The 142,680-nt window shown below is 47.3% G+C and overlaps 2 protein-coding genes across 9 annotated transcripts in view; both read left to right on the plus strand.

Moving 5' to 3' along the window:
- The first annotated feature begins 54,305 nt into the window (after window positions 1-54,305).
- DDHD1 (DDHD domain containing 1) lies at window positions 54,306-118,853 on the plus strand. Of its 4 annotated transcripts, XM_035327791.1 has the most exons (14): window positions 54,306-55,166; window positions 57,917-58,027; window positions 68,880-69,053; window positions 76,000-76,101; window positions 81,106-81,234; window positions 83,080-83,227; window positions 93,581-93,687; window positions 93,829-93,935; window positions 104,662-104,924; window positions 107,114-107,189; window positions 111,755-111,904; window positions 113,177-113,429; window positions 114,732-114,914; window positions 117,542-118,853. In XM_035327791.1, the coding sequence occupies exons 1-14, from the start codon at window positions 54,344-54,346 to the stop codon at window positions 117,721-117,723; spliced, it is 2,808 nt and encodes a 935-aa protein (XP_035183682.1). In that variant the 5' UTR covers window positions 54,306-54,343; the 3' UTR covers window positions 117,724-118,853. The 4 variants fall into 4 exon arrangements, with proteins under 4 accessions (XP_035183682.1, XP_035183683.1, XP_035183684.1 ...); XM_035327792.1 differs by lacking the exon at window positions 76,000-76,101; XM_035327793.1 differs by lacking the exon at window positions 57,917-58,027.
- Window positions 118,854-134,862: 16,009 nt separating this feature from the next.
- The window catches only part of FERMT2 (fermitin family member 2), a 46,035-nt gene continuing 38,217 nt past the window's right edge, over window positions 134,863-142,680 (plus strand). For 3 of the 5 annotated variants that reach the window (XM_035327627.1, XM_035327628.1, XM_035327629.1), the window contains exons 1-2: window positions 134,863-134,944; window positions 135,669-135,837. In XM_035327627.1, the coding sequence (XP_035183518.1) occupies window positions 134,888-134,944; window positions 135,669-135,837 (226 nt within the window). In that variant the 5' untranslated portion in view covers window positions 134,863-134,887. Of the gene's footprint in view, window positions 134,945-135,517; window positions 135,838-142,680 lie in introns of those variants that run through there. The other 2 variants (XM_035327630.1, XM_035327631.1) reach the window with 2 other exon arrangements.

Genomic DNA, 142,680 nt, shown 5'->3' on the forward strand with positions numbered 1-142,680 from the left:
TTGGACAGTAATGGGGCATTCTCATCTCCCAGGAATGCAACATCCTTGTAGGAAATCCAAGATGGGAGAGCCACTGAGAACACACTACTTGGGAGAACATCGAGACCAGGGAGTTCTCAACATAGTCGGAACAGCCAGTGTTTCACAGTGAGGTTATTCTCCCCTTTGCCATGTTTTTAAGAAATCATTCTTAAAAATCTGAGTCTGTTTTTTATCCTGGTCCTCCAGCTTCTTATACAACACTGCAGTTTTTCAGCTTTGAGCTCTTTCTGATTACCCAGTCATCTCCACATGCTCCTGCAGGAAAGGCCACGTGGGACTAGCACTTGTCCTTCACATCTCTAGTCTGTGTCTCATCTCTAGTGGTGACTTGTAGTCATAGGTGCTTTCAAGGAAAACACCATAAAACACTTTGGAAATAACCAATCTTTCTAGTATCTTTGTCATTTTACTCCCATTTGTGTTGTGTTTGAATGCAATTTCATAGATGTTTCTTGCCTGCTTTTCCTCTGTGTAGTGTGCAGGATCCGCTGATGTTTGTCTTCATGAGATACATCTTTGATCCTTCTTTGAACCCAACTGAAGTGACCCTTATTATGTCCCAGGTGAGTGTGACTGTGAGTATAGGAATGTACCTTTTGAACACACAATAATAAAAAGTTGTTAACGGGCTCCTCTGACTGTCAAAGAAAATAAAAAAAAAAAAAAATTTTTAAAAAAAAGGGTCTGACTGTCATGTCTTTACATGCCTACAGCCCCTGGCTATGGTTGGTGGGACCTGGGTTCCCTCTGTGTGGGCACTAACCTGAGATCTGGAGCAATAACTGGGCTGCCTCAAGCATCTACTTTATTCAAAGAAGAGTTACTGGCACCTTGCAGAGGTGAAGATCTGAACTGTCCCTAGGGAAAACACTCCTGCTTGTATTTCATCACAGATGGAGATTAATTCAACTACTGTAGGCACCTCAGAGCAGGTGATTTCAGGAAACTTTGGGCCAACAACCCAGTCTTCCTACTTGTCTGGGAGCACAGAGGACCCTATTGGAGCTTTCACTCTCAGAGGAAAACACATGATGTTAAATTATCTCCTCTACAAGGAGACAAAGCTCAGATGCAGTTCACTTCAGAAGGGGGTGCACAAAACTCTGCTAGGTGTATCAGCAAAGCCTGAGCTCAGGTTGACCTTACCAATAAGCAAAGCCCCTTGACTTCAGACTCTGACCTCCACATCACCTTCTGCTGTGGTATTTCTCATGCAAAGCTTAGGAAAACCCAGTCCAGGAGACACAGAAGACTACTCAAACCTGCAGGAGGTGATATCAAATCACTGAAGGGTGTGCCAAAGGCTAGAGAAGTCTGAAACAAGAGCAGATACTGTGTGACTACCCAGGGACATGGAAGAAAAGACACTGCAAAAGCCTATCCTGAAGAGTGTGTACCTTTTCTCCTGACAAACAGCAAGGTTACTATGTGCTCAGATCAACCAAGAGAGAAGATGGGGAGTTTCCCACTCACAAATGGAGATACATGAATTATTTACAGGAGGTGCACCTTATATTGCAGGTTCCCTAGAAAGCAGACTCCAGTTCTACAAAAGAAAAATCTGTTTTTGTTTGAACTTCATGAGGTATCAAGTAAGGTGAAGCTCTGGGACACAAGTTTCAAACAGAGTATCTGTTGCTATTGCTTCTGTTTGCTCAGAGGTGCAATCTTACACAGCAGTGTCCAGAACAGGGTGTCTGTCAGTGAAGTCATCCTGGGAAGACCTAGAGTTTACCACTTTAACATGGGCTGAAAGGAATCTTCTTCTACCAGTGCTTCTTCTTGCAGTTCTCCTTGTTTGCTAATAACCTTTTGGATAATAATAAACTGACCTTCAGCAGTTGTCTGGAAGATTTTCCTCTATGATTTCAAGCAAGTGATTTGAATTCTTCTTTCTATTTTCTGATCTACAGAATAGGACTCCTATAATTTTATGGAGCTGTTGCAAAGATAATTAATTTGTGTGAGACAGCCATGTATCAAGCAAGTGTCCAGATAGACTCAAGGGAAGAGAAAAAACATTCTTAGATTTCTAAGAAGCATTACTGTGAATGCACACAATAAAGCAAAGAGGTCAACAATAGCCATATGAGAAACATCCTACAAATGTTAGTGAACAGCAGATACCTTTGCAGAAACAGAAAACAATTCATAGATGAATTTTTCCAGGCAGCAGACCTGAAAGTTGACCAGAGGTTTGCAGATCCCTGAAATAATCACCACTGTAACACAGAAGGGGAAGATCAGCAGCACAGCCCTGCTTAGTACGATCCCAAAGTCATGACCAAGATCACAACCATGAGTCCTGACCTCAGGTAGCCAAGGGTCACGTCCATTCCACCCTAAGGCTCCTTCCTTCATTCAGACAATGTGACCATTCACACATGCTGTACCCTTTAGGCAGGATTGAACCTTTCCAAGATTATCCCAAGATCCTGATTTCCCACCCCATGGTGCTCTTTCCCTACTAGGTGCCTTCAGGCTGCAAAATTGACTTCTGCCGAGTGTGATGTTGTAAGAGTCAGCCACTACACTTAAGCAAACTTTCATTGCCTCTAAGCTCACAGATATAAATAGGGGCTTTCATAAGGTGGTGCCCGCAGAAGAAGGTCTGGCACAAACAATTTTTAAAGTTTTGAATGAGTGGGGTTTGATGGGAAGCCTGCTGCCAGCCTGGCTTGGCGAGCTCTGCAAACCTGTTTGGGTTGAAACATACAGATATCCAGCAGGATGAACTGTTAGCCTGGCTGAGACCATTTCAGCTTATTTCATAAGTGACTTAGACAGATGTTTAACGGATTTATGTAAGGTTGGCTGAAGTCGAACACAGGTGTAAGAGATGAAAGGGGAATGGGAAAAATGCACTGTGATGATCACTTTTCCATTTCTGTATATTTTTTCCCCTGGCTGTTGATTCTAGTGCCCTTTCCACGCAATGTCTGTGCTGTGAGTCACTGAGAAAAAAAGAAACAAAAAACACTATTTTTATTTACTACCAGAAAGGAATGAAGTTTTACACAAAGCTGTGCTGTAGCTGTACTCACTCCTCCTGTTTCAGCTTTCCAGTTTATTTTTGCTCTAGCTCCGCTGCTTTTTGCTCACTAGATGTGCTGAGCAGACATTGCCACTCTGAGGAAGGGGAGAAAATGAAACGTGTAGATGCTCACTGCAGCCTGCTCATTGTTTGATTTTCCCAGTGTGCTGTACATGACATTTTCATGCCAGCCTGGATTCGGGATGTCTCCAGCAGAGAAAACATAAACTCTCACCTCCTGTAGTGCAGTTCTGGTGCTCAAAGGTGGGTCAAGGTGTGGTCCTTTAGGAGCCTTCCCCAGCTAAACTTTTGACTGTGGAAGCAGAACACAGCCTTGCACCAGGTCCTCTGCCCGCACCCTGAACACTGGGTGTCCACCGCTGGGGAGATTTGGTGGAGAGAGATAGAAAGTAAGAGTGGTGGGGTCCCTGGGGCAGGCCAGTGTGGGTGCCCAGGGGTCCCACGCTGCCAGATCCCATCCCAGCAGCAGCTGTGAGATGAACGCTGCCCAGCTCGCTGCTTTTCCAAACACTTTGTGCTGCATCCCAGCCTGCTCGTGGCCACCCCAGTCAACAGAGGGGCTTTCTGCTGACTTGATTTCCCTTGGGATTAGGCCTTAAAAAGCATGCCACGAGCACACGGTGAGCTTCTGCAAACCCATCTGAGAAATGCAGACTGTCTCCTGGCTCTTTGGGTGCACAAGGCAATGCTCCATGGTGTGCTTCAGACATGATTTAGGCACAGGTCAGGTCTGTAGCGCGGATGGATATGTCTAGGGGTGTCTCATCTGCTGAACCATACCCAGCAGGTGAAGGCAAGCCACAATGCATGATCTTCTCTGGGTGAGCCACTGAAAAGTGTTAGCTAAGGATGCTGAGAGGGTGTTCTGTAGCCCTGGATGGCCAAGGGATGGCGTTTTCCTCGTTACAACCCCAGTTCATACAGCTCCCCTTTGCCATCTGCACTTCACAGTTGATGGTGCAAAGAACAAGGAGGGAGATGGAGGGGACAACAGTCCGGGAAAGGCTTGGAGGAGAAACACAGGAATGAGGCCTGGGGACAAATCCCCAGTGGTCTTTCCCCCTCGTTAACTGTGGGGTCGTGCCCCAAACCCACAGGTTGAGGCAGAGCAGCCCCACACACAGCAGGGCCCTGCAGCGTGCCGGGGGCTGGCTGCGGAGGCGGTGGCAGAGCCAGGAGCTGAGCTCACATCTCCCGGCTCCCCAGCCAGTCCCCGACCCACGGGGCCATTTTTTCCTCTCCATTCTGCCTCATTAGCACCAGTAAGCACTTCTGTCATCGGGGACACGCACACTCTGGTGGGGAGTGTAACAGCAATGCCTATTAATAAATGATATAATACTTTCCAGTTTTCAAGGCTCTCCGCGGCATCCGCTCAGCAGCCCTGGCTGAGTCAGGCTCTTTTATTTACACCCTCAGCACTGCCAAACCTGTTGTTTGCCACAGTTAGGGCTTGCCCAGAGGCTGCCAAAGGATTGCCTCAAGCTGGCCACACAGATGGGGACCGGGGTGCCAGCGATGCTGGCGGTGGGGCTGGCATGGATGGAGCTGGAGCCCGGTGCCGGAGGGTCCCTGGGCTATGCTGCCTGGGAGGAGAGGGGCAGCTTTGGAACAAATGTTTCCTATTAGCCCCAAAAACCTCCAGCTCGGGGCTGGGGATGCATCTGCAAGCATGGAGCTGGGGCAGGCGCTCGCCCCGGCGCGTCCCAGAGTTATTGCTTCATTCTGCTCACAACAATGTCGCACGACGGGACGTGTTTTATGGGGACATTAATCCATGCAGCAATGGCCTTAATGCATCTCACCACCCGAGGTGTGTATTAGCTGCCTCTGTAACATATACCCCAGTGGATTTTATTGCTGCTGCAGCATAAATCCTGAGGTTTTGAGACTTTTAAAACTCTCCTGTTGAGCTCTGCACTTCCAGGGGCCAATCTAGAAGATGGTGGAAAAGGCCCCAAACCCTCACCCTTACCCCTTCTCCCAGCTGACACAGCAGTTGGTTGGGAAGCTGGGGACATCAGAGCTATTCTCCCGTATTTCCATAGGGAAGCAATGATAACGAGGGAGTTCAGTATGTTCTTCTTTTCTATTCATGCTACAGATACTCAGATGCTCAGTACAATGCTTTTCTGGTGTCTGCCAGGATCCCCAGTGCCATATCTAAGATCTGCCTGCCACCAACACCCCAAGTACTGTCACCCCTCTCATCCTTGAAAGCCATCTGGAAGCAGCTCCCCTCTCTTTGTCTAGTCCTTGCTGAATCTATTCCTGAGAACAGGGGCAAGTAGGAAGGAAAAGGGTGGTATTTATTCTTGCAAGCCAGAAAAAAAGGCAAAACCCCAAAGGTAATATTCTGGCTGTAGAAACAGTGATCAGAGGCTCTCCCCTAGCCCATGTGCCACCCATGCAGCATTATCATGCCCCTGTGGCACCTTGCCATAATGCAGGGCTCCAGAGCTACTGGTTTTTGGCTGTAACTGCAAAAATACCCCCCAAGGGCTGCTTTCCTCCCCTGTTTCTAATCCTTGTGCTTTGAACCACACTCCTCAGTCCCCTGTGTGAGGACCAGATAGAGCCTTGTGTTTGCCATCAGAGGGTCCCTGGGCTATTGCCCCCCATACCCGGCCATAGGAGGCTGTATTTTGGTGCCCTTGTACGCTCCCCATGCTTGCCCCACACACCTGGGTCCATCCCCCCTTGCCAAAAAAAAACAACCCAGCACATTCCTCGCACAGGAGACCTCCCGGCTGAAAAGCCATTTCCTTGCTGAGGCCCAAATTGTTTTAACTCATTAAGCCTGCACATCTTGACCCAGCTGCCACTCTTGAAAGGGCCCGCACTTAACATCGGACAGGAATGCCGGTAATTCAGACGCTTAATGAAGTTGGGGAAGGGCTTGTCACTCCAACCACACGAAGGGCTAAGGGCCCTGTCCCTCTGCATCCAGGCCAAGGCCACCACGCAGGACACTGCCCTGTCCCCACAGTGGGGAGCAATAGTGGCACCGGCCACATAGCAAGGGCAGGTTTGGAGGTAAGGATGAGGGACCTGGGGCTGGTTTTGATGGATCTGGTTGGACCCATTCTGCCCTGGACTCCCTACATGAGCAGGGAAGCCTCTTGACATCATGTTGTAATTAGATCTTCACTATTCTTTGTCACACCAAAAAAGAAGAAAAAAAAAAAAAAAAAAAAAAAAGCTTTGAGAAACAAGATTTTACCAATTAAACAAATCACCTGGCAACCCTGACAGCAGGGATTTTTGCCTAGGACAGGCATTAACTAATCTCCCCATGTTTACCTTTAGGCTGGTGGCCACTTGGCTCAGAGAGGCCAACTCAAGTTGTCAGAAAGCCATAAATTTCTGGATGATCTGTTTTTCATGTTTAAGAGAACACCATGGCCCAGGATTAATTCTCTCTTGGGCTGCATCCACAGAGGAATATGGTTTCTTTCCTAGGACTTTCCATTCAGGGAGGACAGGGACTCAGCGCCCGTACACGGGGGGCTGTGGTAGACTGGCTCACGGCCAGCAGCCCAGCTGGGGGGTTAAATTTTGTACCACCAGCCCCAGTACTGCTGGCTCTAAGGGTGCTAAAGTGGTGGGAAGAGATCCCAAAGAAGGACTTTTTGGAGCAGGAAAGAGAAACCAGACAAACTCTCCAGTTCTGGCTGGCATGGCTGGCTAAATGTAGCAGGAGAACTTCCCCTGGCATTTTACTTGAGGCATACCCTACATTAAACACCTGTACACAAACACCGGATTTCCAATAACCAGTTCACAGGGAGCCTTCCTCAATATGGAAACTGGATCCAACCAAATAACACCACTCAGCTGTCTCCATCCGTTTTAAGAGACATTGTTTGAGGACCCCATCACACAGAGAGAACCTGAAACACATTTTTCTGAAAGCTACCATCAGACTTCCCTCCAGAGGCTAGAAGGCCTGACTCAGTATTTAACTCTTATTTAAGAGTCCTCCCATGGAGTTGAGCAGCACAGAACTTTTCCCATCCATTCTTGAAGGGGTTGTAATTGCCAGCATCATGGAGAGATGTCCCACCAGCTTATGAGTACATGCTAAAGAGGGAACCCAGGACAATAGTATGTGAGGAATGAGAACATTTCTCCCACTGTTTTCCCTTGGGATACAGAGGAGCCGCCATACTAAATGCAATTCTTTTCTGGCTGGAAAAAAAATCCTGAGCAACTATAAGACAATAGACAGCCGGGCCTGGTTGTCTCTCCTTGCTTGCAGGAGACGTGCGGTAGATATGTAAGGCTATTCTTGCTGCACACTGAACTGGCAGTGTCACAGAGAGACAATTTCTCCTCTGCTTTGTGTCTGAAGATGATTTTGGAAGCTGAAATTTCAGGGTAGCCATGAATGAAAACAATTCTTGAAGGCCATTTTGCTGTATCACGGGGTTACTGGAGATATGTGTGCTTATCTGTTCTGGCTATCGGAGTGGCATAGTTTCCTTCTCCGTCATGGAAACTCCTTGACCAAGCAGGAAGGAATTGAAGCTGTAGCTGACCAATGAAGTGCTTTGCATGTCTCTGCTTCCCACTGTTTTGGACTTGGTCACTGACCTCACATGGCGACTGGGAAGATGAAACTGCCCCAGCATTCCCACGCGGGCTCACAAGAGCCATCGCAGCCGGGTGTGCCCTTGCATCCCACTCCCAAACGGCCATGCCAAGAGTGTTGCCCTCAGTATTTTGCTAGGTTTTCTAAATATGGGCCAGAAAAACTGCAGAAAAAAATAGCTCCAAAGAGCCAGATTCTACTCAGAAAATGTTGTCTCTGGTTTCTGACATCAAATATATATATATAATATTATATATATATATATATAATATATATCCAAAGTTTGGACAAAAAGAAACTTTAGTCCTTGACTTACAATAAAAGATTGTGTAGTATCTTTAAAGGGGAGCAGGTCTGTGGAAGAAGAGTACTGGAACCAGGGATGTAGGACTGAATCAGGCCTATCTTTTTTGAAATTTCTTCCACTTTGCATCGTCACTACCTACAGCTTTCAGTGGGGAGGACATCATAGCTCTTATGTTCTCAGATAAATCCTCCAAGCTTTGAACAAAAGAACCAGCACAGGGGAAAAGTGAGGATGTATCCAAATTAAGGAAATCTCTAGCTGCAAGTGGAAGGTCCCATCTCACAGCACATCTAGCATCACACCAGCAGATGCAGCTTCTCACCCAGTGGGGGAAGGAGAGTCACACGAAGGAAGTGGTACCCAGGAGCATGCTCAAGTCTGCTTGTGGTGGGGTGTAATGCACCAAACAGAAATCTTAATGAGACGGAGGAAGCAGGTGGTTAAATACAGAGACTGGATGACATGTGACATAAAGGCAGCCTTGAGGTCATGTTTGCTGGCATGAAAGGCCAACCTGTGCACAGATCCCAAGACTTTCAGGGTTTTCCAGCATGACCCAAACCCAAGGTCATCCCTTGGGTCACTAAAGACCCTTGGCTCAGAAGAAGCAAGGAGTGTGGGATCAGCCCTGCTTCTTTATCAGCAGGTTTTTAAGTCTTGCGAAAGCTTGACCAGGTAGCAGGGAGCTGAGCCAGAGGATATTTTGGTTCAGGGCTGGCTGAGACTTCAGCTTGAGCCCAAGCCATCCCAGCCAGAGTTCAGCAGCATTCAAAGCCCAGGTTTGACTTGGAAAAAAAGTCAGTGCTCCAATGGGTTGCGTTTCCTGCAGGATGTGGCTGCTCCATGCACAGTGCATGGGATTGCATGGGAAGAAGGAGAGGATTTGGGGGGCACTCGTCTGTGAAGGAAGGACTGCATAGTTTTTGTTTAGTCTAGTTATAAATGTCATACGTTATATATCCTTCACCATTTCCTCGCAAGACCACTTCGCTAATGGATATCTGCACCAGGAAACTTTTGTGGCTAGACAGCCAAAATTTTACCTTCTTCACTTTCAGCCCTTCCTTATAACTCTGTAATTCCTCAGGATTTATGTCATTCCAATATTTGCTTCATTCTCCCTCAGTTGCTGCTGGCCAAGCCAGTGATATTTCATGTATTTTAATCTTTCTTGCAGAACTTCCATTTTTCCAAGCTGAATCTTGGTGACTTTTTTTTTTTTTTTTTAACTTGATGTTCATCTCATTTGCCAAGGAAAAGCTAAGGCAATATTGTATTATATCCAAAATGAAAATTATTTTATTAGGGTAGCCAACTGGGCTAAAAGAAGAACTTGTCTTAACCAGAGCTGATCATCCTCTTTGCATTGTATCTTTGATAACAGTGACAATGACAGAGACCTAAGCTGTTAACTCACATTGCTGACAAATTTCTCTTCACATAATTCCTATAAAGAAATAAAGGCATTTGGGGTGGCTTTTTTTTGGGGGGGGGGTCGGGGGTATTGCTTAAACTACTCTTACATAAGCACCAACAGTGACACAGAGAAATAATAATGAGAAGGTATTTTTGTCAGGAACACTTAGATCAGCTACATATATTTTTCTAGTCATTACCATGTATATACCATTTTTGTGTATACAGAATTTGAACTTTGCGTTTTGTTGCCCTGTGCATAGAGGAACACATGGCTGAATAAATCCGAGAAACTGCTACATAAGTGAACAGATCCCACAAAGATCAGCAGCAGGCAATTACTAAATATTGAGGGAAATTGCTTCATATATCAGCTGCTACGTCATGTTATAATTATTTTAACATTAAAGCAGTTTGCATAAGTGTGTGGCCATATCAATAAATTATTTTTGGTTGCTTCCAAATCCACTTGTACTAGCTTTTTTTCAGAGGATAAGATTTTGCTTTGAATTTTGCTGTAGTATTAGCCAATAGTGCTATGCTTCCAAAATCTTTGAATGGCAGAAGAAAAGGCAAAAGTCAAATGATGGTTATGCTCTTTAGTTTTCTTTAAAAAATAGAAATAATTAAAAAAAAAAAAAACATATTGAGTTATTTACAATATTTGAAGGGATAAGCAGAGTTTACTAGTTCTCTATAAAATTCTCATTTTCCTTATAAGGCTGACCTTGCTCCCTGGAAGCTACAGTTTCTGCAATGCATATGTTTTCTGTAAACAAAATATTCAAATCGAATCTTGACAGTGTTGGTCAAAAAAACAGATAAATTAGCATAATGTACGTCTCTCGTAAGCCACAGAAAAAGTTTTCTGTTTTCTAAAATAAGTTTTACCTTTTTGAGCAACAATATGACAACTTTTTTGTTTTTTTTAGAAAGAGATCTGTCAAGAACATTCATGTTCCATTTTTTTAGAAATTGGCTGAGCTACTGGACAGAGACTCCTCAGAAAAGAGTAAGTATTGACTAGATAGTGCCTCAGATATCTTTACCTGTTGATGACTGTGATTAAATGTATTTATCCTTTCTTCTTTACATAATGTGTTGTGACTTTGGGGCTCATAGCGGGTGGAGTGGAGCTGCCCCAGCAGTGGTCACAGCTGTGGTAGTGGTGCTCAGAACTTCGTTTGGTGGTGGCTCAGGGTGGGAGATGTGTGCATGGTTCCTGAGCGCTGCTCTCCGTGGCTGCCCAAAGCCGTGCGTGTGATTTTCCATCTCGTTCACCCTTGGGAACAGAGCCATTTATCCTTGTGGTGCTGAAGGCTCCACAGCCCTTCCCTGCTGGTGAAGGGGCCCTATGCACACCCCCCACACAGGCCCTGCAGACTTCCCCCGTCCCCTCGCCCCTGACCACAGTTTCCCCCAACATCCTTCTCGTGAACCCTGCAGCCCCCTTCTCTCCCTACATCTCCGTCCCCTTTCATCTCCCGCTTCTCCTCCCTAATTCATGGGCTACCTTTGATTTTCAAATGCTCATATTCCAGTCCCTCCTTCTCTGGTGGAAACTTTAACAAATGCACCAACATCTGCTATAGTTAGTCATCACACTTAATGTACAGGATATTCCAGCTGGCTTCACTCTCCTTTTATTATGTATTGGAAAGAGGTTTCATCTGTGCTCCTCTGGCTTGGCCAGACACATGCCCAGACTCACCTCCACATGCTGTGGACACAGCTGGAGTGCCACGGGGTGCTGCTTGGCCGGGCGCCCGTGGCATGTCCCCACACCAGGACCCCTCTGCACCCCACCTGCCCGTACAGCCAAGGTGGGACATGCCTGGGTTGTGGTGATCCTTGAAGGCAGACGGAGTCAGAGAAGCTGGTAGATAGGTAGATACCCCCAGATCAAGCATTTTCTCAGGGCTGGAGGGATGACCCCATATCCTTGCTACCTGTGCAATCACCTGCCTGCGTTACAAGGCCACCTGGCTTGTGGTTGGGCATGCGGTATGGGACATCTGCAGGGTTTGCAGGTAAATCATTAAAAGCTCATGTTTGCCTCTCAGGCAATCAACACCTTTGCTGAAGATGAAGGCTGAGTGGTCACCTCCATCCCTGACTGCAGGGAAGGGGCTCAGCTCCTTGGCATAAGAAGGGAGCTGAAAGAGCGATGGAAACCCCAGCCCAATGCCTTCATCTCATGGAAAGCATGAGCCAGAATGACATCCCGCACCATCACATGGGCTTCCTCCATGGCAGCCTGGAAGTGTGAAGGCTGAACAGCTGCAAGGTTTGGAGGTGAAGGTATCTAGAGCAGAAAACAGTTGGGGGCAGACAAGGAGGCAAGGGCAATAAACTGGGCAAGGACCTGGGGACAGGAGAGCAAATCTGTTGAAAATAAATAAATTTTGTTTAAAAAAATATATGAAAGATTGATGTTTGGGTGCAAAATTACATGCTATTCTTTTCCTTTCTGCAAGTGTCCATCAGTTTTCTTACAGCACTGTGGTCTTCAGCCAGCAGTGTTGGTCAGGCGTTGGCAGTCACCAGCTGTTCCTGGATGGCATGGCTTTTGTTCTGAAAGATAGGCTACAAAAAGAAGTGGTCACAAAGTTATTGCACAAAGCAAAAGTAAAAACGTGAAAAGGGACTGTGGTTTTAAAGACTTCAAGGTGCACATGTTGAAGCAGTGGCCCGGCTGGAAAGCGAGCAACTGCAGAGCGTTTGAAGCATGTTAGTCACATCGAGTGTGCGGTGAAGAAAAACACAACTACAACAGAAACACATTGAGGCCACGTATATCCCAAAACAGGTCTTGTGGCTGACTTCACACATGATCTGTGTCCTCGGGAGTTTCCATTTAATTCCCTTTGCAAGACAAGTGGTTTATTTGCTTTCCTAGATAAATACAGACCCACGTCATGCACTTGTTCCCCTGACAACACTTTACAAAGGAGCATTTTTCTGAAGCGTTTGATCGTCTTCAGAAAAGAAATAGCAGATGGTTAACACAGTTGTCAGTTTTCTCTAATTGTAGGTGAAACTCCCAGGTCAGGAGGATTTCCAGCTGCTAATGTATTTTCCTCATTGTTGGTGTGAAATGAGTAAATGTAGAAACTGTGCTCCTGAACTCTGAAACTTTGATATGCCTCAGTTCTGGGGTCTTCTGGTAAATGTTATTCAGGGTGAATAAAAGCTGCCTAGGACAGCTGTGCAATTTTCAATAGATTTGATGGCAAACACATAAATTCCAAATAAAAACCTTCTTTGACTATTTTCCCCTTCACTGCAAAAGACTTTCCCATCTCTTTCAGAGACCAGCTGTTTTCACATTAAAGACCAGAGATGAAGGTGACCTGAAAGCAGTGTGGTTACTTACCAGATGCAATGACATCTGTTCCAAAACGAGCAGACAAAGATGGGCTGCGGGCAGACTGCACACAGGGGCGTGTGTCTTGGACCTGCCTTGGACTTTGGGGAGTGATGGAGAGGTACGAAGGAGGGGTCTCCTGGCTGAGCCCAAGGTGAGCCATGCAAAAAGAGCCTGGAAAAAATCTCGTTTCCTTCTTTCAGAAGACTGAGAATGTGGGATAACAAAATGGTAGACCTTATCTACGTGATCGATGATAAAGAAATCCAAGTGGAATCTATTTAAGGTTAAGTTCGGTACTTTCAATTTGAAATATTGACAATAAGTGGAGGAGTCATTCCCCGTAAAGAGAGTGACATCATCTCAAATGGAGCTATAGATGCGCTTCATAAATTTCCCTGACGTTAGTGCAGGTGACAGACAGTGTCTTCTAGGAAATGGAGAATGTTCAAGGAAGCAATAAATAACTTCTGCACTGCTATAGCCATAAAATTCGACTTGACAAAATATAAAAGAATCCCAAGAAATTCGTTGGGAAATGGCTGATTTGCCAGTGAAGAACACAAGGAGAACACATTTTCCAAAGAGTAGATCATGAAAATATTGGAAGCAGGTAGTGTTAGAGAAATAATTAAGTGAGAGAAATTTCTACATGGCTAAAAAGGTGTGGGCAAATGAAGAGAGACAACTCCACCAGAGGAAAGGTTTATCCTTTCCTGAATTCATGAACCCAGTGGCCTGCTCTTGTGAGCATCTTTTGAGACTTTAAATTTGGTAAATGCTCAACTATCATCCAATTTATTTTGGAAAATTCAGGAAATGATTAATGCAGGTGCACTAACTGTAGTGTCTCAGATGCCTGGAGGTACTTTACTTCAGGCATCTACTGTTTTATTTTAATGCTGGAATTTCCAGAAGAAAAAAAAAATGCAAAGAGAGTTTTATTTTTACTTAATTACATACTTGAAAATAGGTTGCAGCCTAAATACCAGGTAGCAAAACTGTACATATTTTTAAAGAATAATCTCAATATGTTGTAACATGAGTACTGTGTTATTGCATAAGCTCTGCCATATGGGAGAGCAAATCCCAAATATATGAATATTTTCAGTGGAGTCTTCCTTAAAAAAATAGGTAATTGGTAAAGTCATGATAACTGTTGACATGAATCTGCCAAAACATATGTTGATTTTAGCCTTGTTCCTCTCTAAAAAGAAATGTTAAATTTTACATACAAGGAAAACATGGCTATTTTTAAAAAAGGGTGCAATACTTAGCACTATACCATAAATTTCTTCTTTTAGCAAAAACAACCCAGCGAGGCCCGGAGTATTGGCAAAACCTCCCAGGTTCAGAGGGGCAGCAATGAAACGGGCAGGGCTCCGCTGATAGAAATCAGCACAGCCCCGCCGATCCCCACCAGCTTCTGCCCTTCGTCCTGCAAGGCCATTGTTTGAATGGCCAGGCTGTAATTCAAGCCAATATGTTACTGTAATTAAAAAAATACACAAATGACAGAATTTGACTCAAAACCCACCATCCTTCATGGTTTACATTTCCTACAGAGGGAGTTAGCTGGTAAGATGTACATGTTTATTGGTTTCCTTCTTTGTGCTTTTACAAGTATTTTTCTCTTTGATGATCTAAACCATATGTCGAGGTACTTTGGAGGATTATTTTATCAGTTCCTCTACAGTATGAGAGAAATACCAGGGCAGAGCCCATAGGTTTGCACACATACACGCTACTAAATCATTCCTGGTTCCTGAGCAGCCAAGCTGCCATATTGATAAATAGTCCATGTCACATTAATTTAATTCTGAATCACTCTGAGACATCGTTTGGTTACAAATATAAATTTTGTGGTGTAATGGAATGTGTTAAGCCTTTAACAAATGAACATTTAATGGCTGCTCATGAAAAAACATAAATAATCAGAAATAAAATTAGCAGGATTGGTAATGAGCATATGGAGCAGGGCAGCGCGGCCCCGCTTCCCCAGGGCAGGGGACAGGTGGGAGCAGCATCCAAGTTCTTTCCTCTCTTTGGTGGCTTCAACTGGGATATAAATATATAAACTTGACCTACAAAGAGTTAGTCCTTTTTTTTTGATAAACTAAAACTCAAAAAATAATCCTTTGGACTATTTTTTCTATTTTTTTTTGTGTGTGTGTAATAACATCAACAAGGCTGGCAACTTCACTGCACCTGTCCTTCCCTCCATTCCATTCCCTTATTCCCTTCCCTCCATTCCCTTATTTCCAGGTAGCCTTTCATTTATTCTCTCCCACTCCCAGCTGCACTCCACCGATGTCCCATGCTCAGAAAAAGAACTCATTTTCTCATCATTGCCTCTTTGTTATCTCATTTTGCGTCTCATCTTTGTGTCAACATTTGCACAATGCTGGACGTGGACAGCAGATTTTTTTATTATTTTATATATATATATATTCTTTTTTCACTGAACCCCAGCAGTCAGGGCCTGTTAGAGCAGCAGCTTGCGAGGGTGCTCTGGCCTTTCTGGGGTTGTCTGTGCACCAATTTTTGGAGAACCATGCAAGGATGGGGATCCATTCGTCCCTGGGTCAACTCCAGGGCAAGATGTTAAGCACAAAGGTGTTGCGTGATTAGTGGCAGTCACTGGAAAGAAGTTTTAGTATCTGTGACTATAGGCAGTTGGTGGACTTCAGCCAAAAGGTTCTCTTTAAATATCAAAAAGTATCCCTAAAATTGCAAGCCTTTTGAGACCACGCCACTCCGCACGCTGCCAAGAAAAACAACACGTAGCGCATAAATCTGAAACAATCACTTCTTCCAGCTATGAAGGGACCAAATGACAAAACACTTACCTAAATGCTTTTTATTTGCATTAACATTGATTCTGAAACAAGCTGAAAGCCTGGGTCGTTTTGCCTCTGCGTGTCCGTGCAGGGCTGCTGTGCGAGCATTCCCATCTCTGGGGCTGTGGGGCTGCTGGCCGAGCTCCCTCGCACCCCTTGTGCATGGCCGAGGGGGGACATAACTTCCCCCGTGCACTCCTTAATTTCTCTCTGCTGCTTCTCTTTCCTTTGGACACAGGATTGTAATTTCTGCGTGGCTAAAGTGCTTCCCCTGACCCAGCCTGAGCACCAGGGTCTTTGCTCCTCATGTCCCCATCTGTGCCACCGCACGGCGGGTCCTCGCTGTCCCTGCTGGCTGGGAACAGCCCCGGCTCCTGTTCTGTGTTTTCCTCATCCGAGGCACGGGATGGTGATATGTTCTCAAGGTCCACTGTAAATCAGCGAATCTCTCTCCCTAGGATTTGCTCACGATTTGAAAAGCTGACTTGAAACAATTGCCTTTCCCCTAGGGCACCATATGCAACTTCAATATATTAGTGGCGAAGGAAAATATGCTGTGCTTGGCATTTACAATTCCCACTCTAATTTACCAGACAGGTGTTTTTGAGGAACAGCTCATCTGGCCGGGAGAAGGAGGGTTGCTGGTTTGGGGCTTTTTTTTCCTTCCTCTTATTTTCATTAAAGGGGCAGACGTGCACACAGCTCATAGAAAGGATCACTCAGGGGAGCATTGTCCCCCCACATTGAGAGCTGTGGGGGAGCAGGTCGGGAGAAGATAGCTACAATAGCTTGGGTCCAGCCTAAAACCGTGATTTTGTATGAAATTGCTCCCTGATTATCAAAGGTGGCTGGTGAGCTAGACTGCCTCCGCTGAGACCTCAGTCCAGGAGGGCACCAGGAGGTTCCCATTTCCCTGAGAAACAGCCGTTTTCTGAGACTTTCTATGGGATGAGGACCAACTTCTTTAGTCCCGAAACTTGTGACTTGCATTCCTGCCAGCCAGCCAGCAACTTCTTCCTTAGAGAGGAAAAAAAATTAATAAAAAAAAGAGGAGAAGAAGAAACAAAATAAATTAAGCTAAACTAAATTAATCCTGTTCTGAGAGCTAAATATGGTCAGGACATCTGTGACCTCCCCCGGCTTCGCCCTGGCTGAGCGGGGACAATAGCTGCCATGTGCCACCCTTTATTGTTGAGCCTGGAAAAGATTTCTAATCCCGGAATAATGTGCGCGTGCACCCATGCACGTAGGCACACACACACACACACACACACACACACACACACACAAACTCTGTTAAACTCGCATTTTACATCCAAAAGGGAACAGTTGGCAGCAGGGCTGCCCTCGCAGTGTTGGAGGGATGAAAGAGCCCCCCTCGGCTTCATAAAATCCGTGTGTACACAAGGGTTTTTCTTTCGTCTACAGATGTCCATTTCTAGTGTTACAAGGTGCAAATTCCGAGGTTCGGCAGGCGCTGGGAGCTGTGTTCTCGTGTTGAAATGCCGGTATGTGGTCCGCGTGTCTCTGATCTCCAGAGCTTCCTAGCATGACATCTTTCATCATCATCATCAAGTCGGAGGACGTAGATACATGTGGCCACCAGATTCCCTTCCAGCGGGAAGACGGGCCGCATCCTGTAACGCGCCTCGCTCTCCTCTTACCGGCGATGCTTTAAAGTCGCTCCCGCCCGGCTCCGCGGGACGCCTGGCCTCGCAGCACCCAGCCAGGCCAAGTCCCGTGAACCAGGGCACGAGCCCAAGGAGGAGCCTGGGGCCCTCTCTGCAGCCAGCGATGCCCCAAGCTCTTCCCCCAGCTCTTTGAAGGCACCGGCGAGGGTCACCCCGCGGTCCCCCACCGCTCTGCTCCTCTCGCCCTGCACCGAGCCGGGGATGTCAGGAAGCGGTGGCCTTTTGTGTTTTTTTGGAAGGAAGTGGTTAACTCTTCCTTCACCGCCCCGCGGCGGGGCTTATTGGCAAACACGCTCTTCAATCAAGAGCGAAAGAGACCACAGAGCTGGCTTGCGTGGGAAGGGAACGGGGCTGGGTGGGAAGCCCTTGGGGACCAACCATGACTGCCCACCATGGAGGGCCCCTTTCCCTGGGCACCCCCTGTCGAAGCCATCTCAGCCACCCCACCGCACTGGTCCCACCGGCTCCCCATCGGAGATGTCTCTCCAGGTCCATCGCTCGCATTCGGTGGATGTTTCTCATTCACATCAAAGTGGAAGCTGCAGCAAGTGTGCGTCAAGCCAGCTTTGGCAAGACTTGTGGCCCTCCCTATTTTTTTTCCCTTTCTTTCCCTTCCTTTTTCTTGTTGCTGCTCAGCCCTGCAGAATGTAATTAGAAAATGAGCCATTTATAAAACAAATGTTTCCGGCAGAAACTCCCCTGAACACCCGTGTCATAAAATTATTGAACGCAACGTCTGAGAGCGTTCAGGATCCAAAACTTCCTCGGGGCTCACCCCTATCCATTATCCTGTCACTCCTTCAGCTGGGCGGTGACATTTTACTGGCGGCACCCTGTTCCCCTCCAAAAGAAGTTGGCCTCCTGGCTGTTCTGCTAATAAACCAACGTGCCGCTCCGTTGGTGTCCTCCTCCACCTATTAAAGCTGTGGTGGGGATGTAGCGAGCCCCAGCTCACCTCCTGGGGTGGGCTTTGCTCCCCTTCCCAGCATATCCCTGGGGACAAAGCGGGGTGACCTGACCCTGTGTCCTGGTGGTGTTTTAATTGCTGAGCAGAGCAGCGTGGTTTCCAGAGCTGGGATGTCCCTTCCTTCTAGAAATGTTCATAGCTTTCACTCAAGGTAAGCGCTTCGGGAGGGAACGTCCCATCTTTCACCCTCCGCTGTGACTGGCTTTGCCCAAGGACTCAGCTCCCACCGGAGCGCCGTGCAGCTCGCCAGACTTTCCAACACACTCAGAACCTACAAAGTGCTTTGAGATCCCTGCCAGCTCCCTCTCTGGTCTTCTGGCGCGGTTCGAGAGGCAGATATTAATCTTAACAGCTACATGCTGGCCGGGCCCTGGTTGCCTAAGAGATTCTCCCTGAATTTATTTATTTGGATTTATACAAAAGAGCATAAAAAGGAACACTCCTCCCAGACTCCAGGCTCACCAGCCATAAATTACAAAAACAACTACAATGAAACCACCCACGGTACCTCCCGCCTCTGACACGACTGTTTTCCTCCAACACCCGGCTCCGCAGCAGCAACGTCCAGCGTCTCTGCATGCCTTGGCATTCCTCGTGGAGCCGTCAACTGCAGCTGGCCCACGGCTCGGCGCTCTGGGAAGCCCTGTCCTCGCTCCTTCCTCGGAGCTGCTGGGGTTGGCGCTCGTGTGAGAAGCGGCCGAAGCGGTGGATGCGACTTCCAGCAGGGTGGCACTCTTCATAGTCCACGTGGACAAGGCTAAAGCGGCTCAGCTTCTGAGTTCGCCTAGGACAGATATGGCCAGAGAGACCTCAAGAGGTCTTCCAGTCCCCACGGGTCTTCTCATCCACCTAGTCCGCCCTGACACATAGCTAAGCAATTTCTTCTTGAAAACCTCCAGTGATGGAGTTTCCACCACCTCCCACACAAGGAATCCCAGTTCTCACCCTCGGAAAATGTTTCCTAAAGCCTGACCTCAGCCACCCTTGCCCTTAACCTAATCACTTTATGTGCTATCCCCAGCAGGCACCGAGGACTGCTTCCTATCTCCTATCCAGTGAGGAAAGTCAAAATACTTGAAGGCTGTTATCATGTTTTCCCTCAGTTTTTTCCTCTCTAGACTAAACAACCCCAATTTTCTCAGTGTCTCTTTGCAGGTCATGTTTTCTAGAGCTCTGTTCCTCTTTGTTCTTCTCCTCTGGACCCTCTCCAAGGAGTCCGCATCTTTTCTCAAGTGCAGTGCCAAAAGCTGGATTCAATATCCAGCCGAGGTCTTCCTGGGGCTGTGTGGAGCAGATGGATAGCTTTGCATGTCTTCCGCATAGCACTGCTGGTCTGATGTCTGTTTTGCTTGCAAAAGGCAGAGCACTGGTGACTCCTCTCCAGCCTGTGATACACTATTCCCTCCCCAAATGCACCAGAGCCCCAGACAGGGTCTCTCCTTATCAGCAAAGTCTTCTCTGATTGAAGGTTGTTTGGCTTTGCTTTCCAGCTCGTTTTGCTGCTCATGCTGAGTTTTGGCAAGTTTAGCAAAGTAGAAGCAAGCCCTTGAGCTTTGGGTGCCCCAGGGCCATGATCCTGCTGAGGGAAGGAAGACAGCCTATAACATTTCAAACACACTGCCATGAATTCACATTCTCACCCCCTCACTTCGCTGCAGAGCCCAAGGGTCTGTCCCAGGAAGGTGGGAATTCCCCCAGGGCTTGCTTCCTTCCCTGGTGCTGCTGTGTCCCAGTCCCACCAGGACAAGCTTCATGCACTCCCTGCACATCTGGGGACTGAGCTAGTGCATCAGCTGCAGGTGGCCACATCATCTAGGAAATGATCTGATAAACCCAAGCGCTGTAGAATCAGAGGTAACTTAGGCGGGAAGAAGCATCTGCGGGTCCCTAATCCAACATCTGAGCTCAGAGCAGGCTGCTCAGAGCTTTATCCAGTTCAGCTTTGAAAACCTGCTCCAATAGTTGACTTCCCTCATCGTGAAAGTTTTTCCTTACATCCAGAAGTCACACTCAGGGATCACACTTGGTAATTTCCCTCTGTACATTTGTCCCAGTCCTAAAATCTGGACGTAGTCTTAAACCAATCCTAAGACCTTAGTTATAGCTTTACTGACCCTTCTGCTGCCTCTTTTGTCCTTAGTGTAGTCACAGAGTGGAATTTAGTGGCAAATGGGGGTAAATGTGGTGCGATGGGACCCAAGGCACTGTGTTAGCAGGAGGGTGAAGCAAAAAGTGTGCACTGAGGGCAGCAGGTGAATCTCAGCTCATGCCCAGGGCCTCCCTCCAAATTGCAGCCACGTGTCTTTTGAGCTGAAACCACCTCGTGGGTAGGTGTTGGTGCAAATTCTTGCACAATGGGATCTACTCCTGGAGGGGGTCTTCAGATATTGCTCCAATTTCACAAAATACGCAGTCTCAGACAGACACGCAGGCTGGAGAGGAGGCTGCAGGTGGAGTAACACCATTACGGAGATGTTGGACGCATCCCAAGCCCCAGGAGCTAGGGTCAGAAAAATCAAAATTAAATTGAAATGGGAAAGAAATCCAAACCAGTCCAGGGTGTGTTCATTCAGGATATTCTTTCTTTCACTCTGCCCTACAGTCAAGAAATAATGACGCAGTTATAATTCAAGCATGGTTATGTTTGTAGCGCCTTGATTAGATTCAACTAATTAGATTCAGCAAAGATTTTTCTTTCTCTCTTCTGTTTTCCTTTATGCTCTTTAAAGCTGTGGTGTCATTTTGGGTGGGTGAAGGCTGCCAAACAGCTAACAAACTAACCAGCAAATTCGCAGAAAGATCAGCAAATTCTGCCCTGTGCCCCCAGCGTGCCGGGGAGGTGTACTGGGGAAAACTGGGCTTCAGCTTGCTGTCGGCATTGCCCAGTCCCTTGGGGCTGCGTTTGAGCTAGCGATGAACCTCGCAAAACTGTAACGGTGACAGTGCGGGAAGGCTGGTGGGTCATTTGTGGGTTTTCTTTTTCTTTTCACTTCTGTGCTGTGTTATGATCCTTTTTTTGTGCCCAGCCCAAAGGAGGATGGGGCTGGAAATCCCAGTCTCGCTGGATCCAAATGCAGAAATCACCTGGCCCCATCAGAGCAGGGTTTTACCCCAGTGGAAGCAAATTCTCCCTTCCAAGACATCCTTCCCTTCAGTAATCAAACTGACAAGCCATCAGCTGTCAGGTCAGAAGGAAAGTGGTGCTGTCACAAGAAAGACCCTTCAGCAAGCAGGGCTGCGCGCGGGAGGGGGGGGGGGGGGGGGGAAAGCAAACTTCAGAAGAAAATAAAAACACCTAAATGTTTTGCCTTGGCTGATCAAAGACATCTGGGAGCACCATGCATGGCTTTAGAAGAAACCCCAGCAAGTTGCTGCTGCACAAAAAAGCAACAAATGAAATAAATAAATAAATAAATAAATAAAATAAAAAAATTAATGCGGAGCAATTTTCCTGGGCTTGGAGTCAGCCAGGAAACGGCAGAAGAGCACAGAAGGGAGACATCTCGGGGCGTCCAGACCCACGATGGGCTCTGACAAAGCCACGAATCGGATTGCAAAGTGTTCTGGCAAGGAAAGGGAAGGCAAATGTTAACAAAAGTCAAGGGGCCCCATGGGAACTGGGGGGGCTGCTTTGTGCACTGAGTGCCAGCACAGGTCTGTAATCCAGCATGGACGGGGGGCACCAGCAGAAGATAAATTACAGGAGGCAGAAACAAGTTGAAACTGCATAAACTGAGCTTCTCGGTCTCACTGGAAGGTGCAACAGCCACAGGTTTCCACTTCAGGACTCACGGGAAGACTTGCTGGATCTTCTGAATGGCCAGCTGAGTTTTTGAAGGGTGAAGGCCACCAAGTCCTCCTATCGCAGAGGTATTTGGACTTGCGCCTCTTTCAGGTACCTGCATCTATGGTGGTCCTCACAGGCTTTATAACCGCTGGAAAGAAATGGGCAAACTGAGTTTTTCATCTGCTCCAAAAAAAGGTCTGGCTCCACCGTGCCCTGCGCTGCCCTCTCCCCGAAGACGTTACCTTGCTACTAAAATTACACTTTCTCAGCATAACCTGCCTCATTTAAAATCAGGGCCAGCTCCCTGAAACACTCGCTCAAAAACCAGCATACCTAAAACAAATAAATAAATAATTTTTTTTTGTTCTTTATATTTTCCTAGTCTTGGAGGTGTCTCAGGTTTCACACCTTACTTGAGAAAACTTTTTAAACAAACCCTGAAATTCTCACTTCGTCACATGACGCCAAGCACTGGGACTTAAGAAATACCGCAGAGCTGGCAATAAAATCCCACGAGTTGGCAGCTCTGCCCGTCTTTAGGCTTTGCTCAGAACAATCAAGTTCAGATCTGCAGTTCCTAAAAATACCAGAAAAATCAAAGCACTGCCCAAGTGAATGCAGGAAAACACTTCATCCCTCTGCAAAATATGGACGACGCAGCCCGTGTTTCCTCCAGCCTTCGCTTCTCTGCAGGAAAATCTCCCTCTGCCAAGGCAACAGTCAGCACATTGGCACCACCAAAACCTCCAGGAAGGACCTTTGGCCAACTTGTGCATCTGGTGCTGAGAAAAACATAGAATCACAGAACAGCTTGGGACCATAAAAGATCATCTAATTCCAGCCCCCACCATGGGCAGGGACCCAGGCTGCCCCCAGCCCCATCCAGCCTGGCCTTGGGCACCCCCAGGGATGGGGCAGCCACAGCTCCTCAGGGCAGCCTCAGGTGATTTTGGCAGAGAGGCGAGAGCACTGGCATGGGTGATGTGCGTTGAGGACAGGCTTTGGGACCTCCCCGATCCCCCTGGATCATTATCCGCATTGTGGTCAGATTGACTGTGGTGGATCCAGGCACTGGCTCAAGGCCAAAATGCATGAACATACCCACAACCAGCCTCGCTCCAAACACGGCACACTGGGACAAGGGGTCAGTCCCTAAATGGCAGGGGGCAGGAAGGGGGGAAGCTGGCACTGATTAACCCATTTTCAGAGGAAGAGCAGCAAGGGGGCTCTCTCATCCAGGACCAGCCACGAGGTGGGACCCATGGGCGCCGGCAGGACGAGCGGGTAAATGCAGGCGAGAGGCGTCACGCATTCCTCCGAGCATCTCTCACCTACAGCTGGGCTGGAGGAGGAGGTGGCCAGCTTGCCGCGGAAGGGAAGGGTGTGTTAGAGCTGCGTCCCAGCTCCACTGCGAGCCAAACTACCGTTTGATTAATCAATCGTTCGATCCAGCTCCCTGCCTCCCTCCGCGTGCAACAAGCATGAGCCGAGCAGCACGCACTTGTGGCCTTCAAGGGCTGGCTTAGGCAGCCCCTGATAGTGCTGTTTATACAGCTTCCCGATGGAAACAATGTGGATTTTATTAAACGATCCCATTAATGTTTCTCCATGTTGTCATTGCAGACTTCAAACGATGATTTATGTTGGCTCGTCGATCTTTGTCCTCGCAGCCGCACCGCGAGCAGCATCCAAGGACAAAGTGTTCCGGGACGGGACGGTGGGAGCCCTGCTGCTCCTGCTGCTCCCGCTGCTCCTGCTGCACGGCCAGGATGAGCTCTCCTCCACCAGTGCCACACGCCAGGGAACAAAGGGGACCGATGAGGACAGCCACGGGGCCACCTGGGAGCACCCTTCGTGCCGCAGGGTGCTGCTGGTCTCCAGGAGGTGAGAGCTGGGCAGAGGACCCTGCAGAGCCGCGGGTGATTTTGTTGCCCTATTTGTAGTGACACAGCTTCTTGTATCCCAGAAAAATTGTACCTGTTTGTCCCATGCTATTTCTTAGCCCTAAATACTACATTTATACTGCCAGGCCACTTTTCCACTATTTGCCTCTTTTCCTCCCCACCATGCCATGACAAACTCTAGCCCAGAAACTATTTTGCTTTGCTGCCTGTTTTGCATATACACCGTTTTGCACCTTGGGTGTGAACCAAATAAGCCACTCAGCAGCAAAAAGGCAGCTATGGAGCAGAAAACCATCCTTTGGGGGACCTACAAGCCACAGACCACCACTCAGGGCTGAGGTGGCACGCAGCAATGCCTGGTGAGAGTGAGCAGTCGGTGTGGATGGAGCCAAGAGGGACACAAACCCAGGCCAGCTCTCAATATGTGCCGTGGGAGGTGTTAAAAGCACTGCAGAGTGCACTTTCTTCAATACTCCCCTGCATCACTCTGGTCTGATCCAGGGTCAGAATTCAGGTCCTCAGGCTGCGGGACTGAAGCATCCCCAAGACACAGCTTCCTATATGAAAATAGATGGGGTTTTCACAGCGAGCACCATTTTTGTACCCATGCATGAGGGCTTTGCTCTCAAAGCTCACCCTGAACAGCCTCCAGATGATCTAGGTCACTCGGTCTTCCTGCCAGTGAGCAAAGAGCTCGCCACTCTCAGCCGAACCACCCCAAGAACATGTTTTGAGATGAGTGCTCTGGGTAGAGTTCACAAAAATGCATCCAGAAACTCTGGGACGAAAGCTCAGGCAAGGAAGCCTGCAGCTAAGCTGCCTTTCACCCACCTGGGACAGCAGCACAAGTCTGCTCCTGACCCTCCTGCTTCAGAACAGGTACTGGGAAAGGGCTCAAGCCTGCTCTATCTCATACACGTAATGTCATGTAACCATCAAAAAGCAGAGCTTTTGGGCCGCTGCAGTATAGGCTGCGACTTTGCCACTGATTTTTTTCAGCACCTGCGTGCACCAAAGGTTTTCAGCCCCGATGGTGTTACACCAGGAACTGCAGGGCAGTGTTGTAGGGAGGATATTTTGGGGAGCTATGTGCAAAATTAGCAAAGGTGCATATTTTTTTCTTTAAAAATCATTACAAGCTGAAAGAAAAAGGCAGAGCCAGACTAAAGAAAAATGCCTCTTGCCATTGTCCATGGGTGAATCTACGATCCCTGCAGCACCAACAGGCAAGGAGAAGCCTGGCTTTGGCGACCTCGTGTCTGGGACATGGTCATCACCAGGCACATGAGGTCACCTCGCAGGGGACAGCAGGGAGATCTTTCTCCTGAGCTGTCTCCATTCCTGCAGCCTAACGAAAACCCTGCAAAAGTCGAATAAAGCCGAAGGGAAGACTATATTGGGAAGGGACTCATATGGCTGGCTGGGAAACGCAGGGCTTTGAACACGGGGCTGGGGCGGGACAGGAAGAACATTCCTTTCTCACTACAAACGCCCGAGCAGCTTGGGAAACATCCGACGGGGCCGCCCGCTCGCACCCTGGGGCCGGCGGCACGGGCCCCGCTCGCCAGCAGATGCGAGCAGATCCCAGACCACCACCATAGCTGGGGGCTGAGGTGCCCGGGAGGAGGCAGGCTGAGCCCTAGATGCTCTGGGTGGAAGCCACCAGGTGTCTGCATGCACCAGGCTCTCCTCATCTCTCGTCACTGCACGTGTGGAAGAGGAGGGTGAGGGGATGTGTTTTGCAGCTCCACGAGGCCCTCGCGCCCCGATGCCTTCCCTCTTTCCTGGGAAGCAGGGGAGGGGTGCAGGTGTTCTCTGCTGTCACCCCAAATGGGGCTTTAATGGGCCCTTCCCCTCTCTTCTGAGGGACACGGAGGGTTGGGAGCGACTTCGGGGCAGATCTCCGCAACCTTGCTCCTCGTCGCTCTGCCCCTGCCTCTTCTGTGTCCTGCAGTTTAATTGGGTTGTCTGTTCTTCCCCAAATTTCTCATCTGTTGTCAACAGCAGGATCTGCAGATACATGGAAGTGAAGAAACCCCCCCTCTGCATCTCCTTGCTGACAAAGCCGTCACTTGGGACATCACGGCCATCCCAAATGACCAGATGAGAACAGGGACTGCTGAGCTAGCCTCAGGCTCCCTCCGTCCCCCCTACGTGGACCTCTCAGACACCCAGGAGAAGAGGCGAGGACAGCGGCCCCAGCACCGCTCCCCCAGTGCTGCATGAGATGCCACCAAAACTGGTGGCAGAAGATACTTGGCCCTCCAGTGGTTTTTTGTCTCTTTTTTTTTTCCTTATTTACAAAGGGCTGGCTTTTCCTTTTGATAATTATCAACCGCACTGATGCGCTTTTGTTCCCTTTGAAGTCACTTGTGTCTCAACACATGTTTGCTGCTCCGCTGAGACACGTTTTTGTCCCAGACTGCTGAGGACACCCATGAAGAGTCACGGTAGGGAAGTGGCCCCACCGCGGGGAAGCTCTCTGCTCCTTCCCAAGCAGATTCTTCTTGGCACCGAGTGCCAACAGCTCGTCTCCTGCAGGTATGTGATTGTACGAGCTATTTCTGTAGAGAAACCCCTAACATCTGTATTTCCTTCTCATCAGCTGGCTGATGGCACGGTGTTTGGCATTTTGAAATTCACCGTCCTGGGCATGTTTTGTTTCACAGTGCTGAGTCCCGGCAGTGCCTCGGTGCTCAGGCAGAGCACATCCCTCCCATGGCAGGCACAGAGCAGAATTCCCCCCTTTATTTTCTCTTCCCAAGGAGAAAGGGAGGTTTTTGGAGCTGCTGAGAGAGGCGTGATAGTTCAAATCAACAGTTTGCTGTTAGCGCTGAAGAAGCCCGCTCCGCACGTTAGCCGGTAAACAAACTGCTCCAAGAAAGAAAGGCCTGTTTATAAAAGCTCCTCTTGACATTCGCCTCCTCAAACATAGCAAAGCATGTGCTAGAAATAGATGCATGAATGATCGAGTCTGTTTTGAGTCTCCTTCTCTTCAACAACCAAGGAAATCCCTATGTACAAACATTTAAACTGTAACATCTGGAGCGCAGTAATTTTATCTTGAAGATCCACATCAAACAAACCTGCAGCTCAGCCCAAGAAGATATACAAATACTTCCCCAAGGAGAGCCCGGTCTTACAACTTGGGTACCAGGAGACGTGTGATTTAAAAGAAAGATAATTCAGCATCCCTTTATCCACACCTGACAAGTATGCCTTCAGAGGGCATTAGCATGAAATTATCGCTCTTAATCATACCCAAAGTAAAAGAGATTTGTCCCAATTATTCAGTGCAGGCCTCGAAAAACCCAGCTTAAAATTTATAACCCGAGAAACCCTATGCATCATTTGCAGCTAGAGCTTTACCCAAGAAATTTCACTTTGGTTACACTATTTTCTGTTCAGCTGAACTGCTAAAATAAGCACCCAGCCATATATAGCACAGTACGTTGGCACTCACAGCAGTGGGGAACGACTGGATTCAATTTTCCATGGAAGATGACAATTAAAATTGCTTTCTTTGGTATATCCCATCCTTTCTGTTGTTTTTCTGTGCTCTCCAAGTGCAGAGCAAATTTAGGACGCCGAGCTCCTTTTCCTTCAAAATCTCACTTCCAGTTTCCATCTTATTAAAGACATGACTTAACTTTAATGTGTGTAACATAAACGGTATCATAAAGAGGAAGAATTAAAACAGCATGGGAACATTTGCAGTTTCAAGAGGGGGAAACGGCACAGCTTATTTCCCTTTTGGTTGTTGTTGTTTATCCAGCGGATAAACCTTGGCGTTCCTCTCCTACCGAATGCTTAGCCTGTCTTGCAATAATTGGGAATTCCACGTTTTGCAAAGTTATTATATTATATCCACAAATAATCCATCTTGTCAAGTCCATCTCGTACATCGAAGATAAAGTTGGAGCTGAGTCACTGCAGACATCTGGAGAAGGTTCATTACTTGTAATTGCGAGCCCCTCTGTTAATGCACCCCATGAGAAAGGAGCTGACAGGCTGCATATTTCTGCAAACTGTTCCCAGAAAGAACCAATTTCCTGACTTCCATGTGGTGTCAATAATATAGGCATGAGATGGAGCAGTGCTTATGAAATATTAAATCTGCTTACAGGACCCAGCTATAAGCAAATGCAGACCACCTGGGAGATGGAGGCTTGCGCTGGGTAAGCAGTTTGGCACTCACCTGGTACACGAGGCCGACGGGCTCTGATCGATGCATTTTGGCTTATTTGCCCCAAAACTTCCTGACAGGAGGGGGGAGAAAGGCAGTGGATGGAAGGGGTAAAACACATTTCTTCACGTTTAGGATTCAAACCTTTCAAATCACTGACATTATTAAATTTACAATCATGAGCAGCCGGAGATCTTATTATTCATCGGTGAAAAAAAAAAAAAAAGGCTGATATTTCATGGCTTTTGAGTTAGATCATTTTGCTTCGTGCCAATGAAAACAAAGCATTAGTGTTTTGATGTTTTAATATAATGATTTAATTCTCTCATTGATATTAGAACCCAGAAACCCAACACATGCAAAGACCCCTTTAAAATGCTCGAGTCAGGGCAGAGGCTCTTAAATCACTGCGGCGCCCCGACCTCCCGTTTCACAGCGTGTATTTTATGCCAGGGGCTTTGCAACGAGGGCATCCTTGTTGTCACAAATATTCAGTTTGGTATTGCTAACCTGCATTTGGCAAGCCTGCCTGTGCAGACTGAGAAACATCTGGGCTCTTTTTGCTGGCAGTTCTTGACCTCGGAGCAGATCCGGGGACGTGAGCAGCAACGCAGCTTTTTCACTGGCTTTTCCCCAGTTTCCCATCTTTTGTGCTCTGCCCCCAAAAGAAAACCCAGCACCCAGGGCTGGGAGCACGTGGAGACGTGGGCATGGGGAGAAACCGTTTCTAACAGCATCGTGCCACCACCTACGCTGAACTGCCTGGTGTTTGGAGCTGGGGATGAGGAGTTGTCACCATTTTCCCTATCTGGAGATAAAAGACTGGAGATGAAAGAGGAGGGGAAGAAGGATGGGAGAAGTAGGCTTCTTGGAGAGCAACAGCAACATGCCAGCAGGCCTAATGAAAACTCCTCCCATTAAATTTTGCACTGTGCTGCATAGAAAACAGAGGCAAAATATTGCACGGGGCTTCTTAGCTACACCTTCCTGCAGAAGATGTCACCCAGGATGGTGGGGACAGGCACAGAGGGCGGTGGAGGATGAGAGCTGCACGTGGTCCTGCAGAGCAGCAGCTGCCCCAGCCCCAGCTGGGTGTAGGGACGGAGGCTCAGGCCAGGCTGGCACCTCTGCCCCAGCCACCCCACATCCACCCCACTGCTGGGGGGTGGCGGGGTCCCCCCCCCCAGCCCAGCCCCATGCTCTCAAACTGTGCAGCACAGCCCAGGACATGGAGATTTGGGTGCAAATCTCTCCTCCAGGCTGCATCAGGGCTGACAGCAACCAGCTGGGCTGGCTCAAGGCACGGGTGAATTGGCCCCCCCAGGCCCTGGCTGTGGCGGGGCACTGCAAGGCCTCAGGCTCCTGCTGCCCATGGAGAGATGGAGGTGTGTGAGTGGCTGCCTGCCCTGGCAGCATCCAGAGAATCACATTGAGATCCTCTCCCACTCCCCGTCCCTGTCCTGAGCCTCTCCGAGGACTGATGGGCACAGGCTGAGAAGCTCTGAACTGGCTTTAACCCCTGTTACGTGGCTTAGACCTAAAGGGTCTGATGCTGCAAAGGGCTTCCTTGTGTTTCCTGCTGTGTCCACATCCGGCATCTTCCTGCCATAAGTCACTTCTGGATGCAAAGTCTATCTGAGGATGGGCAACCCCATGGCCAACCAGCCATCGTGTGCTTGTGTTGAGGCTTAAATGTCTCCCACGCCACACAGGCAGAGTCTGGGATGTGACCACAGTGATGCCCTGGTGCTGACAGACGAGGGCTGAGCTGGTGCAGGATTTTGTCCAGCCCCTGACCATGCAGCGGGCAGGCACCAGTGGGTCAGTCTGGTCTCCTGGGCTGAAGGTGATACTGGAAAAAGCACCTGCAGCACTACAGGCATGTGGATGATCTTCCTTTTTGCTTTGTCCCTGGGTTCCCGTGGGGACAATGCTGACATATCCAGAAAGCCTGGAACGGGTGCGTCAAAATCAAAAAAAAAAAAAAAAAAAGCCTGTATCAAGCCTGTATTCCAGCCTGTATCAAGCCAAATGTGGAAAAACAAATGCAAAGTTTTGCCTCTTTTTATGTCTTTTATATACAGTCCACATATACAAGCAAAATTGCTTTTACCTGCCAGGGGAGATCAGCGGTGGCTGTGCAGAGCTGGTCTCCTGTCTGCCACTGGACATCACCGGAGGATGTGAGCCTCTGCCTGCCACATCCCTGAGCCTCCTGAAGGATATTTACCAGCACTTCCATCTAGTTACAGATGCCACACTCTGGCAATATGCAATGTTTCATGCTTCTCATGCAATGGGTGTCCTGAAACAAGACAAATTGAAAATGCGAATGAAATAAACAAGAGTGGCTCTTTGTGTTCCTCAAAAGAAGTAAAAAAAAAAAAAAAAAAAGGCTCTGGTTTAATGAGGGATGGAGTCTGTTGCTCCTGACAGCAAAGACTTGTATTTGGGGCCTGTTTTGAAGAAGGCTCAGCCCAGCTGCTGGCGGTACGAGGCAGCATTGCCCACCCACTGATGGTTTCTCACATGTCAGCATTTCCACAGACAGCTGCCCATGCGCAGCCTGATAAATGCCATGCATTGAGATGGCCAAGCAAGCACCTGTGGGGAGGGGTTATGGCCTGCCTCAGCAGTTTCCTTTTATACCTTCTCTTCTCCCAGCAAAGACCTGACACCACAACATCCATGGGATCAGGACCTCTCTTTGAACATCGCTGCCCTGAGCACCGTGGCATCCATCCATCCATCCACCCATCCATCCCAGCACGCTGTGGTGTGGCTCAGTCTCCCCTCCTGGCACTAGCAGGGCAGGGCTGTATTTTGGGCTTCTGAGGGTTTGTGACACCTCAGCTGCTCTGTCTGGCTGCCCATCCCAGCTCTCAGACCCCACGTCCCTCCACCCTGGCCCCATCCTGCCTGGTGCAGGGCGCAGAAGAGGTGCAGACAAAGACAAGGACGTGCAGCACTGAACCTCACCAGCCGCCTTTTGCCTGGGTGAGAAGAGCCTGGTAACAGGCTGTTATCTTTAGCAGAAAGCAGCAGCAGAAAGGGGACACCGGGACTCGTTCCCCAGCCCCGGGTCACCTCCCTGGCCCATGCCGTTATCAGTTATCGGTGTCTGCAGCTCTCCAGGTGCTCGGTGAGCAGAGATACTCCTCACCACCTGCAGATCACCTTACCCACCCACCGATATCCCGAATCAGATGGGTGCCCAGGACCTTCACTGCACCTCAAGGCTTCTGCAAGCAAAGGTTTGAGCTGCAATTCCCTAAACCACGCTGATTTACCCCAAAACAGGCCTGTCCCCTGTGCACTGCAGTGGGGCCCTGCGTGCCTACGTGTCACATCACCCCCAGCCTCCCCTCTGCTTGTTCCTGATGGATTGTAGGGACTTTTCCACCACGTTTCCTGGAGCATTATAAAGCGTTATCTGAACGGGCCCCTTGCAAAAAAACACCATAAACCAAAGCAATTCGGGTAACGATGGCCTTTTAGTCCAGTTTATCCCACACCAAACTCCATAAATGGCAACTTTGAAAGTTTCCCAGACCTTCACAGTAGACCTTGGAACTGTCTGCCTGATTTATCGGTCGTTTCACGACACATACATCTCCCCTATATAATCCTAGTGTTTTACTTATAAGCCGTATTATAACTGGGAATCAATCTTCTTTATTTGAACACTTAGGACAGATTCACACATCATTTCACCATTAATTAGGATAGACTCAGCCTCGCAGATCCTTGGGGTTTCAAGCCTGGCTGTGGTGTTTCACTTCTTTGCCCTGCTCACATCACGTCCGAGACTTGCGGACTGCGGGGCTTGCTGCGGCGGCTTGAAGAAGAACACAGGTTGTTTCACTGCTGGTTATGAGACGTGCTACCCGGCTCATTAATTCACAACAGCTCTTGTTTTCTCTGCCTTTTTCATGCTGATCCGATGCGTTTGTGAAGTCTGGGGTTGTACTGCAAGTGATTAATGCTGCAGTAAAGTCTAATAAACTGAGATTCCAACAAAAAGTGTGAAAAATGTAATCTCTAATGTTCTGAAAGCTTACATATGACAAAACCCATAAATCACCCTAGAAGTAGTCATTATGGTGAGTTACTAACTAGATTATACAGCTGCATTTGTCATAATTTCCCATTACGTAGAGAATAAACCTATCAGCCTGATTTATGGCAGAGGGCTTCACAATATGGGAACTGGGACCTGTGCTGTTCTGTGGCAAACGAAGAGAAATGTTGTGTCTGCTCAACGGGAGGACAGAAAAAGCAGGAGGAAAGATCTTCCCTTTAGTTCATTATCACTTGAAAGAACTGACTCGGGGTCAATGAGGCCGTGGAGTGGACTCGGGTCTGTGTCCATGGGGTGGCAAGAGAAAGAAGCCACCAGCCTGTCCCAGCACCACCAGCAGCAGGACATGTTCTCTACGTATGTGGGGAGTGCAGGAGCTAGGAAAGCTTCTGGGGCAGCCAGAGTTGGTTAGAGGGAAAGTGGGAGCCTGTCCACTGTTACGGAGCCTGTCCACAAAGAGAGTTTGGCCAATTCAAAGAAACGGGCTCGTGCCCAAGGACAGGCTGCATTTTTCCAGAGGTCCAGTACTTTTTTTCAGACCACTGCAGACCACTTATATGCTCCTCCTTGTTGCCACACCGTTCTAGATTGCATGAGAATTTCTGCAGTGATTTGAGATAACTCCCTGCCCCTCCATGGAGGCAAACATCGAGCTGAAGTGGCTGATTTACTAGCGAGCACAGCTGATGAAGGCAACATCAATAAGGACACTTGGCAAGCCCGGCTCCATGCAACCAGAGCCTGCCTGTCTGTGGTGGCACAGCCTGTAATTTGCTAACACTCATCTGCTATATGCAGCGAGGATAAATATTGACAAACTTTCCAAGGGTCTCCGCTTATTCGGCAGCTGCTGAAAGCACCAGGTGGTTCGGTAGCCGGGTGCATCTGCTTGCCACCGCAAGCTGCCACCCACCCCTGCGCCAGCTCGGAGCCGGGAGCAAGGACGAGGCTGCTCGTGTCCTCTCCTTCCATTTAAATGTCACAGGAGCCGGTAATGCTGACACAAGGCTCAGAGCAGCAGTGTGAATCCCTCCTTGAATCAGTTTGCTGCTAGGGTTTGCAGATGTGATGGAAAAATCAGTGACCACAAAGTTGCTGGGGATCCCCAAGGGGCTGCAACCCAGCAGACTCCACTGTCCCAACTTTCTCATGGGCCAGGTGGCTTGATAAAAAGCAAGACAGCGTGTTTTTTGGTTATTTATGGAGAACATCCCCCTCTGTGCCACTTTCTGAGGGAGGAAGAAGCATGAAGGTCCTTAAGAAACACCAGACAAAGGCAGGTAGAGGTGAGACCATGCTGCCACCCCTTTAGAAACAAGGTGCAGGTCTTCTGAGAGCAATCCCCGAAGCCAGCACACGGCATTTGTGCTTGCTCCAGTGTTGGCAACAGGGTAAGTGTAACCTGAGCAACGTGCCATACCTCTGTGACACCTGGAAGGCGACTTGCTGGTAGTTACTGCTGAACAATTCTTTGATCTACCAGGTGGGAGCAAAAGGAACAGATCCCACGTGCTTCTCGAGAGGCTTCGCCCCTCTGAGCTCTCCCAGCCCATCTGAGCCCATCCAGCTCTGTCTCGGATTCCCACCCTAGCGAAGCACCTGTGGAGCTGAAATCTACCTTGAAAAACAATCAAAAAAAAAAAAATCAATCAAACAGAAGAGGAAATTTTCTTTAGTGGCAGCCCGGAGAGCTGTGCTTTGGCCAGGCAGCAGAGCCCTCTTCAGTCCAGCAGCCGGTACTGAAGAGCTGCTTGAACCAAAGTGACCTTGCAGGCACTGGCAAGCTCCCAGTTCGGCCAAGCTGGGATTTAACTGGTGCTTGGGTCCAGGGGCAGGAGAAAACCAAACGCACCCAGTGCACCAAAGCTCTCACCATAGATAGAAGACAAGCATCTGCCAAAACCAGAGGGTGGGAGATGCATCGTATAATTACAGATTACAATTTGAGAAGGAAGCATTATTTCACGGAGAAATCTTGGGGCGGAGGAGGTAAAAAGGGGAGAATGGGAAGAAACCCACATTCCGAAGCTAATAAATAAAAAAAGTGATTTAACAAAACATGTCATCATGTGACAAGGTAGTTTTTCTTGCAAGCAGGTGCACCGCAGTTTTAGAAATATTAAATCTTAAGAGGTTTGCATTGCACAATAGATGGCAGCCAGAAAGCATGTTGATGTTTTTTGGCAGTGTTTCAGATGTCATGGTATTTTTTTTCTTTAAAGCTTCCATCAGCAGGAGGGAAAGCCGTGCCAAGGAAAAGGAATCAAATCTGGATGCAGCAAGACTCGCATTCAGACGGAGGCTCCCTGCCAGATGCTACAGGGCCAAATCGGAAACAACCACATTGAGTTCATTACGGCAACTGCATAATCAAAAGCCTGCATAAAGGCAAAAGAAAAAAATTAATCTATTTAATACTTAGCTAAATTCTCAACCGTTGAAATAGATTTGAAGAAAAATTCATCACGATCCCCCTCTTCCTGTGGAGAAATTCCTCTCTGTTCTCCGAGACGTCCATGAGGTGGCAGGAGCGCACTCTCCTCTGATGGCCAAAGGGACTGTGACACAGGTCCCATTTCCACACCAGGAACCTTGCTCCAGCTGCAGGCACTGCTGAGAAAGCACCACTTTATCCTCCTACTTACTCCTGCTGGAAAGAGATGGAGGAGCAGCACCGAAGGGCACATCTTCAGAAAAGGAAGCGACTGATATCTCCTTCCCAGAGAGGTGGGAATGGGTCCGTTTGCTCCTCTCCCTTTCAGCCCCTCCATGCCTCTTTGAGGAACACATCCCTGCTCACAGCAGACCCTGGCTCTGAGTGTTCATCCCATGCCATGCCTGGGAATTTGTGTATGGGCACTGAGAAACTGAGAGTGCACAACGAGAGAAGGACCCGGACACCCACCAGGAAGAAACCTGGAGGCTGCGATTTAGAAATCACAGCCCCGGCATGCACAGCTGGGGATCACTGTGGAAACAAACCCTCAGGGATGTCCCAGTTTTCAGCCCTGTTTATGATCCTGAAGCCTCCGCCCAACAGGGCACAGCTGTTCTGGTTGGGCATGGCCCAGAGCAGCCCAGCATCTGTGCCCCGGGACAAAGGATGGGCTGGTAGTTCTGCAAGCCTCTGGCCAGCTGCAGAAGCAACATCCCAACCCAAGGCTGCCACTAGTGCCCGCAAACAGCTGTACTGCAGGGCGATACTGCCCTCTGCAATGACCAAGGATTATGTTGGTTAACTTTTCTTAACGTCTCCTTTAATCCTCAGATGATGCAAACCTCTGTTATCTCCTGTCCATTGAATTCTTTACTTCTGTACCTTCTTTAACCACCTCCTGGCTTACGATCTTTGTGTTTCACCATCCCTGATGTGATCTGCAAGATTGCTTTCCTATTCTCTTAATTTCTTGTTTGTTCTGCGTGGCATCTGAGCTTTCGGTTGCAGAACCAGTTTCATAAGGAGATACATAGGCACAGTGCATCAGATTGCACAAGTAAATCATCCCAAGAAGCTGATGTTTGCTCGTGCCCTTGGACTATTAGCTTTGTGGTTATGGATAATGCTCAGAAAGAAGTGGAACAGGAGCAGTGTGAATCCACCAGCATATGAGCTCTGTGTCTTGGCCCCTCAGAACCCCAGGGACAGAAAAGGGATGTCACTGGTCTACAACAGCTTTGAAGATGAGGAGAGAGTAGAGCAGGAATCATCCCTGTCTCATGAGGACCACATAATTCCCCAGGTTAATGCCCCATTACATACAAAATACAAATCCACAAGACTTGGTGATCATGAAAGCTCTAAGCCAGTCTTGAATGCTCAACCTGACTCAAATCATTGCTGCTCTCTCCACTGCTTAAATACACTACTAGAAAAACTCTGCCAAATGCATAAACCCCATCCCAGTGCCCCCTGATGTCAGGGGGAAGGTGCCTGGTAACATTGCTGGTCTTAGGAAAGGGCCTCAGAAGAGCAGCTGCAAGATATTAACCGGCAGGCTCAGAAATTCATCTTTGGTTTAACGAAGTCTAAACCTTTGTAAATAACTCACGGTAGGTCAGGGAAAAAAGGCTAACAGCTCCTATCTGGCTGTGTTCCCTTGTCCTGTAAAATACGTTCACACTCTTGAGAAAGAGAAAAGCTCTCTCCACAATTTCACCCTGAGCAGTGGTAGTTCCCATTTCATAAGCCAAACCATTCGAGAAGCGCAAAAATTGCTGCGATGCTTCCTCACCTTTTTCCACGGCCGATAACAATTTCCTCCTTGTTCTGCTCGGCGTCCCCACCACGGCCGTTTCCTACCGCTCCTGACTGCCAAGAAATCCCTCCCGCTGCGGCAAGAAGCGTGACAGCTCCTCAGAGCTATCTGCTCATGGCACGTATGAGCACGATGGTGCAGGGAGGAGGAGCAGGTACCTCTTCCTCTGCAGGAGATGTGTGGGGCCGGCTGGGGTTACCCAGTACAGGGGGGCAGCTCTGTCCTAGCCTGGGGTGTGGGTCTGTCCCACCTTCCTCTAGCTCCAGATGTGTCAACTGTGACATAGATAATAAAGTGAATACATTTTATTTTTCTTTTTCAAGGTGTTTCTGAAGCAGCAGGTGCTCATCTGTTATCTGTCGGCGCTGCAGCAGTCTGCAGCATGATTATCCCTGCCTCAGCTGGGAAAACAGCAGCTCAATGAGAAAATGCTGGAATGGGTCGAAGATGGGCAGCAATAGCTTCACAGCACATGGAGATCTCACCATGGGCAGAAATGGGGAAATATTAGTGTATTTTCCATTATGTAAATAACAGGATACCTGTGTCACACTGGCATATGCTCCGCAGCCAAGAGAGGCTGGGATCGAGCGTACCATGCTGTCACTTGTGGGGAAAGCAGCCAAAGGCATGGGCACTTTTCTTGCAGATTGGCTTTTGACCAAAAGGCTTTATAGCAGGACTTTCAAACCACTACCTTGACCACCACGTATGCTTTCTCTATGATCTTAAGATTCATCCATATCAATGCTCCTAACAGGATTTCCCCATCCCTGGAGGCATTCAAGGACAGGCTGGGTGCGGCTCTGGGCAGCCAGCTCTAGTGGTTGGCAACCCTGCACAGAGCAGGGAGATTGAAACTAGATGATCTTTTAGGTCCTTTTCAACCCAGGCCATTCTATGATTCTATGATCATTCATTTCTGCCCTAACTCTGTTTTCCAGTTGACGTTTCTCTGGTCTGTGTGAGGACCCGAACAAGGCCAAGAGACCTCAGGCCTGGCTCTACTCGGCATGACGGGCCTGCGCAGAGCCCGAGCCCTGCTGGGCCAACTTGCAGGGACAAAGGGCCTCCTAGGGCTGGTTCAAACTGCTGCTGAAAAAAAAAAAAAAAAAAAAAAAAAAAAGGTGGTCTCTTTTGCAATGTGGCCCTGTCTCCCAACAACAACACACAGTTGGCCATTTAACACAGCGAGTGGAAGAGCACAGCTTTGGGCAGAAGTGGTCATGGCATGAGGCGGGCAGAGCACCGGGCTCCAGATCTCTGTTGAATTAGGTTTGTAGTAAACTAAATCATAACACAGTATACTACCAGATGCACTGCTGTTTTCCTATCAGCAGGGATTACATTGGTTAAACCATTTTTTATACTGACTAATTGAGGGAGGCTCAGAGGAGCTGGGAAATGAAAGGGGTAATCAGATATTCCGGAGCTCACACACTCCGAGCACACATGAGAAATGTTCAAAGCGGAGCAGTGCAGGTGCATATTCCCAAATGCTGACTCGTGTCTTGGGCGATATAAAACTGGGCTGGCAAATGAGGGAGTTTTCTGTGGGAGCTACCGTGCCTGCAAGCAACTTCCAGGCTCCAGCTGCCATCTCGTGGCCATATGAGGCATCTTCCTCTTTCTGCCGTCTGATCTACCTCTGGCAGCCCAAACTTCAAGGATTGGAAACGTCAAAAAATTCTGGGAAATGTTTTCCCGATGAAAGCCCTAGTTGGAAGAACCGTATTCCCAAATGGCAGCAGTTTTGACCTTTTCACCATGCATTGGAGAGGGTACTTCATTTTCCACCAAGTGGCACTTGAAAAAGGTGGAATCCAAGTAGGGGGGGTTAACATTGCTTGTTGCCCTTGAAAGATGCAGGGATGTCGAAGCAATGCTCAGTGGTATGTTCAGGCTTGAACTCCCCTCACTGCTGGTTAACACCCACAGGCTTCAGAAGGCTGTGGAGTCCAGGAAGCCAGTGGCCCATGCCACAAGCTCACCGCGTCCCCACTCAGCCAGGGACACTGCATGCCTGTCCCCTGAGCTCTTGCTCCAGTCCCGCTCTGTGCAGCAGGTCTCAGAGCCCCTCTGCTGCCCCAGGAAACCAGTGAAGCTCTGAAAAAAACAGAGGTCTGTCTGCACAGAACAGCTTGCAGGACGTCAAGTCCCATGGTAGTGTCCTGGCTCCAGGGAAGCTAGTGAGAATTTGGCTGATTTTGTGATTTTTTTTTTTGTTTGTTTGTTTGTTTTTGGCTTTGCTTCAACTGAACCAAGATTTTATCCCTCTTCTCTTTTCCAAGCTCATTCAATGTGATTCAGAGAGTCAGTGAGGTTTACAGGTGCTCATGGGGCTGCTCTGCTCTGGTGTAGCTATGGGGTGATGTGTAAAACCACAATGTTGTACCCATGTCTTGCTGAACGTCATCCTGGCCAGCAACCACCCTACTCCGGGGCCTGCCCAATTCAATCTGTTTGTACTTAATGGCATCTGTGCAGTCTCTATTTTAAAGCCCAGGGTTCCTCATACATTGTACACTGATAAGCATATAGTAAATAAATACATGGTACCTGTGTGTTGACATGAGATGTGGTTGGAACAGGCACTTGAGAGATAGCCATCAATGGCATGACGGTTAAAGTTAGTTAAGAAAAATGCTGCAGGCTTCAAAACCAGACTTCCTTGCTGCTGGAGACTGTAGGCCAAGGTTGGATGGTGCTTTGTCAGAGACGCTTGCACCGCACCACAAGTGTTAAGCCAGGATGTGACAGCTCCCAAGTGGTATTTACTGCCCCCTGTTTTGCAAGACTTGGGTTAATCAGAAATCTTCAATTGAAAAACAAACAGCTAATGGCCCACAAAACACTTCCTTCATCAGGTTCTTTTTGGAGGCAATTGCAAAGGGGACACAAGTCACATGCACGGTCCATGTGCCTTAACACAACTCATATATCCTGCTTCCCACTGTCATTTCTCATCTGTCTTTGGTCTGTTGGCTGTAGACCTGTACCAGTACTGTGACAGAGATTGTCTGGCAAAGCTTGTGTCCCGTGCCAGGTACCTGAGTAGTCCTAGAGGCAGCAGGCTGCTCCACGTCATGTCGCCCCAACAGCAGCATTGCATAGAATAGGACATGCAGAGTTGATGCACTTACCAGAAATGCTGGGTTTTCTACAAAGGAATATGACTTGAGCATTAGGTCCTTTCCTAACACTGACAAAACCTGAAGTCCAGAAAAACCTTGGGTGCCATTGGATTAAGCTGTCTAAATATTATTTTCAAACTTAAAGTCTACACATCAACCAGTAATTTTCTTTAGTTCATAGAAAAGAAATCCTGCTTGCAAAATTATCTTATGGATGTTTAGAGAAGGGCTTGCCTTACATGACTGCACTGAGATGAATGCGGCACACCAGTAATTTGAGAAATAAGCCAAGATGGGGTGTCTGTGTCACGTCTTAAAGAAGTAAAGCCAATGAGAAACAGAAATTGCTTGCTGATCTCAGTTTTTTGTTTTTGTTTTTGTTTTCAAGGATTTTGCCTTGCTTCATTAAGTACAGCTGGATGGTGGTGCATACCCACACGTAACACCACCCCAGGTGCCACTTAACTCCTTGGTCAAGACTGAACTCTGATGCAGAGGATTAGGGGCAGGCACCAAATTTAAGTTCAAGACCTGCATCACCTTGTAGTCAGTCCAGGACTACAAAACATCATCAGAAGGACAATTTTATTTTGAGTGTCTCAAAAATAAAGCAAAGGTCATGTCCCTGCTGGATCCTTGGACCAGCCTTTACTGTAAAACGATCCTGGCTGCATTATGGAAGGACCTAATATCAGAAGAGGCAACTTTCCTTTCACACATCTCTCATTTGGAAGAATTATGGATCAAGCCTTCACATCATATGATAATAAAATATCCAAATGTTTTCCCCTGAAAAACTGGGATCTACAAACAGCAAAATCAACAGGACCTAACAGCGGAAATAAAACAGTAAATGTGTAAGGAGGGAAACGATCTCTTAAACTGCCTTCTAATGCCCCAGAGAACTACCCTGTTACCAGTCAACAGTACTAGGTCAAATTTCATTATCCAGCTCATGGGAACTAGAGTAGGTGAGACGATGGAAAAATTGAAGTAACGTAGAACCTACTGTGTAGATTCACACTGACCCCAAGGGGATCCACCCCAAAATACCTGCTCTGTGCTACAGGAGCAGGGTGACCCTATGCGAGCACCCAGAGCAGACAGGCCTGGGCTGAACATTGTATCTGCATGGCACACCAGGTCTCTGAAGGGCACTGGAAGAAAAGGAGTCTCGGAGCTCATAAACACTTCCCTGCAAAAGGTTTCGTCACACCCCCTGCAAACCAGGTGCACCAAATATTTTGGGGTGAGCCCTGATTATTGCCTCTCACGGGCTCAATCAGCCAACTCGTTGTTTGTGCAGGATTGATGCAATGTTCCTGTAATCGCCTCTCCATCTCACAATGGCCAACCAGTTCCTTCTCTGCTCAGCCTGCCTCCAGATCAGATGAAAGCATATGTCATGTACTTTGCTCAACTCAGAGATAAAAGTCACTGGTAAGAAAGGATGTCAGCTACCTGGTAGGCTGGTTTTGTAGAAGCACTGTGTTGCAGGAACGATTAAAAAACTTTCATGATCATTTTGGTGAACTTGGCTTCAGGATAATGACTAAAGGGATGAGCTTCAAAACACCAAATATCAGCAAAGATTTGGCAATGAAGTTCTGTCCTTCAGTCCCTTTGTTTTGCCATTGGTCTTGGCCCTGAGATCACACCCTCTCTTAGTCACAACCACAACTCCACAATACCTGACCTACCCTTCTGTAGAGCTGTAGGGACCATCTCTTAATACGTGGGTGCATGTCTCATCAGCACATGTTTACCTTTGTAGATCCAGAATTTGGAGCCTAAAAAGTTGTGTGCTCCTGAAAACGGCACGCACAGATAGAGAAGGGAAATTTGCCTATTCCCATTCTCCGTCTGGGTTTGGTGTGAAGGTTTAATCAAGTTCAGTTCTCTTGTGGTGCACAAAGTCAATGCCAAGTCTAGGCACAGGCTGGATAAGTAGCTGCTAAGCACCCCTGCACGTTTCCCAGCAGAGTTGTGCAATGGATCCGATGCATTTCGGCGATAACAGTGGGGAGCCTCTGCCTTTCTCAGGGCAAAATAGGCTTTGCTAACATGTTAGCTAAGGTTTTATCATAAAACCATGGCAGAATGAGCCATGTGATCCATGCTGTATGAATGAAATTCCAGTCTGTAACCGCTCGGGCTGCAGACTCCCCACCCTGGTTTACAAGCTGTCCTACACCATGCTCTGCTCTTGGCTCATGCTGGCAGACGGCAAGACTGGGGACACACTCCGTTTACTACACCAGGCTCTGGTATGTAAACTCTGTCCTCTGCAAAGGGTTTTTGCAGCAAGCTTGGTCTTGCCAGGTGCCACGCACTCCCGGTTCCCATGAATTTCAGAGGAAGCTCTTGGCAGTTTGCAGGGCTTGGCTCACAGCATATGAAGGAATGTCTCAGCATCTGTGGCACTTGGATTAGCAGGCTTCATGCTGCCAAGCAGAGCCGAAGCCGACTCCTCACATCTTTGATTAGATCAGCCTCAATCCTATTAACACTGCTTAATACAAAAAAAAAAAAAAATCAGTTTATGGTCATTGACCTTCAAGAAATAATGTGTGATTCAAGTTTTGCAGTGAAAGTAAGGTATCTGCTGTGTGCAGAGCAAGGGTTTGGGTGCAGTTCCAGTTCCTCAGGACTTCTACGTATAGTTTTATACACTGCAGATGATGTCTTGAGGATATTGATTGTCTTGGAAAGAAAACATCCCACAAAAAAGAAGGGTTCTAATTGCTTAAACATTTCCTTTCTTCTGTCAAAGCCGCTAGATTCCTGCAGAGGCCAGAACTGCATCTGAAAAGCACAAATTTTGTGTGAGAGACTCAGGTAAGTGCTGGTTTATTGTAATGAGACTTATTACTACTTATTACTAAAATTTCTAAATCACTTACTGTATTATTTCCTGGTGGTGTTTCACAGAAGCTACATGACACGAAAAATCAGCACTTTGCCAGCAGTGATGAAGGGCTGGGCTTCCACGAGCAGTTCTCTCTGCTGGTGAGTAAATCTGGAAATGAAAATGTGGAGACGGGATGGGAAAAAAACAAACAAACACAGAGTGTCTCATCATTGCAGGGTAAGTTGGAAAAGATCACTTTCTATGAAGCTTGCAAGGAGCCACAGGAGGTAGGAAGTTTAAATCTCTGATCCCCTTATCAAGCCCTTTTAGATAATACTGAATGTTCGGTTGCTGCAGATGGGCTCCAAATGCTTGGGATGGTCCTGCTGTGGAAAAGCTAGCAAACTCCAGCAAAAAGAAAAAGAAAAAAAAAAAAAAGGAAAGGAAAAAAAAAGAAAGAAAAAAAAAAGACTCCTAAGGCACTTACTTAAACACTTGGCAGATTTTTATCAATCGACTCACAAACAGCATTTATCTAGCACAGAAACGCAGCCAGCTTAGCTGTACTTAAAAATGTCTGGACTTGCCTATCACAGAGCATGATGGACCCAATTGTGCCTTCCTGGAGCTGGGTGAAATGTGTGCACTAATGTCTTCTCTCCCCAGCACTACCTCCCTCCTGCTAAGAGAGGAGAAGGAAGGATGGGCCAGGAGTGGGGCTGCAGGGGACGCAAGCCTCAACCCTTTCATGTAGCGCTGGTTTCATCACAGAGAATTTTCCCCACTCCTTCTTTAAGAGGCGCCCTAAGGACAGAAGGGAGAGAAGGAACAGCTGCTGTTTGAACGAAGTTTGTACTGCCAGAAAGCTCAGAGAGCAGCCAGATACCTTCTGAGCTGGGTTAATGACCAGACCCTACAAAAGACCCCTGTGCCTTCCACAAGCCAAGCCATCATTCAATACTTTGCTTTACCCTCTGCCAATAGCATAGTAGAGACTGCACATTTTGGGGACAAACACAGTTGCACCTCTTTGTTTGGCACTTCACATAGCAGTGATTTTTCTAAGGCCTTTAAGTCATTCATAATCACATTTATTAAGAGCCACTAAAGCCTCTGGGACATGGTAGGGATGTTCCAACCTGACCAGGCTTTTCTGGGTTTCCAGCTGTGCTGTTGCTAAAAAGACAGGGAAAGCATGATCTGAAATGAATGAGTATCATCATCTTCAAATCAAAGCGTGATAGAAAAACCATTTCAGAGCTTAAAGAACAATTAACTGAGTAATGTTTCACCTGCCGGGCTGAAATCAGCCCAGAAGGAAGCTTGAATTCCCCAAACTAGTTACCTAGAGTGATCTTTCCAGACACATTAAGGCAGTCTCTGTTACTCTGTTGGGTGGCCGTGGGGTGAAGGAAGGAGCAGGTTGCACAGAGCAGGAGCAGGGTGGCGAGAGGGCTGGGCTGCTCGGTGTGGAGCAACCCCTCCACCAACCTCGCACCTTGGGGTCAGTGGATGAGGGCTGGTTGTGAAGAGCCTGCCCTGAGTTTTGGTGCACAGCCGGAGGAAAACCCACTGCAGGGCTGGGTGACGGGGACAGAAAAGTTCCCTCAGGGTAAAAAGAGCAGCTAGAGAGGCCTCAGGTGCCAACATCTGAGTAAAATGAGTAAACCATGAGGATCCCAAAGAACATGCAAGCCTCAGGAAAGGCTCCTGCTGACTTGACTGAACCAAGCCCTTAGAGAAACTTGCTAATGAATTCATGCAAAGTCAGAGTCCTTCCACTCGAGCGCTACAGACTGATGTATAACGGGCACCAGCTTTCAGAGATGAAAACAAGGAGCTTCTGCTGGCTGCTCTGAGCAAAACATTTTCAAGCTGACCTGATGGAGTGAACCCAAGGAATGGGTGAGCTTCTTGTGGGAGGAAGGGGGCACTGCTGAAAACACAAGAGAAAGCCAAGGCTGGTGAGAGCTGAGCTGCGTGGGGAGTGTTTTGTTCATGGACACAGAGCCAGCTATTGTTTGCTGGCATGTCCATAAGCCAAAGAGCCCTCAAGCCACATAAAAAGAAAAAGATGGATGTGAGAAGAAGGGAGGCAGCACGGCACTAAGAAAAAGTCATGGAGCAGTGGGGTGTTTTTTGTAATTATAGCATTGCTCTAATTTAGATGGCATAAATGAGCTGGAGCATACCACAGAAATAAGGGAAACCACCTGGAGAAGGCATTTCACACTGATGATTGCCACGGAGAGACCGATAAAGGAGAAGGGATTGCACGTTTGCAGTGTCTGTGTTAGCTTGTGTAGCTGTCCCCAAAACCATGGCCCACTGCTGGGACACCATAGCTCAGAACATTTTCAGCAGTCCTTGTCCTAAAAGCACACGGCGAAGGAGCTCAGACTCTTTTCAAAGCAAGGATGTTTAATGATCAGAGCCACAAGGGAAAAAAGCGATCTAATACCTTGATCCAGGTGAGGTGATCACATCAGACAATGAAATCCTACAGAAGTCTGGTTGTTAGGGAGAGCCCATCCTGTAGGCATTTATTCTGCCATGTAACTCATCCCCAAAGGGGACGCTGATGTCCTTGCTTCTGGTTTTGGTCCCACCATGTGCCACAAAAAAAAGCCAAGATCTCTGGCTTTCTGATGGCAATACAAGAGATAGGCTCTTCCTTTCTTTTTACAAAAAGATACAAAAAATGCAAGGTAAGGTAGAGAGAAAAGACCAATAAAAATAGAAATTACTGCTTGACTTTGACTCTCATTTGTGATTTGGCTGCTGGAGAAAAAGACGCTTTCCTCATCTTAGCAGCAGCCCTCAAACCTGACACATTTTTGCCAGCTTTGGGCTCTCTCCTTGGATGTTGCTTTCCCAGCATCAGACTTACAACAAAATATGGATTCTTGGCTAGCTCTGCCAGCTTAGCAAAGGAAAGAAGGAAAGCAGATGCAGTCGATGGAGAAGGAAAAGGAAAACATTTCACAAAATAGTAGGAGCAGTGGAAGTTGTCTCGCATTTTGAGCAGTTTTCAGGGCATAGCAAAAAGCAGCAGGAAGGACAGTCACCTTCTCTGGGCTACTCTCACTGAGGTGGAGAGTAGCCCACATTCCCCCCAACAACCAGAAAAAAAGCTGTTTTAAAATCCCTGAAAAAAGAGAATGGGGCACAGGATGTTGCCATCTGAGCAGGGACATTCGTGTCATTAAACCTGTCATTACTCGTGCCACTCAGCAAGGCAGTTGTAGTGCTGACGCCAGCTTTGGACATGTGCCTCTCTTACCAGAATCTCCCTTATGAAGTACAAATCCCATGCAATATTCAGGTGATAAAGAGCCACAGGAAAGCCAACCCTTTGATGAGGGCGTGGGATCAGATATAGTGAGAGTGACACAAATCATTTGCTCATCCTTCACCCACCCCAAATCCCGGGCTCGCACCTAGATAATTTGACAGGGCAGGCACCTGTTTTCCAGTGCGAGTGCCTGTGTGGGGAACAGGGCACGGATCATAACAAGCGCCACTGTTTTGCAGATCCACCCATTACAAGCTCGCTTTACAAGCACGATGTAAAGTCGGACTGTAGGCTGCTAACCATTCACAAGGTTCACCTGGGCTGAGGGGGCTGCAGTGAGCTGGGACTACTTTTAAAACCAATAATCTTTTCCCTAAATTTCTGGAAAGTTGTACCATTCAACCTTATGGAGATGGGAAAATACTCTGAAAGAGTTCAATTACTGCATTTACGCCAGACCCACAGGTCGGAAGCAGGAGGAATCCTGTCCGTGGAGCAGCCACACAGTGTCCCCATCCACGCGGCCCAGGCAGGAGGTGCTGGACGTGCTGTTATGTCACCACGCTCTATGTGAATGGGAAGTGTTTGGACAGCAGGCTGGTGTAAAAGAACACAAACTGATGGGAAGCAAAAGGTGTATTTCGCAATTAGGTGGTTGTCTAGCTCTGCAAAGAAATGGGGAGGAAACTTGTTCACGTGGCCTTTCAAATAACCTGAGTCCCTGGAAAATTTCCACTGCAGTTGGATTTCCCGACAGAGGCAGATTTTGCACATCAGATGCTTGTTGTTCCCTTTGTGATCCCCCTGTGCCATATGAGTACAGGCTGTCTCATTTCAGCCTGTAAGGCAAGACTGATCTTGGATAACGTGAAGTTTAACCGGGGAGAAGTCACTCTCGAGACCCCTCTCCTCCTTTCCTTGCCAGGCCCTGTGTTCCTGGCTATAACAAGACTTCCACCACGAACAGAGAGGAGATCTCCTGCATGCACACTGCAGGAGCAGTCGGCCTTCGGTCCCTCTCAGGTTTGCAGAACCACAGTCCGACCCTCCTGCCAGGCACGACGTGAAGGAGGAGACCTTTTAGCGGCACGTCGGAGGAGAAGCGAATACATCTGGCAGCGGAGACAGAACAAAGGAGCTGGAACATTCAGCAATGAGCAAAATTAGAGTGTCCCGAGGCTTGCAGGAGTTGGAGGCTCCTGAAGAAAGCGCTTCCACATAATGAATGCAGTGTGGTGTATTTAGAGCTGGCATCAGGCCTGGCCCTAGCTGCCACCTGATGACTGCCCAGGGACATTGCACGCTACCATAGCAGCTTTCCACAACCCTCCTGCACATTTCCACACGTGCTACAGCCACACACGGCAAAGATCCCATCTTACCTACTAAAAAAATAGTCATAAGGACATTCCTACAAGTGCAATATGACGAAGATGACCCAAGGTCACTCACTACTATCTGGTGTCACCTCACCAAGACGTAGTGTTTGCATCTCTGCAAATAGGTGCAGGCTTAAAGGGCTTCTGGATCAGACTCTGCTTCAGTAAGGTATTTAAGACAGGATCTGACTTTACATGTTTCCATCACAGTTCTCAAGCTGGAAGTCAAATATGTCCTTTAGGACCTCTGTCAAGGATGCAGTGATGAGCGTTGCTACTATGCTTTCCTAGAACAGCGTGTGCTGTGAGGACTAGGTAATGCATTTTGCATCTCTTATGATTCATCATGCCTAACAGTTACCTTAAGTTTGAGCCAGAAATACAGCCAGTGGATTGTGATCAAATGACATTAATAAACACTTGGGAGGGGAAAGAGTTTGAGCCATGGAGAGCAGCTGAAACTTTAACCCTGGCACTGCCCAGTGAAGCCAGGATTTCACACCCCATCACACTGAAAGTGACCCTGAATGCACTTTCTAGTGCCAAGTGTTCCCAAGGTCCTGGCACTCCGGCAACATTTTCTGGTGTTATTACAAGACAGAACATCTGTGTGTAACCCTCAAGACCCTGTGACTCTGACACAGAGGGCTTTAAAGGTTCCTCATTCCCCAGCTGACCCTGCTCCCGAGATCCTCAGCTGCGACCTCTAGCACACCCCCATGAAATCCTCCTGGCTACCAGCCCTGGCAAACCCACTCCCAAATGAATCTTGTTGTTGTTTTGTTTTGTTTTGTTTAAAATTTGTTCCTTTACAACCCCTACATGCAGGAGTTTTGGACAACTTGCAAACACCTCTTGTTCTTTATTTTTCAGCCACTCACCACCAACCTGGTTTTGTATGCAGCAAAAAGTTGTGTTTTGTTGATTCTTTCTTGATTTCTTTCTTTCTTCCTTCCTTCCTTTCTTTCTTTCTTCCTTCCTTCCTTCCTTTCTTTCTTTCTTTTTCTCCTCCCTTTTCCTGGTGGCATTTCCAGCTTGTGCTCTGTGTATCTTTCCGATTGCAAGGTGCAAGACGTGTGGGACAGACAGTGGCCTCCTACTCTTTATTTCAGTGCCTACAGACAGGAACCAGGTCTCCATTTTCCCACAGGTCTGTGATGGTTTCCTCCGGAGGATCTTTGTGCTTTGTCTCTTGGCCTAGTGGTTGGCACAATATGGAAACGGAGCCCTTGTTTTCAGCCTTGGTCTGGTCAAGTCCACAGTCAATGCTTACCAGAAGGTTACACAACACCCACCGCCCACCCCCAAAATAAATCTTTGTCAAAAATATCTTTGTCAACTTTATTGTTCTTGGAGATACCAAAGTTATTTACCACCCATGTGCCCACACTTTGGGCACTTTCTGCATCCTGCTATAACTGGTGAAAAAACACCACCGAGTTACCTTTTCTACATTATCCATTTACTCACCACCTCTAACAACGAAGGAAGAAATTCAATGAGAGTGACCCCTCTAACACTGACAACTGCCCAAATCCCAGAGCTAAGGGACACGTGGCAAAACAAACTTTCTTGGAAGAATGTTCCAGGAGGAAGGGAAATATCCTAGAAATGAGATGGCATCATTTACGGGACAGCGTGTACAGAGTAGCTTATGGCAGCTGTGGAGCTGGGCTACATCAGTGCTCTGTGAGGGATCAGAGAATCATCTAGGTTGGAAAAGACCTTCAAGATCATCAAGTCCAAAGATCCAGGAGAGCCTGGTCCTTAAAGATCATCTCATTCCAGGCCCTGCCATGGACAGGGACCCCTCCTGCCTGCCCAAGCTGCCCCCAGTCCCATCCTTGGGCACTGCCAGGGATGGGGCACTCAGCCTGCTCTGATTTACTCCTGTATGAAGGGCAAAATCTGTACCCCTGAAAAAGAGACAGGGAGGAGGCAGGAGATGTAGCAGCTGAGCTCAGGCACAGCTCAGGTTCAGCCTTTTCTTTGCAAGCTCTGCCAGCAATCTGCCTGTTCAGGGTTTTGTGTGAGTCTCACCAATGCGCAGGTGAGCACTTAATGTTCAGCATGCACTAGGACTTTGCCAGAACAAAGGCTGAAAGGGTAAATACTTCTGCCAGTGGTCATTACTTTGCTTTCTTCCTTTCATTTACCCTGGAACAAAGGCAAAAGAAAAAAAAAAAAAAAGGCAATACAGGCAATACAACTGAACAATGCTGCATTGAGAGAGCCAGTGTCTGATATCTCAGAAATGACCCTCTCTTTGCCCCCTAATTCGTGTCTTTTACAGCTAGCAGGATATTCTGCTGCTGCTTGCAGTAGGGGCAAAAGGGACATGGAGCCGTGGCCTTGGAAGAACATCTCAGATCTAGAGAAAGGCACATTTGACCTTGGCATAGGAGCTGTACCGAACCCGCTGGTGTTCAAGGAAAAGATAAACATAAAGAGACAAGCCTCCCGTGCTCAATACTAGGACAAAACTCTTGCCAGGGGGGATTTTTAGCTCAGTTGACCAACCTCCCTTCTAAAGGAGCCAGAGGGTTTATGTCCCCTGTGCAGATAATATCATGTTGTAAGCAAAGATTTTTTGGAAGCCTGCTTAATTTGATGAACAATATTTTAGCAGCGTCCAATTACTAACACTCTCAGTGTATCCAAATATATTTGGATAGCTGTGAAACTGAAAAAGCAGAAGTGTTTGATAAATATTTCCTGCCTGCATTTGGGACAAAGCTGAATGCCGTTTCCACATTATATAATGATGATGAAATGCGTCCAAGGCAAGCGACTTAAAAAAGAACATTAAACAGCACAAGTGACATTTTAAAAGCAGCAGGTCTAGAGGACTTGCACGTCAGGGTTTTAAGAGCTGGCTCTTCAGGCGACTGTTCTCACACAGGGTGGGAATGTGAGAGTTTAGAAATGGGCCAGAAGAGCATTTCTAAGATGAAAATCAGTGCTGTGTCAATATTTGAAGAGTGTGACTGAGGCAAGCCCATGTAACTCCATGTTGGTTTGCCTGACACCTCTCCTGACCTAGGTATAATGAAGTGGTGTGTACCAATTAATAAGGAGATGGAGAGCAGGGATGTAATCAAAAGGTAATCAGCAGTTTTCATGGGAAATGGTTCCTATCAAAGAACAAATTTCACCCTGTACCTTAATAAAATAACGGATACAGTTGATAGCAGTAACTATGTTGACTCAGTACTGCACTGTATCCAGACTCGAAGGAAAAAATATATACAAAATCAATATGAGTGCATAATAAATGGCTTAAAAATAGCTAATGGAGAGATCTTAAAATGGCTTTGTTATAAAGGATTCATCAATGAATAAAGACTGTTTCTAATGGACTCTTGCAAGCACTTGGACTTGTGCTATTCATTGTATTTTATTTAGGATCTGGAAGAAAATACAGGATGATTGCATCATTTGTGAACCGTGATAATTTCAAAACTGACTACGCTGTTTAACGTTGCATTAACAGGAGCAGCTTGTCTTGAAAACAAAGACAGTAGAGTGACAAAAGCAATCCAAGCTAGCTGGTAAAATGAGGTTAGTTAAAGGAAGTCTTAGGACAGGCAAGTGCAAAGTCATATGCTTAGGAACAATCGTCCAGCACAGTGCAGGATCATGTGGACATAATCCGTAAATACAGAAGTACTTCTTATTTAGTCTGTACCAGCAGCAGAGTATGTGACTCTTGTTTTTAGCGGAGCTGATGGTGAAATTCAAAGTCCAGTTCTTGTGTGCACATTTTTTTAAAGCAATTTTTAAAATTGGAGGATGTTTCAGAGGTGATTTGCAGTGCTTCATACTTTTAGTGGAAATTGCTAACTGTATGAACTCTGTTGAAAGAAAATATGTGTGCACATACAGTCTGCAGAAGCCTTCTGAGAAAGTCCCATGGTACAAGGAACAGAGCATCCACCGGTCGTAGCCTGCATGGAAATTCACAGTGCTATACGAATGACACTTCAAAAATTAATGCACTTTTGCTTTAAAAATTCCATACAGACAGATGCATTCTTCCACTACGTTTATTCCACTGTAAGGAAACTTCCATCCTCTCGTGATAAAGGAAGTTTATACATTTATTTTTTATTTCATGGGGATCTGTGGTGAAGGAAGTTGAGTCCTGTGTTATGTCAGAAGCTTTCACGCTACTCTACACCTGTGAGCTGAGAGTTGCTAACAGCATAAAGAGGAAAATAATCCTCTTTTGAGCTCAGATAAGAGAGGTTTGGGCTCTCAACTTCCATTTGCACCAGCCTACCCCTGCAAGACCTTCCCCACAAATTCAAAGTGAACAGCAATGGATAACAATAAGGACTTTTTTGGGTGTCTTTGATGGCACTTTGATAAGCCAGTTTTCAGGCCACGTATCGCCATTGGTCTTCAAGATGGCTGTAGTGGAAAAGTCAAATTGCAACTCTCAATGCTGTGGTTCAGCTTGATGATGATGAACACAGTCTTTTTGCATATTGTCTACAGAGACACTATGGACAAGAAAGTAGAGTCTGCATAAGAGAGACCAGACATACACCTCCAGAAATACTCATCGGGAAATAAACCACAAAATCACAGATCGAATCATCTGAATGAATTATATCAATAAGGTGAAGAACATTTAATGTGCCCCTTGCTCATTTGGGCAATCTTTCCTTGTTGTCTCAGACAAGAAGCAAAAGGAGGGAGAATTTGAGTAGGATGACATGAAGAAGAGTGAAACACTTGTTGAATAACAAAAGATCACGAAATCCCACTGGCTTTGGCAGAAAGAAGGATGAAAAGAGAGAATCCTATGAGATGTGTCTTCAAAACAATCTACAAGGTAACTAGCATTACCCTCTTCTTCCCCACTGTAGAGGAAAGTCTGGGACAGGTTTCATGGAGAGCTTACCTTGTGGACTTCATTAGAAATGCAAACAGTAAGTTAAACAAACATCATATCCCTGTAGCTAGAGCGATGCGAAGTCAAATGCCCTACCACAGCTTCCTCTGGTGACTTCTTGCTTGTACCTTATCTTCTCTCTTTCCTCTTTCCCCATCTGAGAAGGTAGAACAAGCATGCACAAAGCTCCCGTGGTGGAGGTTTCTGAATGCTAACAAAATTCTTGAAGCTTTTAGGATTGAGAAGTGTTGCCGATGCATTCAAGATGCATTCACCCGCAGTGAACATTTTTAAAAGCTTCAGCCGTCCTGAACTTAATCTGGCCTCTCTGTGTTTTAACACACTCCATTAACAGGATTCCCTTGCTGACAGCGGATGTAAGAGGTAGGGCACAAGCCTATTTTGGGAGATACAATGCCACGCAATAGGCAGAAGTTCCCTCGTTGCTGCAGGGGACTGTAGGATGGAGCCAAGCAGAAGGGAATGGTGTATTAAGGATGTGAAATCCCAGTTCCAGTAGGAGATGGGGGAATCAGGGAACACATGGTTTTCCACAACCAATGTGCAGGGCTATGAGAGGTTTTGCTGTAGATCAAGAAGAGAAATGACACGGGAAGAGATTTAGGGCTGGGGACACGGAGAGGTATGTGACTCTCAGACAGCTGCTTTCCTGCCTGCACAATGGCTGCACACACACATGCACACATACACACCAGCATTTGTTTTTTTGGGAGTAGTTTGCAGGGGGCAGAGGGCTGGAGGCTGCAGATAAACATGGTGACCTGCTGGCTGTAACGCCTGAGTGGGTGGGTGGTTGACTACGGCAGCAGGGATGCTGTGCACACAAATATGACAACAGCACAGGTATCAGCTGCCTCCTCTGAGGTGTAGGTGAGATAGGAGTATCGCTCACATACCCTCGCACCACCTCCTTGCTCCCGGGTGTGTTGCGAAAAGGGGGTTTTCTCATAAACAGGCGACCCCACCCCAGTAAGCTGGGGTGTGTTTCTGGGAGGCTCGCCATTTCCCACCCACACAACGGCCATGAGAAAGGATGGGGGGAGACGTGCACACAGAGAGGTGATCCAACCATGGGTGTGCGTTGAGGGCCGGGAGTGGTCTCAGATAGGTGTGAAGCCCTGGCACCCTCCCTCATCCTTGTTCCTGACACAGGCTGCCCGGTGTTTTATCATGCAGCACCCATATACATCTGGATCCCTCCTGCCGACTGCGAGGGCTGTACTGGGGGCACATCAATGAGTGCAGGTGAGCTCCAAAACCTCCCATTTTGGGGGTCAACACTAGCGTTTGGAGGACTGGGGCCTTGCACGAGGGTGATCCCTGGCTGCACATGCATCCCCCATGAGGACACCTCACGGAGCGTTTCCCTGAGTGTGGCTGTCACCCATTCGCCTGCAGGGTCCGTTGGGCATAGGCCATCGGGTTGCTGCCACAGGGTGCTACCCCCCCAAGCACACACATAGATGAATCCTCCATTAGATATGGGTGGGGAGGGTCCTCACACAAATCGAGTCGCTAAGGTTGGAAAAGCCCTCCAAGATCATCTGGTCCTACCACCCCCTACCACCAATGTCACCCACTGACCTGTGTCCCTAAGCACCACATCCAACCTCTCCGTGAACACCCCCAGGGACGGTGACTCCACCACCTCCCTGGGCAACCCGTCCCAACACCTGACTGCTCTTCTGAGAAGAAATGTCTCCTCATTTCCAACCTGAACCTCCCCTGGCACAACTTGAGGCCATTCCCTCTGGTCCTATCGCTAGTTATGTGCGAGAAGAGGCCGACCCCCAGCTTCCCACAGCTTCCTTTCAGGTAGTTGTAGAGAGCAATGAGGTCTCCCCTGAGCCTCCTCTTCTGACTGAACAACCCCAGTTCCCTCAGCTGTTCCTCATAGGGCTTGTGTTCCAGGCCCTTCACCAGCTTTGTAGCCCTTCTATGGACATGCTCCAGGGCATGGACAAACCCAAGCTGCCCCCCCACACACACAGACACAGGGAAACCCGCAGTCAGCAGGAGGGATCCCCACAGCCCACCCGCAGACTTCGAGCTGCCCCTCACACCCCCTGACGAGGTTGTGCCACAATTGCTCCCCGAGCGCCTCAGCGCCCTCACAGCCCCGGGGCCGCACAGAGGCAGCGCCTGCAGCGCCGGGGGCCAGCGGCCGCCTCAGGGCAGCGCCGCCCCGCGGCCCCCAAGCCGCGCCCGGTGCTCCCCGCTCCGCCTCAGGCCTCCGCCCGCCCCCCGGCCGCGTCGCCGCACGCGTGACGATGCGGAGCCGCCCCCGGACGGACGGAGCCGGAGCCGGCGGCGGCGGCTGCGGCAGCCGCGAGCCGGGCTGCGCGGGGGCGGCCGAGGTGAGGCAAGGAGAAGAAGCGAGGAGAGCGCCGGGCGGCATGGATTACCCCGAGCCTCAGGGCGCCTGGGACCCGCCCGGGGAAAGCGGCGGCGGCGGCGGCTGCTACGGGCGGCCGGCCCGCGGCGAGGAGGAGGAAGAGGAGGAGGAGGAGGCGGCGGCGGAGAGCCGCGGCGTGGAGCATCCCCTGGTCCGCCCGCCCCGCCGCCACCACCACCACCAGCAGCAGCGGCCGCTCCGCGCCGCGCTTTCCACCTCGTCCTCCGAAGGGGAAGCGGAGGCCGCCCCGCCTCGGGAGCTCAGCCTGAGCGACTCGGCCGGCGGCGGCGAGTTCGATTCGGCCGAATCCGGCGCCTCGCTGCGCTACTCCACGGGCACCGGCGGCGAGGGCAGCGAGGGAGCGGGGCTGGCGAGCAGCGAGAGCGGCGGCAGCGGCTTCTCCCTGGCGGCCTCGGCGCTGCCCGAGAGGAAGCGGCCGCGCTCGGCGGCGGGCGGCGGGCGGCCCCGCTACGAGGTGGTGCGGGAGCTGGGCGCCGAGGAGGTGCGCTGGTTCTACCGGGAGGACCGCAAGACGTGGAAGCCTTTCATCGGCTACGACTCGCTGCGGATCGAGCTGGCCTTCCGAGCCCTCGGCCCCGAGCCGAGGGAGGGCGAGGCGGTGGAGCCGGTGTGCGTGCGGAGCGGGCTCTACGAGGTGGACGTGGCCAACGCCGAGTGTTACCCCGTCTACTGGAACCGTGAGTGAGGCCGGGACCGGCCCGGGGTCCCTCCTGTCACCAGGGGGGGACGGGGCCCTCATGGGGTTGCCCTCACGCAGGCCTTTACGTGGGGGCTGTCCCCCTGTGTCCCGCACAGAGACCAGTGGGGGTCCCCAGGTGTCCTCATAAACACGGTCCGGGTGTCCTCATGGAGGGGACGCCTCACACGCAGACACCATGGATTCCCCTTGGGGGTGGGGGGCACAGCAGAGACATAGCCCCCTCACCCCCATGCGTGTTTTGGGGAGCTACAGACCCTTCACCAGGGGAGCCACAGACCCTTCGCCATCCCCAAGAGACACCACATGGAGCAGGGATTGGGCACCTCTGTCACACACCTGAGGAAGCGAGGCGGCAGGGCTGCCTCTGCCTGCTGTCCTCCCCAAAAAGGGACGCCCTGCCCGCACGGGGCACTGGGTTTACCAGGTGGCCCTTCCTGCCCCCATAACAAACGCACGAAGGTAAATGGGGCGTCTGAGTGCTCCCTTTCACACAAGGAAGGGGAATGGGTGCTGCTTGATACCCACATGCATTTGGGGACATGGGATTGGGGGGAAAGGACCACTCTGTCTCATATAGTGGGGCAAGGAGGCCAAGCCTCAGACATCCAGCAGCCCCGGGCATCCTGCCCTTCTGGACACATGCTGTGGAGGGCAGGATGCCTGCTGCCCTTGGAAATTGGGTACCACTCACCATAGACTCGAGAGAGGGGGCACTGGATCCCCCTAAAGCACCCAGAGGGCAGGAGGCACTGGGTGCCCCCCATGCCGCATGCAAACTCATGGGGGAGAGGGGGCACTGGGAGCTTCTTCAAACACTTCCATCTGAAAAGGGATCCGGGGATCTTTCCCTTTCTTTCCCCACTGTGCACACGCATCTGAAGGAAAGGGGGATCTGGGCATGCACACCCTGGCATACAGAGATGGTGGAATGGGAGATCTGAGCATCTTCTTCTTTCTTGACACGTATGGAAGAAAGTGGGAGGGAAGGTGACTGTGAACCTTCTTGCTTATGCTTCCCATTTCCTAAATGGGAATGGATGAGTGAGGGTGGAGTTGTGCCATCACTACTCCCCCCATCCTTCAATATGTGTGCCCGCTCTTCAGAAGGAGCAGGGTGAAAATGAGCAATTGTTTGTCCAGTCTCCCCGCCACGTGCATGCTTCTGATCCCTCTTCTTTGATGAGAAATGATGGAAGAGAGGGCTGACACCTGGCTTCTCCTCTGCTGCTCTCATCCTCTCTGCTAGGAAGGTAACGGTATTATGCTCCATCTCCCCCAAGCGCATCGTTCTGCAGGGAGCATGACGTGGGACTTCTCCTTTCTGCTTCAGGGGGATTCAACAGGCTTCTCAGATGCACAGTTCTTACTTCTTGTCTTTCCAGCAGAGGGGTGCTTGCTTTACCACCTCAGCTTCAAAAGGAGGTGGTGATGTACGCCTTCTATCACCCTTCCTCAAGAGGCACTGTCCCTTGCATTCATCTGCTGCCTTTGCTGGAGGAGAGGGGACCTAAGGGAACAGGTGAAGGAGCAGGCACCTCAGCTCTTCTGCCTCTTTGGAAGGAACGTGTCCTGAGGTCTTGCTGGACAAGCATGCATCTGCTCTCCTGCAGCAGATGAGCAGTGACACCGCTTACCCTCTGTCCCCGAGGCACAGCTGGACTTGCTTTCCAACTGCGTTCCCTCCAGGCCAAGGGAAATGTTATGGAGTAGGGTGAGAGATGTGGACTGGCCCAGCAAGCAGTAGACGTTGTCCTGGCATGGACTTGGAAGCAGGCAGTTTTCTCTGATCCCCTCTGCATATTCAGAGGAGAGTCACAGAGGAGCAGCAGAACTGCTTCAAAGGGGCAGATCTGAAAACTCGGGCTTTTGGTTGTTTTCCTTATTTCTCAGCATCTTTCCAGGAGGGAGACCATAAAAGACAATACCAGGTGGTACAATTCACTTGCGGTGTGTGACGCTTTTGTCTTTCAAATCATTGCCCCAGCAGATGGATAATGAGCTCAAGGAGCAAGCAGAGCTCCCAGTGCACGCGTGTTTTGAGTTAAAAAAGAGCCTGGGCGCAGCTCCTTGTTTGGAAAGTGCATTTTTTTTTTCTGCATTACCACCCAGAAGTCTCAACTGTTGGTGCTTGCTGCATCTGCCACGTAGTTCCTGGGAAGAGATGATGCAGATAATCCAGGGGATGAAGAAAGTGCTGCTGGCCCCCTTGCTGGCTGTGCCATGGGGACAGAGGGGAGCGAGTGAGCAGAGCCGTCAGGTGAGGCAGGATTGCTCCCGGTAATGAGAGCAAGAGGCTGCGCTCATCAGCAGCTTAAAGGTTTAATTTCTTGACCCTGTGCCTCATCCATTTTGGAAGCTGATTCAGTCTCCTTAAGCCCGAGGAGCAGATGTTTCAAGTAATAACGCGTGCTGTGCAGAGGCGATGCTTGGAAGCAGAGATTCCCAAAGGTTAGCACCAGAAGCAGTGCTAGGCAGGAGAGACACAAACTCATGGTGCTGAGCAGACTAACGAAGGGGATATTTTTTAGTCCCCAGAAAGCTGATTAAAGAGTGCTCAAGTCTTATTCTTCTTATCGGGTCCGCTCATTTGCAAGGCTAAGATAAACTTCTGGTGTTTCAGGGATCTGTCAGCGTCTTCTGGCCTAACTCCTCCTTTGCTCGCACATTTCCTTGCCTCTGCCCTGTATATGTGAGAGTTCTCGCCTTTCTCCCGTTCTCTCCTCCCAGGTGAGGCGCTGCGTGCCCCCGTAGGCAGCTGGCCAGCGTGGCTCTGCTGCGCTGCTGCCTGGTGCTCTCTGCCTGGTTCTCTGCTGCGCCCAGGCCCGAGAAGACGGCAAGGTCAGATCCCAAGGATTCTGTCTCCTCTCGCGCTTCTGAAGACCTTGGTGTGGCTGTTACTCCCAGATTACTCCCCTTTGGTATTGTGCGTGCAGTTTTGGATCCGAAGGGTAGCTCCTACGTTGGTTCCCTGTGATACGGGCGGGAGGTGCTGATGGCATAACCAGATCTCATACTAGGCAGGACTGCCAGTAAAGGAGGAGGAACATGCTCTCTGATTGCACGAGCATGAAAAACAACGAGTACAACTGACTTAAAATATGCTGAGGTGCACGCTAAAGGGTACAGAAACTGCTGTCTGGTTTTGCTGATTCACATTTTCGGTTCAGAGCAAAGGTCAAAAGCTTTTATCTTTGTACTTGCCCGCTTTGTTGTTCTGTTTCACATACATGCCGCACTTCAGGGAGGGCTGCTATCTCGCAGCAACAATATTGGATGCCCTGACAATTCTTCAGCTACTGTGTCATCTCAATGACAGGAAGATGTTGATTCTAGCTGGGCATTTGCTGAAACATTTTTTTTCACTCTTCAGCTCGTCACAGGATTCGTTTGTAACATCAGGAATATCAGACTGAGTTACAATTTGAGCAGATTAATTACTGAGAATTTTATCCTTACCTTGTGACCTCTGGGATTTATTTAATTAGCATTGTCAAACTTGCAAAGACAGCACAAGAGGACTGAAATCATTACTGTAGGCTTCCAGATAAGTGAGTAGCTTGGAGCTGGACTTCTTATCTTCTGTGGATATAAGTGATGTTTTATATGTGGGTCTTCCATGCAAATCATCTTAGGTTATCCAGACCTGTTCTGCCCTCCCAGTTGAAGAGGGCTGCTTTACACCTGTTTTTCTGTAGATTTACTTAGCCTGGGTGAGTCTGTTTAATCCACAAACTGAGGACTTCTGCGTTCTCTGTCCTGTTCCTTGGCTCACAAGTTTGTCCCATGTGGCTGTTGCCCTGTCTGGTAGTTGCTTTTCCCTTGCTTTTTTGACGGTTGCATTGTCAAGTTGCATGCATTTAGTTCTGGCAGTGTTTTCTTATAAATTAGTCCACTTTCACTCTCCAGGTAGCCGTCTCCACCCCAGCGTGTTCTCCAGTTTGAATTCTGGCTGTGCTGGGGACACCCATCACCTCGGCTGATGTCTGTCACGCAGTGGTACCTTTTAAAATTGAAGTAGGACTTCTGTCCAAATCTGTCGGTATGTGGGGAGAAGCAACAACAAAATGTATATTTCTACAGCCATCTGGGGAGTCTTTTGGATGATTGTCTTTTAGGATAAAATACTCCCCTCCTGCACGCAGGTTTGGTAGGGGATTTGTTTGGTATTTTTTACAGGATGCATGTTTTCGTACCTAATAGTTGCAGAAGAAATCTGTTAAATAAAATCACCACTTATTGTATTGAAAAAAAATTGGTTTAAAAGGATCATCCCTGACTGGAGATGTAAGAATAACTTTGTTGTACTGATTAAACAGAGATTTTACTGGGCTTAGACCCTGTGTGTGTGGTGGGGAGGGGGTCATTTGGTCCTGATTTTAAAATCTGTATACTTAGGCTAGAATTGGGCAGGCTAAAAACTATTTCAGATGCCTTCAAGCTGGTGCTGAAAGAAATTTCTGAGAACTGTATACTTCCGTGAGCTGCTTTGTAAATTGGAAGAAGAGGTAGTGGTTCGCAGGTTGTAAAAAGCCTCTGCCAGCTGAGCTTTTTGCAAAACGAGATGTGAATGCCAGGGAAGCGTTGTCGTCCCTCTGAACCTGGAATCAGTCAGGATTACTGAAAAATCTTGGAGTACAGTGGTTAATGCTTGGCTTGGGATGGTTACAAAAGGCTGTTTTGTTAGCAGATTTTTTCTGATGTGCTTGTTTTGATGTAGGAGGCAGAAGTCAGCAGCAAGAGACGAACCCTTTCGTACCTCAGCTGCTGCTCGTTGTTAGGACAGCACCGCCAAGACTAAAAATCACCATGCTGGAGCTGCAAGGTGCTTCTCTGCTGCCTGCTCCGCGCAGGAGCACCGGGTGCTGTGCCTTCCCCCGGCAGCACAAACTCCCACATTGGCAACCCTGAACCCATCCCGTGGCACGGGTCCCATTAGACCACTTGCCTGGCTACTTTAATCAATGCCTGCTGTTCTGAGGCTGTGTCATTGGTTTATGGGTTTTGCCTTCTATTCCAAAACAGAAAAAGTATTAAAACAGATTTATGAGGCAAGATGAAAATTGAGGGTTTGGAACCAAGAGTGGTTCGTATCAGTACGTGGTTTTTATTTTTTTAGCCTGTTTTTTGTTGCTGAACACTTTTTTAGTTGCTTTATAGCATGCTTAGAACACTGCTTTTGGTGTGTTGGCCAGCTGAAGTTGGTTGCTGTTCCATGTAAAGGACCTTTTCATTTGAAGGGTGAATACATGAATACTATTTTCTTGCTTCTCTCCCCAGGTATGTTACTTGCTAATAAAATAGTGATAGCGTACACGGCAAGGTAAAGCTCTACTTTTGCCGATCAAAATCTTTCCTGCATTCTACTCTTCTGCCTTTTTTCTTCATTGCACCTTCCTTCCAGAAGTTCTTGTTAGCTTAGGTCTGGCCAGCTTCTTCCTGCCCAGAAGGCCTAACACTGGTGAAACACGAATTTCAGATCTGCAGTACTCAGTATCGAAACACAAAGTACATTTGTGTGTACAAATGTTATGGTTCCAAAAGGGGTAACGTGGAGCTTCGAGGATGCTTCTCTAAAAAAGGTGGGAGATGTTAGCACCTCGCTTGGATGTGTCTTTGAGGACAAGCTTGTTTTGTGTCTTCAGCTTTTATGTTTGTGATTTGCAAGCATTATGTAAAGAAGAATCTGTTCTCTTACTCCCATAAATGACCAGAACCACTCTGATGGATAGTATCATCTACAGCTGAGTAGTTAAGGACAGAATTAGCTTACAAAGTGAGTTGTGCTTGCCCTTCAGCGCTGTTCATTGCTTTTCCTCCTTGATCACATCCAGCAGGAATGCAGAGATGGTGGGAATGCGTTGGTTAGACGTTCTTGGTGAAGGACAGAAGGGTGTTACCGCTGTAACTGAGAAAGCAGAACACGTTTGTAGGATGAGAAGGATCAGGAGTTCCGTTCTGACTTCATTTAGGTTTGAGTACTGACTCAACTGTGGCGGTAATCAAAGAAACAAGGTGGGACCTAAGTTGGAGGTGACAGGACCAGATTAAAGATGGATTGAATTTCTGTGTATGTCTGAGAGGGAGAGGCTGTTCAGGGAGAAAAAATACGTTGAGGGGAAAGAGAACCTGGACAGAGCTCATTTTTTTGTTCTGACAGGAACAAGAGAGTATCGGTAGGATCTGACCCTATAGAAGTTAATAAGCAGAAAAAGTAATGGAAGAAAAATATGCAGAAGAGCAAGGAATAAAAATTAGAAGCACGAGCAATTCTGTCAGTGGTACGTAATGCTGAAAAAGGTATTGGTAAAGTAATGGTTGCAAGTGTTGGCCGAGAGAAGGTCAGTAGGGTGGTATGATGTATCTGAGTATGGGTTGCAAGTAGCTCAAGCCACGCTGGAGTGTGCCTGGCATGGAGATGCACAGAGACTGTAAAATTTGTAAAGTGCATGGTAAGTGAGCTCTGAGATGAAGGAAAATCCCTGCAGAGGAGGAAGAGGGAAGGAGCTGAGAGAAAGGATTAGTGTGCCCTTGAATATGTTCGTCTCGTTCATTAGCGGTACTGGTAGGTCTCAGGCATGCACAGGAAAAATCTTAGGGTTTTTTAAAGACATTCCTGTACAGGAACTTGCTTGCTCAAACTGTACATATGTAATCCTTGCTGCTTGGTGCTAGAGTTTGCTAACAAAGACCGACTGAAGAGCACCTCCCAGCAGAGCACGTACACTTAGAGCTGATCGTGCAAAAGTCCCATGACTTTCAGTGGGATTCGAGCATGTGCTCAGGTTTTAGGAGTTACTCCCATGTTTGTCATGTGGCACAGTCATTCTTTTGTGGTTCAGTTTAGCCTTCACCTCGTGCTGTGTCAAAAACTGCAAGCTGCCGTGGGTTAGAGAAGGGCTGGTAAAGGACCAGCTCCGACAACTTACTGACTGCAGCAACAAATGCTGCTGGTGGAAGCGCCTCACTTTGGAGTATTAGTACTGAGATTTGGTAAGCTATTAGGATTCAGTAAAAATAAGGCTCTAAACTTAAAACTGCAACCCTGCTTCACGTTTCAATGGTCCAAATTTATTTTTGACGAGTGTTCCCAGCACATCTTTGACATGGCTGGTGAGGTGGGTGTTAGGATTTCGTATGAAGCCGTTGGGTTCAAGTTTGCGTAAAGAGTGATTGCAGAGATGATGATTAAGCTGCTGTATAAAAACAGAAAAGTCCTTCCTGAAAAACATGGTACACACTATAGTTTGTACTTGGTGTTTGAACCAGCCCCAGAGGTCTGCCTTTTTTGTTTTGGGTTGCTCAATGAGTAGTGTAAACCAATTAAAAATGGTTCAGGGAAAAGCAACTGCAGGCTGTTGCTTGAGTACTTTGTGTGGTCTGGATAAAACAGAGGTGATTTCACCTTCCCAGCTGAGCAAAATACGTGTTCCTCTCCAGCAGAGTCTAACATGGAAGCGAGTGCAGAGGCTTGCATGTGTAGCTGCTCTGCAGATCAGAGTCAGGAGAGAAAATGCCTTCTGTGCCAATCAGATTGCTCTTAATATGTTTAGTCTCTGTGAAACTCAGAAGTAACTTCCACCTGTAATCTTGAAATTGGCTCCGTGAAGCAATTTAGAATTATTTGATGGACCAGCAGAATAATATCCCTTACCACTCAGCAAATGAAATCTCGTTTGATCTGGATGCTCAGTAAAATTCTGTCTCTGTAAATACATGTAGCTACGTCTATTAAGTTTTCTGAAGCCAGGTTTTTACTCTTGAATTCCTCTTTAGGTTATGGTGTTACTTCTGGAAGAGCAGAGCGGGTTGCTGTGTTTGGAGTTAAACCAGGGAAGGTCGTCCTGGCCGTGATTAAAGAATGGTGCCATGTATTTAAACATCAGCAGCCTGCTCCGTTCTGAAATGATGTACTGGGAAATAGCTAGAAAGCTACAGAAGACTAAGCTGTAGCAAAAAAGTCCCTTACCTAGCGATTATGGAAACAATAACATTTTATTTTTTTGTCTTTTATGACTTCTGTTTGTTCACCCCGTGTGCACAGTCTGGTCACCAGCAGTAAAACACGGGACTCTTCCATCTCATGAGCAGTTTCTGTAACCATCTATTCTCCTGATAAAGCTTCCTGTTCTCACGAGTATTTTTTATTTCCTTCATGAGACTCTATAAACCCACTCATAAGGGAACTAAGTAAGAGGAACAGCTGCTGTCCTGCAGACTGTGCTCTGTGCATTTGTGTTAGCAAAAGGAGGACCATCGTTCCTGCTGGAGAGGCAGTCGTGGTGAGGGCTGTTGGGTGGGTAGGGTGCATGGTGGTGCTGCTTGGCTAATACCAGAGCTTATCCTTTCACACTGGTGGGAAGTCTTACAGGCCCTGCAGTAGTTAATGTGCCACAAATATATTTCTAAGGCCTGTTAATAGCAAAGAATAAAAACAATCAGAAAACAAACAAACAAGAAACCATTCTTGCCCATTTTTCCCTCCTTAGTAAGTACGTGGCCACCTCCCTTCATTATTTAAATAGCTTTCAGCTGCGGTGTCACGCACTGTAGCCTCACCGTTACATTCAGTTTGTGCAGATATGATCCTCGTGCGCTGCAAATTGTTCACAACTGTGGTAGCAAGGAAGCCAAACTGAAGGAACAGAAATTACTGCGCTTGAAAGCAGAAGTCCTGCGTATCAAGCTGACCGCACCTTATGAACTCGTGTTTCTTATCCAACCCCTTGGCTTTGGAGTACTGGGAAATTGAGTTTGTCAGGTTCAGAATGTAAGTTTTGATTGCAGTTTTTGAGCCTTTGAATATTAGATTAACCTCTTAGATCTCATTTGTTGGTAAATTGTTACAGCTGGTGTGTGGATGGAGCTAGAAGTGCCTTGACTTTGCCATCAGACCTGAGCAAGTTGCTTCGAAGCAAGAAACCAAAGCTTACTGCGTCCTGCTTTCTGATTTCGTTCCATCCGTGCATCTCCAGGTTGCGTGCTAGCTTGTACTGATATTTCTGAAACAGACCTCCTTTTGTTTTCCTGTTTAAACTCTGCAAACTCTTAGTTACAAGCTTGTCTGGTCTTGGCACTCATCAGGTGAGATGAAAGAGGTTTACGAGCCACAGTTCATGCTGTACACTACTTAAATTTAGGTGTTTTTCACCATCTTGCCATTTTAAGCAATACAAATGGTCCTGTTCATGTAGAAGTAGTACAAGATTTAAAAAGCAGGCAAAATCTGTTCCATTATCACTTTTCCTACCGTATCCTGAAGGACTTACATAGCTTTTTTCATGCAGTTGATATTTGGGTGGTGGTCACACAATTTGAACATCTTCACAAAAAAGAATAGCTGGAGTATAACACATATAGGTTACCGCACGTGTACGATGTGTTGCATGTGGTTTTTATTTCCACACAATTTTGTTCTTAAGAGGATTTAGGTGATTCTCGGGGTGTAAATTGCATGTGTCCTTGTCTCTTCACGTAATTACAGCTCTTGTATTTGGCTTTTCAGGAAAAAAAAAGGACTCGTTTAAAAATGTATAAACCCTTTGTTGCAGTCCCTTAAACTATTTTTCTCCAGAAGTGGTAAAATATGTATGACTAATTAAAATAAATTGCTTTTCATTAGCTCCTAATCTCTGCCATTCAAACTTCTTTAAGGACTACTTGTGTAAATACACCCTGGAAGTGTCTACCCAGCCAAACGTATCGGTGTCTTTCAGTTTGGAGCGTCGCCAGCTGCAGATTATATGGCGTAAGACTTCAGGCAGTAAAGAAATCAAGGCAAATCCTTTCCTAGGGATCAAGGTTGTAGGGACAAAGATAAACAACATTTCATCTTACAGATTTTGAATTTTGTATGGGGGGGGGGGGGAACGGATTATGATGTAAACAGCCATGTATTTCATCCTTCCAGAAAAGAAAAAAATGCTGAAAGACCTCAGCTTAAGCTTTCTAAAACCACCTGAGTATTGAAGACATGAATGAATTTATGGAGGGTGGATAGGAATGAGTGAAACTGGGTCTCAGAATGACCATTTAGGTACATCACTTGTTAATGGTGATTAATGTAATGGCCTGCGTTGAGTTCACTGGCTGAATCAGAGTAATCTTTAAATAACAGCACCTGTCCGCGATGGAGCCGCGTTGTTTACCGAGGCGCACCTTTGCCGTTTCCCACCGCTGAGCAGCTGATAGCGAGCAACCCTGCTGTGTTGTAATCACCTCCTTTCCCCACCGGAGCCGGGGCAGGCCACGGGATTGCCTTTAGCACAGTGCTCTTGCTTCGTAGCTGAGGTACCCCTTGCTTAGTTTGACCCGAACCGAAATCCAGCATTACTCTTGGAATACAGCCATCGTTGCTCCGTTTTCAAAACCCAGGTATTAATGGGAAGTTGTTCTTCCTTATCTCTAATGAGAGGTTATATGATTCCGTTCGTTGTCATCTGTGATAAATGTGATGATTTCAGCTCTGAAAGGCAGTGACCAAGCCCTGCTCCTGATGGAAGGAAACGTCGTTGGCTTGCCTCCTGCACCCGGAGGTTTCCCAGCAGGAGAGCAGCAATCAAAGCTGCCACCCAGCAAGAGCCACAGAACGAGGCACGAGGCACTGTGGCTGCAGGTGCAGGGTGAGATAGTTCAAAGGCTGCGGGGCAGCAAATCCTGGGTCTCCCTGAAAGGCCACTGAGCTTTGGACAGCAGAATAACCTTACTCAGTTTTTAAAGCCCTGGTCTGAAAACAAAGCTCCCTAATAATCTGTCTTTGGATCTGAGGGTGATTTATAGACGAAGTGTTTTCCAGATAAATGCCCTTTCCAGCCCTAGAGCCAGCTACATTAGTTTATTCCTAAACTAAATTATCCTGTGAAGATTTTACAATAAATTCTTTTGTATTTCAATCATGCCTTTTTTTTTCCTGGCTGAGCCTTTCTGGAGGAGGCTCTTGCCCATCTATTATTTGAGAGTTGCTGTTGAATGCTGCCATCTACTTTCTTTAAAGAACCATTGTGGGAAAGTTTTTTGGGCAGAAACAGCCTGAAAATGTTTATTTTAGTTGCTAATGCTTAGAATTTTAGAAATCTGGAGGTGGAAATTCCCATGTGAAAACCTTGAAAGCCTTCAAAAACGAAAAAGAGGCGCCTTGTATTCATTCGGTGCCGAGTAGAAAATAGTATTCATGTGGCTTTTAAAAAAATCATTCTATGGGTTCAATGAATGGAGCCTCGTAGAATGCTTAGTCAAGAATTAAGGAACTGCTTGCAGATTTTCCCAGTAAGGATCGACATCTGACATGGCTGTGTCATTGCTTCAGCAGCAATGGGATCCTTTGTACCCACTCGCATCCTATGCGCGTTTCATTTCTTGCTACAGCCAGTGCTTTGTTGTACGAGCAGCCGAACTGGATGTGTGTGTGTGTCAGCTCCGCTGAAGAATGCGGATATCTGGCAGGTGTAAAACGTCGGGGGACGTAGCAAAGGTTAAGACAAGCACACGAGGAGCAGCTACTCTTCAAACTCACTTTCCGTTCTTGGTGTAGCATTGCTGTGGCTAAAGCTTTCGTGTCGAGAAAGCTCATTTCAAATACTGACGTTTCACCCTTCATTGAGGGGATGTAGGTTCCAAAACTGGTTTAAATTTTCACAGAGAAGTGAAATTTGTGTCATTTGTAGTGACTGATTTCTGCAGTTCAAAGCCACCTCTCGTTTTTCTGATGACTTGCGTTCATTTTCGTTAACGTTTTTATTCATCTGGTTGGATCACCAGTATCTGAAACCTTAGAAATTCAGGGCGTAACGATTCAGCCCTATTCAGAAGAGCTGTTTTAGCAGGGGGAACAGAAGTTGCATGGCAGAACCAGGTCCTGTGCTGCTTCTGGTTGCATTTTGGTCAGGCCGATGAGTCCGAGTTGTTTGTGCAGAGCAGGTGATGGGGGGAGGTCGGAGCAATTGAACAGCATTTGGAGAAATGCCGTAAACCTTTTGCGGGAAAGGTTTTGAGACCAGCTTTGGGACATTTGGAGCATTCCTGCCCTGTGCGGAGATTATTGCAAGGAGATTTTCCTGTTGCTTTCGTAGGTTGTAGGTGCAGTGGTCCAAGGGACGGAGAGTTCAGAACAATTCAGAGGTCCCAAGTAAATAAGGGAGGTGCTTGCAAATCTCTTCTACTTACACGTTCTCACCTGTGAGCAGCTGGCATGAAAAATACTTAAAATACTTGTGCTGTGTATCAGCGGCCATGGACACAAGGCATGCTAGGGGCATATCTGTATCAGAGGGCAGTGCAGAGGCTCCTGAACCTGCATCTAGCAACCCTACATCCAGCTTAGTGGGACATGGCCCGTCCCAGCGTGGTGCTCAGGTGGTGAGAGATCTGCTGGCAGCTCTGCTGAGCCCCGCTGCACTCCTGCCAGCCTGGTGCCAGGTCAGGCAGCTCTGCTTTCTGTCCTTTGCTCAGGAACCATGAAGTCTTTGTGCTTTCCATTGACTTTTTTTCCGTGGTTGGTTGGGTTTTTGATTTTTGTTTGCATTTTACCCAGATAATGTGCCTTTACTTTTTTTTCTCGCTCAGCTGTTACCGGCTGTTCTCACACCTTCCGAGTAGGAATGGTTCTTTGGGTAGTAAAGCCTCGCTTTTTTTCCCCCCATCCCTGTTTCTAAGCCTCTCCTTTTGTGGCTGAAGACTTCTTTGGAGAGCTGAGCCTGTGTGTTAGTCTGTACACACACTAAATGCTTGTATTTCACTGAGTCTCCCTTTATATCTGCAGGATGCAACACGTGAGTGTGCACTAGAAATCAGCAGTGGGATCACCCGGGGGTCTTGGCCAGCCCCCTGGGTTTCTGTGCCAGTCCCACGAGGCTGGAGGTGCACAGCCATGGTGCAAACCCTGCACTTCTTCTCTATTTTCCAGGTATAGGAGGAGAAATTCTGAGCCGAGCCAGCTAAAATGGATAGTGTTGTCTCAGCATGCTTGCAGGGAGCCGTGTAATAGGAGAACTCTTGCTCCCTGCAGCCCCGGTATTTAGTTTGGGCATCAGTCATGGTTTGGTGAAGAATAGATACCAGGACGTGTTCTTTCAGAGACTTCTGTCTCGTCACATGGACAACAAATGCTTGGCACCCAGATTCCTTGTTCAGAGTGCTGAAAATGAAACTAGAGTGACAGGGACTGGAAACCACCCTCGGTGAAAGACCGATTTTCATCAGGAAATAACTTTACTCTTTAAAATCGTCCTTTATGATAATTGATAAGCAATTTTAAGTGCAATTCCCAAAGGAAACAAAGCTCTATGCAGTCAGGGTAAGCTGTGTGGTTTTGTCTCTCCTCGTTCTGCATCATCCTGATGACTTTGAAACCCCTGGTTCGTATCAGTCAAATTGTGTAGAGAAACATTTTAAATACGGGGCAACTGGGTAGAGAGGAGTACAATCCCATTGAAGTCGGGCTATTGTTTGAACTTAACCCTGAATAAATTTTGCAGAATGTGCGTCTTTCTGTCCATCCTTCACACCCTCAAACACACTCAGCCCCGTGGGAAGAAGTGGTGTTTCTCAAGGCAGTTGCGGTTACCTTGCTCGGGGTCCCAGCAGAGGGAGCGTAACTTTTTCATCAAAACACCACCGAGTTCCCTTTCCCTTTTATCTGCTGTCAGTCTGTGATCTGTAGCATTAAAGGATCTCTTGTTTGATTTTTTTTTTTTAGAAACAGAAAAGATTCCTGTAATGCGTGGACAATGGTTTATTGATGGTACGTGGCAACCTCTGGAAGAGGAGGAAAGTAACCTAATAGAACAGGAGCATCTCAACCGCTTCAGGGGCCAGCAGCTGCAAGAGAGCTTTGATATGGAAGTATCAAAACCTGTTGATGGAAAGGAAGGTAAGATCACTTTTATAGTATGTTTTCTGGACTGCTGGGGTCTTTTTCTTTTATAAGAGCATGATCTGTGATGGTTTTTCCATCCTATGTAATGGGCAATGTTACAGGCTTCAGTTTGCGCTCCCCTTTTCCAGTGCACCTTTATGTTGTAGGATTTCCTGCTAGCACATTGAACAGTGTAAAATTATATTCGTGGATAAACTTTTTGCTCCCACTTCATTTAATGCTTTGTATCTTTGGTTAGTGTTTGAAATCTTACTTCAAACTGAAATCTCGTAATGGGCCGAGAGGAGTGTCAGTGTCTGAATGCAGACTGGCTCTTAGCTCTCTGCCCCGTGTTCCTAATTCTGCCCTAAAGGGAGCATCAGTTTTACAGATCACATTTACGGATCATTTTCCATTCTAGTTCAATCTATGACTTTATCAGAGTAGTTTTGAGCTATAGAAAACCTTAAGCATTCATACTGTTATGGAAGTCCTTATATTTTAATGACCAGGCTGAGGATGCCCAGTTAGTGTTCGTGGGAATCTCAGTCAAATGCATTTAACGTTTTTAAGAGTAGTGTTCTGAAATCACTGCCTGTCTATTGCATGCAGTTGAACTGGTTGCTCTGGGTAAGCATAGCACAGCAAAAGCTCAGTATTTTTGGCTTTCACACTTCGCTTTTGTGTTTTGGTTGTCACTTGCTCCACTTCCACAAAAAAAAAGAGCTGCAAGTACAGTGCCCTTCCAGTACACTTCAGCAGCATTTTTAGTTGTGTTATTCTCTACAAAGCAGCTTCATGTTTATGCTTCTTTAAACTACAACTTTGTACAAAATGTTTAGAGAATGGAGGAGTGGCCATGTTTCAGCCATGAACACAGAGGATTTCTGTGGGAACTGTGTGACCACACAAGGAAAACCTTGTTAATAACTTAGAAGCAAGATAGTATTCAGGGTTCTTCTGTTAATAACTGTAGGGAAAACCAGAAGAGCATTTTCTGACTTACAGACATTTGTTAGTAATGCAGAAAGCAGTTAAGTTCTTAACTCCCCTCAAAGCTAGCAAAAACACCAAATTATTTTTCTCTATTTGTACCACTTTAAAAATTCTTTCCCTCTGGCCAAATCTGCAGTAGCCTTCTGCCTTAACAGCTCTGTCAGGTAGGTACATAAAATTGTGTGACCCCTGAGCCACGGAACTGTGCCAGCAAAAACCCTCTTTTGAAGGGCACTGTTACCTGTTTTTAAATGCGCTAATATTTATTGTTTAAGTGTACTGATACAAAGCTCAGCCTTGCTTTTACAGCTGTACCCTCCCTGTGAGTGCAATGCTGTTCTGGTAGGGCAGTATGCTTTTGTTTGGAAAGTGCATCTTTATGGCTGCTGAGTGCTTCCAGCCTTTGGCAGCTTAACTTTGGATGCAAGGAAGGAATAATGTCTGTTTGCACTTGGGTGCACCTCATTGTGTAAGGAATGGAGCTCAGGTGGGCTTTTTCAGCAAAAGTCTGGCTTATGGAACAGAAATTTTCAGATCTGAGGCAGAATAGATTGAGGAAAATGGTGAGAAAGATACAGTCCTTGTTCTTTACAAAAATATAAAAGACCAGAGAAAGATTCCAGCCACCAGAGCCTTTTCTAATACTAAAGTAAAAAATAATAGCTCTGTATGGAGTCACTTGAAAATAAAATACGTGTAAAGGCACCAAAACCTTTCAAAAGATTTTTTTGGAGTAATAGGGGAGTTGCAGAAACGTTATTAAGCAGTAAGTGTGAAAAGTGATTTTGTCATGATGATGTACCTCTAAAAACAACTCTGGTCAGCTGGCATCTATGACTGCCATCTGCACACAGCACTGGGAGAAGCTTTGTGACTTGCATGGTCTTTGGTGAATTAAATGTAACTAGTTGAAGTGCTGAATTCAGCTTAAATTCCTTAAATTGCATCCTGTATTAAACACACTTGGTCCCACCAAATTTTCCAGGTAGCTGTTGTTAGCCGTTATGACTAATGGAAGTTAGAATAGAGCTGTAAATATCACTGGGAGGCAAAACGGCTCTTCACAACGCTGTGATAAAACATTGTAAATGGTGAAAAAACAGCGATCTGATGTGACTCCTCAGCACAAGCAAATGCACTCTGCTGTAACAAAGCCTCTTATTCCTTAAGCGTAATTCCTTTATTATTTGAACATGCCACTTTGCATCATAAATAATGAAAAGCTAGCTTGTCAATGAGAACCGTGTTGATACTCAGCTGACAAACTTGGTGGTTCCTGATTTTACCCCAGCCGTGCCGTAAGCAATGGCAGCAAGCTGAGAAGCTAGGAGCAGGTTCCCATTTTGCTGCTCCTGCTTTGGATAACTTTGATAAACCTTTTCAGCTTACATTCAGGGAATGACCCTGTTTAAGCACAGGCTGAGTGGTGCCGCTCCCCTTGCTTGCGTGGAATCAGCCATACAGATGAGTTCAGCTTTGCCAAAACGGGCAGTGAGCGCTATGCGTGTTACCTGTGCCTGTTTCTTGCCATTGTCCAAGCAGATTAACGTGACCTTCAGTCCTGCAACATCCAGTTAACCTGGATTTGGCTCCCAGCAGGTTATGTTCTGTAGGAGTTTGTAGATGAGGTTCCCAGGTACCAGAGCTCTTCCTGCGGCTTGTAGAAATGAGACAAATTCCTGAGCTTTATGGAGGGATGCTTAGCCCTGAATGTGTTAGCACCTGTAATGCTTTAAGAGGCCAGTTACTAGAGATCTCTGAAGTGCAGCGTGCATGTGCGGTGTGGGGATGCTACAGCTGATTCCCCAGGCCTCCACAGACCAGGCAGCATGTGTGCACGTTGAGGTGGGGTGGTGAGGGCACGAGCCTCTCTCTCCTCCTTGACTGTGCAGGGTGTTCTGCCCCCCGAGATGCCTCAAACCAGGCCAGAGGAATGCAACCAGAATACCAGTGGAAGGAAATGCTGCGAGGGCGTCACCTCCCTCCTCTATAGCTTGACTGCCCTCTGTTTCACATCTCATCACCCTGGAGCCTGCTTCGATCCTGGCCGAATTCCAGATCTGTTTTTCAGTTTTAAGGGTTGGTTTAATAGTTGATAGATGCAGGAAGGGCTATTGCCATTTTGTCTTGTAAGACAGGGCAACCGATACAGCTACAGGAGGAAACCACACTGAGGATGAGCACCAGAGTTTTGGTTGCATTTCTGTGTCGACTCTGTTGTGAAGGCAAATGTCTGCAGCCTGTTGTGGAATTGATGCAAATCACAAATATAAAATCAGCAGATTCAGAAAATTATCTTCTGGCTTCTCGTTACTTTAAGGAATTTTAAATTATTTTTTTTAGTAGCTGTCATTTAGTAGTTGTAGTGGGGAGTAGAGCTTGACATTTGATGCTCAAGGCTTTGGTAAAAGTGATTGAGTCTGAGGCATTACACCCCTAAATGAGATGCTGCATTGCTGAAACAGTATAGGTGGGCTTCCAGGTCTGATTTGTTCTCCTGCCTCTCTGTTGATAGGCAAACCATGTTGGGCCCTCAAATTCATTTATATGGTACTTGTTTTGGTTGTGTTCTTTCATCCAGGTAACACTAGGCTCTCTTATGTATTGGCTTTGCGTATCTTTCCTAAGGAAGATTCATTCTTCAAATTTTCAACTTACATAAATTAATTTTACTAAAAAAAATTTTAAACTTCAAGCAGATGTAAATTAGTATCAGTGCAAGATGTAAGGTGATGTTTTGATCTAAATTATTTGGTTCAAAATTTAAAATATAAATATCAACACTAAAAATATGAAAATACCTGGGGTGTTTATTTGATCACACCGAGAATGCATTACTGCAGAAAGGCAGAGATATCCAGACCTTTCCTGTACTGCATGTACCCAGTTGTAATACTTGAACATATTACTGTTGTAAAATAATTCTATAAATATTTCTGAGAGAGCTTTATTATAACGCTTGTTCTGCAAAGCAGTGATTGAGATGAAAACATCTAGAAAGGAATCCAAAAAGGGTATCAAAATACCTTGTTAGCAGTCAGTAAGCCTAAAATGCACAGAATAATGTAAGATTTAGAAGCTGCTTTTTGTGCGTGCTCAGGCAGCCCATGAGTTCAGGACTTCTCCAAAGTAGTCTGCCCAAGGAGCAGCATTCTCTGGTGACTTTGTGATACCAAGGCCATTGAAACAGAAAACAGAACCATGCACTTGGGTCATGGCAGGTTCTCAAAGCTTCTTAGACTAGATGTTCTGCTAACAACATCCAACCACAGTAAAGGCAGTGATGTTCTGCAGCTTAAGGGCCAATTTTCCTGCCTTGCTGTGTAGGCAGAGCCCACGTACCCCTCGCTGTGAGCTCCCATGGCACAGAGGAGCTGTCAGCAGGCAGCTCACTGCCCGGGTGCAGGGAGGTGATCAGGGATGGAAGAGCAGCTTCTGTGACACAGAGCAGGCTGACCTGCAGCTGGAGGCTCAGTCCGTGGGACCCACTGCTGCCCGGTAGGTGGTAAAGCTCCAGTCTTGTGGGATGGTGCTGAACAGGAGGTGCTCAGCAAGAAGAAAGGGGAAGGAAGAGCAGGTGGCACTTCCTACTGCACTAGGTTAGCATGGCAGCTAATTCTGATTCTTCCATTCGAGACATTGGTTCTAAAGGTGCATCATAAACTGGTCCCTTGTATAAATAATATTCTCTAGCAGCTCTAAGGTTTGCTACCTGTGTTTAAAGAATATTTGATTAGCTGTTACCGTCATGTTCAGTTATGTAGCTATCATCTTCTTCAGGTGTATTCATTTAATTAGGATGAAGTGAAGGCAAAAGTTTCATGTATGTGATAGGGAGATAGGAATAGATGTAGATGATTATATTTGCAGAGAGAGGTTGTGGAATAACCATCCATAAAGATGCTCAGAACTCAGCTGGAAATCTCCAGAGCAACCGGATCCAAATTTGAAATTGGATTAAACTTAAAAGTTGATCCTGTCTGTGGGGGATTGGAGCAGACAACCCCCAGCGAGTCCTTTCCATGGAAGTTACTCTGTGATCGATTCTATGTTAGGTTATAAGAAATGTGGAAAAAGATCCCATGAGTCAGAATCAGAACAAATTCTATAATGCATTGATTTTGAAAACTGTGTACGTTTGTTGTGTCTTGTTATGGATTTTCAGTGTGTGGTTAGATGCCACGAGAAACAGAAAAATTGCATTTGGAGTAGTTGCTCCGTTCTGCCATAGATTTCAAATATGCTTTTCCCTGTTCATAAAAAAAAAAAAAAAAAAAAAAAAAAAAAAACATTTATTTTTGTTGTTGTTGTTGCAGCTAAGTTAACCTTTACAAGGGAAAGTCTTGTTCATAGAGCCAAAGTCGTCAAGACCAGAAGGATCTGTGGAGATCTGGTCCAACCCCCTTGCTCAAAGCAGCAGAGCCGAGGAGGGCAGGCTGCTCAGAGTGTTTCCAGTGGGGTTTTGATCATCAAGGAAACTCTGGGCAGTCTGTACCATTTGTTTTTCCACTGTCACCGTTAAAAAATCTCCTACTTGACTTGAATTTCCTGTGTATATTCCTCTTGTGAGCTGTATTGCCACAGCAAGTAAAATACTCTGTAGACTAAATTATTCCATCAGGTCCCAAGTGCAGTAACTGTGAGCCTAATGTTCTTCTCCTGTAGAAAACAGATGTGCAACAGCAATATACTTAACCTGCATCCGTAGTAAGTCATCTGCTGACGGAGCTGTTAGCTGAGGGTAGGAAGAAGCGTGAGAAGCCCTTGACACGAGCGTGGAATATTACCCACGGGCACTGGTGAAAGCTGCTGGGCTATAGAGTACTAATTACTCCCGGTGTTTGTAAGGGAAGATGTTATTTTAGCTACAATTTCCTTATTCTCCAGCAGGCTGACTGATTTCCGATCGTTGCAGCTTTAGGGACTTCATGGATTCAGAAGCCCAACGGGAAACCCTAATTTCTCATTGGATTTAAGCACACCCTCTTGACTACATTAGGTTTTTGAGGCTAGAACATTTGGAAACTATTTGGTTTGCTTACGATGTAAGGCTATTTGTAGGAGGACCCCCAGAGCACTAGCACAGAAGAGTTAGATTTGTAGCACCTCACCGTCAGCTTTGCTCAGGAAGCCCCAAGATGTAAAAAGTATCTGTTATAACGGAGTTTAACTGAGTACTTTTCTCCTGTTATGTAAGTGCCAAAAGCAGCAGCTTCCTGACCACATCGTTTTACTTGCTCAGCAGCAGCTTTCACTTACATTAAACTATTTCTTCCATAATCACACAGCACCGGTGTGAAGGTAAGTCCATGCAAAAGAATCTTCTGGCCTGCTATGCAATATTTCAGTGTTCTTAGTGAAATAAGACAATTAAAAGTCTAATAAAAGTCATGGACTTGCCTTACCATCAAGGGGAAGCTCCTGTTCGCAGACGGGAGGGCTGTCAGAGGCAAAGTGCATGCTGTTGCATTTCAGTGCTGAAGGCAGCTTCTTGAGGACTTACAAAACAGGGACAGTAGAATATTTTTTTTGTCTAACTTTTAATGACCCTCTTACACTCTTTGGGGAAAATAATAGAGCCGTGCTTAAAATTGAGTTGTTTTTGTTTTGGTTTTAAATGCTTCGAGTATAATGAGGGGTTTCTGTGTTCTACCCTACACCAAATAGTGTGTTTATGCTTTCGTACACGTTAATGCAAAGGCACTCAGGGAGACTGCTTGTGCTGTGTCACAGCTTTCCTTTACTAATGCCTTTAGCTTTGTTGTGATGTTTTAACCACTTCTGAAGAGTGACAAAATTGAATTTGGCTAATGTGACCTGACAATTTTGCTACAAAACCAGTTTAAATGTATATACTTTTTCAATAAATATGCCAACTTTTTTTTTCTAAAAATGGTAATACTGATGAAAAAAATGACACCCCTTTTAAAAATTTTACTTTGAAGCTCAGTGTTTTTACTTTTAGTTCTCTACTACCTCCCTCCCTTCTCCCTCCCTTCTTTGTTCAAATGGAGAGGATATAAGGAGAATTCAGATGCTGCATGTCTTAAGCGAAAGCGTTCCCAAGGTACAGTAATCGTAGATTTTTATTTTTTTTTCTTGTAGTACTCCTGCTTTAGGAACCTTTAAATTCTAGTTTGCTCATACCAGTGAAATGTGTTAGAATTACATGCTTCAATGTCTTGAGCTGTGCTCGTGCCATTTCCTTCAAAAAGGAAGGAAAAAGCATCGTGAATCTTAGAAGAAAAGTAGTAGCGTTGTGAGTCTTAGAGAAAGTAGATGCTAGCAGTGTGATGCTGTAATCTTTATTATAATTGCTTGTGATTGATAAAAACTATAAACCTTTGTTATGCTCCTCATATGTGGTTTGGCTTTTTCAATAACCTACAGGCAACTTTCTTTAGAATCTCTACGGGCCTGGTGTTAAGATAAATTATGTCAGAGAAGGAATGGAGGATTGAATTGAATAAAGTTTTATACTAGATAATATTTTGTTTGCCACTTTTTGGATAATGCATGCGTCTTTAATTTTGTGTTGTAAATTATTCTTACTGCAGCTTCTGTATACTGAAATGAAATAAGACTTTGGACACGTGATATAAAAAAGGGAGGCTGTACAGGATACATGATCAAGGCTGCTGTGTCACAGAACTGTAAACTTGGCAGCAGCTGATGTGCAAATTTGTTTCAGAAGGTGGGAGTAGATTTTACAGGAGCCATTAATGATTGCAGAAGGCTCAAAAGTACCTGTCACTGATCTTTCTCCGGCACCGTTAAAGCATGGTAGTGATTAAACTCTTAGTGACTGTGGAAGTAGACTTCTGAAAACTGCACCTTCGATTTAAAATGTGAATGCACATGGTAGGTTTAGAAATACTCTTGTCATACCATATATTCTTTTAGTTCCTATGAATATTTTGAAGGGTGAGAACTTTGGCATACATAAATATTTGCCTTTTGACTTCCTATAATGATATTTTTTTGGTAACTAAGTCCAAATGCAAATGCCTGAAATCCAAACGGTGCATAGACAACTTTTTCCTGCCTCTTCTCACACATGGAACTTGGATCTGTTAAAGGTGAAAAGCGTAACTTCTGTCTTAAACAGTAAGAAAAGACTTCTTTTCATTTTGTTCTACTTATTCTATGTATTTTTCACCAAATCATGTTCAGTTCTATTGTAGGATGGGGTTGAATTAAAGTTGCTTTTAGAGCAATTAGTGACATTCATGAATTAAGAGGTGGTAAAGTGCCATAGAAAAAGGACATCAATGTGAAACAGCCCCATTTCATTAAAAGCCACAGCCTTTTTCATGTGCTTTTGTGTATTAAATGAAAAAGAATGATTTAAAGTCCACAACTGTACCTCAGGTTTACATAGCAGAACTTCAAAGTTGTTTAAAAAAGAACAACAGTGGCCAAATGGTGCCTTCAGCTATGTGTATGAGCTGGGCAGTTTTTGTGCAGAAACTGAGGCTGATTGCAACACAGATCTATTTAAAAATAAATTTGGAGGAGGAGGGAAGGCAGGAAGGGATTTCAGACAGTGTGCCTCCCTTCTCTGGTCCTTAGCCCTAACTGGAGTGACAGTGCCTTTGTGGAGCTCTTAGCACTTCAAAGATGCTTTCCTCTATTGATTTTGATGTGAGCATAGAAACTGGTAGAAAAGAATCACCCCGTGCTTTGGTCTTGGCAGTTAGATTAAAGCACCGAGTGACAACCAGCTGCTTACCTTAAAAGATATTTAATTTAAAACTCTTGGCTCTGTGAAATGCTATCTTCTAGTGCCTCTCTGCCAGTGCTTTCTGCTGGAAGCCTTCAGCTCCTCGAGCACTGCAGCCAGGTGGCTGTTTGCACTGGCAGTGCACGTGCGGCGTACACGTCCCCAGCTTCTCCATGGATTTTGTGCTATTGGCATGAAAAAAACAGTGCAAGCTTCCTGCTCCTCAGTTATTCTCCTGTTATTTTGGCTCCAGATGAGTTTCTGCTGTCTAATTGAGACCAGGTTCTTCAAGGCTGTAGGAATATGTACTTTGTGTTTTATTTTTTCGTTTGTTTCTCCATTTTCATATTTAGACTTTGTAGAAGGATTTTTCCGTCTGTGTTCATCTGTCTTGGTGAAACTGGAGATTTGTATGATAGAAAACAGTGATATTTTCAGCTGGGAGAAGGCCTTTCTTGATTCATCTCACTTCACCTTTGCTTCTCTCTGTCTAGCATCAGTGTGTCTTTCATCTGCAGAGGGGCCGTGCCTTCTGTGTATTCATACTCTAGGTGTCTGTCTGGGTTGGTATTCCTGAAAAAGAAGTTTTATTTCTGGCTACAGAGGAAACCAAAACTTGGTCTCATTTCCATGGATTTGGTCTTGGTACCAAACCAGAAAACTGAGCTGTGTGCAGATTGCTCAGGGGTTTTGCCAGCTGGGGAAGGTGCATCTACAGCAACTCCAGCCAAGGAAGCTGAGCATCTTCTTAGTGTCAGCGAAGTAGCTCATGTGAAAACAAAGCTGCAAGAAGTCAGATCCAGAGGGAGGTTCCTGTCCCGTGGTTTTACGAGGAGATCTTCATCTTCTGCGCCTGCCTTTCAGGGGAGCCATAGCTACAGTCAGATTTCAGTGAAGCTCAGCGACATCCGAACCTGGTGCCCTGGGATGAAGCCACAGACACAGCGAGGATGCTGCTGGAGGACCAGAAGGCAGAGGAATGAGCATGAAGAGCATTCCCTTGTGCTGTACCCACTGCCTAATCTGAATTTTGCAGCTTGATACCCTCAGGCAAACTGTGGCATGCCTTGGTGACTTCCTGACACTCTGTGTCACTTCTTGGTGTGAACAGCTCCAGAGTTGTTACTGACTACCTCTGCAACATGCAGGAGGCTACATCGCAGTCAGCCTTTGTGTCTGAAAACAAAATGTAAATCATGTTATTTCATCTTCAGAAAAAGAATTCTGTCTTACCCATGTTCAGGTTCAAAATAGCAATGGCAGCCCTTACCTGGGAAGCATGGTTTGCATCTTTATTCTTTTTTCCTTTTTTTTAAGAATCATTATTTTCCTAATAATCTGATTTTTTCAAGACAAAGCACCTTTTAAAATGTTATTTTTGGTGTTAGATGGAAAGGAAGGATACATAGTCCAAGTGCTGTAAAAAAAAAAAAAAAGAAAAGAAAAGAAAAAAAAAGGAAAATAAAAAAACCCACCCCTGATTGCAGACAGCATTTAAGGATCAATCCTCCCCAAACCACCGCCTTTCCAGTGGTGGTAAGAAGCAATTCAGTCACAGGCTTCTCTGCTTCTTGTTGGACATGGTTTGGACCTTGAGCACTGATGTCCAAAGGCATCATGCTTCCAGCCCTCTGTCAGCTTCCCCAGGAACATACTGAGTGATTTCATAGAACGTGAGTGGAACAAGCTTGTTAAAGACCTGCTGGATGATGTGTAAGAAGTCTGTAGCCATCACGGATCTGGGGGTAGAGGAGTTTGCAGACAGATCTGCAAGGAAGTCACTCTGCCACGGGACTCCCTGCCTCTCGGGGCATCACAGACTGCATTGACTCCAAGCCTGAAAGAGGAAGTTCTGTTGGGAATTTCTTTTCCGGTTCTAAACTAAGATTTCTGGACATGGACTCATCCCTTTGCCTGTAGGGGTGTTTAGGAAGCAGCTTGCTCATTCACTGAGTTCTCACCGGATTGCTTCTTGCTCAGGCCAGTCATCAGGCTGAGCTGACGTGTCTGCTCTGCAAAGCCAGGCTGCCTTCCCTTCCTCTTCTTTGCTCTGCCAGTGTCAAACAGCCATGTAGTTCTAGTTACTTGTTGTGTATCATTTTTTTTCTGTGGCAAAAGGGGTCATCCTTTTCTAATCCCCTTGTTCCTTAGAGACTTGATTTAGTTTTTCATCAGACTGTTAGTTCTGTCTGCCTAGGCAAAGAAAAATACTATAGGAGAAAGGTCACAACATTTAGTTTAATGTGGCTGGTTTGTGCTGCAAGAGTTAAAATATGAAACCGTGGTGGCTCAAGTTTTCTCAGAATGTTTTTAGAGTACAAAAAATATATGTGACTTCAAGTAGGGGACAGGCTAGAGCTCCACTTGTTATGGAAAAAAATAAAACAAAATCCCTCTGGGTGTTTTCCATGGCTTTGGGCTTTTTAGCAAGACCAATGACATAGTTAAATAACACTTTCTTGTCAGAGGTCTATTGCTGTGAGTTGTCAGCTTTCCAAGTATTGCATATCCCACATTAGATGAGACCTAAGCAGCAGATTTCCAAACCTAGGTGAGGTCTGCAGTACTAGTAGGAGAACTGTGATATGGTTTTGCTCACTCAAGCTCCAAGCTCAGCTGAGAGTTTCTGCCTTGCATTATAACACGCCTGCTGTGCCTAATCCAACAATCGGGCAGTGTCATGAGGTTGGTCCCAGAGTTCAATCAGTTCCAAATCTGGAAAACACAGGAACTGCACAAATGCTCTATAGAGCTCTTAGTGGCCTTTGAAAGAGCTAGGTTCTGTTCGGTGCCAGAAATTACTCATTCAGAGGCTTTCTCATTGAACTGCATTTCCATCTCCTAGCCGTTTCTGAAAGGCTAGCAGATGCAGCAGAGCCTTCTAGTAACAGAGCCTTGAAAGCCGCTGTGTTGCTGTAGCCTTGGTCAAAACCAGGGATCCCACTGAGCAGTCACAGGACAGAAAATACGAGTGCAGCTGAGATTTTCCAGCAAGAGGGCATGGAGCAGCTACCAGGCCATCACAGCAGCCAGCAGTATTTTTGGGATGCATCTCCCTGTCCCCCCTATTCTTCCTTTTCAGTTAAGGATATATTTTGGAAGCCCAAAGTGAGGGTGGCAGGAAAATAATGTGAAATGTCCTCAGAGCGGGTCTCCAAATTGCTGTTTGTCTTGGTGAGATTAATCTGAAATGTAAAAACTTTTCAAGGTAAGAAGTAGTGTGGATGTAGGCGTAATAGAGCTCTAGATTTTAAAGTGTGTGTGTGAATTACCCTTCTTTCTGTGTTTGAATGGGCTTTTGTTTTCCCTTTGTCCGTCTAAATTAAATATTGTTCCTTTTTGCTGCAGCTATTCATAGTCTAAAGTTGAGTCGCAACCATGTGGACTGGCACAGTGTGGATGAAGTGTATCTTTACAGTGATGCAACAACATCTAAAATTGCAAGAACTGTTACACAAAAGTTGGGGTTTTCCAAAGGTAATATTTCTCAGAGTTTGTAAAGAATTTTAAAAATACCAGTATTTTAAGATTGTTACTTTAAGACTAGAAGGAGAAGACTTCAATTTCGAAGTTATAATATGTGACTGGCCCATTTTTGCTGTTGGAGTTTCGCAGAAGGGTGCAATAGGTGCCTTGGGTTGTGAATAATTATAATTATACATGAATATATCTGTCTCATATGTCTCACGGCATATTTGTATTACGTTTCTTACTATTATTTTAGAAGCAGCAGTTCTCATATGCTTACTACCATAATACAACAGCGGCAGTGACTAGCAGACACAATATAAGAATCACAGTTCCCTTTGCAACCTTAACTTTGTCATTAGATACTTGCATACTGTGATGCATTCCGTAAATACATGATCATACCTTCCCCTCGTGCCAGCTCTTGCCTTTTCAGTTCATTAGACAGACCTATGAACTGCAAGGAGGGGTGAAGCAGTTACACCTAGACAGAAAGTGTTTTCAGTACAAATCCAAGCTCATTTAAGCTCAAAATTACCAGTTTTAAAGCCAGTGAGACTGAGAAGCTTGGAAGAGAAGATGTTGCCCCTCAAAGGAAAGGCAGATTGTTGCCAGTCTGGAACTTGTCCTCTCTGCAATAGCGTTCCTGTGCAGTGCTGGACAGCTACAAAAACAAGAAAATACACACAATCCTTTTGTTTTCTTCCTTGGTCTCTGAAGAGACAAAATCAAGTAATAGGTATGGCTTTAATCTCATGCCTCTGTTCTGTAATTAATGCCCTCTTAACCCACAGGGCTCTTGGGTGGATACTTAATTAATGTTTGCCAAGAAATAATATAATTCAATGCAGTTGCACAAAATTACAGAAGAAATGAAATAGTCTGTATCCAGAACACGATTTGGGCAGCGTGTAATAAATAATAAACAACCTCTGTCCTAAGCAGTTTGGGGTAAGAAGTACCAAATAGAAGCCCACTTGATAAATCTGTCCTGTGCAAAAACCGCCCTTAGCATTTTTGTTGTGTTTTCCTCCTCCTTAAAAGAAAAGCAAGTTGTTTGTTGCAGATTTTCACGTGAGGAATGGTGCTCTCTTCCTCTGTATAGCCATCTGCAGGGCTTGCTGGATTCATACTTCTCTCCCGTTGCACAGCCAGCATTCATATGAGGCTGTTGCCTTCTATATGGGTCTGTCACTAGAGGGGGATGAAGCCACGCTGTGCCAGTGGGTTTCACAATCCACCAGTAGGACAGTGAGAGGATGCCCATATCTGCCAGCATAATTGATTTTTGGTTTGGCCACTGAACTGGGGAATGAGCGAGGAAACCTGAGGATGGGCTTGGAATAAAATGTAGGTTTTGCCTGTCAGAGTGAAAAATTGCAAAGCTTTTCAGCCCATTCTCTTAATGGGGTCAGAGACAGAGTGACAATGCAGATCGATTGTCTGGCAAGACATTTCAATGATCACTTCATGCTGTAGAAGTAAGGTGGAAATACAAGGAAGTTTAATGGTTGAGGTACATAGAAGAAGAGCATTGTGTTGTAAAAGTGGATGGACTATTATACAAATGTTTTCCAAAAGCTTTTTTTCAAAACAGCTCTGAAACTGGTTGTCTTTACAGTGGAAATCGCCTACTAATGCATCAATTGATACAGTTAATTGCACCTAGTTGCTCAAATCTCTCAGGAGTGTAAAACTGCAGATTATTAAAAAGTACATTCTAATTCTTTATGTATAACTGCATTTTCAGAATACTTTAATGTATTGGTCTGAGACAAATGAAGCATCTGTCAACTTGTAAGACCATTGCACTTCACAGAATGTAACTGATCTAGGATAATGTTTTTTCTACAGCTTCAAGTAGTGGGACAAGGCTACATAGAGGCTATGTAGAAGAAGCTACGTTAGAAGACAAGCCACCACAAACTAGTCACATTGTGTTTGTTGTGCATGGTATTGGGCAGAAAATGGACCAAGGAAGGATCATCAAAAATACAGCTATGTGAGTCCTTCATACTATTTGCAGTAGCAACTCTAGCCTGAATGAAATGCTGACATTATAAATGACAGCAGACTCTTCGGTTTAAGCTGCATCTCTTCCTGTTTCCTTTCCCTGCTCTTCCCTTCAGTCATTAGTCTTTCTGTTGTGGGTGCACTACTTCCTATGTCAGTTCAACTGTATGGGCCTAGTGAGAGTAGCTGCAAGCCAGAAGAGCAAAGATATATCCAGTTTTCATGACCAATGAAAAGATATATCCAGTTTTCATGACCAACTTTCCGAGGACTGGTCAGTAAATTTCTAGTACTGGTGCTCAGTGACTTTGCCAACTGGGTGAGGTGAGATTTTCATTTGATCAAAATGAAGTGGAATCTCCATTGCTCCTGCTGGTTGTCAGACCAGCAAGCAAGTGAAATGCGTACTCGTAAGAGGGAAAATGAGGAGCTAGAACGAATGTTGGCGTTCCTGCTAGTGCCGAGTTACTTAATACAGTGGGAAGCTCCTGCTGAGAGTTTACTCACTGAGTTCTGAACACAGAAGTCTGATGAAAAGTACAACATAATTAAATGCTTACGGGATCTTTTCATTAAAAGTCTTTTGTAAAGCTTGTTTGCAAATGTTTTTTGATTTGACATCCGAGCTAATTCAGAAGGCCACTCAGAGTGCTGGTGAATAGGAAGAGAAACTCCCAAGTTACTGAGACTGCTGTCCCTGAAAATACCTTTGTTGAATATTAGAAGGAGTTGTAAAGTCTTGATGACAGCACCATGGGGACAAGGTGGTGTTAATGAATGCTTCATTAGCTGAAAGAGGAGGCTAGAAGTGTTAACTGCAGATCTCTGTTGTGTGGATGGTTTAGTACGTGTCCCCCAAAGAGTTCCACTTTCCTTCCAAGTCAACAGCAATAGTAAGGCACGTGTAGAGCTAGGATTGCTGGTTTTGTGGCAAATTAACACCTACGTAGGTCAGTACTCATGTGAGTGACAGAGGTGCCATCGCTCTAGTGTGTGCCGTCGTGTCAGCAGGCTCTTGTGTTCATTCAGCTCCTTGTTCCACTCCAGTGTCCTCTGGTACAGTAGATTGGGCCTCTCGGTTTCACTGCTGTGTCATTTGTCATCTCAAAGCAACAACCTGCTACTCCCTACTGTCCTTATGTAGCACTTCGCTTCTCGTACATCTGTGGTGTTTAAGAGCAAGCAAGCAAAACCTGAGAGTGAAACACTTTTTGATAAAAATCTGAAACTAGTCACCAAGATAAATGTAAAAACTTACATTTTTGTAGGAGCCAATTGCACTGCTTGCAAACATCCTAAATATAAGTTGTTGTTTTAACAGCTACCAGAAATAAAACTTCCACCTTGGAGTCATTAAGATTTTTGTCTTTTTCTTTCTTCCTACCCCATTTTGCATTGAAAGGCATTCAGGATTTGCATGTGTGGATTAATTTCAGCTCAAGACACAGTGCATAGGTGTCCATCCCGTAAGAAGACCCACTTTAATTGGCAGCTCGTTCTATGGCATATTTTATCTAAAAGGGAAGCAAGACTCTTCGTGCTTCAGTAAATTTCACTCTGGTCTCAGATACCCTCAAGAAATATCAGACGGCACTGCATATTCTTTTAAAATGCTAATTATTGGCATAAATTGTGTAGTCTGTACAAAATCTGCAAATGAAAGCATCGTGTAAGATTGAAATCTCTTTTTTTTCTAATAGCTTAAAAACTTAGCAGTAGAGAAGATCCCATATGTTCTAGGAAGAGATTTTAGAGGAAATGTCTGCCAGGCCAACACAGTGGCAGTTCTCACAAGCCATACTAACACTTTCTGTTAGCACTTTCATCTGTGATGTGTGTGTGTATTTTTCTTTTTAACATTTTTTTTTTTACTGTTCTTTTGCATTAGGGGCACGAGAAGTCAAATGTTGCCTTTTGAGAAAGGATAAGAAGGACAGGCAGAAATATTTTTTGACCCTTTAAAGTAGAATCTAAAGAGAAAATAATTCAGTGTTGTTTCCTTTCAAGTAGGCAAGCTTTCATGGGAAGCCTGTAGTTGCAGCCGTGCTAAATCTGGAACTTAAGCCTTAGGTCTGCCCATCAGTGTCACCATCCCTCCTTTCTTCCTTCACCAATACCTGGGTACCACCAGCAGTGGCAGAAAGCAGTAGCAGCCCCCAGAGCTCATCACTGTCTTGGGCTGCACTCAGCTTTGTATGTCACTTGAGAAATGGATGTTACCTGTGTGGGAACCCTGGGGTAGGCGTTGTGTGTCCCTTAGAAATAGAAAGCTGCTTTTTCTAGTCTGTCTGGTGTCTTTGATAAGCAAGTAAATGTAGAGCCTGCTGTAAACTGTTATTCCAATAGTCTGGTGGATAGAAAGAAGAGGCAAACTCCACAATGCCTTGCATTTTTTTGGTATGGGGCTTGGAGGGACTGCGGGATCTCCAGAAGGGGATGTTTGTTCAGGTGCCTTCCTTTTCTCCCATCCTTAAAAACCTCTCTTCTGCATTTCATCTTTGCCACGTACATACATTGTTGCTTCTTTTTGGTTCGATCTACCCTGGTGTAAAACTTCTGTATTTATTTCAGCTGGTGTGAGAGCAACGCTTCAGTTCATAGCATAAAACCTTAGTCACACTTGAACAAGTGGTATTAAAAGAAGGAGAAAAAAAAAGAGAAATGCAAAAGTGCAGCTTATAACCCGGACGTGGAATACTCTCTCTGTAACCCAGGTGGGTTGAGAGACCCTACCAGAGCTCACTTGACATGCTGACCTCAGATTACTGCCTCCAGATGAAGCTGGTACAGCTCATGATATATCTGCATCATTAGGCAGATACTGTTGGTCACAGACTTGAAAACAGAACCCTGCTTCCGGGGTAATTTAAAATTGCATGCACTAATTTCATTAAGAAATGGAGTTTAGTCTGCTCATTAATGTGGTTCGATGCTAGGGTTGCAGGACGTCCTCTAAGTAGGTAAATGGAAAAGACGCGTTTTATCAATGTTTGAATGAACAGGTCTTTAAAAGATGTGACATGATTTGGTTTCTTCACAGTAAAGTTAAACACATTTATTATCTAAATGTAGCACAGCAGCTGGTACAACAAGCTGCTCCTGTCAATGCTGATATTAACAGCAGAACTCGTCTTGAGAAGAGACAGTACCTCCTCCAGGCTGGATCAATGATTCAGCTGAGCTAACATGGACAGAATAATGCTCTGTGAGATGCTCCAGAAGAAAAGGAATTACTATTTTTTTTAACGGAAGAAGATATATTCTGTATTTATGTGTAATATAAAAAGGTTTTGTTTTTTTGATTTGCCATCAGATGCAGTATTCTGACACTAGATTTCTGGTATGGTACAACGTTAACTTTAAAAAGATGATAATTTGAAGATAATCTTATAATTGTACATACTTTAACACTTAATGGAATATTTTTGCACTGAAGCCAGGTCTCTCGTTTTGTTGAAGTTGTGCTTTAAGGTTGTGTGTGTTGAGAGGGGTGTCCTTAAATATACTAAGTAGAATTTAGGAATGTTACTATCCATGTTTCCAACCTCCTTTAAAAAGAAAATCCTCTTGTTTTACCAGAAGCTGACCCTCTCAATTTTATAAACTCCTATGCTTAAAAATGGAATGGAGTAACTGTTCTGTGTATTTCCATAATAGCTGTGATGTTGTGTTGCTTCTTGGCTGCTCTTTCTCCAACCCTGGTATCTGTCTGCCTCTGTCTGAATCTTCTGTTTTGATTCAAAATTTGTATTTGCCTGTGCTGCTGCTCGTAGCCCAAAAATTGCTGTCTGCACCAGCACATCGTCTTGGCGTTTCATAATCACCAATTACATTTTTATTGCAAGCCCCATTAGAAAGCTTTTTAATTGTGGATTATCATTATAATTACTTCAGAATAGCAGTTTTGGTACATTTCCAGTGGTGTGCAAGCCCTTGCAGAGCCCCTCAGAGGCCTTTCAATGCATTAAATATTTGCTGCTTGAATCGTAAATCAAAATTTCATAGTAAAACGACTTCTACGTTTTTAGCTTTTCACTTATTTGGTAGTTGTGCTTATTTTCCATTTAAAGGCTAGCATTTCATTACATACATATTACGTGTTTGTCTTCCATTCTTTGGTGCTGGCAATAATTGCACGTTCCTCTGAAGTTAAGCATGCAGGTGGTAACAATTGTACAGGTTTCAACTTGAGCTTTCTTTGGAAGGTAAATGAGTTCAGCCCAAGAGGTAAAAGGTGATGGTTAGGGTATTAATAATCATGTAAGAGCTTGTTCTGTGTATATTTATTAATTATCTGACATGACTGCATATTGGACCAAAGGTACAATAGCCTGCTTAGGACTTAGGCACATCTCCGCAGTCTTGTTCTGGGGATCCCGTAGTCGTAACCAAGAAGGTTGGGTTCCTTTGGTCATGCGGAGTCCCATTATTCTTGAAGAGCACGAAGTGTGAATCACAGCTATGTTCATTCGGGTTGCCTCCTAGCATTTTCATCTCTCCTCTGAAGTAAAATGAGTCTCCGTATATCCTAGAGCAGCGGTCTGAATAAGTTAAGGCCTGAGAGCAGATGAATCCCTGACGGACAGGGGCAGAGGACAACACGTGTCTTGCAGTTGCTCTTTGAAATCTGCCTTGAATAAAACTCGAGTTTGCATTTCTGAGACACGGCTCAGCTTTTGAACACAGCGTCCCTTTCATTTCCTCTGGCTTGAGCAAAACTCACTTTTTATTACTCAAGCCCACTTACTCGCTTTGACTTACCAAATTTAGTTCAACCCAGCCCCGAGTGTCCTCAAAAACTTGTGGTATTATTTCCTCAAAGACGCAGGGAGTGCTGTGCTCTGTTGTGCTGAGCTCCAGAGTAATGAAACCAGTATGGGAAGGCTTTTGAGCGTAATTTACCAGGTGTGTGACCCAAGAATGGCTTCGGTTTGCTTTGTTTCTAGGTTAGCAGCAGAACAAATAGAGAGACTTTAAGTGGATTTCTACCGTGGATGAACAAAAAATGCAAAGTGTAGTGTTCAGGGAAAAAAGTTTGTTGTGTTTTGTGTTTTGTTTTTTTTTTTTTTTTTTTTAAGTTTTCGTAAAAGTATGTATACAATTATGTATTATTCCCACTTTACTTTGAGTACATGCATTTAGAGCATGATTTCCTTCGCATTGAGAAGAGGAAATAAAACTGTTGAAAGTATTCTTGTTCCCAGCCATTTGCCCCATTGCCCTAGCTCCTAAATCAAGAGTTCAGAGCAAGAAGCTGGCTGGTGTAAGCTTCTTGAATTCAGGAGCATTCACACATTCTTGATTGTGGATTGTCTGCCTGAAGAGAGCCTGCAAAGATGACTTGGAAATAAAATGAGTAAGACTTTCAACCCTTCAGCTATTTTTCTCTGTTCCCAGCTATCAAGGTGATTTTATAAACTTTGTGAATTGGATGAAGCTAACTCCAATTTCAATTTCTTACCTACCATTTGAATGCTACAGAACAGTACAATGAGTAGCGTAAGAGTTAAAAACAAAACAAGGCAATAATTGTAAACATGTTAGTTCACCCTTGGTGTATACTCATGCAAGGATGCATACCTTTGACAATATGGGAGTCTTATTACATTGCTTTAATCAGAGATAGGCAGCCAAACACATTTTATTTATCAGGAGTCTCAAAGTATTTTCAGGCTGTTACTTCCTGCATGCGAAATAGCAATAGGTCATAGAGCTTTCTAAGGCATGCACTGCATCTGTGCTCGGATGGTTTTTCTCTTAGAAAAATCATAAATTTTAGTTGTTACCATGCATTTGGATGTGTATATTTAAGTAATTGTTGCTCTGGGGTCAATATTTCAACTTCATTTTGTATTGGAGAGGGGGATTATTCTCTTCCTGTTCAGATGGGGTTTTATCACTTCAGTTAGTGTTAATTTAGCAAGTGGCTGGAGGGACTTGCCATCTAATAAAATAGCTGATTTTTTATTCTTTTTTAAATCCAGAAGAAGATTTTTTTTTAAAAAAAGGCACTTAATAGCAAAACAGATGTGCATGTACACAGCAGGTGTATATTCTGGTGTCTTGTACATGAGCACAGCCACACTGTTTGGCAATTACTCCATAGTTTTGGTCCAAATCTGAAATATAAAACTCTTGATGAAAATCAGTGGGAGATGCCGTCTAGTGCCATTCACTGCAAATGAGATGTGCTGCACTGGGAATTGTCCTGCTAATGTGTTTTAATGCCTCTGTGACTCTTGGGATCAGGAGATGGGTGTGATAATGCTGCTGTAAAATAATGGGAGAGAGAATAATTGCACCTCTTTCTGACAGTATTTGGCCAGTAATGCTGAATTGGATGGCATAGGAATTTTTAGTGGAAGGCAAAAATATACATATATATATATATTAATAACTATATAGTTTATAATCTGAAAACAGTCGGCACTTTGTAGTATTAACCAGCTTCTTAAGGCTATCACGCAGTGTGGTGTGCCGTAGTGGAGGAGCACACCTGAACCAGCGCTGAGATGGAATTGCTGGTCTGACATCAGTGACGTGGCAGCTAACAGAAGTCTGTTGGAATAGACCACCTGTGCTCTGCTGCTAGAATGTGTTCTGTAAGACAGGAGGAAGATGCATACGGAGTTGCCTTGTGATTTTCTAGCCCACGTGCATTTGAGTGTTTGTCCATGATCTCTTTTAGCCAAAGTTTGGAGCTCTGCTGCCAAAGGATGCACCATGTCTGGGCAACCACAGCTGATGGGGGGGGAGCATCAAGATGTGGGAGGGTCAAAATTAAAATTGCATTTTGTATTTTGCTAAAGGACACAAAACTGGCCCAGTTTTTAGGAGGGGAGACCTGAAGCTTTCCCAAAAGCTCTGGCAGAATTTCTTAGCTGCATTGTTTCTACTCTTATATCTAGCTTTAGAATCAAGACTTTCAGTTAAAAATCCTCCATCAGTTTTCCTGTGAATAGCTTTAGTAAGACCTGAGCCCTTTGGAACAGGAAGAAACTCCATGGCAAAGAGCTCCAGGGAACATATTGTTTCCTGACAGCAGGTTCCAGTTTGCCCCCCTCCTTGCTTCGGACATGACACAGCTTGATGGTGACTTGTGCCATCCTGTAACCTTCTGAGGTTTAGGGGTTAAAAACCTAACAGGCGCCCATCTGTGTTTAAAAACAAAACCATCAAATCAGCAGATTAATAACCAGCAGGATAAAAGGAGGCCATGGTATTTGAAGCAGGGATTGTAAATAGCTCTAATAGCTATTTCTTCATAATGTTTATAGCAGCTACTAATGGGTAAACTGTTTAGATGTTTTTCCCTGAACTTTTAGGACTGAGTTGCACAGAAGTTCTTTCATTCAGAGTAATTGTTGCTTTGTAGAAATCTGTGCTTTATTTGTATAAAGTTTCTGTGCTTTTACTGCTGTTAAGTCTAGCAGCTTTAGGTTGCTGCTGATTTGATGATCTACCGTTAAACTTGCTATTTCTGAATTCATGTTAGCTGGCCACTATCCTTCTTGCACAGAAAATTTAGCAGATTTAGCAATGCTAAAGAACTGACAGCATTGCCAAATACTTCTCTTTTGGATTTTAGGTCCCTAAGTTTCCTTGTACAAGCAACTATCTGATTTTGTTCAGAATGGTGTGTTTTTCTTTTTTGGTTACACAGGAACTCCACGAATGTTAATATATATATATATATATATATAATGTATTTACTGAATTTTTATCCTATTGATAATCTGTGCAGCTGAAGTTAGGCTCTCAAGAAAGTGTCCTCAAAGGCGTGCTGTGTGCGTGGTGGTGGGGCAGCTTGGACTGCACTTTGCAGGGCTGGGTCACTTTGTGCCTGTGTAGTCCGCACACACCTGCGCAGAAATGTTAACAATTCCCTTCCTAAGCCAGTACCAGTCACTCTCCCTGTACAAACACTGCTTGTAAGGCATTGTGCAGGAATTAGTGCTCATGAGGAGTGCTGAAAGCTCTGTTTAGGGCAAAGCAACGCTGTTCCTTCGTCTCTTTTAGGATCTGCTCCCCTAGGTGAGGTTTGTCTTTCATCTGATATACATAATCACCACTGCGCGTGTGTGTGTATATATATTATTTATTTATTGTTTACTTTCTTTACACATGACATGCAAAAAATATTATAGCCCTAAGCAAAGAGGTTCATGAGCCCTGATTTAAGCAGCTCCTCTTGCTGATTTTTTTTTTTTCCCCGTCATATGGGAAGGACATTCTGTGTCCTTTGCCATCTCATTGGACTAGAGACTAGGAGATTAGGAGTGCAATCAAACCAGACTTTAATAATAGAGATGTTGATTAGTTGCATTTCTTGACTGCTTGGTCACACCATCAGTAACTATTTTGAAACACAGTGTGTCAAAGGATACTCCCCTTTTTTTTCCCTTCTTTCATAACCAACGCCTACTTTTTGATGGGAAAATGTTTTTGACTGCCCTCTTCAATTAAAAAAATGGTATATCACAGACCTGCCTTTTCTTAGCCTAATGTGCTTTTCCTTATCCTGAGGAGAAAAAAGAAAAAAAAAAAAAAAAAAAGAAAAAATATATATATTTTGGGTAGAAAATGTTTTTTGCAAGCCATTGGCTTTCATAGCCCTTCCTCAGTGAAGCGTGTGCTCCCACACTGTGAGGCTGATGAGGCTAAAGTAAAAAAGTAGGTGTTTTGCCCAAAGCCACCGTGACATTCCTCTGCAGCCCTCACGAGCTGCTGGTAGGAGCTGAAATTCCTCTCCATATCCATTCCTCTGGCCACATCCACCTTCAGCTTTCCTGCACGACATAAATCCTGTTAGTGAGCCGGATCCGTGTGGGGCAACAGCTACAGAGGGAAATTAAGAATGACTTCTGTCAGTGCTTCTTCCTCTTTATCTGAATTGTCACCTCCTGTGGCAACCTCGTGGAAGAGATTTCAGCAGCTCTCGACTTCGTGTCTCAGTTACCTGCTGTGTACTGCTGGCTTTATTTTAAAGATGGATTTAAACTCAAGATGGGAATTTGACACGAGTTGTCCGTACAGGATCCCTACATAGTGCTGACACCGTTTCAGTGCAGTTTGGCCCATCAAACTGAAGCAATTACTGTCTCAGGTGCTGGTAGTGATTTAGGCTGAACTGCTGCATTTCTACTGAAGCAGAACAGGAGCACTCATATATTCAAGGAACGTGTCTCAGCTGGGGGGGGGGGGGGGTAAACTTACCTGAAGCACATTTGGATTTGTAGAAGTACTGATAAGAGATTAATGTCGTCGTGCATTTGGTTGCAGCAATCATTAGAAGGGGGTTTGCTTTGAAAATAGAATAAAACATGTTGGAACTCTGGGCTGTGCCTCAAAACAAAATTCTGATGCTTGTAACTGGAAACTGGGTGCCGGAAACGCAGCATTGCTGCCCCTCAGTCAGATTTAGTTCGTTGTGCTCATCTTCAGAAATGTCATTGGGACCTAAGTATAGCATAAAGGAAAGAAGGGAAAATACAACACTTCCTCTGGTTGTTAAATGTCTTTGATAGAATGCATGTTTTTTTACGATCTTCTTCTAGAATTTCATGCCATTTTTCATCCCTTGCTGATGGGTCTTTCATGCCTCAGTAGTAAAGTAGCATTTTTAAAGGAATATAATATGCCAGTATTCCCCTTCTCCCCCAGGCAGCAGAGAGGTTCAGATATATTTTGTTTTGACGCATGTTTAAGTTTCTTATATCCCTTCAGAGAGATGCGTCCACCAATGTTCATGTTCAGACATCTTATAAAAATGAGAAGTCATTTAAAAGCACAGTCTCTGCATCTGCTACTGTAAGTTGAAATACTAATAAATGATCCTATTTCTCACTCTGAGAACTCTCAAGCCCTCCAATTTGATATGAGAAATTAAAACTGACTTTTCAAGCAATATTTTTAATAGTTCTTGTTGTGCTCAAAAGCACTGAATTGTCTTCCTTACGTAATGGACTAAATGGTTGATTCCAGTGGATTCAGGATTTCAAGGCAGTGATAGAATTCTTAATTTTTAGATCACATTCTAGCCCAAACCAGCCAGCATTAACAGATGTCTTTCAATTGAATTTGGACAGTTTATTAGGCTCATAGTAAAATACATTTAAAGTTCATAAGTTCTTTTGAGCATGTAATGCACATAATTTTCCATTATCAGGTAATTTAAGTACTTGAATTGCTTCACCTCACAATTTTATTTCACCTACGTTAATAAACATGCATTATAGTAAAAGTAGTAATGTGAGAAATGAGTGGATGCACTGACTTTATTTGATAACAGCACCAACAGTAGTCTTAACAGGAACATGTTCCTTTTTTTTTTTTTTGTAAGGATGCGAGATACCGCAAGAAAAATAGAAGAAAAGTATTTTTCCAATCTTGCAACCCACGTTGAATTTCTTCCGGTTGAATGGAGGTCAAAACTTACCCTGGATGGAGGTACATTACTTGATTCTTTTGTCATTCCAGTAGCTGCAGTCTACATAATTGTCCCCAAAAGTTTCATGCTGTGTTCTCTGCATGTGCCTTGTTTGGATTTTATCATTCTCCTGCATGTAACTCAAGTCTCTTTTCTTTCAGACACTGTGGACTCCATTACTCCAGATAAAGTACGAGGTTTAAGGGACATGCTGAACAGCAGTGCGATGGATATCATGTACTACACAAGTCCTCTTTATAGGGATGAAGTAAGTGTTTGCTGTTTTGTTTGTTTTCCTGAGACCCTGAATAAAGAATACTAAAGCTTTGCAAGTATATAATGATCATCTGTAGTTGCTGGTATTGCGTGGGCAGCAAGTGCAGCTCTCTGGGATCTTCCTTCTGTACCCCTGACACTCCTCATTTCTTATATCTGAGACAGGAAAAGCTTACAGTTCAATGCTGGCTTTGTATCCAAGGAGTGGGCAAAATTCAGGTGTGTTTTCCTGCTGGGAGCTATCTGTGAGAAGATAACCTGGATTTGGCAGAGTTCGTCCTAGGATTTGAGACAGGAGCAGGCAGGCATCTATTTCAGAGGAGCAATAGAAATGTCTTGTCATTCTACAGCAGAAAATAAGAACTATTACCATGTGTGCAAGCCTATAATATTTTAGGGTGGTTTTTAATGTCATTGAGGAGTAATCAGCAGCATTAACGTCTCCTGAAAGACATGAGGCTTTAATTCTGAAAAATTAGGGATACTAGGTTTTCCCATTCATCAAATGGAAAAGCCTTGAACAAATGACGAAGTACCCTGTAAAACGTGTTCAGTGCATCACCCCAACAGCATCCTTTGTTTGCCACACATCCTGGAAAAGCCCTGTAGGGAGGTTTTAGGATTACTTTGTATAGGAATTCTAGGTTTTTCTTTATTGACTGCATTATATGTGGAGCAATGGTAATGTTTTTGCAGCTTTCATGCTCAGTCTGCATGGTTAAACTAGGGGTTGTGGAAGGTATTTTCGAAGCTTACCAGAGGACCTGATGCTACCTTTCATTAAAATTAAATACATTTAAGTACTTTAGACTGTCAACGTAATTGTAAAACCTAAACTTCCTAATAATAATAACTTTCCTAACAGCAGCACTGGTTTTGAAATTGCTATGAGCCTTTTAAGCTTCCAACACTAGAAATAAGTGTACTGAAAGCTGTGCTCTCCCGTTGCTTGGTAATGCAAAGTTCATTGTTCAGGGCTCTTGGGTTCTCAGCTGTGTATCAGGTTTCCTTGCCTGTTGTGGAGCTGAGACCAGTGTGAACCTCTGTGGCAAGTGAAGAAAACTTCCCTGGCAGCTCAGAAATAGATTTTTAAAGTGCATTAGAGGCTTGGCATGCCTATTGACATCTTATGGGAAATGGATTAGCAAGTAAAGGTTAAGTATGCTGGCCAACAATGCATGAAAAATTGAATTCATTGCCCAGAAGAGCTGTAGTTTTGCAGGTATATTACCATCCCTCAGGTATGAGAATTGACAAATAAGTGTGCTGTGGCTATACTTAGATCTGATCAGAAAAGTTGTTTTCTTCACTAAATCAAGTGAATTTTTGGAAAGTGAAGGACCACTCTCTGTAGGAGAAGATCAGGTTCAAGACCCTCTAAGGAACCTGAAGGTGCACAAGTCCATGGGATCTGATGAGATGCATCCACAGGTCCCAAAAGAACTGGCAGATGAAGTTGTTAAGCCATTATCCTTCATATTTGAGAAGTCGTGGCAGTCCAGTGAATTCCCCAGTGACTGGAAGAGGGGAAACATAACCCTATAACCCATAAGGAATTGGCTGCATGGTCACACTCAAAGACTTACAGTCAGTGGGTCGATGTCTAAGTGGAGACCAAGGACAAGTGGCATTCTTCAGGGGTCTGTACGGGGACCTGTACTGTTTAATATCTTTATTAATGACATGGACAGTAGGATCAAGTGCACCCTCAGCATGTTTGTTGACGACACCAAGCTGTGTGGTGCCAGAGGGAAGGGATGCTATCCAGAGGGACCTGGGCAGGCCTGAGGGGTGGGCCTGTGAGAACCTTGTGAGGTTCAACAAGGCCAAGGGCAAGGTCCTGCAGCTTGGCCAGGGCAATCCCAAGGATAAGCACATGCTGGGTGGAGAATGGATTGAGCAGCCCTGAGGAGAGAAGGTGTTGGTAGAAACTTGCCACCAGCCGGCAATGTGTGCTTGCCGCCCAGAAAGCCACCCGTGTCCTGGGCTACACCAACAGCAGTGTGGGCAGCAGGGTGAGGGAGGAGATTGTCCCCCTCTGCTCTGCTCTCATGAGACCCCACCTGGAGCCCTGCACCCAGCTCTGGGCCCCCAGCACAAGAAGGACACGGACAGACTAGAGCAAGACCAGAGGAGGCCCTGAGGCTGCTCAGAGGCTGGAGCCCCTCTGCTGTGGGGACAGGCTGGGGAAGCTGGGGGTGTTCAGCCTGGAGAAGGGAAGGCCCGGGGAGACCTCACAGCAGCCTGCCAGTGTCTAAGGAGGACTCTGTCAGGGGGTGTAGTGATAGGACAAGGAGTGATGGAGAAGAACAAAAGCTGTTATCCACCTGACAACACTTAACTATAACTTGATACTAATTTTATTTCTAATTCAAATGATTTTTTCCCACATCTTAAAAGCAATGTAGCCATTGCTTTAAAGCCTTTGACCACTCTTTAAACCTCTTGTTAAGGGATATTCGAGTGGGTAATCACTGAAGAAAAGGAAAAAAAGGAGAAGCCTTGTCATATCAGCTTTCATATGAGACAGCAGACAGCTGCTTCAGATGCAGCTGGATTGTTCAGTGAGGCATTACGGGAACCTGGTGGATAACCCCCTCTCTGATTGCAGGTATTGTTTCTTCTGCAGCATGGTAGGAAAACGTCAGAAGCACCTTTTGGATTTTCGACATGTAATGTGATACTAGACACATATCAATAATTCAGTGAACATCTCAGACAGCCTGGTCTCAGAGTTCAGTGTGGGGGATGTTTGCAGCCAGACCATTTGGTTGTGGCATTTGTGTGAGGCTGCAAGTGAACTGTGCTACGCAGCTCCTCATCTGTGGTGCTCCGTGATGAGGAAAGCAGAATCCTTTTTTAAACATTACAGATGTAATAACAAAAGAAACTAAGCTGATATTTTGATGCACACATGCCTATTTCGAAATGAACAGTCATTTCACACTGATTCTGACCTTGCTGGTGCTATTTATGGTAACGTAATATGGGCTGTTAGCATGTCCAGTGGGTGACTGTGTCGCATCCGTGCTGCTGTAGTTCTGTGTTTCTTTAATAATAAATGGTTCTGACAGGGTTTAAAAAGCCTAATTGATGCATAGCGAATTTTGTGTTGTCACCTTCATTATATTGTTAAGTGCTTATTTTACTCATCTCCACTGTGCTTACTTCCAGGCTAATTGTAATGCTGTGAATTATTGATATGTCTTGGCAGAAAGTGCCTGCAATACAGGCTTCATATTATCTGCATCCGTCACTGAAAAACCTTTAAAACGTTAGTTCAAATATTGCAATAGCCTCAGAAGATCAGTAGGTGTTTATGGATTACTTCCGCCACAGCCGACGTGCAGGGGAATGAATGCAGTGGGCATTGGATGTTTCTCACCAGCTGGCGAGAGGAAATGAAGGGTCAGGGACGTGGAGGAGTGTTATAGGCTTTAGGAGACCAGGGGATGCAGTGACATGCAGCCAACCTAGCATTGCTCCCCCGGGCAGGCTGCACTGTTCACCTTGAAGTGGCTTGTCACTTTGCTCTTACACACATACAAAGGAAAGGGGATTAATGACTGTACTCTTGAAAGATAGAACTAGTATTAATTTTTACTAGAAATTTCATCCCTCTTTGATAAGAGGTTTTGTAATCAAAATGTTGTTCTCTGGTTCACTCCTCTCAGTAATAAAAAGCAATTGTTTTATGTGTTTCAAAAGGAGAGTGATGTGAGGCAGGAGATTTTTAACTGGGACTATTTCAACACTGGTTTTGCTTATTCCCTTGAACCTAATAGGGAGCTGCTTGCCAGCACTTTCACGGCTTGCTTAATTCATTTGTTTGTCAGCTTCATAAAGTGGTAGGTTACTGGATCTGCCAGAACCTAAACTTAGCCTTGACTACAGTGACTTGGCTAGAAATGGGTTATGCTCAGCTTTTCAACAAAAAGAGGGGTAGGGGGAAAGAGACTGAGGTCTGGGCAGATCTGTGGATCCTTTATCTGTAATGTCGCTAAGACACGAAGCCATTCCTGTCTTTTCACACAGTTAAGTCTCATTCTGGCCTCTCATCTGTTGTTGTGACACTCTTCTGGCATCCATCCGTGATGCCGTCAGGCAGCGTGACAACTCCTGTATCCTGGAGGGTCGGCAGCCTCCCCACCTCTGCAGTATGTACTGGCATGCTCTGCTTCATGTGAAGCAAATGCTCCCCGCTTTTGTTTTTGTGCTCCTTTACAATGTCCTTGAGCTGCAGGTTTTCACTGGCTTTTGAAGACCTTCTTCCATCTTCAGTTGGCCCACATGCTTTCTTATTGCCTGTTTGCTGAATTTTGTACAAATTTGCACTTTCTTCCTGAAGCTCTCTTGACATTTGGAGGGAGCTGCTTGCAGAGCTCACAGTTCTCAGATCTCCTTCAGATTCTTTTCCCACGAAGCCTACAAAAACATTCATGCTGTTCAAGCTGGAATGGTGCAGAGGTCAGGTTTCCTGCACTCCCTTTTAATATGTAGTTATCTGTTATTGTTGTTTGTTGTGCTTTTTTTTTTTTTTCCCTTGGGCTTCAAGCTGTTCGTGTGAGAAGATGTCCAGTGGTGAGGGTCCCGCGGAGAGGACAGTAAGGCACTCCGAAATTTTCACAAGGGGGTGCTCAGAGCTGAGAGCAGTGCCAGAAGAGGACAATCGGTAGAGCCCACAAGAAGAGGTTTTTTGTTGTTGTTGTTGGCTTTGCCAGATCAGAGAGGTTGAGATTAGAGTGCTATATTCAATTTTCAGCCACGAGCAGGTCATTGGGGATTTGAGTAAGAGCAGCGCAATCTCTGTGTCACTTCTGTGCTCAGGGTGCCAGCAGGGGTTTTGTACTCCTTGTTCTCTTGAAAAAAAAAAAATAAATCATTTCCTGGATATTGAGGGAAGTGTTGTTTTCTACCCTGGTATTTTCAGAATGTGCTGAAAAGCCCACTTTTACCTCAGCAATCTGCCCACCAGGGCATGCAGGGAGGTGAAGTTCTTCCTGCTGCCTCCTCGGTGTGGTCCAGGCCTTTGTCTGCCACACACATAGCCGACTTCCTTCTGCTTTGCAAGAAATCGGCATGCTTATCTACACTTGTGTCTCACAAGGCTTTTTTTTTTTCCATCAGAAGAGGAATGAACAGCTGTTTTGGATGCTGGTGATGGGGATTTAGAGGCTTGGTTTTTTCCAACTCAGCCCAAGACGCTCATAATGCCCTTCACAGGGGGGCTTCAGCTGAGACAGACAGCAGCTCTGCAGATCTCCCTGCCTACACATTTACTTACTGCCCTTCATGCTTCAGCAGTGCAGGCATACCCAGGCATCCAAGAGGCGATTAGAGGCGTGATCCCTGTGCCCACATGATCAGTCTTGCCACAGCTCCTTCCTCTGCCGGGATGGCAGTGGTGTGTCTCGTCTGGCCAAGGCTCCCATCTTGTGTTCACAAGCACATGCCCTTGCCACCAGGACTCCTGAAGGGTTGTTTGGGTTTGCTTTAGGTTTACGTGTTGGAAGTGATATGCCGGACAGGCATGTAATTGGAAAGCAGAGAAGCAGAGGGGATTTATGGCCAGATCAGAGCAGGCCCAGTGACCCATTCCCTGCCTGGATTGTCAGTCTCAGCTTTGTCTTCCCCTCAGATTGCATGACTGTCACTCTGCCTCTCAACACCTATGCAAAGAGACCATTCTTTGCTCAGCTTTTAATTAAGTTTGCAAAGGGCGTAGAGCACTTAACCTCAGTTTGTCAGCGTATAAACCGATGGCTTCTGAGCAACTTGATCCTGTCAGCTTAAGTTTCCTACATGGAAGATGTGCTGGCACGAGTTCAGCTGATGAAGGGAGCTCCAGGCAGCTAATAATCAATCTGCTTTTCACAAAGCAAAAAATAAAATAGTTTCCCAAAAGAGCCTTGCAGAGCAGTAGCATCATGCGGCATCTGCTCAGTCGTCCTGTGGTGTTATTCTCCATTCACCCTGTGTTACTGAAATCTTCAGCCACTGGAAATCAGGTCTCTCTCTTGCCTTTTGGGACCAGAATAAAACATCTAGGATATGTATCCATGGCTTGGATACTGCTGTGTCAAACTGTGTCACAGGCTGTGTCTCCAGTGTCTTTATTTTTGCAGGTCTGAAAATGTAATGGCACATCAGGGTGCTCTACCAGGTCTGAGGATTGTGGCTTGCTTAATTTGCCTGATTATGACCGGCTATAAAATCTACCTTTGAAATTTGACTATTAAAAGGCTTCAGGTGTTGTAAAGTCCTTCTATATTCATGTTTTATTTTCTCTGGTTATACGTGAGCATTTGCGGTGGTGAATCTGCAAGGCTCATTGCGTTTTAATCCTGCACCAATCTGCACTGAAACAATCAGTCTGCAAAATGTGCTCAGGTTTTCCTTCCCCAGAAATCAGAACAAAAGGAAAGGACTTTTCTGGAAGGGATAATAGGAACGTTGGAAGATTTTCTGTTCCTTTCTTTCAAATATTTCAGTGTCCTCGGGCTGATACTAAACTGGTGTTGTGGTGGAAGGTTCAGCGGGGATGAAGGGATTTGATGTGGCTGTTCCTGAGGAAATACGAAGTGTTCCCGTTGTTACAATGGTTTGATCTGCTCATAGCAGACACGTAAGCCTGCTGCATTTCACTGGTCCCTCCTGGAAGGGCTGAGGGTAACACAGAGCTTAGCAGCCAGCAGATTAGCAGTCAGAGCAGCAAGCACGGTTTGTGGGAGCAGCTGTGTGGAAAAAAAAATTGACTCACTTGACTGCTGCCACATTTATCCTTTTGTGTGAGATATTTGAGCTTGTTTAGTCTGTGCAAGAAGCCTTTAGGAGATGGTGATATGGGTTGGGCAAAAACTCAAGGAAACTCTAGCCTTTTTGTGGGGAAAGCTTTGCTAAAAGCCCTTCGGGGGCGGCTGGCAAAGAACAGCAGTACTGCAAGGGCTGCAGAAATGGCTCTTTGTCAATGCTCAGACTCACTGATCACCAAAATAAGGTGGGAACAGGGAGGGAGGAGGCAAGAGAGGAGATGGAAACAGAGAGGGGTCGGTTCATGCTGCATTCCACTATTCACCTTTTTTTTTTTTTCCTGGATGATTCCTACTTTCCTGTTTTCAGGCAGAAACAGCAGGTGTTTCCTAAGCACGTAATGGATCCATGGAGCAGCAGGCAGTGAGGCTTGGGGTTGGCAGAAGCACAGGGGAAGGCAGAGGGCAAAGGGCTTCCTTGTTGGGAAGCCATGGGTTATAGCTCAGGTGTGAGCAGGAGAAGTTCTGCCAGCAGGAGACCAGGCTCTGGACGATGCGCCGTCCGCTCACAACCTGACAGCAGGGTATAGACAATGCAGCATCCACTCGGGTGGTGTGCTTTGGGGGGGGGCTAGGTAAAAGGGGACCTGTTTTGTTGTTCTTTTTTCTTTTTTCATTAAACAGATTCCCATAAACCATTTAAAGGGAGGAAAAATAAACATGACAAGCTGTAAATTTGGGGAGGAAGTCAGCTTTACAATGATGCAATTTAGGAGAGAAAATTTGATAGATGGCTCAGTTCGTGTTTAATTACAAGGAAATGTTGATTTTGATAAGGACAATTGATATTTATAGAAATCATTTTTACTGGTGGGTTAGGATATGTGTCAGGCTGTAACTACAAAACAGATCTGAAAGCACTTCATGGTATACTTGCCAGGCTAAAACCCTTTTCAAAAGAAGCTTTTGTTTTACAGGTCAGGATATTGTGTGCTTTTTAAGACTAAGAAAGCAAATCAAGATTAAATAATATCTTAGCTTTATGGACTGCTTAACCAAATAGTTTTGTAGCTGGGACTTAAAACGAATTTGCTTTTTCTTTTCCTTTTTTTTTTTTTTTTTTTTTTTCCTTACTGTATATCAAAAGGATCAGTTGTCTGATCAGAGTTGGTTTGGTCATAGCAAAAAAATTAACCATTCGTAGTGCTTCAAAACCTGGAGGCTTTACTACAGCAGATCTACAAACAAAGTCAGGTAACCGGAGATTTGGAGTTCACAAACAATATCTGTCAGATGATCTAGTTTGAATTAAATATATTGTATTCTGGTTTGCAGACTTAAATGTACTGCTATTTGGAAACCCACAAACAGTTTCTTCATTGCTGTCCATGTTTTTGCCTCAGTAACGGCATGTTTTTAAGGAGCAGGACGGTCAAAATCAAGGTTAGATATTGTGTCCGACCAGGACTTTCCAGGAATTTGCTGTATTACGCCCCAAAATGGCAAGAGAACAAAGCCTTTATAAAGAAATGCCATGATGCCAGAAGGTTACTTATCCGCTCTGTGCCGATGGGCTGTGGGCAGGCTGACAGAAGATCCTTCCTGGAAGGTCTCTGCTTTTCCTCCGAAATAAGACTGCGGTAGAGGAGAGGAGGGTACAGGACTATTGAGTAAGCTGGGCAGCGCGCTGGGAGCAATAGCTTTTATGCAACAAGCAACACAGGGAGGTAGTTGAGTTGTTATTTTTAACTTCCCATCAGAGAAAAAAAAAAAAGTTGCAGATGTTGGCATGTATTGCTTAGGATTTTCAGGTTTAGGTGGTTTAGGATTTTTACAATGAGATGGCATTAGTCGTCTCCCCCTATACTGACAGAGTGCCTGAAAGTCACTATGAGTCCAGCAGCAGTCTGCTTGGCATTTCTGTGCTGCCTGCTCTGAACCCAGGAGCCCATACTCCAGCCAGATGACCTGCTGCGTGGCTGGGGGTCCTGGGCTCCCTGCTGATGTCCCCGATGGCAGGACAAAGTGTGTCGGCTCCCATGGAGGGTACCACAACAGCCAGCCACAGACACTGGAGAGCAGCATTGCCTCTTATCTCTGAGCTCCTGGCAACAATCCTGAACCGTTTTGGTTTCAACAGATCTGTTATTTTGTTCTGGATTGTAATCAAAACCTTTTTTTAAATGGAGAAAATGCCAGCCAGCCAAAGCTCGTCCTGGTTTCTATTTTCAGCTCTTGCTAAAAAACCTCTGCCTGTTCGTTCATGTGTGAAAGCAGCACCCAAAGTCTGCATAGTGCCAAACGCATCACAGTAAAAAGACTTGAAAATGGGAATGTTGATATTTTCCTCTCTGAGCTGTCGCAAGGCTTTGTTAATCATTTCACAGCGCTTTGAGGGATAGGGCTTGTGTGGTTTCTATCTCAGTAAAGAGTGCATCAGGCTGACAGTCCTAGTGCCATTCATATTTATATTCGGTAATGATTCAGGCACTTGAAAAATCATGCTCAAATTACATGTTCTATAGCTCTAATTTCCTGTTGCTAACAAGGAAATGATTTGCAATTTCTTGTTTGTCCTCCCCTGTGCCACAGCCGGGAAGCACTGCTCAGTTACCGTGTTGAATAGCACAAGTAAAGCTGCCTTTTTTGTCTTGTCACATTTCTAAATCTCGTGGCTTTCTACATTTCTCTTTAAAATTTTTTTCTGTGAATCTTAACATTTTTATGCATATGTACACGAGTATAGGACTTGAAGCAGATAAACCTCTGGGAGACTCAATTAACTGAGGGCCAATATGTATTTATTTCAGTAGTATCGTAGGATTCGCTTACGATGTCTGAGAACTACGTCACATTCCTATTTTTCCTCCAAAATCTCGCAGAAACCTCTAACCAGTAAATACCTACTCCGTTTCTTAGCATTGTTTATATCAAATGTTCAAATTCCAGCTTTGCCTGTCTCATTTATGCTCTTTCTCCTCCCCTATCTTCCTTTGCCTGGGATGAGGCTTTTTGTTCTTTATCGGCGTTATTTCATTCTGATTTCTTTGGAAAAAATACGTTGGTTGGGTATGGTAGGAATGGAAGTAGGATAGAAAGCCTACTTGTAGATAGGATAATGGAAGGCTGAATGCGATCAAGTATGCTTTACAAAGATCCAAAAGCAGGTCGGGATATGTTCCCAGAACCCATTTAGGCTGTCACTTTAGTGTCTGAGCATATCAGTTTTAGTGGATTTATCTTCCCAGTCCCTTGCAGGGAGGTAGGAATGCTGATATTTCGTTTTGATGAATAGAGAAAGGAGCGTGGGTCTAGGGTTTCGTGCAGGGCTTGTCGCGGAGATGTGGGTTGGTTCCAGATTGTGTGGCCCAGGCTCCTTCCAGCCTCCTTAGTTAGAAAAGGAGCTGAACCTCTGACAGAGGAGAAACAGTGCTGAGAGGAAGAAGACACGGGGGGAGAAACGAGCAATGAGGGAAATATAGGTGGGTTAGTAGTCACTGCTTGCTAATGGACTGCTAGTGAAAACAGAGACCTGTTGCTTACCCCGTGAGATGTTGCTGAGTAATTTAAGCACGGCTGTTACTTGTTTGCGGGGTTATTTTGATATCATGCCTCGGGCTGTGCAGTGCAGCAGTTTTAGGATTGCCACATGGTCTGGTGGGCCCAGAGGGGAGAGGTGAACAACTGGAGTCAGTGACAGTCATCCACACTGTTGCTGCCATCAGAAACTCAGTGTCCTTTAGGTTCCTTTGTTCTGTTCTGCAGGTGGGCATTTTGAGGGCAGTTTCTAGAACAGCAAAAGAGTTGAAGCAACCGTAAGGCTTTGTTCACCTCCTGAGCCCATGAAAACAGACCATAGTGTTTGTCATATACGCATGCTTAAGAAGCTGGTCTTTGTAGTGCATGAACATGCACAACCAGGAGTGATAAGATGTTGTTAAACTTTCTTCCCCTACTGTCTTCAAACAGCTTGTCAAGGGGCTGCAGCAGGAGCTGAACCGGCTCTACACGCTTTTCTGCTCTCGGAATCCAGAGTTTGAGGAGAAAGGAGGGAAAGTCTCGATCGTGTCCCACTCGCTGGGCTGTGTCATCACCTATGACATCATGACCGGCTGGAACCCTGTTAGGCTTTACGAGCAGTTGCTGCAGAAGGAGGAGGAGGAGCTCGAAGAGAGTTGGATGAGTTACGAGGAGCAACGTTTACTTGAAGAACTTTACGTAACCAAACAACGGTAATGCATCCACTTCTGATGATGAAAGGAAAAAAAAAAAAAAAAACACTCCTAGATGATGTCCTCTGGGACATCACCCACGGCTGTTATCTTTTGTGGCTGTTATTTGGGACATAACACCATGGCTGATACCTTTTGTGGCTGCTGTTCCTCTGGTGATGCTGAATGGCAATGGTCAATGCTAAACACAGGACTAAGCAATCAGAGGTAGCTGGCACTGCTAATAAGAGCTCTGAACCCGTACCCTATGGGCTGTACAGAAACCAAACAAGTAGCTGCTGATTACTGCCTGCATGCACTGGGAGCTTCTCCTAGCCAGGAAGGAAAGGAGAAGGTCTGGCCATTAGCCCTCAAGAGACCTGAGAAACAAAGCAAAGTAGCTCGCAGGTGGACAGTGAGCTAAAATACTCAGAACATGAGTAGTGAAATTCCTAAGTTTCTAGAGAAAAATTAGAAGTTTTCTCCAAGGAAAGCTCAGCTTGGAAACTGAGCTCCACCAGCTGGATTACAGATGTTGTGATTCTGTGATTGGGTTTAGGGGATTACTGCTCTGCTGCAGATCATTCACCAGTTTCTGCATGCTGCCATTTAGAAAGGTTAATGCACTTCTGCATGCAAAGCAGCACTGCCCATTGTGGCAGACTGGATCTTGGTTTTGGTGCCTTACAAGTGTTTGTAGGGATTCTCAATATTAGGGGATGTTGTAGATCATCATGGTGTCTCCACAGTGTTATGGTCCCTTCCTTGTTCCCTGGATTTCAAGGTGCTATGAGACCCCTGTAAATAGAAAATCTAATAATAGGAGCTTGAACTTCGGTCTTTCAGTGGGAAGGCGAGGATAAATCATGGTCACGGTTCTTTTTGGTGCCTTCTAGAAACCTATCTTAGTACCGGTGGCACTTGGGAAGCATTAATATAGCATCAGATCTCTTGCAGTGCTTGAAATCAGTATGCGTGTAATTAGGGATTGGTACAGAACATCTCTTAACAGCTGCAAGGCTGGATAAAGTGCAACCTTTCTGCGAGGAGGGAAGTAAGAGGCCAAATAATCTTGCCTAGTGGTAAAACAAGCTTTCAGGCATATTACTGGCATGTGAGTAGTGAAAAATCACCATTTTCACACTTACAGCTCCTTAGGCATTCACTGAAGTGTTTCAGGTTTCATCCGTGGTAATTCAAGTACCATTTCACACAGGCACTTCTGTAATAGATAAGAGTGGCTCTCCTGTCCATGAACCACCTTAGTGTCATGCAATCTTAAATGCTACAGGATGCCAGGTTTTACATTTGCTTTTTCCTGGATTTCTAGTGTTGTAAGGGTGTCAAATACGTAGTGGATTTCTGGAAATACTTAGGCCTGAGTAGGGTGTGTGACAGCATGTATAAATATTCTGCGTTGTAGAGTAATGCGAGTTTATTTATTGGAACCCTCTGACAGGAGTTGAGAATTCCACATATTTTCTTTTTTAAGACACATTCATTAAAGCATACAAACTTTTTTAGAGAGTACCACTTTTCAGAAAGCTTTAGCTCCAGACTTATTTCTTCTTAATCAGGATGACAGAGGTTAAGCTTAACATTTTTGCTTGTAAAATACTGTAGGAGAACTTGAAGAGGTTTTTTTTCCTGCTCTGAAGAGGGCATAATGCTCTACCTATATAGGAGACGTTTTATATTATAACTGCTCCTTTTTATTATTATTGAATTTATGCTGACTAGAAGAACAAGTAAATGACCTTTTTACATGATAATTGAAAATGTGGGACGCTGTCCTCCAGATACTCCACCACAATATAGAGCTCCATAATGCTTGGGCCATGGGGTTTCCTGTGGCTCTGGTTAAAGGAAGCAAACAAAAACCAGCTGATTAGGGTGCAAAACCACCAAGGAAGAAGGACATGAGACACCTGCTCCTGAGGAAGGCAAATAGCCAGGTTCCTGGGGTGTTGAACAAGGAAACTGTCATGTCTTGATTGATTCCTCCTATTGTCAGAGAAACAGGATTTCAGAAGCATTGATCTTAATCGACTGGACTGCCTCAAAGGAAAATTAAAACAGCACGGTCACTCTCTTCCTAACAGACAAAACTGTTGGACCCTCCAGGAATGCCTGTTTGGATCAGAGAAGTTAATGCTATTTTTTATTTTATATTATTTTTTGTATCTCAGAAAGATCTCCTTATTTTCTAGGTTGAGAGAAATAGAGGAGAGGTTACAAGGCTTAAAGGCATCCACCATATCGAAAACACCTGTCTTAAAATTTAAGGTAGGTATGTCTAGGTTTTTACTAAACGTTCTGCTTGTGGTAAAAGTGCACTTGAGTTATTCTACCTTTTTTTTTTTCCATGTCCATAGACATAATGTTGGTAGAAGACTTTGAATGTGTATGGATGTGTGTAAACATGTTACTATATTCATATATTACTTTTTATTACAAATATACATGTTTATATGTAAATAAGCCAACGTATAGATTGTTACATTACACACACGCTCGACCATGTGGGAAGGTAAAAGCCATTTGGCAGATTACACCAATCACATATCTTAAAAATTTTCACTTCTATTTTGTCAACTAATCCATTTTCTTTGGGGACTACTTCTAACATGTCACACCTCTGAGCAAATCTGATTGAATTTCCTCCAGCAGTGGATGTTCCTTCCAAATTACTCTGGTCTGACAGTTAGAGGACAAGTTACTTTTAGTCCCATGAAACAGATTGCTTCCTACTCGGCTCTGTAAATTGCTAGGATTTCTTGACACTGGGAAAAGGCCTTTTCTAGCCTCTTCGTGGGATATGCAACACTTTATATTTGCTCTACTATACCTAAAATATTAAGTGATAAAAATGTGACATGATAGATGAGAAGAAAATAGATAATTGTACTTAACTTGCCATTTTGCTTTCCTTCTGAGTTCAGAAGCACTTCCAGAAGCCAAGGTCAATCCTGAGCCATGAAAAAGAGGAAACTAACCATAATTCAATTTGTCATAGCCTTCTCATTTTTATCACGGCTTAAAAACACATGTTGTGCCATTATCTCTACCATCAAAGAAGCTGGAGCCAGACTGATACTCCTTTAGCTCTGTGCAAAGATGAGTCTTCACTCAGCTCTGCTTAAACTGAAGACTTCTTTGAACAGATGCTTTTTAGAGGGAGCAGGAAGGGAGGGGAAAAGAAAGGTGGAAGAAGAGAGGACTGTATCAATCCAAATTGCTGCTAGGCATTTTTCCAATGCTAAGCATCCTTTTTCTTACCCTTACTAAAAGAAAGACATTTGACTTCTTTATGCTAGTGCTCCTAGTATAAAGCAGTGCTTTACGCTGGTGACTCCCATTGCTTGAGTACTGTGATGGAAACAGACCTCAAGGGGAGGCGAGGAGACCTCCAGGGGAAGAAGGAGGCTTTCTATGAATCCGATGGCAAGGGGCCTCTGCCAAGGAAGGATTTCAACAGGTTGACATTGAAAAATGATTGCTCATGAGCAAGCCAGTCCAGCTATCTGAGGGTGACTAGCTTGTTGAAAGAGAAGTAACTGCTTTGGAGGTACTGACTAGTAAGCACCTTGGCTCTTCTGTGCCAGACCCGAGCTCTAGATGGCCATGAGTTACTACTATTCAGTGCAAATGCTTGATCTACAAATGACTTTGGTCTGGGCAATGCAGGCAACTGGATTCTTTGGTCCCTGATCTCCTTAGGCTGTGTTGCACAACCAAATGGGTACGTACAGTTGTAATGAAAAGGATTAGCCAGAAAATGAATACGTGGGGAATGGTGTGACGCCTACCTCTTTATGACTCTGTGGTTCATGAGAAAAACAGTGTTGTGAGGTGATTTTCAATCACAATATGGAAGGGGAGAGCAGAATGGACCTCAGTTGCTCCCTAGTACTGAGATGGAAATGAATTTAAATCTGGACTTATTAATGTGCTGGCCCAAAGTGCTGCATGACTCCTTAGCACCTCCAATTCACCTGTGGTTACAGAAGCTCTCCCAGAAGAAGCTCCAGCTTGTACTTCACCCTGTGGTTTGTGTGTAGCATCATCTGACAGTGATGTTAGTGTTGACGAAAACAATCACAAATTTATGTAAGATACTAGTGTTCTACCACATGTACAAGAATTATGAGTGTTTAATAGGATGCTGATGTGCAGCCTTATCGGAGAGGAGGAAGACTTTAAACTGAATACAAAAATGTGCCAGAGTAGTTCAACACATAACCGTACAGTTAAATTCCCCATGTAATACTGATGGAATTCTGATCTCTTTGTTAAGGCTGCAGAATGTTCCTGGGCAAAGGAATGGGTAGAGGCTGCTGGAGAGGTCTATATTTCCTCTCTGTGGGAGGAAATTTGGGATCCTCCAGGCTGAAAGGCAGCACATAAATGTAAACTGGAATTGCCTTCTGTCTCTTCTGTTTTAACTTCACCACTAAACATGTTCATTTATCCACCACACTCATTTATGCACAAAAGGGCTGCGCTGTCTCGCTTCTGTTGTCTCATTCAGCTATTTTATTTTTCTTTTCATTCTGAAAAAACATCAGTCTTAAGTTGAATGGATGACTATTTGGCTCAGCTTCTGCTTAACGTAAAAAATAATTAATTATGACTTCTGCTTATGAATCATAACCAGCAGAACAGTGCTATTCTGAAAGGTCATGTTCTTAAAAATTGCTTCTCTGCTCTTAAACATTTACCATGAAGTATATGTGAAGTGCCTCCCTCCTGCTTCACGGAGAAACATCAAAATTAATAGATGCTGCCTAGAAAGATTTTAGTCCTCTGTTCCCAGCAGGTTTCATCAGATGGTAGTCTTCAGCCACTTGGCAACAGTGCTAAGAGTTTAATGGCTGCAATTTAAAGGACCTTATTTTTGGAAGACTTACTTTCGATTTTTAGTGTGTGCTGCTTTGGTATTGATCTGTTGCCACCCCTTAAAGTACCCTCCGTTTGGTACTTTTGTCTTTGTAAACATTTCCAGAGGAAATGAGAGAGCTGGAAGGTCACGTTGAAAGGCTTGCACATGTAAGAAAATACATAGGAAAGAACACTGTGGTCCAAGAAAATGTCATCTGTCTGTGGGTGCTGTTGATCTTCTGTTTACCAGTAGAAACAATGGAATAAAAGCCATATACCTTGTAACCACTGCAAATATTTACCTTTTGAGATTCTCACCTAGTCTGTACTTGCCTAAGGTGAATTCATGAAACCATCTTTAAGCTATCTCCTAGCAAGCATTAAGGTGGCAGTCACTTTCTGATTTCTTTCTGAAGCAGAAAGACCGTAATCGCGTACTCCAGATGCGGTATACAGGCATATCAGATGGACGGGGTTAGAAGTTACTTACTCAGTTTAAAGGATTACACAGTGAATGCCTGCTCCTATTGTGTTTAAAGATGAGAAAGCTTTTTGTCCAAACGGCAAAAATGTAAGGCTCTTTGTAAAGTTTAATTAAAAGAAAGAAGAGCTGCTTTGAACTGGGCTGGAGTAATAATAGAGATGACAGCGAGCAGTGCTTTGCAGCATATGACATTGAATAGCTTTGCTGAAGACCTAGATTTCTTTTTCCATTGAACTGGGACTTGCGCGTTCTTTTGGATGGAAGAGGTGGAGTACCAGTGCCAAGTAAGAGGAGGAAGAATGTTTTGTTCAGGGCTGGAATCTGATAGATGAAACAGACCATTATTTCCACACCCTCGCTCCATGTGCTGACATACAGTGAAGGCGTGTGGGAATCCAAGCATTCTCCACGTGCGCTTAGCAGGAATGAAGTGATTTCTCTCGCCAGTTCAGCAGCAGTGCATTGATAGTTGCTTGGTTGTAGCGCCTTGCAAACTGGCACCGTTGGGGAAGTTACAGCGAAGCTCTGATAATGGTAAAATTAATCTCTCATATAAGAAAATATTCTAAAGGTTAAAAAAGTATCTTTGACTTTTGAAAATACTTTTGACTACAGAGTTTTACGTTTGATGTTTCTAGGAGACGATGTCTGAGGATTGGTAAAGGGATACGAAGCCATTCACCTCTAGGTCACTGTTGAATCCCAGCCCAGGTTGGTAGTGACCAAAAGTCGTTACCACTGATGCACGTTCAGTGACCTTTGTCAGATGGGTTAGTGGTTGCAGTCCAGATTCACTCAGCTTGCTAAAGGCAGTCCTTTCAGAGCAAAGTCACAGTAGCTTTGGACAACAAGGGAGTAGCCTGCAGGGTAGCTCGGCGTGCTGTATGTAGGTACTGGTTCCTAACACGTGATGTGGTGGCACTTTTGACAAGCACCGTTCTGTTCACTGAACACCAGCTATTTTTAAGAGGTTGTACCAGCCTGTGTATGTGTGTGTGACTACCATGAGAATTCTGTGTGTTGTCTTTAATGCTTGGTTTAGCTTGCATTTCTACTTCCTTGATGATGTACACAGCAAAATGTGTCCTGGCATACTTGGTGAGGGTGAGATTAAGGAGCTGTGGTAGACTTTGGAAAGAGAAATCAGACGTCAGTCTCGTGAAACTCATCACATTTCCTTACTGTCTTCCAAATTCTTCTCACTTTACCCCTTCCAGTGTTGGTAGACTCATTTCAGTTCAATTATCCAGCTTGTTTTTCAGTTTTTTGAACTATGCAGCACCACAACATGTAATAACTCTCTTCTGACAGCAAAGGGAAACGGGAAACTTCACCTGTTATGTCACGCTATGTATGTTATAGTGCTCTTCCCTGTTTTGAGTTACTAATACTGTACAAGTTTCTTGGTTGTGAAACAGAGAGATCAAATCCAGCCATGTTAGAAAGCATTACTTCCCTTATTAACGTAGATGAAATCTCTCCTTAGGTTGAGAATTTCTTCTGTATGGGATCTCCATTAGCAGTGTTTTTGGCATTGCGTGGCATCCGTCCAGGAAACAGCGGTAGTCAAGATCATATTCTGCCCAGAACAATTTGTAACCGCTTACTAAATATTTTTCATCCAACAGATCCAGTGGTGAGTTGTAATTGCAGTTGCAAGCTTTTGCCTTGAGTGTTTTTAAGCATCAGCTGTGTGATAATATGTGATCTTCAAAATATGTGCATCAACGCAAGTATGTTAGAGCACAGGACTGTCTTAATGATTATTGTATAACTGTTTAGTATTTTCTACAAATAATTGATACTTCTCTTTTCATATTTTCAAGATGTGAGAATATTCAACTTTTTTTTGCAAAGACATGAAATTTCTCACTCTAGTTCCAGCATTTATTTAACTTACTGACTTCTATTAAACGTCATATGTCCAAAGAGACTACAGCTGTTAAAAGAAACGCACACAAGCAGTTTACAAGATACTGCAGAAAATCAAAGACTGTTTTCCCAAAGGGTCCTTGAATAACAACAGATTGTTAGAGGGTGGGATAGGCTTTGGGAAGGAAGTATTGGTATAGCTTTGCCCTGTCCTTAAGCTCTTAAGTCCATAGGCAGACAGTATTCGCTGTTATCAAAGGCAGGATGTTGGGCTTCTGATCTGTGTTGCCTCGGCAACTTCTTTGATGGAAGTCTGATTTGGGAGTTTCATACTTAGTGTAGAATAGTAATTTGGGGGTGCTTTTGGTTTTAAACTCTACCTGAAGCTTGGTATCTTTTGGCTCCAAACATGCTGGTTCTTGTTCATCTGATCATCTACAGCTCTAGCGACTCCAAGAACAGAATTTTCCTGGGACACCTAGGATGACTGGTCAGGCTACAGTAAGCAAGTAGTAACTCTGCTTAGTTCTAAGATAAATAAATGCAGAACCCTTGTCTATAGCTAAGTAAACAAGAAAAATAAAGAATCGATAGAAAGTGACTTTATAATAGACATACAGATGCCCTTCCAGTTCACGGTTTGCTCAGGGATCAGTGAAGATTTATCAAACAAAATGTTCACATAGTTGGTTTTCCACTCAGTTTCACTGTGCAAAATCAGTTCAACTTGTGTAAAGTTAGGTCTTCCCAAGCATAATGACAAACATCTGTTAATAGCAGCTTCTGTGTCGGTAAGAGGAATGGGTAGTAAAGCTGTTGCAGAAAAATATGCAAATGTGTGTGTTTAAGCAACTGGGCAGCTAATGTATCTCCCAGGCGGTGAAAATAAGTGAACCAGAATATAATGCCATTATTCTGTCATTTTCTAGGCTTCACTTGTTACAGATATTTTGGATTTGAGGTTGGAGAAGACTCTGTATGGGAATTTTCTTCAGTATTTTCTCTCAGTATTTTCTTTTCTGAATTATTCTCGCAGGCCTATAGGTTAGAACCTTTAATTCTGAAACACTACAGCAACATTTCACCTGTCCAGATCCACTGGTACAACACTGCAAACCCTCTACCTTACGAGCACATGAAGCCAAGTTTTCTCAACCCAACAAAAGAACCTACCTCAGTAACTGACGGCGAAAGTGCTTCAACTGCACCAAGCCCAACTACTTCACCAGTCATGGTTCGACGCCACTATGGGGAGTCTATAACAAACATAGGCAAAGCCAGTATATTGGGTAATTGCTTTTTATGTCCTTTTTTTATATAGCATCCTCTTGTATAGCTTCACTGCTCTGTGGTGGGGTGTTTAAGGTGCAACTGTCAGCAAGCTATTCCTGGCTATTTTTAGTGTGTGTTCTGTGTAGGTGTATTGCTTGTTTTAATCCAAACTAACATTTACTTTGAAGTAAAGATAGTTTACATAATACACTGGAGTCAAGTCTTGCAGGGAGAGGATGTGGGTCAGGGAGTTTATGCTATTGCCGCCTTATTGTTGTCTGGCTCATTGAGGTAACATCCTGGGGGTTTAATAGTTTCCACTGTACTTCATGGAAAAATGTTTTAAAGCTTGTTTTGTGACTACATGTTCTGCTATTGACAAATAGGAGAAAAATCACTCCATATAAAGTATCACAGTTCCTTTTAATTCATCATTTTACCAAGGGAAATTCAGGCTGCTTAGTTATGAAGTCTGTCCCTTTCTGGCTTTCTGATTCAAAATAAGCTCTGATTTAGTTGAGATTAAATTCACTTTCACTGGAGCTTATATTTGAGCATGCACTTGCAGTTTTTGTTGACTCAAGGACTTTCTTTAGCTCTCTATGTGAGATTTGGAAGAAGGTTAACATGACCTAGTGCAAGGAATCTTTCCAATCTAATAAATAGAGTGTATAAAAGCAGTTTAGTCCTTAAGTAAAAACACACAGTGTTCCAAAGCAGTGTTCTCTCGCTGCTTTTTGCTGTTTTACTATAGTAACTTTAATGTCTTGTCCATAAGGTGGCAGCAAAGTCAGGACAAAACAACACAGATTTGTTCTTAACTTTTATACCCTTCTTCCTGAGCAACCAAAATAGTCCTTTTGAAGGATGATACAGCGTTTCTAAATCTCTGCAAGGCTTATGTCAACATAAGAACCCTTAACGAAAGGAGTGTCTTAAATGTCCCAATGGGATCCTTATGTTCAGAAAGTACTACCGTTGTTATAAAACATTTTTGTCTTAGTCTTCAACTTTTGATGAAAGAGGAATTACAACACATCCTTAAAAAGTTCAGAAGTGTTATTTTGTATTTTTGTTCCCTTAACTACAGTTTCCAAATTATAGCCTTTGCTTGTACGCTAGATGAGTCTCATGGTAAGCAGTTAAGTCAGATAAGCTGTTCCCACCCTAGAAAAGCATGAATAGTGTTTTCCGTCATTCAACTCTAATAGATGGGTGCTACAGTGACTTTAATTTGCAGTTTGATTTAGCTGCTCTTGTCTTGTGTTTGTTTTTGTGTTTTTTGTTTTTTGTTTTTTCTCTTTCTGTGCTGAATGCAGGAGCTGCGAGCATTGGGAAGGGCCTTGGAGGGATGCTTTTTTCAAGATTTGGCCGATCTAGTACAACCACCTCGCAGACGCCTGAGGCTGGCAAAGATGGAGCAGAGGGGGACGACAAGAGGGCCACTGCTGTTGGAACGCCGCCTTTCTCTCAAAGCAGCTCAGGCTTTCTCGAACCCACATGTTAGTGACTGGTCCCCCTTACATACCCTGTGGGAACAAGGCCTTCAGTGGGCCACGTGTGTGTGTTGTGGGAGGTTGGAAATGCCATAACATAAGACTCTATTTAATTGTGTTGGTTTGCTCTAAATCAAAAATTAAGTCTCTTCGTTTTGAATCTCTTAAGACAGCAGCGTGCCTTTGCTAAGAAGGGCAATGGCTTCTTGGCTGCATGAGGCAAAGCATCGCCAGCAGGTCAGAAGAAGCAATCTTTGCCCCATGCCCACCACCTGGAGTGCTGGGTCTGGTTCTGGGCCCCCCAGTACAAGAGGGACCCAGGCATGCTGGAGAGAGACTATGGTATGGTCTTAGAGGTGCTGAGGTGCCTGGAGCATATCCTTGTGAGGAGAGGCTGAGGTAGCTGGGGCTGCTTAGCCTGGAGAGGAGGAGGCTCAGGGGGATCCCATCCATGTCCATGACCACATGTAGGAGGGAACCAAGAGGCCTTGGGCCCAGCGCAGAGCCCCGGCGGCTCCCTCTGCCCCTCAGGCAGCACTGCTGGGCTGGGTGGATGCCAGAGACCTGGCACAGGCTGCCCAGAGGGGCTGGGGACTCCTTGGGGACATCACCAGCAGCGGCCTGGCCGTGGGGCTGGGCACCCTGCTCAGGGGGGCCCTGCTGGGGCTGGGGTTGCACCAGATGAACGCTGTCAGCCTCAGCCATGCTGCGATTCTGTGAAGGCTGTCCAAGGACTGACTTTGTTCTCCCTGTTATCTTTTTTCCTCTTAAAAGAGGTTTATGTATTTGTGTCTGTGTATACACACACATATGTGTGTATGAGCTACAGCTGATGAGATCTGTACATCAATAGTTCCTAGACTATCACTAGGGAAAGCAAAAGAATTCCTGCAGAGAATCCCACTTACCATGTATCGTGAAATGGATTTTATTTAAGCTTGCCCATATATTTGCAATTCTGAAGCGATCTATATTTAAAGGCATTTATGACTGGAAACAGAGGCTGTCCTTGTCCTAGTCTGAACCACCCGGAACATAGCGAGCAATTTTAGCAGATGCATTTTTTTGGAAAAATATAGGTACTTCCTTTACAGACATTCAGACTTGATTTTATTTTTAAACTTCTCATTGCAAGGCGGGGCTTTTTGCAATCTAAGCAGTCACAAGTATTAGCACTGTTGTATCTTGTGATAGCATTCACATGATACATTGCAGCCTGTTGATCTGCTGCTACTTTCAACAGATAACCTTCCTGAGTCGGTATCGAGGACAGAAACTTTTATTTTAAACTTAAGGAAAGCAGACCGACATGACAGCGAGTACTGTGGAGCTGTTGATGAGGCCCTTCTGCCGGGGTGGCACTTCAGGGCCTTCTGCACGGTTCCTGCATCCCTCTCTGCTGCAACCCCATCCCTGCTCCATAGAAGGAGAACGTGGAGCAGAGGCCAGCGAGGCTGCAAGCAGAATGATGCAATCCGCAGCCAAAGTGTTCGCTTCGGAGAGAGCAGCCGCACGGCTTGCAGTGGGGTTTGGCTTCCTCCCAAGCTTCTGTAATGGAGACGGGGTTGGTCGGGGTGTTTTTTCTGCAGAGAGACTGATTTTGAATACACGCATGTTAGTGGAAATGACTGTGGTCGTCTCCTGGTATGCAAAGGCTCCGACTCCCTCTCCATGCTGCGTTTGGAAGGCAGTGAAATGCTGCTGTGAAAATATGAAGGCCTGTCATTCCCCGATGCTGCTGTGCCACGACTGCGGAGGCAGCGCTTGTGTGATGCTCCATTTATGCGGTCTTGGAGCCAAGAATTCAAATTCCTTGAAATTGGCTTTGATAAATAGCTACATTTTTTACTCAATATGGGATTTTGGCTTTTGTAGCTAAGCAGGCTTTTAGTTTTGTCCTTTTCATTCTATTGCTCCTTGTAGAGATTTTTCTAACCACTCAAGTGCCTTCACGATAGGTTAGCCATTGGCCCAGTTAAACACGCAGTGAAAATTACTTTGAATGTGTTATTAATCAAAGCAGCCATTGAAATGAAAGGATAATTGCTGAAATGTATTTGGAATAATCTGGAAATTAAAAGGGCTAGCGCGATGTAGGAACTGCTCGTTTTCAGAAAGGGCATGTAGTGTTGTGTGTCATCTCCTGTACAGCTGTTAGAGATGCAGAAAAATTGTTTATTGCCGATAATTCTGAGCTATACCCATTCTGACAAAGTTTCCCAAGAGGGTCTCAACATTTCCTGGATACTTCAGTGTAGTTATCCTAAGGAGCCTAAATAAATGTATTTCCATCATTACTATGTGGAAAACAGACACTTAAAAAAAAAAAACACCGGATTTTTCCAGACTTTTGGTTTGGTTTCTGTTTTCTTCTTTGTTTTGTTTTGTTTTTTTCCTGAACTAAGCACCACTCATAGGTCAGGTTTGTGCTACATGCATGTACGTTAAAATGTATGTACATGTTTTTAAAAACTGCAGCTGATTTATACGAGCGTCCTGTTAAATGTGAGCACAGGGGTTGTGTGCATTTGATATACAGCAAGCAAAACCAGAACCTGAGAGAAGAATATGCAAGGGTTTCTTCCACTGACATCCAATTCTAACGACATTTCTGTTTCTCGTTCAATTTCTAGTGGAACTGGAGCACAGGATTGATTTCGAGCTCAGGGAAGGTCTCGTGGAGAGCAGATACTGGTCTGCAGTCACATCACACACTGCCTATTGGTCATCTCTGGATATTGCTCTTTTCCTTCTAACCTTCATGTACAAGCACGACCAAGACGATACCGACAAATCCAATCTAGATTCTATTTGAATTTTTGACTGGGGATGGGGAGGGATGGGAAAGGAAATTTTAAAACAAATGGCACAAAACTGATGTCTTACTGTTAAACTGCAGTATGTATGGCATGGAGGTTTCAGGTTTAAGTGCATGTTTGGATTTTTTCCTGTTTCTAAAGAGCAAAAATGATTTGTATTTAAAAGCACTTTATAGTTTTAAACATTTTGCAGTGCTTAATTAGACCTGAAATTATTCCAAATTCTTGTTAACTTTGACTGTATAAAGAGCTGATACAATGTGTAGCATCACGTAAGCACAGTTGTGCAGTGTGCTTGGGTGACATACTTGTTAATGACCATAATTGCTGTTTAGTTCATTAAAGTATAAGAGATTAGTTGATTAAAAAACTAAATTAATTTCCATTAACAAAATATATGTTCCTTACAAACCTAAAACTGCCATGTTCTGATGTTTTATGTATCAGTAAATAACAAACGGTGGTGTCATTTTTCTAGGACTTTATTCAGCTCCACATCCTATTGTCCGCGTTACCATTGAAAGACCATTCTGACTGCTGGCTTCTGAGGGCATATTGTACGTGACACATTTAGAAACTAATGCTGAAAAAGCATGAAGCAAATATTTGAAATACTGTAATTATAATTTATTATCTCTAACTGTTTCATTTTATTCCAGTGTATAAAACATTACTTTTTTACTGGTTTCTTTTGACATAATTTAAGAACCACATTTATTTTCTACAGTGTTAAGACTTTTTCTCAGAAATACATATCTTTGTACTACTATTCAAATGAATATATGGACACTGTGGCACACTTTAAGTATTTTTTCATTAAAATAAATATTTGTGGTTTCACACAAATGACATTAGTCACCTTCTTCTCAAAGGTAAGTAACTGCTTTGCTAGGCCTTTGCTTTTTAGGCTCCAAGCGTTTTTTCCAGAATATATGAAGGTTTTGACCTCACATTAGCCTTGGTGTGCAGAGGATCCAGCTGCCTTTTGCCTGCCGTTATTAAATGTATATATGTGTGTGTTTGTATAAAGTTGTACGCATGTGTGTGTATATGTACAAGGAACCTATCGAGAGGAAAGAGAGCAGCATAAAATAAACTTGGTGAGGCCTGAGAATACCAGAACTTAGATTAGATTTGTATCTGAAACTAATTCAGGAGTTGTGAAGGGAGAAGTGTCGCGATGAAAGGAAATAATCTCCAAATGAAACACTAAAAGGTCGTTGCTGAGATTGTAAAAACATGCGAGGCTCTGGAGAAGAAGTGTCAGATATATGGCCTCAGCGCTGCCTCTGGCTGAGGTATTTATGATCTGTATGGCACATTAAGAAGCTGCAGAATCTAAACTAATGTTTAAAAAAAAAATGAGGCCGTGGTGTTGGTGAATAGCTGTGTTCTCAATGTAAACAGATGTGCTAACATCAGCCCAAAACAGCAGCCAGCGGTTAAGAGATGTGGAAACCACCCAGGCTTCCCTTCCTGAAATCCAGGAGGGAGAGGGCGGCTGTTCTCCCAAATAACACTGCTCGGGCTGTTTGCTGCCCCAGGCCATGGTGCAGCAGGGAAGGAATTAGGCCTGTGTGTTGGAGGTATGGATTTAGGAATAATTATGAAGAGATAAAAACTAAAAGGGGAGGGGAAGGGGAGGAGAAGGTGATGGAAACAGCACTACCATAAAAGCAGTGAAATAATACTGAACAAAGGTGGGTGGGTGCTGTAAAGGACAAAGCATCAGTGTGGAACTCTGGAAAGAAATCCTTTTGGCCTCAGTGAATTGTAACTCTTTTAGCGTCTGGCACGTTTACCTTGGTTGATGAACGATCATTAAAAATTAAAATCAGCCCTTTCAGAGAGGGAAGATTGACACCTCCGCTCCAGAAAGCAGGCTTTTGTTTACATTACTGGTTTTCCAGATAAGTTGTTTAATTGACTCTTCCTAAATAGGAGAGCTCGAACATAAAAGGAGAATCTCCTTTTATATTTAGAGCGTGCAAAACATTTCCAAATGTGTACAGTCTGTGCTTCGAGTACTTCGAGTTGGATAATGTCACTGCTGCGCTATCCCCTTATAGCGCTGCGTCGACGTTAGATCTCCTTTTCAATGCTGTAAACAAAAGGGGCTTAATTCCTGTAATTCTTGTGGTCTGTGCGAACTCTGCCGTTGTCCAGAACGTGTTGCAGATTTATGGGATAGCAGTTTCCCCCGCATCAGGACATGCTGGTGCTTGCTGACTGCTCTCCCTAGAAGGGGTGAGATCCCTGCGTGCCTGCTGCGCACCTCTGGGCAGAGCAGGGAGAAGCCCCCCAAAGTCCCCCACGAGCTGCTGCGAGAAGGCAGAGGAAGGACCAGGACCTGCTCATGGCGTTGCATTTTTTTCTGGTTTAGTGGGTGATGACTCTGTTCCAACTTGTGACTTCATGAAGCATCTGCTAATCTCTAAGCTTAATTACAAAGAGAAAGCATACCTAAAGAATAAATGGGAATCTGTTCTAAAGTGCATGCAAACACATTAAGCGTGCTGTAGGGAGACTTTCATCTTTTAATTCTCAAGAAAACATCTCTTACGCTCTTGCTGAGATGAAATGCCGTATGGTAATTGAATTTTGAAGTCGTTAGGAAAAGGGTTGCCCCGTTTCTCTTCTGCGGTGCAACGCAGATTCAAGTAGAGTCACGTCTCTGCATGCTGGAGTCGGGATTTCATGCTTAAAGCTTTCTGGTCAGATGGTCCGCAGCATAATATAGAGCTGGAATGTCCTGGCTTCCAATTACTGACTTGTTTTCATTTGCAAGAACGATGTTTAGCTTTACAAGCTGTGTTGACTGGTGCTTTTTCTTGAGAAACTAAGATAAGGTTAACGCACTGCGCTGTTGTCCATCTTCTGACAGATACTGAGCTGTTTTCCGAAAAGTGTCCTTGAGGTCTTTGTCCAAATTTGACACTTGGAGGGGATTTTTTGCTGCGAGGTCATTTTTGCAGATGGTCAGCACTTTTTTTATTATTTTTTAATACTCGACTCCATCCCTTTCCTCCTAACTCTTCTGCTGTGGCTGTGCCCTAACTTCACATCCCCCGTGCTGCCCCCCTTTTTCTTTGGTTGGCAGTGTTTCTGGTGCTAGGGGCCCTTTGTTTTATTTTCCCATTTTATTTGGCCGCCTGCAGCCCTTTAGTTCATTAATCCCTGACAACTCTTTGCAGTTAAATAGTTAATGGATATTAATGCATCCTCTGCCTAGGGGATTTATTTCAGATTTCATTCTATTTCCCATTTTTCTCTTGTTAGCTTGGAGCTGAGGTTTCTGCCTCCACATTTTTCTGCTCGGGCTGGAACCAAGCGGCGGTGGGATCAGACGGGGCCACGTCCCTGCTCCTCACCATGCACCTTCAGCGACGGTGAGGGCTTCAGAAACCTTTTACAAGACCCAGCAGCACGCTTCCATACACGATTTTCACTTTTCCAAGCATTATCTTACTGGCTGCTCTTCATCTGCTATCGTAGTAACCACTTTTGATTATTTCACCAGGAGTCCACATCTGTTGTCTTTGCTGACCTTGCGAAAAGCCTAAAAATCTTCCACATGTCACCTGTGTGGCGATTATTTTGTGATTTATTGGCTGGACTTCAGTCTGGCATTCTTCTCATACTCTGCATTTGGGCTAAATTTAATAATTATTTCCCACAAAAGCAAGCTTTCTCCTGGTGTATTTTTTCCCTCCCTCTTCCACATTTTTTTGGTTGTTCTGTTTTTTGTTTTTTAGTACAGCTTGTCTCCTACCCATTGCTTTGAAGCTCCTTCAGACGCCTCCCATTTCCCTTTCTGCTTCGATTCTGGTCCCCTGGAATTGAAGAGACGGTGCTCGTCTCGGCATGGCCTGTGCATCCTCAGGACCTAAAAGTGCCGTGGAAGCTTTGCAACACACTTGAGATCCCAGGGGCGCGTATTGCTGTCGTGATCTGGGAGACTTCTCTGAAAGCCGAGCGTCAGCAGAGCCCAGGTGGACGTGCTTAGCTCTCAGGATGGCCGTGCGTGCTCTCCCTCACTGTTTGTCGCTGCCATCAGTCAGCTTTGCTCGGGGCCTGACAGCATTTGTCCTCAGAGCATCACCAGTGAGCTGCACGTCGGGGCTGGCCTCTCCAAAGAGGGGTTCCCCAGGCTCGGTGGGACTCCCCTTTCCCCCTTGAGGCCCCCGTTTTGCTGTGCAGATGCCACAGTTTCGTGTTGCTCCGCGTGCCGTTACAGAACCACTTAGAAAGGCATGCGAGGCTTCTGATGCTGACAGTGCCTTGACACGGCCTCCTCTTCCCAGGAATAAGAGGAGACGTCTTAACATATGGGCAGAAACGCCTGGCTGGCAAGCTTTCGGCTCGTCCTGGAGGCCAGTGCTCTCTGGGCCCTTTAGAAAGCAATTTCCAACGCCAGCCGTTTCCACTGCACTGCCCTGCCGGGCTGCTGCTGCAGTCCTTTCTTTCCACAAAGTCCCTGGGTCCCCAGCAAAGCCCAGGAGGCACCTGGTGGGTTTGCAACCTTCAGTGGCTTACCCAGAGGGTTCTCCTTTGATGGTTCTGTGGGCACCTGCTGCAGATCTGCTCCTTAAATATGTCCTTATATATTAAGGACATAAGGACATATAAGACGCATAAGGCATATAAGGATATTAAACCTACCCTTTTATGTGTTATAAACCTGCTTCTTAAATAAAATGCCATTCCTTGCAGCTACTCTGCCCGTCCCTGGTGCCTCATCGACCGTAAGCGTGGACGTGGGAGAAGGGAGAGGGGATGCACAAACTTCTCAGCAGGCTGCAGCCGTGACCACACAACTCCTGACCCCACGTCTGATGTGTTCCTGCTGGTTTTAGGGCTCTTTCAGTTTCTCTTTGGAAGTCAGCACCTCATCTCAGAGCAGTACCATGCTTTGTACGTAGAGTTTTGATGTTTTGCTGTACCCCTTGGTAAGGAGGTCTTTGGCTTCCAGCTTAAAACTGTCTTTTCCAGTGCGTTTCTGCACCAGAACATCTCAATTTTGGGGGTTCAGCTGCTTTCTGCAGTTTATAAGAAGTCTCCTTCAGCTTGGGCTTTGAATCTGTAAAAGCTCTTTCAAGTAGAAATGACTTAATTTTACCGAGTGCCTTACGAATCCAGATTTCTCCTCTCTGATGCATCACCAGTAACGTGGCAGACCACCTCAAGCAGCCCGCGTGGTCCTGGCCCTGCTCCGTCCCCGCCAGCCAGCTCCCAGCCCTGCCGAAACGAAGAGCTGCCCTCGGGCTTGGTGACGTTGGGGATCCTGTTCCGAGTCCCCGTACCTGTTCTGGGTGAGTGCCCAACGTCGTGTTAGGTGGTGGAATAAACATCTCCGGCACGTCGGCTGCACACGTGGGCGCGTTTCCCACTGAGAATCCCCGAAAATGGCAAAAAGCTCTGCAAGATGGAAATGAGCCCTCTGAAACGTGAAAATGTTTTGTTCTTCCACCTTTTATCCCTGTGCTAAAGGGCTGGACGAGGAGCATGCACGTTTCCAGCCTGCATCCTCCTGTGCTAACTTCCCAGAATATTAAATACTGTGGGACCCGTCAGAAACGATTTTCACAACTGTAATTATTTTTAACTGATGCTTGCGATTAAAAATAACCTTGAAAGTACTTTCAGCCTTGCTAGACGTGCTTTCAGGACGGAAATGGTTAGACCTAGCTGCAAAGGAGGACGGGGCGCTTCCAAAACAAACACTGCTCATCTCCCCGCCGCCGTCTTACCCGAGCGCGTTGAGGGAAGGAGACGGGGGCTGCGTTGTGGTGGCTGTAGAAAAGGGAAGAGGGCAGAGATGCTCCCTCTGAAGATGCTTGCTCTGCTGTCCTGGAAGAAATCTGCCACCTCCTCGTGCCGGGGAGGGACCCGTCTGCAGCCGGCGGGGGAAGGCAGGCGGGAGAAGCAGCGGGCAGGAGCGGCAGCGATGAAATCAAGGCAGGGCTTGGCAGCAGCCTGATGCCTATCAGCCGGCACGTGCTGAGCACGTCGCAGCTTGATGCTCCCGGCAGGAGCCGTGGGCGCAAGGTGGAGGGAAGGGAGCTGCCGAGCTGCCCGACCAGGGGGGTGCAGTCCCAGGCCTGGAGCAGGCAGCCAGCGGGGTCCACGGGCATCCCCAGGGACCCTAAGCATCCTTCTCAGCCCGTCCTGGTGGTTACCCGGTGCACAGCCCCTTCCCAAGGGGAGCGGTGGAGCTGCCATCCTGCAGCACACAAGCGTCTCTTCCTTCTCCAGAGCTGCATAAATCGGGATGCTGATGGCTGAAGCGGGGAGGGACCGCTGCGTCCCGCCAGCTTCCCACCTGGCACCGCGGGGCTGCTTTCTAGGGATCGCTTCCCTTCCCTCCCCAAGTCGCTGGGCTGACCGCGAGCCGCGCTTTTGACATCTGCATCCACCAGGGCTTGGGAAAGAAGCGCTGAGGACTCGCCGCCCCGCGCTGCCCTCCCTGCAGTGAGGTTTGGCTCCGACCGGCCCGAGCCAAGTGACGGTGCCTGAAAACATCTGCAGGCGCGGTCCCGTTATCCCCATATTCTGCAGCGCTTCCTTTTCCTTTAACCAGCTTTAGGGCAGCATCCAGCTGCCCAAGGAGAAGCAAGAGCGCACGGATGTTGCAGCGAGCGTCTCGCCAATTTTTTTGGTTGCGTGTCGTCATCACGATGGCATCCGCAGCCTCCATCCACAGCCTCCTCGCACTTGTGATTTACGGTGACGTGTGTTCGTAGCCTTCTGCGGAACACTTCTGGGGGGGAGCGGGAGCTCTGGCTGCAAGCTGTGTCTGGGGAAAGCGCCGAGGTCCTCGCGAGTGGAGTTGGCGGTACCTGGAAAAAGCATGTGAGGGTAAAAACGCGGGGAAATGCACTCCGTGCACTATGCATGCACTTGTTTCCCCACAGCGGAAGCCGTGTTTTAAAGCAGGGCTTTAAAACGAGCCTGAAAGCGTCTGCAAAATCATTTTACTCCCTCCAAACAATTTAGTTAATGAACCTGCTAAATAGGTTCCCGCCGGCTCTCCCTGCAGATACCCCTCCTGAACGAGCTTTTCCTTTAGATTTGGATCAAACCCGATGGTTGAGTCATGATGCTGCTTTCTGGCTCGGCTGCCGGAGCAGGGGGTGTTGTTCGCGATCTTGGCTGTTGCCATATGCTTTTTTCATCAAGTCCAAGGGTGCAACTCTCTGTTCGCTTCCCCCCTCCACTGACTCACTCCCCAAATATGCTTCTGGTTTAGGATGCCTTGGGACTTCTTCCTGACATAAGGTTTTGCGTTTTGCTGTCGGATTTGCCTCCGTGAGCCCCCCGAATCCCCTGACCCTGGTAGGATGGGGTCGAGGAGGGCAGGGGACATGCTGTGGGTGGCAGGTTGCCCACCTGCACGTCACCTCCCGCTGTGCCTGGCAGCTCTCCTGCCTGCCCAGGAGCTCGTGGTCCCCTCCCACGTCCAGCAGGGCACTTCGCATCCCACCTGTGGTCAATTTGGCATTTTGCCTGTTCACCTGACCCAGAAGGGAGAGCTCCCTGAGGCATCCTCCTGCTGTCCCAGGGAGCTTTCAGTGCTATCCCCTTCACTGCTGACACCAAATTCCCTTGGAGAAGGTGCGTCAGGAGCATGGGGTTGTGTCCGAGCCCCCAAGCCCAGCACCCTGAGCACTGGGGAGTCCCCAGGGCTGGATGAGCAGGAGGAAACAGCTCCCCGGAAAGCGAACATAAATCACCCAGATGATGCTTCCTGAACCTGGCCTCACCTAAATCAGGCTTGTAGCACCTGCGAGCATGGGATGGGGTTTCTGACAGCCAGCCGGGGCTGTTGTCTAATGCTTGTGTCACAGCCATGTCCAGCAGGCCCTGCTCTGGCCAGCTGGCTGTGGTGGGGCCATAGGTGTACCTCCCATCCTCACCCCTTTGAGCCCCAAAATCCCAGGGGACGAGGCAGAGGCCAGGCAGAACAGCTCGCCTGCTTTTCAGCCGAGGAGCTGAGATGCCAAGAGTTAAGCGGCTGGCCCAAAGCCAGAGCGCTTGGAAACGAGCCCGTATCTTCCTTGTATTAGCTGGGACATGACCATGGAGCATGCCTTGCCCTGCTGGAAATGTCACCCACGTTCTCTGGAACTATTCTGCAGGGAGGCATCTCCCTCTCCTTTATATTTCCCCCCACACCGCTCTGCCTGGCAGGACAAGCCCCATCTGTTTGGCTTTCTGGGATGGAGCAGAGCAGCACCACGCCAGCCTTTGCGCTTTCCTTTTCAGCATTTCTTCTTTCCTAGAGCTTCGCCTGGAAAGTTAACTCCGGGCTGACCCGGGCAGGGAGCTCTCCCAGCTCCTGTGGCTCTGTGACTCTGCCCCTGGGCAGTTTGGGCACAGAAGGCGGTGGCCCTGTGCCAGCTGAGATGCGAGCCCTGCTCCCGGGACCCAGGATCTCATAGGAAGGGATCCCCCCGTCTCCATTTGACAGGGGGTTCCGTGTCCGTGTCGGGTCCCTTCTGGGGAGGACACGTCATTTATGGCCACCCCTCTGCAGGCTGGTCGTCCGCATGGTGCTGGCGACCTGTCCTTTGGCATCCTGCCGTGGCTCCCGCAAGGCACTGCCTCCTTTCCATGGGATTTGCTGAGCTTTGGGTTCTCGCTGTGATTTTCCTTTCCCTTGTTCTTTCCAGTGCTGCTATCACTGTTCTTCCTGGCTGGGCACTGTCATCCTTCCGTGTCATCATTCGGGAGGTGAGGGCGGGCAGCGGTGCTTCCCTGCAGGGAACTGATGCTGCAGCGACCTGCCTGCGCAGCCGGCAGCATCCCCGGCACCCCAAGTAAGTGGGAATGATCTGAGCAGACCCTGGCCACACCACAGCCCTGGAGGGAGGCAAGGGGCCTCTGTGCTTGGAAACAAAAGTTAAAATCAGTCCTCTGGCAGCCAGATCTCCTGGACTCAGCCTTTAAGGAAAAAAATAAAAAATAATAAAATAATAAAAAAAAAAAACGTGTCCCAGAGGAGCCGATGGAGCCCAACGTTTGTGTTATTTAAAAATGAGCAAAATAAAGGGCTAGAGGCTGCAAGGGATAAACAGCATTGGCTTCACAGGACCTTGGTTAAAACCCCTCGGGGAGGAAAAGCAGAGCAGACAGCCAAAATAGGTCTCTCCTCCTCTCCGTTTCCGTGTTTGTGTGTAGATGGGAAAACAAGCGAGGTCCTGGGAATAGCTTGTTGCCGCTGCGCATCCCGGCACGCCGCTGCAGCGCTTCTGTGGGGCAGCGCCACTGCACCCGCTCGTCCCCTGCCCAGGCTGTGGGGCCGGGTTTGGGACCTGCCCGTCCCTGCCCGAGCAGCCACCGGTGATGGGGACGGGGACGGAGCAGCTGAGTCCAGGCTCTGGGATCTGGGCTCTTGAATGCAGCTGGGGCTTCCCAACCGCAGCTGGGGCTTGGTGTGGGGAGCCCTGGGGAGCTGGAGGAGGGATAAATGCTTTTCTGGGCTGTTTCGGGGCATCTCTGCACCGCAGACCTACTTGAAATCATGATGTCCATCACAGGGGAACCCCAAACCCAGGGACACCTCTCACCCAACGGCGTTGTGCTGTTCTCCTTCCCAACAGCTTCCCCGCAGCCTGCTGAGCCACCTCCAGAGCCTGACCTGATTTCCTGGTGGCTTTTTTTTTTTTTTTCCTTTTTCCAGCACCCAGCTGGTTTCTGCCCTTTCCTGCAGTGACCACGCTTGACTCTGCACCGAGGTCTCTGCCTGCTGTACGGGAGCTGCAGGTTTCAGCAGGCTGCAGCGTGTGGTGCAATCCCCCCTCGGCCTCTCCGTTCCCCGGGGAGCAGCAGAGCAGGACGCGGCCACCCTCCTGCCGTCACCACCCATCCCAGTGGCATCGGGAGCATTCCCAGAGCTGCTCCCCGTGGCACGACCAAGTCTCCAGGCCCCCGAGCACTTGTTGTAGCTCTGCTCCCTCCCAGGTGTCTTGGGTGGCCCCGGGCTTAGTTTTTTAGCAGCGCCTTGCTCTGCATCCTGAGGCCACAAGGCTTTGTGCTGCCTCCTCAGCGCTGGATTCGGCACAGAGGTTTACCTGTGCGGGGCGCGGTTTTGAGACTGTCTTTGGAGAAGGTGAAGCTGTTGCTTTCAGGAGCTTGGACAGATCTGGCACCCTCCTATTTCAGCAGGGGGCCACTGGGGAGCACTTACTGGTCTGAAAAGGGGCTGGGGTGGGAGAGCCCCATCAGCACAGAGCTGCTGCCTGGGCCAGGCTAAACACCTGGTTTCTGGCTTAGATTCAAAAACCTCTGATGACGGTGACTCCCCCTGCCCCCGCAGTCCTTCACCCCCCTATTCACCAAACAGACTCCCCCAGGACCTCACCTGAATCTCTCTCTGGGCGCCTTCCCCTCTCTTTTTGCCTCTCCGTTGTGGAAAAGGGAACCGAGCATTTCCTCCCTCCTCCCTTAGGGAATCCCTCTTTTATCTGCCTGAAGATATTACCGAGGCTCTCTTTCTCTGGGCCAAACAGCCTGAATTCCTCCAACCTTTGGTCCCCCTCCCGTCTCGGCACGACCACCGACGAGCCAGCAGCGCAGGTCCCCCCCGTGTCCCGGGTTCTCGAGGCTGTGCCAGAAACCTCATGGAAACGCCGCCCCTCCACAGCTCCCTCGGCGAGGGTTTGCCGGTGCTTCAGATGCGCTGCCGGGAGGTGAAGTTCATCCTGCCCCGCTGATTCGATAACTCCCACCTTATTAAACCGCCCTGGTCGGCTCTGTCTCTATTTTTCCAGCGCTAACCGCATTACCGCCCCGCTCGCTGCTGACCTTTCTGGCGAGGAACGAAGCCAGCAAGCACGAAGCCAGCCGGCTGCCTCGGCATCACCCATCCCTGGAGCTCGCTGCGGCCACTCCGGGCACCTGGGGTGGCCGGGAGGCGAGTGAAAGGACCCCGCAATAATCCTCTTATAAGGTGTGTGGGTTTTCTATTCGATTCCCTGCAAAAGGAAGCAGTTTGGAAGCAGTTACCATTACCCCAATCTAGCACCTTTGTTATTTTCTACCATTCCAAACCCTCCCAGCCGTGGATGCCTCCAGCCTCAGTTTTCCCGTCTGTAAAATGGGGGAAATCCCTGCGGTTTCCTTGCCTGCAGCGTTTGCGCCCAGACTTAGCCAGGGGATGTCGGCACCCCGTGCCCGGGGAGGCTCTTCCCAAACACCCCAAACCCACCAGGATGTGCTGGGTTAAAAACCAGGCAGAAAAGCAATCTGGGGGACGCTGGAGTGCCCAAGTGAAGCAGTCACATGGGACAATGCCGGGTTGCTCCCCCTGTACCCAGAGCACGGGTTCGGGGGCAGATTTGGGTGATTCCCACAGGGCAGAGCCGCACGATGGCTCCGTCAGCCGACTGCTCCGCGGCACAAACGCCCCGGTGCCCGCACGGCGCCTGTGTCTTTGCTCACGTGCCCGTTATCAGCCCCGATTCCGCAGCTCCGTGACGCGCGTGCTGATAAAAGCACTCGGCCGGGAGCTTTTTGTTCTCCGGGAGCAAGGGCGGCCAAACCCCATCGGATCCGTCCTCGGCGCCCTCCTTCCCCCGCCAGCCTTCGCAGCCGGCTTTGCAGAGCTTCCCGGGCAGGGGTGGGATTTATGGGGAGGGTGTGATTTATAGGACGGGTGGGATTTATGGGCCTGCTGCTCTGCTTGTTCAGCCTTTGGGGCTTTGCAGCGCTGGGGAACTCCCTGTGCCGCTGCGGCACGGCTGGCTCCGAGTCCTTAATTCCTGAGGTTTTGAATGATTCGGGGCTCGGGTGATGGATGTTTGCTCTCAGCATCAGCAGGGGGTCTGGGTTTCCCTATCCACCCGCCCCAGGCTGCCGTTGTTCCCCCGCGTGATGGGGGAGGAAGCATAAACCCATCTCCAGAGCATCTTTTTGGGGCTGTAGGGTGGGGACCGGGACACTGGCACAAGGCAGGCTGGAGCTGCAGCCAGCACCGAGCAGCCCAGTACTGGACAGAGGAGGCGGGTGGCTCAGGCTGAGGTTTCTGCAATGGGAAAATCATCCCCGTGAATCCCCATCCTCGCATCCCTGGAGCACCACCAGGCAGCCACTTCCCAGGGCTGGATTTGCTGTCCTACTGCACAATTTGGGGATTTTCGCAATGCCACGGGGTCAAACCGTGCCCTGGGAAACTCATTGCAAAATTTGCACGGGGTTGGGGGGGATTCAAGCAAAGAAAAAACAATGTGGTGAAACCCCAGGATGGGGCAGGAGATGGGGCTGCTCTCGCTGGGCTTTGTCCCTGTCTCCCATCAATCCGCACCCGCTCCAAAGCGCACCCATGCAGGTGGGAACGGTCGGGCACATCTCCGGCTGTGGATCCCCAAACACAGAATAACAGGACAGGGCTTGGCCTTGCTGCTCCCTGCACCCACGGAGGGAAAACCCACGGGCGGGGAGCCAGCCTCCCCGGACCGTTGGGGAGGGGAGAGCCGGGGCCGCGGAGATAAGGGGAAGCGCCGGGGCAGGGCGCACACGGTGCCGCCGGCTGCGGGGCTGCAGCTTGCACATACCCAGGATGGGGCCGGGCAGGGTGTGGGGTGGCTTTTCCCGCAGCCCCGCTTCCCGACACAGCAGCTGCCCTGAAAAGTCCCCGAAAGCAGCTGGGAATGATCGGTGGTGTGATTCGGGGATTTTTTTTCCCCCTCGCTGCGTCCCAGTCAATCACGTCCAAGCTTTCCGCTCTCCGGGCAGCTCTGAGGATGACGGTGTGGGAGCCATCGGATGAATTATTGGGGATTTTCATTTGTTCTTGACCAGCAGCGAGGACCAGATGCTGGGTGTTTCTTCTGGCCCCCCAGAGTCGCCAGCTCCGGGGCTGCTGATGGAGCCTTGCGTGACGTTTGGGTTTGCTCGGAGCCTCAGCTCCCCCAGATAAATTCAGCCTCCCAGGCAGTACTTTGTACCAGTAAATGAATGGGAGGCCTTCTGGAGGTGGAGACAAGCCAGGACGGGAGTGACAAAGGCTCCAAAAATCTGATGGACAATAGAAAGTGGTTTAATGTGTTATATATTATGGGAGAGGAGGGGGGGGGGGGAGATATTTGGACATTTGGGCTGGAGTGACCCCTTCTCTTGGGCAAGTGCAAACCAGTACGGCAGTAAAGCACCCCGTGCGGTCACTTTTAGCCAAAATCCCTATAAACTGATTGATTTCTGGGTTTTCCTCATCAAAACACGGGATCTTCCATGACAGGCTTCTATCAAAATGAGTTACACCGACCCCTGCAAAGTTACAGCACCTTGCAAAGCACCCAGAGGATAACACTGGCTGAAATTTGGTGCAAACGGGCAGGGAAAGGTACATTTGCTGGAAAAGCTGCAAAATTTGGCAATGTCCAGGCAGAAGGCCCTTTGTCCAGTGGCCCACCTGGTGTAGGAGCCCCTAATAAAGAGGTGCGGGCTGGGGTCTGACCATGGCAAGGCAGAGGCAGATCCGTGATGAGAGCGGGGTCCTGGGCACGGCGGTTGTGAGGCTGAGGAGCTGGGGGACACTTTTCAGCCCTGGGATGAGTTAACTTTGGGGAGAATTTAGCAGGATTTACCCAAATTGTCCATCACGTGGATCCAAGCCAACAGCTCCCTCTGGCTAAGGCAGATGTCCAGGGGGTGCTCCGGGACCTTCCAGGGACACGCGGCGTCCGAGGACCCTGATTTGGGGCACTTTGCCTCCTTTCTGGGAACCTCACACCGTGGGGGCCGCCCCTGGCAGCTGGAACATCGGAAGGACACGGCCGTGTGATAGAGAAAGCCCAGAAGATAAACGGCAGCAGAGGGATTAATGTCAACAGGAAACCAAAGCCTGACGCGGGTCGGGGAAGGAGAGCCCGGGGGGTTGTTTGTTGTGCGGAGCTGATTGTGGAGGACGAGGCTGGGGAGAAAAACCTCCCAGCCTGGGGCTTCGGCAGCTTGGGTGTCTCCAGTTCCTGGAAAGAAAGAGATTGAGCGGATGAAGAGCCCTGCAGTGGGTTTTTGGTCCTGCCGTGTGCGTGTGATGGGCTCGGGGGCCCGGCGTGACGCTAGGCACACGCAGCACGGAGGAGCTGCAGGGTGATGAACCCTTGGCTCAGCTTATCAAGGGAGGAGGTGGCTCGCTCTGGCTCAGTGTCTCTTATCGGAGGGTAGCTATCTCTTGCAAGCCAGGATTTATTCCAGCCTCAGGGGGATGTTTCGTAACCTTTGGGCACAAAGGACCGTGCCAGATGGCTGTGACAGCCTCAGGTCTTGCTCCCTGGCTTTGTCCCACGTGTCCTTGGCCACCCGGAGGGCAGCTCTTGCTGTCTGTAGGGATGCCCACCGTGGCACCAGGAGCCTTTCCCCCAAAACCCCCGGCTGCTTTTCCCTTCTGGTGAGAAGTGGCTCATCCTGAAGACACAAGGACCTGAGCCTGCAGACCTGCCCGTCCCTCCTGGCCCTCGCAGGCTGGGAAGAGATGCGATGCTGCCTCGTGTGTCCGGCCCTGGGCACCACATCCTCCTTCGCCAAGGGAGGACTGGGGGATCCTTGGGATTTTTTCCGACTTCTTTCATCTGGGACCAAACAATTTGGGGTTGAGATGATGAGCCTGGCAGAAGGCTGCGCGTGAGCAAAGCTGTGGGATTGCACCAGTGGAGTTGTGTCCTCAGGGACGTGAGGAAATACTGTTGTACTGCTGGTAGCAGGCCATGGGGATGCCTAATTGTCTTTGCAAGGTCACCAGAGGGAATTACCACAGTCTGGAAAGCCTGAACCTCCATTCCCCAGTGCTTCTTCCATTCTTCTAAACTCAAAACTCGCCCATCCTTTTATTGCAGGGATGCTGAATAACCCTGTGCACGCATCCCTGGGCGCACCTCTGCTCTGTTCCTACAGGGCGAAGCCGTGGCACAACTCCGTTACTCGGCCTGTATTTCTTCAGAAAAAGAAAAAAGCCATCACACGGACGTTTCCGAAATGTCAGAGTCGGGGAAGAATGAATGTGGCCGGGAATAAACAAGGAAGCGGAGTTACCAGCACATTTCCTCTGCCAGGAGCGTGACCTTCCCTCTGCTAGGAAATGGCCAGTGGCGAAAAGCAAAACCTTGGCCATGTCCTGAGGGCGCTGGGAGCCGGGAGGAGATGGAGACACGCGGGGAAAACCGCACAGACGGTTCGGACAGCTCTCGCCAGCAGAGAAACAAGAGCATGAGGAGCGATTTGTGCTGCTGCCCAGCCCTGCCTGCCTGTGGGCCCGTGGCTTGCTCTTGCCTGGGATTTTATTTCTCGTAGAGCATCCTTCCAAGCCTTGCTCCACGTCCCCATCTCTAAGAGAAGGTGCTGAGTAAGGGCACAGCGGGCTCGCAAGCACAGCGCGGCACGGAGCGGCATCAACGGGGGCACAGAGCCAGGGAGGTGCTGGAGCCGCAAAAAGAACCAGGGAAAAAAAAATGCTTCTGCCTTTCTCCTTTCCAGGGTTTTCTTTTTAAATTTCACCCTTGTTCAAGAAGAAGCTGGGGACGGGGAGTGTGGGGACGTGGGCAAGCTGTCGGGGTGACGGGGTCGAGTGCCTTGTGCCTGGTCGCGCTGCGCTGCGGGAGGTTTGTCTTCACGCTTGGCTTCGGGGAATTTCTCTGCTCCCGTGCCTGGATCCTGCTGCTTTTCCTGCTCCCAGCACCCAGCCAAGGCACCCGAACGTGCAGGACACATTTCGGTCACCCTGGAGAAAGCCAGTCTGACCGGCTCGCACGCAGCCCCGAAGCAGCAAGGTATTAAATCCAGCTGGCTTCCACAACCACGCACAGTTAAAAATCAAAATAATCAGTAAAAATAAATAAATAAATAAAACAACCAAAAATAAAGGGCAAAATGAGCCTCATAAAGGCAGGGAAGGAGCCGCTCGGCTCCACCGAGCTACCTCAGAGCTGCCCTGCTTGTTGAGTCATTTCATGGGAACAGCATCCCGCTTGCGGGGAGCGGGGGCAGAAGGGGCAGCGGGCTGGGAGCCGTGCGCGGGCAGGTCTGGTGGGCATCATCCCTGCCCCGGCGGAGCGGCCGCGCGCCGCGGCACCTTATTTGGCTATTGCTGCTGCTCGTAGGAAGCGCCGAGCTCCTGCAAACAGTGGGAAGAGCCCCGGGATGCTTGGCTGCCTCTGACGCAAGAGCCTCGCGGGTGCATTTTTGACCTTGCTTCGCGGCTCGGCCGAGCATCGGCGATGATCCCGCCTGCCTCTGTGCACACCCCCCCCAGTGGGAAGGGGAGCCCCCGGGGGACGGCGTCCCCCTGCCACCGAGGTGGGGGAAATAAACTCCGGGAAGGGTTTTTGGGGGGCAGGAGGAACCAGTGCAGTCGGCTGGACTGAAGTGATGCGGCTTCACCGGGGCCCGTGTTGCGTTGCATCAGCTGGGGAGCTCGGCCAGAACGGCGGAGCGGAGAGTAACCCTTTCTATTTATTGCCCGATGGTTTGACAGAGGAGTAACGCCGAGATACGAGCCCTGCTGTTACGGGATGGCTTTGCCCTGCCTTCCCAGGCTGGCCCCATGCAGAGTGTGCTCAGCTTCCAGGCTCGGGGGGAAGAAATGGGGTTACGCTGGCAGGGATCAAGGTCCCGGGAGGATTTGGGGGCAGGCCACTGTTGCCCAAGTCCCCTCCAGTGGCGTTGGCCACGTTATCTTAAATCCTCCACGCTCTTTGTGTGCAAAACCTGTCTCAGGAAAGCCTTTATTAAAGCTTATAGGAAAGCAGAGGAGCACCCCTTGATAAGTATCTCCATGAAAACAGCAAGAGGGGGGAGCTGGGGAGTCCCCATCATCGAAACCGTGAGCTTTTAGTGCCCACCACCACAACAAAGCCCCGGCTGCCGTTCGTGGCGTGGGACACGGGAGCAGCACACGTGGAAACAGAGGGCAGAGGCCGCTGCGAGGGGCTGGGGTCAGCGGGACGGGGATGTCCAGCGCCCACCGTGGGACGCATCCTGCCCACCGTGGGCCTCGCGTCTCCGCTCCTCCACCTTCTCAGGAAGCCCGGCTGCCGTGGCGGGACGTATGTATCACTGGGTGGAGAGCCACAGGAAGCGGATAATCACTTTTTTCTTCGGAGTTCGTGCCTCTCCGGGCTCTCCTTTACCCACAGCTCCCATCCCCGAGGCTCGCAGCCGCCGAGGATGGAAGGAGGCAGCGCGGCGCCGGGCACGGCGCGGGCCGAAGGCGGCGATGCCAAGGTACGGCTCGGCACGGGGCCAGGCGGTTCGGTGCCAGACGGCTCTGCTGCGGGGCTGGGGGCTTGGAACAGCGGGGGAAACCCCCGGGGTAGGGGTGGCGGTGGGGTGTGTGCTTGGAGGGGCGCGCTGAGCATCCGTGCTGAGCCGTGCCGTGCCGTGCCGTGTTGTGCAATGCCATGGTGAGCCGTGCCGCGCCGTGCCGAGCCGTGCTGTGCCATGCCGAGCCGTGCTGTGCCATGCCGAGCCGCGCTGTGCCATGCCGAGCTGTGCCATGCCGAGCCGTGCCGTGCCAGGCCGTGCTGTGCCATGCCGAGCCGTGCCATGCCGAGCCGTGCCGTGCCGATCCGAGCCGTGCCGCGCTGAGCCACGCCGCGCCGATCCGAGCCGATCCGAGCCGTGCCGAGTCCCGGATGTTGGAGCGGGGCCCCCCCGCGCTCTGTCCTTCGCTTCCATAAAAGGCCAAAGGGGCCCGGCAGCGCGGGGCGCGTTTTTCCTTTAATTATTATCCCCCTCCTCCTCCTCCTCCTCCTCCTCCTCCTCCTCCTCCTCCCGCCCCTCTCCCCCTGCCCGCCCCTTCTCCTCCCGGGCGGCCCCGCAGGCAGCGGCTCGGCCCCCACCGCCCCCCCCCCCCCCCACCCCCGGCTCCCCCAGCTCCCTCCCCGCCGATCCGAGCCGAGCCGATCCGAGCCGTGCCGGGGCTGAGCGGGGCTGGCTGGCGGCGCAGGAGGCCGGGGCCATGGCGCTGGACGGGATCCGCATGCCGGACGGCTGCTACGCGGACGGGACGTGGGAGCTGAGCGTCCATGTCACCGACCTGGGCCGCGATGTCACCCTGCGGGTCACCGGCGAGATCCACATCGGCGGCGTCATGCTGCGCCTCGTCGAGAAGCTCGGTGAGTGAGTGTGTGCCCCCCCCCCCCCCCCCCCCCCCCCCCCCAGTTGGGGGCGGCCCCCTGCCCCAGATCCCGGCACCCTGCCCCAGCACCCTGCCCCAGCACCCAGCACCCTGCCCCAGATCCCGGCACCCTGCCCCAGTGCCCAGCACCCTGCCCCAGATCCCGGCACCCTGCCCCAGTGCCCTGCCCCAGCACCCTGCCCCAGCACCCAGCACCCTGCCCCAGAGCCTGGGACTCTGCCACAGTGCTGTGCTTTAGCACCCAGCACCCTGCCCGTGCCCGGCACCCAGCACCCTGCCTATGTCCCGCACCCTATGTCCAGCACCCCAGCACCCTGTCTTAGCTCCCAGGGCTCTACTACAGTGCTGTGCTTTAGCACCCAGCACCGTGTCCGGCACCCAGCACCCTGCCTGTGTCCAGCACCCATCCTATATCCAGCACCCAGCACCCTGCCTATGTCTAGCACCCAGCCTATTTCCAGCACCCATCCTACATCCAGCACCCAATACCTACCCTATATCCGATGCCCAGCACCCTGCCTATGTCCAGCACCCAATACCCTGCCCACACCTAGCATCCTGCCTCAGCACCCTGCCCCAGACCCCAGCCCCCTGCCTGCCCCACATCCCAGCACCCCATCCCATCCCTCCGAGTGCCCCGGGGTGCCCCTCTCCCCAGAGACCCCCCTGAGCACCACCCAGCCCCCTGGGGCCCCGAGGGGTGCCCGGCAGCACCCACGCTCTGCCCCGTTCCGCCCCGGGGCCGGTGCTTTGAGCTGCTCCGCAAAGGGGACTTTGCGTGGGGCCGGGAGACATCGTCATTTATGGGTGGGTTTTGTGCGAGTGCGCCTTCTCCGGCTGACCAAAAAAAAAAGATTTAATTTGGAAAGCCAGCACAGAGCCGAGCTGGGCAGCGCGTTTGCACGGTCAGCACTGGAAAAGCTGGCCCTGCTCCACGCGCGGTGCCGCTTTGGGCGAGGAAAGCGCCTTTGAGCTGATTTGGGGCTGCCTGGCTTTTGGGGCCACGGAGGGGGCCGGGAGCCCCGCGGTGTCCGGTGGCCTTGAGCTCACACCTGGACAAAGAGCCCGTTTGTCTGGGGCATGTGAAAACCAACATCTGAAGGCGGCGGGGCCGGCCGGCTGCGAGCTTTTGTGCGCTCTCCGTGGGTGCCTTCGCGGCCCGGCGTCCCCAAAAGCCACTCGGTGCTGTCCCCAGCCCTCGGTCCCAGGGCAGCCTCGTAGCGGCTCCTCTTTGTATTGGCTCCTTATGGCTTGCCTGTGTTTACCCAGCAGCGTCCTTCGGGCTGATTACCGTAATTGCTCAAATAAAATATTAATTTCGAGTTGCCGGCGCATGCCTGTGGCTGTGGGAGTAGCGGCGCTGTCAGCTGCAGGTCCTGCTTACATGCGAAGCGTTTGCCTGGCTTTAAAAACACCATCTTGCACCGTGCTCGGGCTCCGATTTATCAATTATCCGGGGCTAAAGGAAGCAGGAGGCAGACATAAATGTGCTCGTTTGAAAAGGAAGCAACCCCTCGCATCAAAGGGTCTCGTGCTCGAGACAGCCTTGACTCCGAAAACTCATTTATTTTTGTTATTTCAGTGCTGGGGCTGCAGAAAGATCCGCCGAAGCTGGGCCGAGCGCTGGGGGGAAGCACAAAAAAAAAAAAAAAAAAAAAAAAAAAAAAGTCACTGGCTTTCTAGAAATGGTAAAAATCGTCCCCCGGATGGATAAGTGCTGCCCCCCAGGCTCTGCTGCTCGGGGCTGACGTCGCGCCGAGGGGACGCCTGGCGCGCGGGGGCTCGGCGCGTGCAGGGGGACGAAGCCCAGCGAAGGGCTTAAATTAGCTCCTGACGCAAGGCGTCCCCCCGCGAAGAGCTCGCCAGGCTCCTCTCCTCCCGTTAAATTAGGCATTGTATTATGGGGAAGGAATGCTGGCCCTCGGCCCCGCGCGGGAGCTGTGCGTTGGGCTGTCGCGCTGCTCAGGCTGCCCCTTTCCCTCTCCCCTCGCCCTCCCCGCGTGCGGTCACCTCCCTTATTTGTGTTGCTGTGCTGTGGAGGCCGGCCACTTGATCGGGGTGGTTCCCAGGGAGCAGGATGGATGCTGTCCCCTCGCCCCCCTGCGCCCTTTCTCCTCCAGATGCGCTCATCCTGCATCTCTGCCATGTCAGACCCCTCGCCCTGCGCTTTCAACCCGTCCCTCGCTCCCCGCCGCTCCTCTTTTAGTTTTTTTTTAACACCTCCCAGCATTTAAAAATGGGTTTCCAAAGGTCGTATTTTTCACCCTGTGGGTTTTAGGGAAACTTCCTAAAAGCGGTGTTTCCCGCAGCTCCGGGATCCCCCGTGGCAGATGGATGGGGGATCGGTGCCGCGGGCATGGCTTTGCCTGCTCCGTCCTTTGGGATGAGGCTCCTGGGGGTTCCCTGCTGCCTGTGGGGCAGGGCAAGACGATCTGGGGGAGTCTTGCTGAAATTTAGGGCGTCGCTGGGGATCGTGAGCAGACTGGCCCCGCAGCAGGGTGCTGGCAGAGGTGTAGGGTGGTGGCTTTAGGCGCCGGCTATCAGTGACTCCTGTGCATTCAGTCCTTGGCAGCACAGAGCCTGCAATTTGGGGAGTTTACAATTAAAACCCATCCCTAATGCAGATTGGAAAAACCCCAGGCAGCAGGCAGGGATCTGGTTACTCAAGTGAATTGCAGCGACCTGCTCGCTCCCTGTTATTTATCACCCTGGCGGATTAAGGCACTTGGTTAATTGAGATGTCCCATGTGTTCGGCAGAGTCGACCTCTGAAAAATAGGCAAAAACTGCTGAGGTTTTAAGAGCAGTAGGATTTAATCGGTCACCTATAAAGGGACGGGGTAAAATCCCGGTTACAGTGTAGGAAGCGTGCTATTAATCCTGCCCATGCCATTGTAAAGTGCAGCGCATCTCAAGCTGGGCCGGATTATTATTATTATTATTGTTATTATTATTATTGTTATTGTTATTATTGTTATTATATATTTATACTTAATAAGGTTTTAAGAGCTGGCTTCACTCTAGAGTTTCCCAGTTTCGCAGAAGACATTTGGTGGAGTTTGAACCTGTTTCTCCCTGCTTAAAATCACAAACCAGGCTGCGTCCCGGGGCGCGGGGCCGGCTCCGTGCTGGGAACCCGTGGTGCTCACCCAGGGGTTTTTTAGGAATCCTGCCACTATTGACTTCCAAACAAAAAAACGCGGCTTAAAATCACTGCGAGCGGAGGAAGGAAGGAAGTGAGCAGAGGTTATTGTTGTTGTCAACTCGAGGCTGTTTTAAACATACCAAAAACTTGCCTTTTTTTTTTTTTTTTTTTTTTTTTGGAACGGGCCTGGGAGGAGCTTTCTGGGACGTACTGCAAAAGGGGGCTGGCGTTGGGTGGGTGCCGCGGGAGTAAAAGAGGAGCTGGAGGAAACAAGGAGGGGGACAAACAACGTCTGGAAGGTGAACGGAGGAAGACAGATGACCTAAATGTGCACTGATGGGATGCCAAAGCCTGGGGACGAAGCTGCACAGCACCGTGAGGACCTGCAGAGGGGACTGCCTGGGACCCCTCGGCACGGGATCCGTGGCAGAGCAAGCCCTTGCCCCGACAGAGCACCTGACAGCAGTGATGGCAGCCTCTAAGTCCGTATTTTTTTTGGCAAAGCGGGTCTCTGGTGAAGGCCTGGGGATCCGTGCCAGGCTCTCTGTCCCCTCTGGCAGCTCTGCTGTCCTGTTCTCCGGGTGCGTTACGGCGCAGGGCCGGCTCTCACCTGAACACGGAGGCTGCCAGGGGAGCTGGCACATGCAAATTCAGTGTGGTTTTTTGTTGTTGGCCTAGCACACTGAGCTCTTTCTCCCGCTGCTTTCAGCCCGCAGATGTGTCTGGGATACATCAGGAGCCCAGGGGCTCTGTTCCCAATCTGGATAATTCGGGTTCTGCCCGAATTATCTCGCCGATGACTTCAGCCCCGCTCTGGAGGAAGACTGAATGAAAATCTGGGCGCTCGCCACGTAAGGACTCTTCCTTAATGGAACCCTTACGGGGCTATGAATAAACCACCAAGGGAGCGCAACATCATCGATTCCGAGATCCGTGCCTGAGGTTTTGCAGCGCTTACAAATGCGCCGAGCCCTGGTGAGACCTGCCATGGAAATCGCTTGCCTTGAAACGGGCTCTCTGAAACTGCTCAAGGCTGTGTAAAAAAAAACTACAGGGTGCCTGCGCCGCGCTGTCCTGCTGTGGGCACGAGGCAGGGCGAGCCTGCGGGGCTGTCCTGCAGCTGCCTCGCTCCTTTTGCCTCGCAATAATCCTCCAAGGAGCCGCAGGCGAGGGCTATAGGTGGGCACATTCATCTTGCTGCTAAAGGAGGTGAGAGGAGCGGTTGGAAGCCAACAAGAATGAAGGAAAGGGTTTTTTTTTGCAGCCACGCTTTCCAAAAAAAAGCCTGATCTGATCATCAGTGCCTGGTGCCTGCAGCGTGGCCGGGGCGTTTCTCGGCCGCGCCGCGAGGATGACAGCTGAGCATCTTCATCCGCGAGGGCTGCGGATGCTCGTCTGGCCGTCAGCAGTCGGTCGGGGCGAGGAGGAAGTTCAGCTTCCAAACCAGTGCTCAAATCATCCCTCTCTTGCTTTTCAAGTGCGTGGTGTTCGCAGAGGGCTGTGAGTCCTGGTTAGCGCGCCGGGAGGCTTGCGAGGAGGTGCTGGTGGTGCTGGTGGTCACCGCCGAGGGCAGCTCGTGCTGGGCAGGGGGTGCTCCTCGAGTGCCCAGCACCAGCCACCTTCTGGAAAATGTCCCCCCGGGCTTCTCAGCAGCTGGGAGGGGACATGGTGGGAGGATGGCACAGAGCTGCTCCACCAACGGGCTGTACCCAGCAGGGATGCTCCCGCTCCAGCAGCATCTTCGAGGAGACCTCTGGAGCTGCTGGCCCTGCTTTTTCATATCTCTACATGATTAATACCTTCACTATTGAGCTCTGCTGAATCCTCCTCCCTCGGGTAACACATTTTTCCTGGCGTGTGAGACGTGCGAGCGGCCGTTAAGGCAGCCCGTTAATCAGAGGCCGCGCGCGTTGCTCCGTGCGGGGCAGGTTCCTTGCTTTGCATCCAGCTTCCGACTGCAGGAAGCTTCTACGTAGGCACACAACAAAATCGCAGGACCGTGGCTCAAATAATGTCCTCTTTGTTAGCGTGAGCGGAATATTCGTCTGCGCTGCCAGCGAGCGGAGGAATTCGGGGCGGGGGTAGGTAAAAAGCCGCACGCAGCTCCGAGCCGCGGTCACGGCGATTAGCGTTTCTGCCCCGAGTGGCGATGGCTCTCGGGGAGCCAAAAAAACAAAAAAAAAAATCTATTTTTGCAGTAATTTCCTCTCTCGTCTGTTTGTTCTTTGTCCAAATAGCGGCGCGTAAAAGCAAGAAAGAAGCCCGCCTGGAGAAGCAGCCGTCCTCCACCTGGGGCTGCGGTGGAAAATTCTCGCGCCGTGCCAGGGATGCCGGGGGGGGCCTTTCCCCTTCCAGACCCCCTCTCGGGCTGGGAAGAGCCCGGCCTTGCGCTACGGAGCCCGGTCGGAGAGGGAAGCGGCGGCGGCGTTCCCGCGGTGCCAGGGTTTGTCCGACCACAGACAGGAAATTGTTGGGTTCGCCGCTCAGACCCAGCCCAAATCAGCAGCTTCCTCTCCGCACTTTGTCAGGTTTCGCTTTGACGTAACGCGGGGGGGAAGCTGGCGAGGGGAGCTGCTCGACGCGCTGACGTCGGATGGAGCTGGAACGAGAGCACTGGCACATTTGTACACTTTCCTTTTAGTTTTTTTGTTGTTTTGGTTGTTGTTTTTTTTTTTCTCGCTGCGGCCGTCCTTCCCTTTTCCCCACCCTCGTCCATCAGGGCTTTTAATGCAGCCTCGCGTTTCGCGTCTGGCTTGAGTCTCCCTCAGCTGCATACAAAAAAAGCGAATAAATTGCGCTTAAGATAGCCGAACGTTTCACTCAGAAGCTGACTGCCTCCATGCGTTTCCCCAGCGGGGATTTCTGAATCTGTCCCCCTCGGAGACGTTACGAAAAGCAAACCAGGAACCTCCATTCGCTAAGCGTGCGCTCGTCTTCGAGGCGTGCGCCCTGGCAAAGCAGGGCCTCGTGTGGGGCAGACGAAGGGCAAGGAATGATGCTGGAGCTGGGGAACGGGCCGGTTTTTAGGGGATGGTGCCTGGCAGAAAGGATTATGCCTGGTGCCTGTGGCCCCGGCACAACGAGGGCAGGGATCCGTGCCCCCAAACGCAGCCTTGCCACCCGGCGCCCCTGCTGGAGCAGATTTCCGCGGTGCGGCACGTGGCCGAAATGCAGGTGGGGTTTCGCGGCGTAACCTGCGACCACGGCAGGTTTTAACCCTTGTTCTCTGGGTACGGGAGGGGAGAAAAGGTGTGCAGGCCGCGACGTGAACTTCTGGGTGCGGGGAATGTTTGCCAAGTTGGGAAAGAGCAGAGGGAGTATTTGCGCTGCAAACTTGGGCCGTTTCAACATCGCCGATTGCACAGCCGCTGCAAGCCCGTGTTCTGTGCCTTCGGGGGATTTATTTTTTGGTGGTGGCTTTTCTTACAGACAAGGCAAAGGAGGGAGATTTACAGCGCTCACGGAGCTCTTGGCACGCCGAGTTTATCCCAGGTCCAAGCCTGGACGTGCTGCGGGGGAAAAGCCTCGTTCTGCTCAGATGCCCCCTCCTGCCACCTGGGAAGGAGATGCGTTTCTTGCTCTCCTTCTGAGACGTGGCCGATGGCTTGCAAGGAGCAGAGGAGCAGAACCAAAAGGCCTCAGCTGGCGGGACTCAGCTCTGAGCGTTCTCGCTGGC

Source organism: Oxyura jamaicensis, chromosome 5 (assembly GCF_011077185.1).
Source record: "Oxyura jamaicensis isolate SHBP4307 breed ruddy duck chromosome 5, BPBGC_Ojam_1.0, whole genome shotgun sequence".
NCBI lineage: Eukaryota > Metazoa > Chordata > Aves > Anseriformes > Anatidae > Oxyura > Oxyura jamaicensis.

Bases quoted from the DNA above. Each gene is read 5' to 3' on its own strand.
- DDHD1 (XM_035327791.1), top strand. From the start codon at position 54,344: ATGCGGAGCCGCCCCCGGACGGACGGAGCCGGAGCCGGCGGCGGCGGC. The intron at 55,167-57,916 runs GTGAGTGAGGCC...CTCTCCTCCCAG, and splicing joins TTACCCCGTCTACTGGAACC to GTGAGGCGCTGCGTGCCCCC. The intron at 107,190-111,754 runs GTAGGTATGTCT...ATCTCTCCTTAG, and splicing joins CACCTGTCTTAAAATTTAAG to GTTGAGAATTTCTTCTGTAT.